Source organism: Dermochelys coriacea, chromosome 1 (genome assembly GCF_009764565.3).
Source record: "Dermochelys coriacea isolate rDerCor1 chromosome 1, rDerCor1.pri.v4, whole genome shotgun sequence".
Taxonomy (NCBI): domain Eukaryota; kingdom Metazoa; phylum Chordata; order Testudines; family Dermochelyidae; genus Dermochelys; species Dermochelys coriacea.
In genome coordinates this window covers 206142638-206286816 of record NC_050068.2, presented here as the reverse complement: position 1 = coordinate 206286816, position 144179 = coordinate 206142638, and the positions used below count along the sequence as shown (strand labels likewise).

The 144179-nt window shown below is 47.6% G+C and overlaps 1 protein-coding gene across 1 annotated transcript; it reads left to right on the top strand.

Moving 5' to 3' along the window:
• Positions 1 to 40104: 40104 nt before the first annotated feature.
• FSTL1 (follistatin like 1) lies at positions 40105 to 122002 on the top strand. The gene is made up of 11 exons (XM_038387303.2): positions 40105 to 40278; positions 40411 to 40467; positions 102358 to 102462; positions 103928 to 104057; positions 105448 to 105480; positions 109209 to 109339; positions 113028 to 113146; positions 114350 to 114462; positions 116103 to 116213; positions 117906 to 118003; positions 118327 to 122002. The coding sequence occupies exons 1-11, from the start codon at positions 40276 to 40278 to the stop codon at positions 118369 to 118371; spliced, it is 945 nt and encodes a 314-aa protein (XP_038243231.1). The 5' UTR covers positions 40105 to 40275; the 3' UTR covers positions 118372 to 122002.
• Positions 122003 to 144179: the final 22177 nt, after the last annotated feature.

Here is a 144179-nt window from a genome sequence, read left to right as displayed (position 1 = left end):
GGGACCCCTCCAGCAGCCCGAGCTCCCCCTCCCCCGCCTACCTCTTCATCACCCCCCCAAGCTTCTACCTCCGCTGCCAAACCATCTGTCACCGTCCCCGCTGGGGCACCAGCAGCAACGGGCACCGGGGTGACCTCCACTGCTGCCACATCTCTCACCTCCTCAGATTTGGGGGGAATCCCCCCAGCCGGCGGGAAGGGCCAGGGGAAGAAGAAGGGGAAGGGCCCCACTAAAAAGACCAGGCCCTCCATGGCAGGGGCTGCCCCCAATGCCCCGGCCCCATCTCTAGCTGGGGCGCCCCTCCCCGCTGTTCCCTCCACCAGCTCTGCAGGTGTCCCTCCCATGGCCCCCAGAGCATACGCCCAGGTGGCGGCAGCCCCCCCGCCTACCACTACATCATTTCTCCAGCCCACCGCCTCTGCTACCATCTATAGTGGCTGGGGCCCCTTTCCCACCATGACCAGGAAGCACGGCGTCTGTTGCCTCCTGGTGCCCACCTCGCCCCACGTGGAGACCTATGTGCGGGCGTTGGCGAGGGTGGTGGGGCCCACGGCCATTGTGGCGGCCTCCAAAATGTATGGCAAGGTTGTCTTCTTCTTAGCATCGGAGGCCACCGCCCAGGAGGCAGTGGAGAAGGGCCTGGCGGTGGGGGGCGTGTTCGTCCCCTTAGAGCTGCTAGAGGACCTGGGCGTCCGCCTGGTCCTGACCTCCGTCCCTCCCTTTCTCCCCAATGCCACCCTGTTACCCGCCCTTTCTACCTTGGGGAAGCCCATCTCTGTCATCAGCCCTCTCCTGTTGGGCTGCAAAGACCCTGCCCTCCGTCACGTCCTCTCGTTCCGCCGGCAAGTGCAGCTTCAACTGCCGCCGGCGGCGCGTGATGGAGAGGCGCTGGAGGGGTCCTTCCTAGTCCCCTACCAGGGGGCCCATTACCGGGTGCATTATTCCACGGGGGAGGCCCGGTGCTACCTCTGCCGGGCGATGGGGCACGTCTGGAGGGACTTGGCCCGGCAAGGAGTGGCATCCGGGATCCCCGAGCCCCGGCAGGGCACCGGCCCCGTCATCGCTGACACCCCTGGCTGCCCAGCGCCCGAAACCACTCCTCCTCCTTCCCAGTCCACCATTGCTCCCGCTCGGGCCCAAGGGGCACCTCCCCAACTATGCCCAGATGAGCGGGAGAACCCCGCCCCCGCTGTTTGCAATCTGGCGGGGCCTGTGGAGGAGGGTGCGGCAGGGACACCGCCAAGCATGGGAGAGGGCCCGCCCCAAGGGGAATCTTCCCTCCCTTGTGCTGCCCCACCGTTACTCCCTCGAGTCCCTGAGCCATCGCCTCTGCCCCCTGACACAACCCCTGCTAGTCAGCCCCTGGATGATGCCATGGAGGGCTGGGCCGTAGTCCAGGGGAAGCGGGGCAAGCGGAAGGCTCGAGCTCCGCTTCTCCCATCTGATGCGGAGGCCCCCCGGAAGACCAGGAAGGGGGGCACTGATGCCGAGCCTTCCGCTCTACCCACGGGTGTGTTCCATCCACCAGAGCCGGCTGGGGAAGATGTGGCAGCACTGGAAGGCAGTATCTCCCCTCCACGGGAGTCCCTCCCCTCCAAGACCCCTGAGGCACCATCTGAAACCCCAGTGTGCCCCAAAGTAACCGTCGCGTCAGGTGCCAGCGGGGAGAATCCCGGGGTAGCGGAAAACAATTTCCCGTCTATATATGAGGAGATCGAGGCCCTGGGTCTGACCCCGGTCACCCAGGGGGAGGACGATCCTATGCCAGTGGGCCTCGATCTGGGCGACTTCACTCCAGCCCCCCTTTCCCCATGTTCCCTCCCTCTAACCGTTGCTTCTGCTCCCACCTCCGAGGAGACCCTGGACTCCTCAATCAACCCGGCTGCAGAGGGCACCCCACTGAGAGCCGCTGAGCCTGTTGAGACGACGGCCAGTGCCACGCGGCTGGAACCTGAGCCACCAGGGGCATCCCTCGCTGGTGGGGAGCATTCGACCTCCTTTCTGGGAGAGGACCCTACAGAAGAAAGTCCACCTCCGGATGCCGTGGCTGCCAAATCCACCAGAGAGCTTGCGCCCGGCATCAGTGAGAGCCCTCTCCCGACCCAGACTCTCACCTCTACCCCTGCCCCTGCCCTTATCCCGCCCACCTCCTGAGATATTATTGCCACCCCTGGGACTGTCTCCTTCCCCTTTCCAACAGATGACTCCCAAGGAGTGGCCTTTGTGTTTACCCATCCCGACCCACCAGGGGCTGCTGTCCTCCCTCCGCCGCCCCCTATCGCCCCAGCATTCAGGTCAACCCATCAGGAGCCCCGTCGGGGGTCCGCACCCTGTCTGCCCGTCTCGGTGGGCCACGGGGCTGTACCAAGGGCCCCGTCGGGGAGTAACCAGACCATAACCCCAGCCCCCCATGCACTGCGAGAGGAGTTGCGGGAGTTTCTAGAAGACGTCCATGGCTCCCGCAACAAAGTCCAGCTTGTCCTCCAGCGATGGGGGGACTTTAATCAAATCCTCTGGGCCGCAAGGTCCCTCATGGGAGAGGGGAAAAGGACCGGGAGGCAGGGCGCCGCGGCCTACCAGCGGGTCCACCACTTCCGTGACTCCTTACTCACCTACGGGGTGGGTCACGGACTGCTGCACGGCCCGCCGGGAGCCACGAGCATCCCTGCCGGCAAGGATCCCCCCTAGCCCTCCTCATGGCACCCTTTACCATCGCAACATTGAACACCCGTGGCTGTAGGATGGGTCTCCGTAGGTCCCAGGTGCTCTCCTTCCTTCGAGAGGGGAGGTACTCTGTGGTTTTCCTGCAGGAGACCCATACGGATCCGACCGCCGAAGACAGCTGGCGGCTGGATTGGGGGGACAGGGTCTACTTTAGCCACCTCACAGTTCATACGGGTGGAGTGGCGACCCTGTTATCCCCCGACCTACGGCCCGAGGTGCTGGGGGTCACCGAGGTTGTGCCGGGTCGCCTGCTGCACCTCCGGGTCCGCATGGAGGGGCTGGTAGTCAACCTTGTCAACATCTATGCCCCAGCAGCGAGCCCGGAGCGGCTGCAATTCTATCAGCAGACATCCGCCTTCCTCGGCACCTTGGATCCTCAGGAGTGCCTGGTCCTGGGAGGGGACTTTAACATCACCCTTGAGGAGCGGGACCGCTCGGGGACCGAGCAGAGCCCGGCCGCTGTCGCCATCCTCCAGGAGATAGTCGAACACCACTCCCTGGTGGACGTCTGGCGCGACCACCACCCGGATGACACTTCCACGTTCACCTTTGTCTGGGTGGAGGCCCATCGGTCACGCCACTCCCGGTTGGACCGTATTTATTTATCACGCTTTCATCTTTCACGAGCCCACTCCTCCAGCATCCGGCCGGCCCCATTTTCTGACCATCATATAGCCACCGTGACAGCCTCCCTCTGCGCGGAGAGGCTGGGGCCGGCCTATTGGCATTTTAACAACAGCTTGCTGGAGGATGCGGGCTTCATGGCGTCCTTCCGGGAGTTCTGGCTGGCCTGGCGAGGGCAGCGGCGTGCCTTTCCCTCGGCGCGGCGGTGGTGGGACTTAGGGAAGGTGCGCGCCTGGCTCTTCCGCCGTGACTACACCCGGGGCGCCAGCCGACGGAGGGATGCGGCGATAGAGCAGTTGGAACGGGAGGTCTTAGAGCTGGAGTGACGTCTGGCCGCCAGCCCCGAGGATCCACCCCTCTGCGGAGCGTGCCGGGAGAAGCGGGAGGAGCTCCGGACCGTCGAGGACCATCGGGCCCGGGTTGCCTTTGTTCGATCCCGCATCCATCTCCTTCAGGAGATGGATCGCGGCTCCCGCTTCTTCTACGCCCTGGAGAAAAAGAGGGGGGCTAAGAAACATATCATCTGCCTACTGGCAGAAGATGGCACCACCCTCACAGATCCGGTGGAGATATGCGGGAGGGCGAGAGCCTTCTATGTAAGCCTTTTCTCCCCAGATCCGACCGATCCTAACGCTTGCAGAGTGCTTTGGGAGGAGCTCCCGATGGTCAGCACGGGCGACCGAGACCGGCTAGAGCTGCCTCTCACTCTGGCCGAGTTCTCGGAAGCCCTCCGTCGCATGCCCACCAATAAATCTCTGGGCATGGACGGGCTGACCGTGGAGTTCTACCGCGTGTTCTGGGACGTCCTGGGCCCAGACCTAGTGACCGTCTGGGCTGAGTCTTTGCAGAGCAGGGTCCTCCCTCTTTCATGCAGGCGATCCATGCTCGCCTTATTGCCGAAGAAGGGGGACCTCCGCGATTTACGGAATTGGCGTCCCGTCTCGCTCCTCAGCACGGACTACAAAGTCGTGGCAAAAGCCATCTCCCTGCGGCTAGGGTCTGTGCTGGCGGACGTGGTCCACCCAGACCAGACCTACACCGTCCTGGGCCGCAGCATCTTCGACAACCTATATCTGGTCCGGGACCTATTGGAACTTGGGTATAGGGATGGTCTGTCATTCGCCCTCCTGTCCTTAGATCAGGAGAAGGCGTTCGACAGGGTGGATCATGGGTATCTCCTGAGCACTCTGCAGGCGTTTGGATTCGGACCCAGGTTTGTGAATTTTCTCCGGGTGCTGTACGCTTCCGCAGAGCGTCTGGTAAGGCTCAACTGGACCCTGACCGAACCGGTCAGCTTCGGGCGAGGAGTACGGCAGGGGTGCCCCCGCTCAGGCCAGCTGTTCGCTCTGGCGATCGAGCCCTTCCTCTGTCTCCTCCGAAGGAGGTTGACAGGCTTGGTGCTGCGGGAACCGGATCTGCGGCTGGTCTGTCGGCGTACGCTGATGATGTGCTCCTCGTGGTCCAGGACCCGGGCGACTTGGTGCGGGTGGAGGCTTGCCAGGCCATCTATTCGGCAGCCTCCTCCGCGCGGGTCAACTGGGTCAAGAGCTCTGGCTTGGTGGTAGGAGACTGGCGGCAGGCGAGCTCCCTCCCCGCACTTCAGGCCATCCGGTGGAGCACGGGTCCGCTGCTCTATCTGGGCGTTTACCTTTCTGCCACGCATCCCTCTCTGCTGGAGAACTGGCAGAATTTAGAGGGCGGGGTGATAGAGCGGCTCCGGAAATGGACAGGACTACTCCGGTGCCTCTCCCTTCGAGGGAGAGCGCTAGTGCTTAATCAACTAGTCCTGTCCATGCTCTGGTACCGGCTCAACACCCTGGTCTCGGCCCCGGGTTTCCTGGCCAACCTCCAGACATCGATTCTGGAGTTCTTTTGGTCAGGACTGCACTGGGTCCCTGCAGAGGTTCTTCATCTACCTCTGGAGGAGGGAGGGCAGGGCCTAAAATGTCTGCTCACTCAGGTCCATGTTTTCCGCCTCCAGACCCTGCAGAGGCTCCTTTATGGTGCAGGTAGTCCGGCGTGGAGCATACTGGCGCACGCCTTCCTGCACCGCTTCCGAGGGCTCCGATTCAACCGGCAGCTCCTTTATCTCCATCCGAGAGGTCTTCCGCGAGACCTCTCTGGGCTGCCGGTCTTCTACCAGGACCTCCTCCGGACCTGGAAACTCTTTACAACGACCAGGTCCTTGGCGGCCACTGAAGGGGCAGATCTCCTCGCGGAGCCCCTGCTACACAACCCCCAGCTCCGTGTGCAGGTGGCGGAGTCCCGCTTGGTGCGCCAGAGGTTGGTCCTGGCAGAGGTCACAAGAGTCGGAGACCTCCTGAACTATGACCGGGAAGACTGGCTGGATCCCCTGACGCTCGCTCAGCGCATGGGGCTTTCCAGACCTTGTACTCCCCGGCGCATACTTCAGGAGGTGAAGGCCGCTTTGCCGCCTGCTGCTCGGGTTTATCTCGACCGGGTCCTGCACGAGGGCATGCCCCGCCCACCCGTTACCCCAGGCCCGCCGGACCTTTTAATTGGACCCCTGCCCCGTGGACCCAACCGACCCCTTCACCCCTTCACTAGAAGCCGGCTGCACGAGATGCAGCCGGTCTGCTTTCAAACCGCGCCAAGAAAACATCTCTACACCCTTGTGCTCCACACCCTTCACGCCCGCACCCTCGTGTCCCGCCCCGATACAAAATGGCGGGACCTCCTGCCACCTTTGGAGGGTGAGGAGCCCCAGTGGACCAGCCTATATTCCACCTTAGTCCCAAGGCCTGCCGGGGATGTCAGTTGGCGGCTCCTTCACAGAGCCATGAGCACAGGCGTGTACTTGGCGCGGTTCACTTCAATCCCAGACACCTGCCCCTTTTGCGGCGTGAGGGATACTGTGGCACATGTATACTTGGAGTGTGCCAGGCTGCAGCCCCTATTCCGGCTCCTCACCAATATTTTATTACGTTTTTGGTTACACTTCTCCCCTCACCTTCTCATTTATGCACTCCCTATCCGTGGCCCCACAAAGTCACGGGATCTCCTGGTCAACCTCCTCCTGGCCCTAGCAAAAATGGCCATCTATAAAACCAGAGTGAGGAGGTTGGCCGATGGAGTCTCCTGTGACTGTGGGGCCTATTTCCGATCCTCGGTCCGTTCACGTATCCGGGCAGAGTTTCTCTGGGCGGCGTCCTCTGACTCCCTTGTTGCCTTTGAGGAGCAGTGGGCGCTGTCCGGGGTTCTCTGCTCGGTGTCCCCGTCCGGTTCCCTTCCTTTGACCGCACTCCTGTCCCTGTTATTTCATTAGTTGTCCCCCGGAATTTTTTGGGTATCTAGGTCCTGTGGATCCCCCTTTTAGGCTGGGGGGGATCCTTTAGCAGTGGACGGGCTTCGCCCGCCCACTTCCCGGATCCCAATAAGACTACTCTTTCATAGCCATCTGGCCTTGCCCCGTCACAGTAGATACTATCTAACATGAGTGAGGGGGGCAGGATCAGGGCCTTGGTTTATTTTTATATGGACTAGTGGTTAAAATCAATTTTAAAAAAAGAAAATTGCAAAGAATAAAGCAGCACTTTAGGTAGATCATGTCCAATCTGCAATACACAGGCACTCATCTGTTAACTATGCTCTTGGTCCACTCAATATCACATTCCTGCTTGTGGACAGATAAAGCCTTTTTCATCCTTCACTTCCCTTGACTTTTATTATCGTTACCCATCCAGAACAGTCTTTGATATATTCCACTATATATGAATTGTTAGTTTATGTGTCTTAAGTCTGGCATGGTATTACTCAAACATCACGGTTTCTTCTTTTGTTTGTCCTCCGCTCTTGCTTTTTCTTTGCCATGATCTAATCTCTCTCCCTGGGCTTCCTATATCACTTGTTTGAACTGACAACTGATCCATTGCCTCCTTAGTGGAATATCTCATCCATTCAAAAAAGACTTCAATCAGCTGGCATTCTTAACAGCAACGGAAAGGTCACTGTTACTTTGCGGAAACCACCTGATCTTCACTCTGACTTTGAACAATGCAGCTAAAATGTGTTTAATTTTATTTACTGTTGCAATGTCTTGTTTGCAGGGGATGGATGAACCAGTATATCCCTGGAGAGGAAAGCAAATGAGCCAGGTGAAGCACTGTAACATTATTCTTTAGATAAACAGTCAGTTTTTCCTGTGTCTTTAACATTCCAGTGCATGAAAAAGGACTGGGACCTGTAACCCTGTTCTCTTTATACCATGCTCATTGCATTAGGAAAACAATCAGTGAGGACTTATGTGTCTGGGCATGGTGGGCTACATCTTAATTGCTATTAACGAGACAAACACAGTGGAGGAATTAAAATAATAAAATTATTATTTATGTGTTTGGAGGAAACATTTTTGGTTACTTTGAGGCTGTTTAGACTGCAGAACACTTACAGTGTCAGGGCCTTAATGTGCAGTTTTAGGATCAGTTATAAATAAACAGAGCATACTTCCTTTTATGATGTGAGCCAGTAAGCTTTCCACTGACTGTCTTAAGGGAACGTAATTGGTTTTGTTTACAGAAATTGACAAAATAGACCACATTTTGTGAGCCCTTGAACTGACCTTTAGGCCCTGAAAATCCTGCATCCTTGACTTACCCTGTAGAGATCTGCAGGTGGAAAAGCTGATCTGCTCTTACCCTGAAAAAACGTTTCAAGTCCTTTTTGCCACAAAGGGTATGTCTACACTTCAAAAAAACAACCAAACAAAAAAACCCAGACAAACACAGCAGCAAGTCCCAGAGCACAGATCTACAAACTCGGGTTCATGCTACACCACTAAAAATAACAATATAGACATTCCCACTCGGACTGGAGTTTGGACTTTGAGAACCACCCCTCTTACCAGGTTTCACAGCCCAGGCTCCAGCCTGTGTGGGAACGTCTATAATTCTAGTGCTGCAGCTCAGGCCCCTCAAGCCCGAGTTTGTAGACCTGAGCTCTGAAACTCATTGCCATGAGTGTTTCTTTGCAGTGTAGACTTACCTGTAGGGCCTTGAAAATATAACTCAGTTGCTGGCATGGAAGGTTTAACACTGTGATTTTTTGGGTAAAGTTTGAAAGTTACAGCCTCCTACAGATGCCCAGGACAGGCTTTTGAAGCTCATGAAATCCAAAGCCACTGGACACTTGAATTTTGGGGGAACTGCAGACTAATTAGCAGATGAGGAGAATAGAGTGATGCTACCTAGGTTACCAGTCTATGATGTCAAGAGGCACTGGATCAGACCTCCATGCAAACGTCCCTCCTCAAAGTGATCCTGCCCAAGAGAATCAGATTAAAAAAGGAAGCTATGAATTGTTTTTATTTTCTTCTTATTGAATTGCATATTTGAAGCAGACTGCACCTAAACATAGCCTTAACTCCAGACATACAAATGAATCCCCTGAGTATGTTTTTACTTTCAATATTTAATATGCATGGAGATTCATTAATGCATACAGTTAACTGGCCATTAGCTTCAAGATTAAAAATACAGGCTTAAATGGGTACAGTCAAGACATTAGTTTAAATTGTAGATACTTGTCCTTTCTTTTTCTTTTTCATCCAAGGGTCCCAATTGCAAACATGAATTAAGGCATCACAAATTCCCTGTGAGGCAGTGTGATGGGGTGTGTCTACCCCACACTGGCCCCACAGGGATTAACTGTGCATTGCCAGCTGAGGAAGCCACCGCCCCTCTGTCCCTGCTGGGCATGCTTAGCCTGAAGACAGAGTATAAAGGGAAGCAGCCCAGCTCAGTTGGGCTGGACTGCCTAGGAGGACGGACTGTATTGTGAGCTCCCTCCACAGAGCTGTAGGAGCCCCAATTCACAGAGGCCAGGCATGCCAAACCCCAGGTGGACACCAGCTGGCCAGCGGAGACCTGGGAAGGGACTGAGTCGCCTCAGACCTTGCCAGCAGATGACCCCAGAGACCCAGAGGACCCATGGATTGCTGCACTGGGAGACCAGGACCTTTAATCTGCCACACACACATTCTATGGTCATTCGGCACCTACTGAGCCTGTTGTAGAAGCGCTCCTTGCTGCTGCTGCTCCTTGCTGCCGGTGTACGGCTTCATGAGCCATGGGAGTAAAGAGTAGGCTGGATCTCCCAGGATCACTATGAGCATTTCAAAGTCCCACACTGGCATCTTTTGGTCTGGAAAGGAAGTCCCTGAATGCAGCTTTCTGTACATGCCAGTGTTCCTGAAGATGCGTACGTCATGCACCTTCCCTAACCACCCCACACTGGTGTCAGTGAAACAACATCACTGATCCACCAGCACCTGCAATACCACAGGGAAGAAGCGCTTTCTGTTAATGTACTCCGTCACAAGAGGATCTAGGGCCAAAACTGGGATATGTGTGCCATCTATCGCCCTGTCGCAGTTAGGGAATCCCATTGCTGCAAAACCATCCGCTATTTCCCACATGTTGCCCAGAGGCGCTATCCTTCTTAGCAGAAGATGGCCCTGCACACTTGCATCACCACAACCCCCACAGTGGCCTTCCCAACTCCAAACTGATTTGCAGCTGACCAGTAACAGGCTGGAGTTTCCAGCTTCCACACAGCGATCGCCACTCACTTCTCCACCCTTAGGGAAGCTCTCATTTTGGTGTCCTTGCACTGCAGGGCAGGGGCAAGCTGCACATAGAGTACAAGGAAGGTGGCTTTGCACATACGAAAGTTCTGCAGCAACTGCTCATCATCCCATACCTGCATCACAATCGGATCCCACCACTCGGTGCTTGTTTCCTGAGCCCAATAGTGAAGGTCCACCATGTGCAGCTGCTCCTTGATCAGCCACCTTGTGTTCACAACACTTATCACAGACTGTTGAGCATGTTCTGAGACAGAGATGACAGGCGCAAAGTTTACAGAGGCAGTTGAAAAACGGCACAAAACATAGTCAGAAGCCCTTGGAATGATGGATGGAGAAAACTGCATTATGGGGTGGTGATTCCACTCGCATGATGCACTGCGATCCATTCCCAGAACTCGTAGCAGGAGAAGGTGGCGAGTAGCACAGTGGGATAGCTACCCACCATGCACTGCTCTCTCTGCTAGAGCATGAACTGTGCACACACTCCATTGACACAAGGAGAGTTGTGTGAACATGCACAAGCGCTGTAATTACAGTGGGTTATTATCATCGATGTAACTTAAGTCGACTTAACTCTGTAGAGTAGACATGGCCTTAGTTTGTTTTTACATAAACTGATTCCTAATCAATTCCTAAACTGACCTGGTTTAAACTGAAATGTCCTCACAGGGGCTTGCACTGCTTTAACTAAACCAATTTAATATCACCCCTTCAGTTAAATTGGTGCAACTTTCTCATGTGCATAAATTTCCATGTGGAAACTGGGTGGGAGGTAATACAGCTGCTGCTGTGAAGTTGGGCAGGGGGGCAGCCAATGGCTGCGTGGCTTCCTTTGTAACCATGCTGCCAGTGGAAAGGGAAGGGAGCCGAGCCAGCTGCTCTGTAGTTGTTTTCTGTTTCTAGCCCAAAGTCTGTAAGGAAGAGGGGTGGGAGGGGGAGCTCCAAAATCCATTGCACCCTGAGAAAATCCCTTCTGCAGACAGCATGTTTCAAGGAAAACTCAGAGGGGAATCTTACAGAGTTGCCTTCTCCTCCTTAGGCCCTCTCCTGCAGGTTTTCCACAAGAGAGGGCAATCTGGCCCTAAAACACCAAGGAGTCATTTGATCTCACCAATTATAAATAAGTCTGATGAGAGCGGAACAAGGGCTCTGTTGTGGTAGATACATCAGTGCTAATTATCAGTCACAATTGTCCCCTATCACTCTAGTGTATTTTGTGCAGTATAATTATACCGCTAAGCAGAGCTGATATGCAGTTTGAAAGAATGTACAATATATTCATGTGAGTGCCCGCTTCCCCTCGAGTAATTTTTCCAACTGTTACCCTGGAAGAAGAACTCAGCAGTTTGGGAAAAGAAAAGGAAGACTTGTGGCACCTTAGAGACTAACAAATTTATTTGAGCATAAGCTTGCCTACATTCTGCAGTACAAGCCTTGCAAGCAGCCTGGAAAATGGTCTCTCTAACCAGACCACTGGCTCCTTTTCTCAGCCTGTGGTCACAGAAGCCTCTGGAAAATGGATTGGAGGACAAGAGGCAGTCTTGTTAATGAGAAACATCTGAAGTATTTGAGCGCAGGCTTGCAGTCCATAGGCTAAATGTTGACTCATTTAGAAAAAAACAATAGAACTACAATTTTCATTCATAAAGGGGTTAAAGGTACATATATGCTATTTTAAGTTTGTCACTTCCAGCTGTTAATAAATGGTCTAGTCGATTGCTCAACCCACTTTGGTTCATTATGAAATATATTCAAGAGACCAAATAAACAATATCAGTCAGGTTTATTGCAATAAGCCAATAATAATATAGTACAGGAAAAAGGTTCTATATGATACTAGTCTTCAGGAAGCCATCTTGTTCAGCAGTGTTACGTTCACCTTATGCAGAAGGTGAGCTCCCAAAGTTTCACAGTTCAGTTAGGACTAATTATAAGATATTTTACAAGTTATAAAACTCTTTATACATCACTGAAGCACAACCCATCCGTGCATCCCAGTTCCTTGACTTGTTGCTCTGTTCCTTTCCTTATCTTTGTTTTGTATGCTAGCACTGCAGGTTCTGTCTGTGACAGTACCACCCTCACTTGTACTAAGACAGAAAAAAAATGTATCTATTTATGCCAAATGCTGAGCTGTACTATTGCAGGGTATTGTGGGGTGTAGTTTAGCATGAGTGAACAGAACTCTAAGAACATAGGCCAGTTCAGCTCTTATAACTGCCAGACATTTGTATAATGCAGAGATCGGCAACCTTTGGCACGAGGCCCGTCAGGGAAATCCGCTGATGGGCCGGGGTGGTTTCTTTACCTACAGCGTTCGGCCGATTTTCGCTCCCACTGTCCGCAGTTTGCCGTTCCAGGCCAATGGGGGCTGCGGAAAGCAGTGGCTAGCACATACCTTGGCCCATGCTGCTTCCTGCAGTCCCCATTGGCCTGGATCGGCCAGTGGGAGCTGCGATCGGCCGAACACTGCAGGTAAACAAACTGTCCCAGCTCACCAACAGATTTCCCTGATGGGCCACATGCCAAATGTTGCCAATCCCTGGTATAATGTGTTATATGCTAATCTAACATATGTTTTGGGTAACAGGTCCCCACTTGTTACTCTATTGTTATATCAGGGCAATACCTTTGCTAAATTAGTATATGATGCAGAGATAAGAATATTTGTTTGGAACTTACACTCTTTTAGCAAAATGTATAAGAGGCTGTATGTAATTAGTACAATTAAAACTAATATTTTTTGTAATATAAGCAAAGCTTTAAATTCAACTTCTATCCTCACATGGTAAATTATTTTGAATTTATTTTGAAAAAGTGGATTTAAGCATTATTATAGTCTGACCCATAATGCTACCTAAATGAGGAGTAAAACAGAAATGAGTGACATTACAAGCGAGGTAAATTTCTTGCAATTAGTTACTATACCGGTCCACCCATATTAGAAGTTACCCTTACTGCTAGTTGTCACTAGTAAGCTTTGCCAGGCCGGAGACAGGAGCAGCTAGCTTCTGTGTCTCATTGTACTAGTCCGAGTCATAGTGGCCACACACTGGAGTCTCTGTGTTGTAAGTATCACATTGGCATATATATCAATATGCCTTAATGGAACATCAAACCATGTGTGGTATTCTTTAGGTTTGCATTATTGAGTGGTACACCAGTAGTTGAGGTAGATCCCAACGTTCCTTGGAGATGCTGTCCATTTGGTAGCAATTAAACATTAGTTAAATATTTGAAAGCATGAATTTTAATAACCAATACTTCTTTTTCAAACATAGCACAAAGGAAAAGAGTATAAAATTAAAGCAAAATGAAATTTAAATGTAGGTTTATGCAAACACTTTGAGGGTAATAAGCTTTCATGACATTCGCTTGTGCTTGTCAGTATTCTGGACAGCCTGTCTCCTCTGGCTGACAGTCCAAACCAATGATGGCTTCTCACCTTCTGGGTGTAGAGGACAATGGTAAATGCCAACAATAGTTAAAACCTAGACTTGGGGCTGTTATCAAGGCAGATGGTTCATCTTGTACAGCAACATATGACCATGGATCTGGCCAACTAAAGTTAGGTATGAGCTTGTGCAAGACATCAGACATCTGGGTCTCGTCAGTGGGGAGACAGTTTATTCACAGCAGCAATTATATCCTAACTTTTCTGGGCACTAAAGGGGCCTGTTACTACTAGCTAAAGGACCATCAGCCATTGCTGTAGCAGGAAATCATGTACAGACCATGGAACAGTGTATTCAGTGAGGCGCATCCCCTCACAGCTGGGCGTGGTGTAGTGGCTCTCCTCCTATTTGGCACCCTCTGCTGACTGATGCTCTGGCCCCATAGTGGTCTGTCTCTTCCTGTGTCTTGGCCCTCCAACCTAGTCACTTTGGGTATATCTACACAGCAAGTAGACACCTGTGGCTAGCCTGAGGCAGCTGACTTGGGCTAAGGGGCTGTTTAATTGCAGTGTAGACTTCCAGGCTTGGGCTGGAGTCCAGGTTCCAGGATACTGCGGGGTGGGAGGGTCCCAGATTTCAGGCTTCAGCCCCAGCCCAGAAGTCTACACTGCAATGAAACAGCCCCACAGCTGGAGCCCCGCGAGACTGAATCAGCTGCCCTGAGCCAGCCCTGGGGTTTTCTTTGCTGTGTAGACATATCCTTTTAGTCTGGCCTCTTCCAGGGAAACTTGAATCCAACACACCACTGGCCTGGCAGCACCATAGCAGGGTTTGGTCCAACCTCAGGCTTTTGGGCCTGCCAGCCATTGGCTTTAGGGTCTTCACGCCCCAGCCCTAACTGGGCCAGTAGGGGAACCCAGATCTTCCCTCTACACTGAGTTCCAGCCCAGGGACCCTGTATGAAGCAGAAGAGACGTTTGTTCAGACCCTCTGCTGGATCCTTGGACTGCTTCCTACTGTGGCTGGCAGCTAGGCCTTCCTCACAGTCTCTTCCCCAGCTGACTTTTCTGCTAGTCCCAAAACAAAGAGGATCCGGACTAGTTATGAGAAAGAACAGAATGGCTGTACCAGGCCTACCTGTCCCAAGGAGGCTCTGACCCTTAGGAGGCTCTAGTTAGGTCCTGCCCCAACTGATCCTTCCAGGCAGCTTCAAGCAGTCTCTGGTTAGACTCTGGCCCCAGCCAGGCCTTCCTTCACAGGGCTCTCTCACAAGGTCTCTCTCTCCCAATCAGTCACCATTGACCTGGGATTTCCTCCTTTATCTCCTCCCCCCAGGCTTGACACTTTACACATGTGTAATGGCGTGGGGCTGACTGGGCTTACAGGCTTTCATTAACCCCTTCTTGGTCAGTGTGGGGTCCATATACCCCATCTCCAGACATTTCAGTAAAGGCAGAGACTCAAGTTCAATGAACCCTGTGTTTACTTTCTGCACTATGGGGCTAGAACCTGTGGGTTCAGATGAAGTTCTACTGCTGGATCTAGAAACGGGAGCGCTGCACTTCTACTGCAAATAGTTGCCCTACCTCAGCCTTCCAACAACTGTTAGGCCCCAACCCAAATTTATCTCCATAACCTGTCTGCCCTCCTTTCCAGTTCTCCTCTTGTGAGGGTGCTTTCATTATTGCCTTTTACTCCTGTTTTTCTTCCCTCCTCTCTTCCAATCTGGTTGGCTGTCAGAAACGTTACCTCTCATCTCCCTCATCTAGTCATCATACGTAGCCCATTAGTGCTTCCTGGGGCATTGTGCTGACCCTGCATTGTGAGCATCATATTAGAACTCCATTTCCTGCAATGCCTGTTCGCTGATGGCAACTTGTCCGGTTTGGAATTGCAGCTCCTCATCTGTATTATGTCCTGTCACCAGTGTTTCCAATCCAAGATGCTGGCTGCATGCAGCCTCTTCATTTTCCTCCACAGTTGGAAGCTGTGACCTGTTTTTCTTTTACAAATACTTGCTCTGCTCTTGGGTTTAAATGCTCAAAAAAATCTGTGACCATCCAGTCCAATTGAGCAGTCTGGCTGAAATAAACAAAGGCCACCATTTTCAAATGGGGATGTCTAAAGTTAGACTTCATCCATTCTTAGCCCCCTAAATAAGTGGCCTGATTTCCAGATGTGCTAAGCACCTACAGTTCCCAGTCACTTTAGTGGGGAATTGAGGGGGGGTCAGCATCCCACAGGATGAAACCCTAAATAACCTTTCTGACAGCACCAAAGAAATTCCTTCAGGGATCTTAAGTTTGCAACTGTACCACTCTATGGAAAAAAAGGGAGCTATATAAACCTTTGGCTTTCACTGAGCTACATGGTGTTGGAAGGAAACATTATGCTCTCCTAGAACTGCTAAGCAATGACACATACTTGTCTCTTGGGTGAGCATTCACTCGCACTTTTGCCTGATTAGCAGTGGCCAGTTACTTGAACATTATATAACTGTTAATGTGCTAATACACACAGTCCTAGACTGAATCAGTTTAGACCAGTCCATGGCTAAACCCATTTTCATTTAGCTGATCTCATTGTTGCCTCAAAGCCTGATCTCCCAACAAACACCCTAAGCAGCACTGAGGGCTAGAGTCTAGGTGTGTCTGAACAGGTCGCCAGCTAGTGGCTGGCCCACACAGAGGCTAAGAGCCTGCTAATGTCTTTTAGCTCATGTAGAGGAGCCCTGGGGTTTTTCAATGTTAATGGTTCTGGGTTCTGCTGATAATCCATGGGAGGGCTGGGGACAGTTATCATAGATGCACAGTTAAATAACAGGCGGTGGGGAGCCTAGAGTAACAGTCACAGAAGCTCACTCTGACAGTACTGGTAGGTGTAACAGTAGCTGTGACTTGTTACAAATGTTTGAGCTTTGTGTAGTTTCTTTTTTTGGCTTGTTTTTTATCATTATACACAGTTCCCTCATGCAGTCAATCTGAGGAAGTTAACACCCCTTGGCCAAACTATCGCCATTAGACCATGGCCCCACCCCCCTTTCCACCTGTCTTCCACTCCAAGGCCCCACCCCCAGCCCTCCATGCAGCCTCTTTCCCCCAAGACCCTGCCCACTGCTCACTCCTTTCTGCCCCCTCCTGACCTTGCCTCCCCGCTCACTCCTCTCCACCCCTTTCTCCCCACCTGCTGCTTGCTTCTCTTTGCCCCCTGCCCCCTGTGCGGGGGGCAGAGCACAGGTGAAATTGGGATGGGGCCTCAGGGCAGAGCAGGGGGTGGGGCCATGGTCCAGGCACCGGGGCCCACAAAAGGTTACTTGAGCCCTGCCACTAGCATGAATCTCAACATGTCGTTGAAGCAATAACCTTAGGAGGGTTTCTTTGCAGCTCTGCACTGGCTGAGCACCTCCACCCCAGAGCATTCAGGGTCTGTCTGTGCTGCAATGTAAGCCCAGGGTTAGTAGAATTTGAGTTACAGACATGGGGTTTGTTAACTTAGGGCTCGAACGTCTCTACTCATTTGTAACCCCAGGTTAGGAGTTGTTGACCCCTGGATCTCAACCTGGGGCTCCAGTGTCTACACTGCATTTTGCAAGCCGGAATCAAACCAGCCATATCCCAGGCTTCCTAGTGCTCTTCCAAAATGTAGCTGCTCTAGCCCTTTTTTTGTGGGGCAGTGTAGGAAAACCTGACTGTCCCCCAAACCTGACTGTCCTGAGGACAAATAAAATTGGCCTTTGGAATACTTCTGGCAGAGTCCCAGAGCACAAGTCCAGTGGGACTGCATCTACACTGCAAAGCAATAGGGCTTGAGCCCTGGGGTCCTCGGATGACAAAGGCTCAGCCCCTCCACCCCTGCAGGATGCTGGGACACTAAATCCAAGTCCTGGGTTAGTGCAATTTGCATGTAGATGAGAAGGGGGTTTAGGCTTGAACCTGAGTTCAAACCCTGGGCTTATGTTGCAATGGAGATATACCCTTAAATAGCACTTCAGCTGTGACTGCAAGCTGCATTGAAGTGGCACAAATGGAGTAGTGATGCCACAGGAGGAAAAGGTGGTCAGATTGTTGGGGAGGGAGATTCAAATCATTTTCTCAGCTCCAGTGGGAGTGGACCATTAGACCATTTCAGAGGTGGCAACTCATGGCGAGTGAGAACAGCATCATATAACATAATCACAACAGCTTTGGCTTTTCCTTTCAGAGATGGACTACACAAGACCTTGGGGTGGCTGAAGTCTTTGTCAAAGCAGCTTTGCTCAATGCACAATCTTGTGTTAGTTGCTGGCAGAGCCATTTTTCTTTTGTTACTGTGCTCACCAGGCTCTTGCATTCTATAAAAGGACAAATGTTCAAGCCCACACTTTACTCAACTAGCTCCCTGACACAGCAGCTAAGAGCCACAAGCACCAATAGCAGAGCCATTAGCAAAAACCTTTGTCTGGTTAAGGGGGTTATTTTTTTTCCTTGTATCAAAACAGGAGGTCAGACTTTAGCATCCTGATGGGAGATGCCGGACTATTCTGCCGACCATACCTTTCAAATGGCAAATGTGACAACAGCAGTTGGCAGTGTGATACATGACGTATATATGGAACATTTGTATTTTGTTGCAGATCACACCACAACTGACAGATTATAGTAGATTTAAAATCTGTTTTGAAAGATGTTTTCTTGGGGTATGTCTACACTACGAAATTAGGTCGAATTTATAGAAGTCGGTTTTGTAGAAAGCGTTTTTATACAGTCGAGTGTGTGTGTCCCCACACAAATGCTCTAAGTGCATGTAGTCGGCAGACTGTGTCCTCAGTACCGAGACAACCGTCGACTTCCAGAGCTTTGCACTGTGGGTAGCTATCCCACAGTTCCCGCAGTCTCCACCACCCATTTGAATTCTGGGTAGAAATCCCAGTGCCTGATGGGGCTAAAACATTGTCGTGGGTGGTTCTGGATACATATCATCAGGCCCCCGTTCCCTCCCTCCCTCTGTAAAAGCAAGGGCAGACAATCGTTTTGTGCCTTTTTTCTTGAGTTACCTGTGCAGACGCCATACCACGGCAAGCATGGAGCCCACTCAGCTAACTGTCACCGTATGTCTCATGGGTGCTGGCGGACATGGTACTGCATTACTACACAGCAGCAGTTTATTGCCTTTTGGCAGCAGACAGTGCAGTATGACTGGTAGCCGTCGTCAACGTAGTCCTGGGTGCTCTTTTAACCAGGCGCCTGGGCAAATATGGGAGTGACTCAGCGAGGTCATTTCCCTGGTTTCATAGATTCATAGATACTAAGGTCAGAAGGGACCACTCTGATGATCTAGTCCGACCTCCTGCACAGCGCAGGCCACAGAATGTCACCCACCACTCCTATGAAAAACCTCACCCATGTCTGAGCTATTGAAGTCCTCAAATCATGGTTCAAAACTTCAAGGAGCAGAGAAGCCTCCCTCCAGTCAACCATGCCCCATGCTACAGAGGAAGGCAAAAAAAACCTCCAGGGCCTCTCCAATCTGCCCTGGAGGAAAACTCCCTCCCGACCCCAAACATGGCAATCAGCCAAACCCTGAGCACATGGGCAAGATTCACCAGCCAGATACCCAGGAAAGAGTTTTCTATAGTAAATCAGATCCCATCCATCTAATATCCCATCTCAGGGGATTTGGCCTATTTACCCTGAATATTTAAAGATCAATTACTTACCAAAATCCCATTATCCCATCATACCATCTCCTCCATAACTTATCGAGTAGAATCTTAAAACCAGATAGATCTTTTGCCCCCACTGCTTCCCTTGGAAGGTTATTCCAAAACTTCACTCCTCTGATGGTTAAAAACCTTCGTCTGATTTCAAGTCTAAACTTCCTGGTGGCCAGTTTATATCCATTTGTTCTTGTGTCCACATTGGTGCTGAGCTTAAATAATTCCTCTCCCTCTCCTATATTTATCCCTCTGATATATTTATAGAGAGCAATCATATCTCCCCTCAACCTTCTTTTAGTTAGGCTAAACAAGCCAAGCTCCTTAAGTCTCCTTTCATGAGACAAGTTTTCCATTCCTCGGATCATCCTAGTAGCCCTTCTCTGTACCTGCTCCAGTTTGAATTCATCCTTTTTAAACATGGGAGACCAGAACTGCACACAGTATTCTAGGTGAGGTCTCACCAGTGCCTTGTATAACGGTACTAAAACCTCCTTATCCCTACTGGAAATGCCTCTCCTGATGCATCCCAAAACCGCATTAGCTTTTTTCACAGCCATATCACATTGGCAGCTCATAGTCATCCTATGATCAACCAATACTCCAAGGTCCTTCTCCTCTTCCGTTACTTCTAATTGATGCATCCCCAACTTATAACTAAAATTCTTGTTATTAATCCCTAAATGCATAACCTTACACTTCTCACTATTAAATTTCATCCTATTACTATTACTCCAGTTTACAAGGTCATCCAGATCCTCCTGTATAATATCCCGATCCTTCTCCGAATTGGCAATACCTCCCAGCTTTGTATCATCTGCAAACTTTATTAGCACACTCCCACTTTTTGTGCCAAGGTCAGTAACAAAAAGATTAAATAAGATTGGTCCCAAAACCGATCCCTGAGGAACTCCACTGGTAACCTCCCTCCAACCTGACAGTTCGCCTTTCAGTAGGACCCGTTGCAGTCTCCCCTTTAACCAATTCCTTATCCACCTTCCGATGTTCATATTGATCCCCATCTTCTCCAATTTAACTAATAATTCCCCATGTGGCACGGTATCAAATGCCTTACTGAAATCTAGGTAAATTAGATCCACTGCATTTCCTTTATCTAAAAAATCTGTTACTTTTTCAAAAAAGGAGATTAGGTTGGTTTGGCACGATCTACCTTTTGTAAAACCATGTTGTATTTTGTCCCATTTACCATTGACTTCAATGTCCTTAACTAATTTCTCCTTCAAAATTTTTTCCAGGACCTTGCATACTACAGATGTCAAACTAACTGGCCTGTAGTTACCTGGATCACTTTTTTTTTTCCTTTCTTAAAAATAGGAACTATATTAGCAATTCTCCAATCATTCGGTACTATTCCTGAGTTTACAGATTCATTAAAAATTCTTGCTAATGGGCTTGCAATTTCAGGTGCCAATTCCTTTAATATTCTTGGATGAAGATTATCTGGGCCCCCCGATTTAGTCCCATTAAGCTGTTTCAGTTTCGCTTCTACCTCTGATATGATAATATCTACCTCTATATCCTCCTTCCCATTTGTCATGCTACCATTATCCCCAAGATCCTCTTTAGCCTTATTAAAGACTGAGGCAAAGTATTTGTTTAGATATTGGGCCATGCCTAGATTATCTTTAACCTCCGCTCCATCCTCAGTGTTAAGCGGCCCCACTTCTTCCTTCTTAGTTTTCTTCTTATTTATATGGCTATAGAACCTTTTACTATTGGTTTTAATTCCCTTTGCAAGGTCCAACTCTACTCGACTTTTAGCCTCTCTGACTTTATCCCTACATCTTCTGACCTCAATTAGGTAGCTTTCCTTGCTGATCCCTCCCATCTTCCACTCCCTGTATGCTTTCTGCTTCTTCATAATCACCTCTCTAAGATGCTTGCTCATCCAGCTTGGTCTACAACTCCTTCCTATGAATTTTTTCCCCTTTCTTGGGATACAGGCTTCCGATAGCTTCTGCAGTTTTGATTTAAAGTAATCCCAGGCCTCAACTACCTTTAGATCCATAAATTCTTCAGTCCAATCCACTTCCCTAACTAATTTCCTTAATTTTTGAAAGTCAGCCCTTTTGAAATCAAAAACCCTAGTTGCAGATTTATTTTTGTTAATCCTTCCATTTAGTTTGAACTGAATTAGCTCATGATCACTTGAGCCAAGATTGTCCCCTACAACCATTTCTTCTATGAGGTCCTCGCTACTCACCAAAATTAAATCTAAAATGGCATCCCCTCTAGTCGGTTCAGCAACTACTTGATGAAGGAATCCATCAGCTATCGCATCTAGGAAAATCTGAGCCCTATTATTATTACTAGCACTGGTCCTCCAGTCTATATCTGGGAAGTTAAAGTCTCCCATGATCACGCAGTTTCCATTAGTATTTACTTTATTAAAGACATTAAAAAGGGCTCTATCCATATCCAAATTAGATCCCGGAGGTCTATAGCACACCCCAAGCACTATCGTAGGAGAGGCTTTACTAGTTTTCTTCCCCAATGTAATTTTTGCCCAGACAGACTCTGTCTTATCCATTGCATCGCTTCTTATTTCTTTACATTCTAACTCATCGTTGATATACAATGCTACTCCACCCCCTTTACCTTTGTTTCTGTCTTTCCTAAACAGCACATACCCTTCAATACCTGTAGTCCAGTCATGACTACTATTCCACCATGTTCCTGTTATCCCTATAATATCTGGTTTCACTTCCTGCACCAGTAGCTCTAGTTCCTCCATTTTGTTACCTAGACTCCTCGCATTGGTGTACAAACATCTTAATTTTTGCTGTTTGGCCTCGATCACATTTTGTACCCTATTAGGCACAGTCATTCTACATCCAGTATAACCTATTAGACTAGTATCCACACCGCCCTCGCTCCTTATATACATTCTCCTACCCATGGCTGTATCCTTTCTTACTTCATCTTCTTCCCTCTCAATGCTAAAATCTGGCGTGGAGATTTTCTGGACATCTCCCATCCATCTCCCCCCAGTTCCTAGTTTAAAGCTCTCTTTATCAGTTGTGCCAGCCTCGATCCTAGAAGTCTATTTCCTTCCCTACTCAGATGAAGTCCATCCCGAGAGAACTGACCTCTGTCCATGAATGCCTCCCAGTGGCCATACATCCCAAAGCCCTCCTTATAGCACCACTGCCTAAGCCATCTGTTGACAGTCATAATCTTGTCACACCTTTGTTGCCCTTCTCTAGGAACAGGAAGGATCCCGCTAAAGATCACCTGAGCCTCAATTTCCTTAAGCGTCTTCCCCAGCCTAGCATAGTCTCCCTTGATACTTTCCAGCGAGAATCTGGCTGTATCATTTGTTCCCACATGAAGGATAATTAGGGGATTCTTTCCCGCTCCCTTGAGGATCCTTTTCAACCTCAGGTCTACATCCCGTATCTTAGCACCCGGAAGACAGCACACCCTTCTATTCTCAGGATCAGCTCTAGTTACAGGCCTGTCTATTCTTCTCAATAAAGAGTCCCCGATCACATAGACCTGCCTTTTCCTGGTGACAGTGCTATTCTCCAGTCTCTCCCCTGTTCCCTCTGGCTGCAAGTTCTTTCCATTCCTATTTTCCCTTACAATTCTCTTCAACCCATCCTGTATCCTCCTGGGGCTCATATTTGGTGTAGTCTCCCTTGACTCTTCCCCTTTTTCTATAGGGCTAGCCTCTCTTCTCTTCTTCCTTACCCTTCCACCTTCAGCGACTACCTGCTGAGCCCCTTCTTCATTTTCCAACTCTGCAAACCTGTTCCTAAGCTCTATTTCTCCTGCACTAGCCTGTCTTTTTCTCTGCCTGGTTCTTTGAGTCACATGTTTCCACTGACCACTTTCCTCATCCAGTCTCCCCTCAAAATTCCCCAGCCCTGCTTCCATCTGCGAGTCTGAGCTTTTCCCTTCAGATACCTCATATCTTTGCTCCATCATCTGCTCAAACCCCTTCCTAAACTCAACCAGACTTTCCACCTGCATCTCCAAACCTCGGATCTTTTCCTCCATCAGCTCTATCAGACGGCATTTCATGCAGACAAAACTCTTACCGGTTCCCCCCTCCAGGATCATGTACATACCACAGCTTCCACATCCTGTCATCCTCAATGTGTCTTTCACTGCAGGAGTCACTCCCACAGCTTCCTCTGTATCTGTCATCTCCTTCCCACCTAAGTCCTGTTAATCTGGGAAACACAAGCCACACCAAAAAGACCACCCCCCCCCAGCAAAAGCAAACCCCAAACAGGCACCACAATACAAACTCCCACTCAAACTCCCCTGTTTAGAGCTCTGTTTGCTAGCTCCTGTGCCGCTGCAGCTGTCTGGGCCACTGCCTGACTGGCTGGCTACCTTTATAGGGCCCCTAGTCAGAAGCCCCACCCCCTAGGCAGGGCTCAGCTGCTCTCTCAGCACAAAGCCCCACCCCCTAATCAGGCTCAGCTGCTCTCCCAGCACAAAACCCCTACACACACACAAATACAAATACAAATACTAAAAATACAAAACCAAGTACAACTACCTTCTCCTCCAACAGAACTCCCACTCAAACTCCCCTGTTTAGAGCTCTGTTTGCTAGCTCCTGTTTCGTCTCATGGAAATTGAGTCCTACCGGCAGTGCACTGTCTTTTAATCTGCAGCCAGCAGAAGATGATGGCCAGCAGTCATACTGCACCGTCTTCTGCCGAGCACCCAGGAGGTGACGATGGCTAGCGGTCGTACTGCACAGTCTGCTGCCAGCAAGATGTATAAAGATAGATGAAGTGGCTCAAAACAAGAAATAGACCAGGTTTGTTTTGTATTCATTTTCTTCTCCCTCCTCCCTCTGTGAAATCAACGGCCTGCTAAACCCAGTTTTGAGTTCTATCCTTGAGGTTTTGAGTTCTATCCTTGAGGCGGCCATTCAGTTTCTCACAAAGCCACCCCCTTTGTTGATTTTAATTCTCTGTAAGCCAACCCTGTAAGCCATGTTGTCAGTCGCCCCTCCCTCCGTCAGGGCAACATCAGACAATCATTCCGCGCCTTTTTTCTGTGCAGATGCCATACCACGGCAATCACGGAGCCCGCTCAGATCACTTTGGCAATTAGGAGCACATTAAACACCACACGCATTATCCAGCAGTATATGCAGCACCAGAACTGGCAAAGCGAAACTGGGTGAGTAGGCGACGTCAGCGCGGTTACGAGAGTGATGAGGACATGGACACAGACTTCTCTCAAAGCACGGGCCCTGCCAATGTGGGCATCATGGTGCTAATGGGCAGGCTCATGTGGTGGAATGCTGATTCTGGGCCTGGGAAACAAGCACAGACTGGTGGGACCGCATAGTGTTGCAGGTCTGGGATGATTCCCAGAGGCTGCAAAACTTTCGCATGCATAAGGGCACTTTCATGGAACTTTGTGACTTGCTTTCCCCTGCCCGGAGGTGCAAGAATAGCAAGATGAGAGCAGCCCTCACAGTTAAGAAGCGAGTGGCAATAGCCCTGTGGAAGCTTGCAATGCCAGACAGCTACCGGTCAGTCGGGAATCAGTTTGGAGTGGGCAAATCTACTGTGGGGGCTGCAGTGATGCAAGTAGCCAACGCAATCAAAGATCAGCTGATATCAAGGGTAGTGACCCTGGGAAATGTGCAGGTCATAGTGGATGGCTTTGCTGCAATGGGATTCCCTAACTGTGGTGGGGCCATAGACGGAATCCATATCCCTGTCTTGGCACCGGAGCACCAAGGCAGCGAGTACAGAAACCGAAAGGGGTACTTTTCAATGGTGCTGCAAGCACTGGTGGATCACAAGGGATGATTCACCAATATCAACGTGGGATGGCCGGGAAAGGTACATGACGCTCGCATCTTCAGGAACTCTGGTCTGTTTCAAAAGCTGCAGGAAGGGACTTTCTTCCCAGACCAGAAAATAACCATTGGGGATGCTGAAATGCCTATAGTTATCCTTGGGGACCCAGCCTACCCCTTAATGCCATGGCTCATGAAGCCATACATAGGCAGCCTGGAGCTGTTCAACTACAGGCTGAGCAAGTGCAGAATGGTGGTAGAATGTGCATTTGGATGTTTAAAAGTGCGATGGTGCAGCTTACTGACTCGGTTAGACTTCAGCGAAACCAATATTCCCACTGTTATTACTGCTTGCTGTGCGCTCCACAATATCTGTGAGAGTAAGGGGGAGACGTTTATGGCGGGGTGGGAGGTTGAGGCAAATCGCCTGGCTGCTGGTTACGCACAGACAGAGACCAGGGTGGTTAGAAGAGCACAGGAGGCCGCAGAGCGCATCAGAGAAGCTTTGAAAACCAGTTTCATGACTGGCCAGGCTACGGTGTGAAAGTTCTGTTTGTTTCTCCTTGACGAAACCCCCACCCCTTGGTTCACTTGACTTCCCTGTAAGCTAACCACCCTCCCCGCCTCCCTTCGATCACCGCTTGAAGAGGCAATAAAGTCATTGTTGCTTCACATTCATGCATTCTTTATTAATTCATCACACAAATAGGGGGATAATTACCAAGGTAGCCCAGGAGGGGTGATGGAGGAGGGAAGGACAAGGCCACACAGCACTTTAAAAGTTTAAAACTTATTGAATGCCTTGGGCATTCTGTTACTTGGGCAATCCTCTGGGGTGGAGTGGCTGGGTGGCCAGAGGCCCCCACACCGCGTTCTTGGGCGTCTGGGTGAGGAGGCTATGGAACTTGGGGAGGAGGGCAGTTGGTTACACAGGGGCTGTAGCGGCAGTCTGTGCTCCTGCTGCCTTTCCTGAGCTCAACCATTCACTGGAGCATATCAGTTTGATCCTCTAGCAGCCTCAGCATTGAATCCTGCCTCCTCTCATCACGCTGCTGCCACCTTTCAGCTTCAGCCCTCTCTTCAGCTGCCACTTACTCTCTTCAGCCTGCCACCTCTCCTCCCGATCATTTTGTGCTTTCCTGCACTCTGACATTGTCTGCCTCCATGCATTCGTCTGTGCTCTGTCAGTGGGGGAGGACAGCATGAGCTCAGAGAACATTTCATCGCGAGTGTGTTTTTTTCACCTTCTAATCTTCGCTAGCCTCTGGGAAGGAGAAGGTCCTTTGATTCTTGAAACACTTGCAGCTGGTGGAGAAAAAAAAGGGACAGTGGTATTTAAAATGACACATTTTATAGAAAAATGGGTACACTCTTTCATGGTAAACCTTGCTGTTAACATTACATATATAGCACATATGCTTTCGTTACAAGGTCGCATTTTGCCTCCCCCCACCACGTGGCTAACAGCGGGGAACATTTCTGTTCAGTCATAGGCAAACAGCCCAGCAGGAACGGGCACCTCTGAATGTCCCCTTAAGAAAAGCACACTATTTCAACCAGGTGACCATGAATGATATCACTCTCCTGAGGATAACACAGAGAGATAAAGAACGGATGTTGTTTTAATGCCAGCAAACATACACTGCAATGCTTTGTTCTACAATGATTCCCGAGTACGTGCTACTGGCCTGGAGTGGTAAAGTGTCCTACCATGGTGGACGGAATAAGGCTGCCCTCCCCAGAAACCTTTTGCAAAGGTTTTGGGAGTATATCCAGGAGAGCCACGAATGCCAGGGCAAATTAATCATTAAACATGCTCGCTTTTAAACCTTTTATAGTATTTTAAAAGGTACACTCACCAGAGGTCCCTTCTCCGCGTGGCAGGTCCGGGAGGCAGCCTTGGGTGGATTCGGGGGGTACTGGCTCCAGGACCAGGATGAGAAACAGTTCCTGGCTGTCGGGAAAATCGGTTTCTCCACTTGTTTGCTGTGAGCTATCTACAACCTCATCATCATCGTCTTCCTCGTCCCCAAAACCTGCTTCCGTGTTGCCTCCATCTCCATTGAAGGAGTCAAACAACACGGCTGGAGTAGTGGTGGCTGAACCCCCTAAAATGGCATGCAGCTCATCATAGAAATGGCATCTTTGGGGCTCTGACCCGGAGCGGCTGTTCACCTCTCTGGTTTTCTGGTAGGCTTGCCTCAGCTCCTTAAGTTTCACGTGGCACTGCTTCGGGTCCGTTATGGCCCCTGTCCTTCAAGCCCTGGGAGATTTTCATAAATGTTTTGACATTTCGAAAACTGGAACGTAGTTCTGATAGCACGGATTCCTCTCCCCATACAGCGATCAGATCCCGTACCTCCCGTTCGGTCCATGCTGGAGCTCTTTTGCAATTCTGGGACTCCATCATGGTCACTTCTGCTGATGAGCTCTGCATGGTCACCTGCAGCTTGCCACACTGGCCAAACAGGAAATTGAAATTCAAAAGTTCGCGGGCCTTTTCCTGTCTACCTAGTCAGTGCATCTGAGTTGAGAGTGTTGACCAGAGCAGTCACAATGGAGCACTCTGGGATAGCTTCCGGAGGCCAATACCATTTAATTGCGTCCACAGTACCCCATATTCGACCCAGCAAAACCGATTTCAGCGCTAATCCCCTTGTCGGGGGTGGAGTAAGGAAATCGATTTTAAGAGCCCTTTAAGTCGAAAAAAGTGCTTTGTCATGTGGACGGTGCAGAGTTAAATCCATTTAATGCTGCTAAATTCGACCTCAATGCCTAGTGTAGACCAGGGCTTATTGTATGAATTAAATAAATCAGTTGTTTTAAAAGACCACTGGACAAACCAGAAGTTTTATTATATGCAATCATAAGGATGGCTGTATGGGTTCACAGCAGGGTTTGAACCCCTCACCCTATCACAGACCCCTTCTGCTTGTGCTAAAGGAGGAATTTTTACCATATATGAGAACTACAATTTGTCCATGTGTTATATAATTATTTGCTAGTCAGCAGTAGAATGCTGGGAATAAGGATTCCTGGGATCTACTCCTGCCCCGGGAAGGGGAATGTGGTCTAGTGGTTAAAAGAGTCCTTACATACATGTGAGGTAAGTACATCATTTTAGCAGACTTACTCTGAGAGGCTGAGGGGGTCAAACTTGGGCCTGTCCTAATAGAATCTTGGAATCTAATCTACTGGAAGTGACCTTATGCAACCTCTCAACTAACCTATTTGTAAAATGAGCGGGTATGGGAAATGATCCTGATCTTCTACCTAAGGCATGGGTATAAAGTCATGTTTAATAAAAAGTGCTATAAGGTACACAAAAATATAAACAGCAATGTGTAGAAGTGAGCTTTGAGCTTCTCACTGCCAGCATAGAAAGTCTTTTGATAACCTATTTAGTGTGAGAAAGGGGAACAAATGAATACACACCCACCCCTGAAACATGGAATGTTCCACAAAATCTGGAACAGTTTAGGGGTTTGCTGCTGACTTTCTGTAGCAACCAGAGCGGGTAGATCTCATTAGCTCCAGCCAGGGGCGGGGAGTTGTATGGACCCGTGGTGCCTGGGCTCCAGGAATATTCAGGGCTAGGGGCCCGGCTCCACCAATGTTTGGAACTGGGTCTCTCTCCCGGCCCTGCCTGGAGCAGCCCCCCCACCCCCGGAGCGTCCCTGCCTGAATGAAAGTGGCGCAGCTCTCCCTCACCTGCCGGCGCTGGCTGCTGCTGCCTCAGGCTACAGCACAGCACAAGAGCAGCGCTGGCGGTGGGCTGAAGCAGCTGGCGGCTGCTGCACCTCAGGTGGAGGTGGAGGCACCCACATGCTCCCCTCCCCCGGCACCCACCAGAAGGAGACGCCGAGGGGGCTTCCTGCAGGAGACATCTGGAGTGGACCTCCCTCACCTGAGCAGCTGCTGGGGCTTCAGTGAGTGTTTGACCCTGTGATCCGCCCCCATAGCCTCCACTCCTGCCCAACGCTGGGCAAGGGGCAGCTCCAACCCTCACCCCCAGTGAGGCTATGGTGAGGGGCAGCAGGGGAGGAAGGAAGCCACATGTGATGGCAGTCCCCTCCCCGTAAGCGCCACACACGCCCGCCCCCTCCCAGAGCCTGCACCCCCACCCCCCTCCGGCCCCCAAACTCCCTCCCAGAGCCTGCACCCCTCACCCCCTCCTGCAACCCCTGCCCCAGCCCAGAGCCTGCACCCAGCACCCAAACGCTGTCCCACAGCCTTTATCCCCACCCTCTTCCCACCCACCCCCTCCTGCACCCAAACTCCCTTGTACAACCCCACCCCTTGCCCCAGCCCAGAGCCTACACCCAAACTCTGTTCCAGAGCCTACACTCCTCCTTCTGCACCGCCTCCCATCCCCAAACTCCCTCCCAGAACCTGCACCCCCACCCCTAGCCTGCACTCAAACACTATCCCAGAGCCTGCACCCCTGATCCCCTCATGCACACCCACCCCCCTGCCCTAGCCTGGAGGATGTATCCAGCACCCAAACTCCATCCCAGAGCCTGCACCCCCACCCCCTTCCCACATACCCTCTCCTGCCCCCAAATTCCATCCCAGAGCCTGCACCCCAGACCATAGGCACCAACTCTGTGGGTGCTGTGGGGCTGGAGCATCCACAGGGAAAAATTGGTGGTGCTCTGCACCCACCAGCAGCTCCCCACCCCTCCACCCTAGCTCATCTCTGCCTCTGCTCCGCCTCTGCCCCTGAGCACGTCGCTGCATCTTGCTTCACCCCGTCACTCCCAGCGCTCGTGCTGTGAAACAGCTGTTTTGTGCAGCAAGCCTGGGAGGGAGGGGGGAGGAGGGGAAACATGGCACGCTTGGGGGAGGAGTCGGGGCTGGGATGGGGATTCAGGGAGGGGTCCAATAGGGGCAGGGAGGGGCGGAGTTAGGGCAGGGACTTTGGGGCGGGGGTGGAGTAGGGGCGGGGGCAGTGCGCAAGCACCCATCGGCGCAGAAAAATTTTGGTGCCTCTGCCTCAGAGTCCATCCCAGAGCCCAACCTCTCAACCGTCCTACACCCCAGTCTCCTGCCCCAGCACAGGGCCTGCACCTCAGACCTTCTTCCCTGACCCAAACTCCCTTGCAGAGCCTTAGGCAGGTGGGGGGCAGAGTTGGGGGGGGCAGGCTCTGGGCATTCTGGGCACCATCAAAATTTCTACAAACCTGCCACCCCTGTCTCCTGCTAAGGCATGTAAAAGGCTGGGAGTCTTTCAGAGGTTAAAAGAATAAACTCTAAGAAAAGTCAGCTCAGGAGGGAGGCTGGAGAGAAAGTGCCAGATTTTTAGAGGTATTTAGGTGCCTAAAGATACAGCAAGGTGCCTAGTGGCAGTTTTGAAAGTATCAGTGAGTCAATCAAATATATTAACCACTAATGAATGTATTTTACATGGACCACATTACTTGCAGTGCCAGACTGGTAATAAAAGGCAGACAATGCCCCCAATAAAACCTGTTAAAATGAAGACATCTGCTGTGCACAGAAAAACAATCACTCAATCTTGTTGAAAATAATAGATTGTGCATGCACTGAAATACAGCATTAGGACATCAAGATCAGTACAGCTGCTGTAGCTGGGGAAGGAGAAGGGTCTGGAGAAGACACAGTGGGGGGGGGGGAATTAAAAGAGGCTGGAAATGAAGCAAAAAATTAAACTGAAAAGGAAAAAATTGTTATATTACTATATTTAACTAAGAAAAGCAGAGAACCACATATTGAAAGATGACCTAACTTCAGGGAAGTGATATCAGTGACAGAAAGAAATACACTATAAAAGGAGGGTGTAAATAGTCTAGACTCCATGGTATGTCTTCATTGCAGAGTTAACCCAGGCTCTGATTTGGTTTTACCCCTAAGTCCCCTACCAGTCACACAAAACCCTCTGTCCTGGGTTTGGAAATGCTTTAAACCCAGGGTTGCTGGGGATATACATTAACACCCAGATTCCACTTAAACTCTAACACCCATTTTGCAGAGTGGATGCAGGTTAGTTAACTCAGGGCCTGATCGTCCAATGACTTCCCACAATTCCCTTGGGGCCCTATTTTCCTGCCCTTCTGCCTACTTCCTTCTGCACCAGCAGTCACCTACCAATTTATGTACCAGTGTTTAAACCCTACATTTCATGCAACTTGCTACAGTTCTACACAGTACCTGAACAGAGATGCCATTTGGAAAATCATCCTCCCAGCATGCCAGCTCACCAGAAGCTGACATGAAGGCTCCGGCGAACCCCTCAGGTGAGGTCAGTAAGAAGCCTCATTTGGTGAGATACACCAGAAATCGTCATGTCTAAGCTGGCAGAGGAGGGGATTCAGGGATAGCAAGTCACTGCAGGGAAAGAATCAAACACCTAAAGAGCATATACCACAAGGCCAAAGACTCTAATGGACAGTCCAACAACTATCAACCTGCCCCTACCACAAGGAGTTTGTCCGGGTACTTTGTGCTGCTCTGGAGCTCCATGCTGTGCTGGACAGGCTTTTGAAAGCCGTTGGTGTTATTACTGGACTAGGGGCTCATGAATGAGAGGAGCCAGAAGAGACCCTGAGGGAAGATAATCCAGAGGAGATGGGACAGATCCATGGGACAGGTGAATTAGAGGAGATGGGACAGATACTTACTGTTTTGGGGCCCAGCCATTATGAACTCGGCCCAGAGTCCCAGGAACTTTTTGGGATGGAGGCAGAGGACTAGCCAGGAGAGGAAGCAGCATCACAACAGCTGGGTAAGATGCAACTGCCATCATTGTTACAGGAAAGATGGCACTACATTAGCCTTGTTCCAGTTGTCTGGGACCTCCCCCAATCGCCATGAGTTTTCAAAGACAATGGCCAATAGCTCTGCAATTGCATCCGCCAGCTCCTTTAGCCCTCTCGGATGCAGCGCATCCGGCCCCAGGACTTGTGCTCGTCCAGCTTTTCTAAATAGTCCCGAAGCACTTCTTTCTCCACAGAGGGCTCGTCACCTCCTCCCCATGCTGTGCTGCCCAGTGCAGTCCTCTGGGAGCTGACCTTGTTCGTGAAGACAGAGGCAAAAAAAGCATTGAGTACATTAGCTTTTTCCACATCCGCTGTCACTAGGTTGCCTCCCTCATTCAGTAAGGGGCCCACGCTTTCCTTGACTTTCTTCTTGTTGCTAATATACCTGAAGAAACCCTTCTTGTTACTCTTAACATCCCTTGCTAGCTGCAACTCCAGGTGTGATTTGGCCTTCCTGATTTCACTCCTGCATGCCTGAGCAATATTTTTATACTCCTCCCCAGTCATTTGTCCAATCTTCCACTTCTTGTAAGCTTCTTTTCTGTGTTTAAGATCAGCAAGGATTTCACTGTTAAGCCAAGCTGGTTGCCTATTTACTATTCTTTCTACACATTGGGTGTCCCTGTAACCTCAATAAGGATTCTTTAAAATACAGCCAGCTCTCCTGGACTCCTTTCCTGTCATGTTATTCTCCCAGGGGATCCTGCCCATCAGTTCCCTGGGGGAGTCAAAGTCTGCTTTTCTGAAGTCCAGGGTCCGTATTCTGCTGCTCTCCTTTCTTCCTTGTGTCAGGATCCTGACCTCGACCATCTCATGGTCACTGCCTCCCAGGTTCCCATCCACTTTTGCTTCCCCTACTAATTCTTCCTGGTTTGTGAGCAGCAGGTCAAGAAGAGCTCTGCCTTTAGTTGGTTCCTCCAGCATTTGCACCAGGAAATTGTCCCCTACACTTTACAGAAACTTCTTGGATTGTCTGTGCACCGCTGTATTGCTCTCCCAGCGGATATTAGGGTGATTGAAGTCCCCCATGAGAACCAGAGCCTGCGATCTAGTAATTTCTGTTAGTTGCCGGAAGAAAGCCTCGTCCATCTCATACTCCTGGTCCGGTGGTCTATAGAAGACTCCCACCATGACATCACCCTTGTTCCTCACACTTCTAAACTAGAGACTCTCAGGTTTTTCTGCAGTTTCAGACCGGAGCTCTGAGCAGTCATACTGCTCTCTTACATACAATGCAACTCCCCGACCATTTCTGCCCTCCCTGTGCTTCCTGAACAGTTTATATCCATCCATGACAGTACTCCAGTCATGTGAGTTATCCCACCAAGTCTCTGTTATTCAATCACATCATAATTCCTTGACTGTGCCAGGACTTCCAGTTCTCCCTGCTTGTTTCCCAGGCTTCTTGCATTTGTATACAGGCACTTGAGATAACTTGCTGATCGTCCCTCTTTCTCAGTATGAGGCAGGAGCCCTCCCCTCTTGCGCTCTCCTGCTTGTGCTTCCTCCCGGTAACCCACTTTCCCACTTACCTCAGGGCTTTGGTCTCCTTCCCCCGGTGAACCTAGTTTAAAGCCCTCCTCACTAGGTTAGCCAACCTGCTTGCAAAGATGCCCTTCCCTCTCTTCATTAGGTGGAGCCCATCTCTGCCTAGCACTCCTCCTTCTTGGAACACCATCCCATGGTCAAAGAATCCAAAGCCTTCTCTCTGACACCACCTGCATTGACTTCCACGATTCAACAGTCTCTACCCAGGCCTTTTCCTTCCACGGGAGGATGGACGAGAACACCACTTGCTCCTCAAACTCCTTTATCCTTCTTCCCAGAGCCACGTAGTCTGCAGTGATCCACTCAAGGTCATTCTTGGCAGTATAATTGGTGCCCACGTGGAGAAGCAGGAAGGGGTAGTGATCCGAGGGCTTGATGAGTCTCTGCAGTCTCTCCGTCACATCGTGAATCCTAGCTTCTGGCAAGTAGCAGACTTCTCGGTTTTCCTGGGCAGTAGATAGATGGCAGCAGATAGATGACTCAGTCCCCTTGAGGAGAGAGTCCCCGATCACCACCACCACGCTCCTCCTTCTCTTGTAAGCGGTGGTTGTGGAACCCCCATCCCTAGGACAGTGCATCTCATGCCTTCCAATTGGCGGAGTCTCCTTCTGTTCCCTTCCCTCAGATGTATCATTTAGTCTACTCTCCGCATTAGTACCTGTGGAGAGAACATGAAAACGGTTGCTTACCTGTATCTGCATTGCTGGTACATGGATGCTCCCCTTTCTTCTTCTGGAGGTCACATGCTGCCAAAATTTCTTCACCGTCCTTCTGTCCCCACTGCGCAGCCTGCTCTGAATCTTCAGAATGTTGTGTCCGTAGAAGCATATCCTGATGTCTGTCCAGGAAATCTTCAGTTTCTCTTATGCAACGCAGGGTCGATACTTGTTTCTCCAGACCTTGAACTTTCTCTTCCAATATGGAGACCAGCTTGCACTTTGTACAGACAAAGTCGCTTCTGTCCTGTGGAAGAAAGACAAACATGGCACATCCAGTGCAGGTCACAACAGCTCAACCCTCACCATCCATATTACCTTCATTCTACGAGCTTCCTCAGGAGTTTTAGTAACTACTCAGAAAAGCCTGCAAGATGTAAGCCTCAGTGGGCTCTCCCCAGGCAAACTCCCTCTGTTCGCCGCTCAGCTGGTTCGCAGCTGACTGGCTTTTTATAACAGTCAGGCCCACTCAAGGCTCACCTGGAACAAAGCACTCCCAAGTCACACTTTTCAAACAATCAATCAAGCACACGGCCAAACTGACAAACTGTCCCTGCAACAGACACTCAGATACTCACCAACACAGCCCCCAATGCAGCACTTAGCGTACCTCCTCTCAGACAGATCCCAGGCAAACTCCTCTCAAACAGATCCCAGGCATAACTGTACACTACAAGATGGAGGTTCCTAGGGTTGTGTCTTGGACCAGAGATATTGGCTAGTGCCATTCGGTTGCACAATCCAAGTAGCAGCTGGCCAAAAGTGCTCACTCACATAGCTGGGAGCAGCTTACATGCTGTGCATGAACAGCCCAGAAGTGGGGGTATTCACAGCAGAGCAGGGTAAAGGCTGGCTCCCAGATTTGCGGATTGGAGTGACCTAGCAGATAACACCAGGGGAACATCACAGTGCTGCAGTGTGTTTTTTCTCATATTGACTGTAGCATTAAACATTGTCAGAGACAGCCTAGATATAAAGTCCCATTGCATGACCTGTGGTGGAATTAAAGTCACAAATTAACAATAGTTAGATTGATATGTATAGTACAGTACAAAATATGTACACATGGAGTACTCCACATTATCCCCTGCAAAGCAAAGATGTGGGCCCACAGGGATCCTTTACTCCCCTTGCTCTCCTGGACCCAGCCCTAGCAGAGGGATGCTTGCTAGTTGCCTGTACTGGGCATGTAAACCAGCACTGTATTTGACTCTTTCCTGGCAAAAGCTTTCCCTCTTCTCCTCACACATGTTGAGCAGTGAATGACAGGCCCAAATAACATGCATGGCTTTGGACACATTGGTATCCAAACAGAGGTACAAGCAGCACCATCTCACATTCAGTCGGCCAAATGCACACTCCATCCCCGGCCTGCAACTGTTCAGGGTGGAAATAAGGCACCTTCTGCTGTGTACTCTTAAACGGGGTAAGGTGTCAGGAGCCAGGATAGTAGAGAACAGCCTGAGTACCCTAAAATGACTGTGGGCACACACACATCCCATGGATATTCATATTACTGTGAGAAAATAAAGTCCCTTCTTGTCCAATTTTGAAGATGCCAGCTCTCCAGAGAACCCTAGAGTCATGCATCCTTCCCGTGCATCGGGTATTGGTGTTTATGAACTTCCCCCAGTGGTCGACAAAGGCCTGCATAATGAGTGAGTTGTAGCCTTTCTGGTTGACATATCCATGTGCAGCTTGAGGAGGCAAGGGCAGACGGGGGCACACGTGTGCCATCAGTGGCCCCCACACAGTTCAGAAATCCATTCAGTCAAAGCCAGCTACTAGCAATCTTCACCACCTGTGGGGTAAATCACATCACTAATTGTCTTGCAAACCTCCATCACCACAGCAGTGACAGTTGCCTTGCCAACATCATACTTACTAGCCATGGACCGGTAGCGGTCTGGGGTAGCCAGTGACAGTTTCTAGATGGCTATAACAACCCACTTCTGTATTAGTACTGCCTCCCTCATTTGCATATTCTGGCACGGGGGATTGGGGAAAGCTCCTCACACAGCTCCATGAAGGTCTGCTTTCTCATGTGGCAGCCGTGTTAGTCTGTATTCACAAAAAGAAAAGGAGTACTTGTGGCACCTTAGAGACTAACAAATTTATTTGAGCATAAGCTTTCGTGAGCTACAGCTCGCTTCATCGGCTGCATCCGATGAAGTGAGCTGTAGCTCACGAAAGCTTATGCTCAAATAAATTTGTTACTCTCTAAGGTGCCACAAGTACTCCTTTTCTTTTCTCATGTGGCAGTTCTGGAGCCACTGCTGGTCATCCCAGGTCTACATGATGATGTAATTCCACCACTTTGGGCTTGTGATCCTGTTCCAGAACTGCCGGCCAGCAAAGGGGGAATCCATAGCTATTAAAACCTGCATAAGCTATCCCCACTACACTATATCTGCATGCAGCCTGTGTGATCTCAACAGGGCCTGCCAATGCCTTCTCCGGGTGGCAAACCACTTCCAAAATACCCTCCACCATCTTTCATGCCCTTCATTTTCCTGCTGTTGCCAAAATGAGAGTTGCATTAATGCCAACACCTAGAAGAGGCCATTGTCCTGAGCTGGATCCATGCCTTAGCACCGGTTGGAACGAAGGCTGCAGACAGGAATCTAGAGTGTGGGAAGCCGGAAGTGCTGCACTTTACTGAGTTGTCAGGCTAAGAACACTTCCACCCTGCTGCTTAGGAAGGACAGTCAAGTTCTCTCACAGTACACTGTGAAACAATCATAGAATCATAGAATATCAGGGTTGGAAGGGACCTCAGGAGATCATCTAGTCCAACCCCCTGCTCAAAGCAGGACCAATCCCCAATTTTTGCCCCAAATGGCCCCCTCAGGGATTGAACTCACAACCCTGGGTTTAGCAAGCTAATGCTCAAACCACTGAGCTATCCCTCCCATAGAGCAGCACAGTTTAGTGCAATATTAAGACCCATAGAATATGCCCCTACAGGTCCTAGTGCCTCACCTGGGCTATTGCAGCACCAGTGTGGATGTGGCTACACAGATATCATTCAAGTATGATGTAACAGGGTGGATGATCACACCCAGGCTATGCTAACACAGGTGCCGAGACCTGGGTACCCAATCCTGGAACACTCTGGAGTGAAGACATACTCCATGAGACACAGAGAGCATCATTTACAGGTCTCAGAGTTCCAGTCTGGTTCCTGTCCTGGGGAAGCATAGCTATATGCTGTCCCTTCTCAGGATGGCTTGTAGGGTTATAATCCAACCCCTAAAAAGTTCATTTGCTAATTCAGGATAACACAAATACTTCCACTTGTGCACAAAATGTGCCCCCTAACTACAACCATAAACATCAGCTATAGAAAAAACAATCCACAACACCATATTTCCTCATTACATCATCTAAGCAACACTATTTCAAATGACAGGTTTCAGAGTAGCAGCCATGCTAGTCTGTATTCGCAAAAAGAAAAGGAGTACTTGTGGCACTTTAGAGACTAACAAATTTATTTGAGCATAAGCTTTCAGATGAATGCATCCGATGAAGTGAGCTGTAGCTCACGAAAGCTTATGCTCAAATTTGTTAGTCTCTAAGGTGCCACAAGTACTCCTTTTCTTTTTACTATTTCAAATGTTATAAACAGTAACTTCCCAACATGACAAACTATTTCCACTTAAAAAAAAAATTCCTTTCATTACCAATCATCCAATTAACCATCAGCCAAAAATGTGCCCCATACACACTAACCATCAGCTTCTGCACAATGGCACCCCAATGCTCCAGACAATTAGAAAGCACCCATTTCTAACCACTCCACACAGCCATGGTTAATGGGTGCACATTTTGTATGGGGGTGGAAGGCAGAGGCAGATGTGTGGTGGATCTGACTGAGGTAATGTGGAGAAGGTGATATCATGGTTATAGGCTACAAGGGTTTGGGTGAGGACTTAACTAGTGACTCTTTTTCCTGACTCTTTTACAGTTGTCTTGGTAACATATGCCCTGGCCTTGAGCAATATCAACTGTCTTTTAACTATGTTAGTGCTTGGGGAAATATATACATAATTTGTGGTCCTTTGTGACTCAGATACTATAGCTGTAAGAAGGATTAATAGCAACTGTGATTGGAAATACTGATGTATTTAATTTTATTTCTGTAGAGGCAATAGCATTCCTTTCACTAGTGCTTCTGATCCAAACTCTTTGTTATATATACAATACGTAAGCCACAAGGATTCCTGACTGATTATGTTCTTGAGTACAGTATTTAGCTGTTACGTGCCCCTCACCCATGGTTTGCATTGTTAAATGTTAAGTTTTGAATTTTCAGCTATAGAAGTGAAAGGTATATCAAACAGTGTGCTGTAGTCAGTTATGTGACTGTCATGAGTTTGTTTTCTGTGTACAGCAGTTTTAAATTTTTAAGGACTATGCTGTCTATGGAGGCCATCAGCCATTTTGTGTTCATTCTGTGCAGACTGTGACAGAGAGATGCACACTGTACTCTCAGTGAGTTTATTTTTGTTCTTTTTTGTTTGTTCTCTTAATCTAAAGCAAATGTCATTTGGACTGAATATATATGGCTGGTCTTTGTGTATAGAAAAACATAATAGTAGCATTATTTATTCCTGAAACATTATTGAGAGCCACAGTAGAGTGTTGAGGGTCTTTACATTTTTCATACACACCCCTACACCTCCAGACACTCAAGGCCCCTATCACAGACACCATCTTTCCACTGTGTTGTCTCTGTTAATCCAAAACGTAAAGGAATTAGAGAGAAGGAGGCCATGGCTGGCACTTTCTGGACCCCAAGGGTGTAGGCACAGGTGGGTCTGGGTAGTCCACATTCTCCCCCCAATTACCACCAAAGCTGAGCCTGCACCACTGCCGCCATCGCAACTACTGATTCCTCCCTGGAGGAGTCACCACCTCCACTGGAAGAACACCCAGCTCCCATTGGTTCCTGTGGGCACACAGCAGAAGGGGGCTTGAGGGCAGCCAGGGGCTGATGTTGGGTTTGTGCTCCAGAGGCTCGAGGCACCTGCACCAGAGCAGCCCTGGTCCCGCTATGTGTCAGAGTGGTGTGGGCTGAGCCACGCCAGCCACGGGGGCTGAGAGCCACCAGCACCACCTCCTTCCTGGAGAGGCCCTGAGCAGCTGTGCTGAATCCAGTCCCTCCTCGACACATGCAGCTAAGGCATGTGCTGCTACCTGAGCCTGGCTGCTGCTGTCACGTGGAGACCTGAGACCAGGGTGTGTGAGCAGCGCCAGCAGGCCAGTGGCGGCCTTTGCCTGGGGTGGGGCATTGTAACCGTTTGCAGCAGTGGAAACTGTGAAGCTGTTTTGCCACGGGTCAGAAAGCAGGCGAGTGTGTGGCGCCGGGCTGGGAGGTGGGAGGCCACTGCATATCGGAGCTAGGGTTGCCCATTTTGGTTGGTCGTATTCCTGGAAGTTTCGTCACATGACATAATTCTTACTAAAATTCCTGGAGACTCCAGGATAAACCCTGGAGGGTTGGCAACCCTACTTGGAGCCCCCACCGCAAGAGGTCCTGCATCTCTGGGCCTGACCCCACAGGGCCTCTTACTTGCAGGGCAGGTGTGACTGCCCCTCTGCCCACCAGGGAGCCAGCGGGTGCCCCGGGGCGCCTCACACAGTGGGTCCAGCTAGCGTGACTGCCCATCTACCAGAAGTTGGGCCCCCCCCAAAATTCAACTCCTAGCTGTATCACTGCTACACCCCTCTCCCTCTGTGCAGCTCCCACCCACCCAGATGGGAGCAGCCTCACTTCATTGCTGGGGGAGACACAGGCGAGGACTCATCCCCTGCACCCTGCTTTCTTCCCCCTTCCGGCTGCTGGGCAACTCCCCCCCTCCCCGGAGCGGAGAGCACCTTCCTCTCCTTGCAGGGGTTGCCAGGTGTGGTTGGACATATTCCTGGAGGTCTCATCCCATGACAGAATCTTTAATTAAGGATTCATCTTTAATTCCTGGGGACTCCAGGCCAACCCTGGAGGGTTGGCAACGCTGACTCCGTGGCACAGCCTGATGCCCCCCCAGGAGGGGCTGGCAGGCTCGGGAGGGCCTGTGCCTGCACGTTGTAGGGATGCATGGAAAGCCTCCCTCAGCCCCGTGGCTCCTAGCCCCATGGCAGCGCTGGGTCCCTCCCACCGAGGCAGCGGGAGCGGGAGGGGGCAGCGGCGGCCGGGACGCACGCGGGGGCGGGTCCGGGGGGGGGGGCTGGCCGGGAGGGGCGGAGCCGGAGGCCGATGCGGGGAGCCGAGGGCTTCCCTCCCAGCGCCCCGATCAAGTTTCCAGAAGAAGAAGGAAAAAGCAGCAAAGGTCCCTTCGCCGCTTCTCGCCCAGCCCGCCCCACTCGCGCCCCTCTCCCCGAGCCAGGAGCAACATGGTGAGCGGGGCTGCGGCTGGGGGGGGGGGCTCAGAAGAGGGGACCCTGGGGAAGGTTTCTGGGGCGCCTCTTTCTTTCCCAGCCCCCCCCCTCACCCGCGTCTCTCTCTCTCTCTCTCTCTCTCTCTTGCAGATTTGGAGAAGTCTCTCACTCTTCGCCCTTGTGGCCGTCGCCCGGCTGCACGCTGAGGTATGTGCGGGGCCCCGGGCTCCCCTGGGCACCGTGCACGAGGACGTGCCGGGAGCCCAGGGATAGCTGGGGTGGCTCGTGCTCGTAGGCCCGCGAGTCGCGAGCAGCTTTGATCCGCTGCAAAAGTTCGGCCCCGAAACCTGGCCAGCGGATGCGCGTGGAAGCAAATGTTCGCCTTTACCAGGGGAGACAAAGCGTCCAGCGCAGGGGGATTTGGGGAAACAATAGATGGCGGGGCTGGGGATTTGGAGGAAGTGATGGACCTGGAGGGGGTTCAGAAACGCGCCCTTGATAATTTACACTCTCCTTCGAGCAATTTAAACAATTAACAGTTTCTTCCTCCAAGGCTTTCCAGCAGTTTCATTTGGTAAAAAATACACCCACAGTTGGGAAAAGTAAGTTTTTGTTCTTGGGGTAAAAGTTTCAGCATATATGTGTGAATGGAAATCCTTCTTATGTATTCCGTTGGGAGCTAACGTTGCATCTGCCTGGTTTCCTGTTCGTGCGTTTTCATATTTTAAAAAGCATAACAGAATTTTGTTCCCATGCGGTATATTAGATCTGAAAATCCTCTGCCAAAACCGAAGTCCTGTAGTTGATCAGCTTGTGTTTATATTACTGCACTTTCAAGTTTTAAAGTGAGACCGTACTTTTTCTGAACATTTCCTTTTTTTCTGCATTGACCTTCAGGAATTAAAAGCCATTAACTCCAAACTCATAAACCCAAAAGTCTGGTGATAGAAAATAAACGGTATCTGAATTCCCAGTGCTACAGCCTTTGTGAAAGTGAGGTCTGAAACAAACTATTTTATAATTACAGCAGGAAAATGTGGAAGTGATTTAAAGAAAATGAACTCAAGCTGCACTAGGGAGAGAAACAGAATGTGCGTTTATGAAGAAAAGAGATCCCTGGGGGGGAATCTTTCTTTCCACTTGCATTTTATCCCCCTTCACATTTGTTACAGATGGCTAGCCGCACCCTGAAGCATCACAATTTGGCTCTGCCTAAAATGTATAAACACGTCTGATTTCCAGCAAAACAGCTGATTTTTTGCCTCCCATCCATTGTCCTCACTACCATAGTTATGGCAGAGACAGGATTTAGAATAATACAAAAGATTTTTAAAAACCCAGAAACTAAAGCTCTCAAGCAAACTCCCCCTCATATCAGCATCTTGCTGAGGAGATGAAAAATTCAGAGTACTGTGGCATGCCAGGAATGGAGGCGATATGGAAAGGTGATGGGGTCACAGCTAACACTGCCAAACCGGCCTTAGTGCAGTGTCCATGAAAACTGAGAGGGAGTGGATTTGAGCTATAGCATGCATTAACATTTCACATTTGTATGTGCATAATAATACAGTAATACTAGCCTTCTCTTAGTGCCTGACATATTTACACAGTCAATATTTCCATACATCAAGAAGCTGGAACTCAAACAGGAAGCAGTTTTATTCATCTTCTTAGGCACGTCTACACTTGGAGCTGGGGGTGTGATTCCTTGCTCATGTAACCATACTTACACTAGCTCTCATCAAGTTAATGTGCTAAAAAGAGTAGTGTAGCTGTGGCAGCACGAGTTGTGGCAATCAGCGGCATAAGCTATTTGCCTTGAGTACAAACCTACCTGGATCCTACAGGTACATACTCGGGGAAGCTAATGCATGCTGCTACTACGGCTGCCCGTGCTACTGCAGCTACGCTATTGTTTTTAATGCACTAACTTGATGAGAGCCGGCACAACTATGTCTGTGTGAGCTGGGAATCGCGCCCCTAGCTCCCAGTGAAGATGTAGCCACAGGGGAGTCAACACTAAGGCTATGTCTACACTACCATGGTAAGTTGATCTACGCTACACAACTCCAGCTACGTACCTTAGGTCGAGTTAGGGGTAGAGTACGGGGTCGACTGGAGAGCGATCTGCTGCTGATTTGGCAGGTCTTCATTAGACCCGCTAAATCAATCGACAGTGGATCCATCTCAGAGCATCAATCCCAGCTGTAGTGTAGACATAGCCTTAGAGTGGTGTGTAGAGTACAGATAATGCATGCCCAGATACCATGGGTATAAACAGCAGGGTAGATAGTGACACACTGCTTAGGCCAGTAGCATAGAGTGCCGTACATGCATGACCCCCGGGGTATATATTCTACATGGTTCTCTAGAGTCTAAACACCCAAGCAGTGCTTCCCAAGTCTACACTGCCTTTTTTAACAGTGTAGTGTCCCACTGTCGGAGCCTTTCCTCACTGCCTCCCCAGGCCGGAGCCTTCCACGTGTAGATACAATCCGCAGTGAATGTGGACTCAGCCTGCCTCTGTCACTATGGCGTATAGCTACATGTATCCTACACACCGCCACAAGGGTAAACGAGTGTAGACAAGGCCTAAATAATAGTAAACAAACTGTAATTAATTCTGGTCAATGTATAAGTCAAAATCTCTTCGTAAGAAGGTGTACATTGGTACAGCTGCAACATAAATGTTAAATAATAACCATGATAGTGGTCTGTGCACAAGAGTAGGAGCTAGTGGATTTGGATCAGGGATGAATTTGGACCCTGATGCCAGCTGTGCTACTAGTATTCTGGGTAGCCCAGGGGTTCTCAAACTGGGGGTCAGGAAACCTCAAAGGGTCGCAAGCTGTCAGCCTATGTGGGGGGTCATGAGCTGTCAGCCTCTTCTCCAACATTTATAATGGTGTTAAATATATTAAAACATTTTTAATTTATAAGGGGGGCTGTCACACTCAGAGGCTTGCTATGTGAAAGGATTTGTAGGTGCCTTAATTTTTTTGATGCCCAAATTTAGGCATCGTAATATCTCTGTGCCTTAATCTTCCCATATATAAAATTGGGATAATAAAAACTTAATGGCCAAAATTTTCAAAACCAGGTTTAAAGTTAGGCTGTTCAGTGTGGATTTAGGTATCTGAATAGATGGCTTGATTTTCAAAAGTGCCAAGCACCTTGCATTTCCACTTCAGTCTATGGAAGCTGGTGAGTGCTCAGCTCTTTTGAAAATCAAACCATTTAGATACCTATATATGACTGGCACACACTATGAGAAATCTTGGCCTAGCTGTCTTATGAAGAGCTGGTTGTGTTTGAAAACACTATGAAGTTTAAACCCCTTATCTAAGTGCTATGTATTATTATTATTATTATTATGTCTGTGACATGCAATAATATTGTATAAATAAAAGTATGTTTTGTTCTGCAGTTAAGTACACATCATAGAAACATATTGTGTGCCTCTTTTAAATTTCAGAGATGATCACTTCTCTAGCTGTTGTCTGCTTTTGGTGGATTCTGTGTTCAGTGCCACTCAGTGTATTCAGAAAATTAACACTGGGCATTAAAACCTGTTGTCCCTATATAGGCAAAATTGCTACTAAGCTCCACTGGAGTATAGCTCTCCCTACCTGTCTAGGTTTTTATCCTCCACTCACCCCAGTGCTATTGTTAGGCCCATTAATAATCTTTCTTGAGAAGAAATTGCTTCAAAAAAGGTTCCTAGGATTCTTTTTTGAAGACTGGAAAATTGTAGACTTGCCAAACCGTGGGAGTTTTTCTTGGCCAAGCTCAGTAACAATCACAAGAGCAATAGATCCTGAGCCCTACTACCCAGATGGAATCCAGCCATCAAGCTCATGTAGTTATGTTTATCTTTCTCTTCTGGGGTCAGCATCTGGAATCCCCCTCCTGCCCCTGGTCATGTTGGATGATTCAGTTGGAGGGATCAGGATCTCAGTGCAAGATTTGTATGCTAGTGTCGCTGCCATGAAGATGGGACTGCTTGGGTTCATAGCTGGCCTTTTTCTGGGTACAGGGGATGGTTCTGGGAAGCAGAGTTTATAGTGAGGTGACTGGATGGGGTAGAAGAGAGGAAAGAGAGATTCAAAATATCTTTTACCTTCTCCATATCCTTTCCCATAGGAAAGAAAATGAGTGTATTAAAAGTTAATCCTTGAGCCTCTAAGTCTCCTATACGGTGCACATCTCATCCCTGGGTGCTGAAGGAATAGTATGTAAATACCCAGTTAACAAGAAATAAATCCAGACACTCTGTTCGGTTGTCTTTATGGGGTCAGAGGACTTGTATATATCAGAAAATTTTACCAGATTTTAACATACAGTATAACTATGACATGTTAAAACCCTATTGTAGACAGGACAATTTGTATTTGAACATGTGTTAGCTGGCAGGGGTCAACCATAGTAGTTTACCTTCACCAGCTAATATGTGTCAAAACTATAGCATGCCTTTGTCTACTGGTATAGACATGGCATCAAGCTAATGGGAATGTTGCCATTGACTTCCCGGGAAGCAAAATCAGACTCAACATTTATCTGAATTTTGTCTTGTCTGATATTTGTGCTCTGACACCATCCACTTCCTTGGAATCCTACCTTTGCATCTCTGCTTGGCAGGTGGTTGGACCTACATGTCCATGGTAATGGGCACGTTATAAATGCATTAGACAGAAAGAGAGAATTGACTTAGCAAGTGCCACGCAGCAAGTGCTCAGGCCTGCAGTGTGTTGAATCCTTTGGCCCAATCCAGCAAAACACTTAAGCATGTGCTTAACTTTAAGTGCTGTGCTGAATTAGGCCAGAGAGCTGAGCACCTTGCAGGACTGAGGGCTAAATCGGTAGGTGAGTCAGCACTAGAACCTCGGAGCTCTGTTCCAAGAACCCAGTGCCATGCTTTAACCCCTACACCATATTACCTACACATAGGGATGTTACCAAGGATGAATTCAGCAGCAGATGGTTGGGTGGATATTGCAAGCTTCAGAATATGACAAATGTAAGGTGTGTAATGCATGAGTGTATGTGACTCTGTGGCATCCCTCTGCAAACAAAGCTGCTGTTTACTGACAAGTCTGGGCTGTGCAAATTCACCACTATGCAGCGAGAGCCTTCATCTGCCAGAGCACAAATTCTTTGCCTGTAATTAACAGGGAACTGCTGCCTCTCACCAGCATAGTGTGCAGATCTCCTCCACACACAAGACTAGGGGAGTGATTGAAACTCATAGTGTTGCCTACTGCATGGGCTCCAGCTGCTGTTATTGGAGCAGCTGCTTCCCCATCAGGAGGGACTGGGGCACCTTTGATCTTTCTTGTGTGGTGTTACATGTTGAGGAACATTTTTCTTTGTACAGATGAAAGTTTGTGACAAAACTCTGCCAGACGCATCCTTCCAAAGTAATGTGACTCCTTTTAACCAGACTTTGTTTTCACATCCCATCCCATGAGCCAGATGAGATTCCCAGAAGTGCCTCGTTCAGCCAGATTGTCTGTCTGTCTCCACGGGGGCCTCTGTTATAGATGTTTCTTCCATATTCCAGAGTCTGAGCTGATCTAAGAACAAAGTGAACATTCTTTGTAAAGGTTTATCCCTCAGGCTGGTATCTTTGGTGTTGTCAAAAGAAAAGACTAAAACTGTTAATACTCTGGTTTATTTTAGAGACGAGTCTGAACAGCAGAGTTGTGTCTAGATCTAAACTTTTGCAGAGTTTGTGGGTGCTCTGAGCTGTGGATATGGGTTCTAATGTATTCTGTGTCATCCTATGTGTCCTATCAGTTATGAGTTCTCTGGAGTTGGAACTGTCCTCTTTGTACATATCTGTATATAGCCCAGCACAATGGGATCCTGATCCTTGATTGCAGTTCTTAGGCGCTACTACCATAGTATAAATAACTGGTAACTGAAAACCCCGGCTGTCACAGGGATGTAAGTCATAAAGTCATGTGTTTTTTTTTTTTTTTTTTTTTTTAAAAAAAAGGCCAAAATGGTTGAGAATTTAAAAATCGGATGGTAACGGACTGCAAATCCCAGTGATAATTGAACCTGGTGATATTCTGAACAGAGAGAGTGCTCAGCCATGTGTGTGGCTGTTTCCATCACTTCACACTGATTCAGCAGAAATAACAGTGACACACGGAGTGACAATCCTGGAATCTTTTTATGTAGATAATGAATAAGGTGCTGGATTACCAGGCCTAGAGGCTTATATCCTGTGTTTAAGCACAGACAAAACACAACATGGGCTCTGGTGGTGCAAGCTTTTCCCACCTGTCACTCCATCAATGTGCCTCAATCCTGACCTTCTTTAGTGGTCAGAGGGGAGTTTCAGCCTGTGACCCATTCAGTCCTTGATCTCTCTGCTGGAACTGCCAGTTCAGATACCAAGGCTCTTCGAACGCATGGTGATGGGCTGATAAGACTGCAGATAATCATTGTCATTTATGCTGGCACTGATAGCAATATGAGCTCCTAACAACTCTGAATTGGGCTGAGACCAGTGATTCATCTCATCTGGGCTACTGAGCAGACATCAGATAGTAATAATTGATTATTATTTGCTTGGTCTGGAACTCAAACCAGCTACTTAGAGGTCAATGTCTGCAGAGCCTATTCCCAGTCCCCTGAGCCCTGTGAACTATGATTTCCTATTCCACTCCTTAGTTCCCTAATTCCAGCAGTAAATACTTGGAGGCCCAGAATGTTGTTGCTGATTACTGTTAGTTACTGTACAGTTAAATTAAAGAATAGCCTTTGTGACCAGTCAGTCACAGCAAAGATATTGGGACTCTGTCATGGAGTCCCTGGGCGATGCACTGGACTGCTCCCTACGAAGCCAGTAAGGACTCTGGGGAAGTCTCCTTTCTGTGAGCAGACTGTCTTCAGGACACACAGCTCACACAGCTTTCACCTTCCTGGGTCTGACCTCGGAGCATTCAGCATCCTCTGCCCTTCCCACAGCGAGTCCACCCAGGCGGGCTCCTGGGGAAGCCAGAGGATCCTGCCCCGCAACTTCACAGTCAGACGTGACTCTCAGCCAGCCAGTAAAACAGAGGTTTATTAGATGACAGGAACATGGTCTAAAACAGAGCTTGTAGGTGAAGAGAACAGGACCCCTCAGCTGGGTCCATTTTGGGGGGCAGTGAGCCAGGCAACCACATCCGCACTTCACTCCATGTCCCCAGCCAGCCCCAAACTGACTCCCCTCTAGCCCCTCCTCCTCTGGGCTTTGTCCCTTTCCTGGACCAGGAGGTCACCTGATTCCTTTGTTCTCCAACCCTTTAGCTCTCACCTTGCAGGGGGAAGGGCCCTGCTCATCAGTTGCCAGGAAACAGGGTGTTGGCCATTCTCTGTGTCCAGACCCCTGCACACACCTGCCCTCTAGAGCTCTGCAATGATCATACACCCTTATCCCACCACCTAGATATTTAAGAACTACATGGGGAAACTGAGGCACCCCCACACTATTCAGAGGAAACATTAAGAACAGTCCTGCTTCGTCACAGACTCACTGGGTTGGGACTCACGCTGAAGGCTCCTTTGTGACGAGCTGGCTAGGAAAGGGTAAGGGGTCAGGTGGATTTGCAGGGAAGGGGATCTCATGTCTCCTTAGCTCAGCTGTACCTGGATCCCTCAATCCCACTCTCAAGCATCTGAGCAAATGTGGTGGTGAAGCAAACTAAAGGCTGGTTTGAAAGCAGGAGTTGGCTTAATGGCTTTCATATCATTGGGGAGTAAACTACTCCTCCCTTGCTCTCTGAAACACACCCAGAATGCAACCAGACAGCCAAGAGATAGGAGTTACAGATGGAAAAGATCTGTTAGGTCCCATCCAGTCCATCTCCTGCTGAGTAGCACAGGGTGGTTCTCTATAGTGTGTGCTCCGGGGCTGTACCCAGTCCACTTTTGTCCCAAATAGTATGACACTCACCATTCCCTTGAAACACTATTATACTGTCTAATGTTCTCATGGGTAGCAGGCTTTTCCTGCTGGTCAGCCTAAATTTTCCTTTGCTTATTTCATCCCATTACTCCGAGTAATACCACCCTAAAACTGTAAGCTCTCTGGTGTGGAGATTGTCTTTTGGTTATGTGTGTGTACAGTGCCTAACCCAGTGAGGCCTTGATCCCTGACCTGGATCTCTAGGTAGGTGCTCCTGCAATTCTAATAGATAGAGAGGGATCAGTGCAGACAGAGGATTTGAAAGACTAGGTAACATGACAAGAGAAAGGGGCAGGTTTCAGAGTAGGAATGCAGGGTGACTGTGCACGCCTCTTGCTCCACCATAGCTGTCCCAAGCTAGGCTAGGGCAGGTTTTGGAGCAGGCCAGAGGAGGGACTGAGGTGTAACCAGGGAGTCCATGAACTTTGAAACATAGGAACCTAATCTTGTGGAAAAGCAGCATCACTTGCCCCATAACCTCAGCCGTGCAGAACACAATGCCATCCACAGCCTCAGAAACAACTCTGACATCATAATCAAAAAGGCTGACAAAGGAGGTGCTGTCATCATCATGAATAGGTCGGAATATGAACAAGAGGCTACTAGGCAGCTCTCCAACACCACATTCTACAAGCCGTTACCCTCTGATCCCACTGAGGGTTACCAAAAGAAACTACAGCATTTGCTCAAAAACTCCCTGAAAAAGCACAAAAACAAATCCGCACAGACACACCCCTGGAACCCCGACCAGGGGTATTCTATCTGCTACCCAAGATCCATAAACCTGGAAATCCTGGACGCCCCATCATCTCAGGCATTGGCACCCTGACAGCAGGATTGTCTGGCTATGTAGACTCCCTCCTCAGGCCCTACGTTACCAGCACTCCCAGCTATCTTCGAGACACCACTGACTTCCTGAGGAAACTACAATCCATTGGTGATCTTCCTAAAAACACCATCCTAGCCACTATGGATGTAGAAGCCCTCTACATCAACATTCCACACAAAGATGGAGTACAAGCCGTCAGGAACAGTATCCCCGATAATGTCACGGCTAACCTGGTGGTTGAACTTTGTGACTTTGTCCTCACCCATAACTATTTCACATTTGGGGACAATGTATACCTTCAAATCAGCGGCACTGCGATGGGTACCCGCATGGCCCCACAGTATGCCAACATTTTTATGGCTGACTTAGAACAACGCTTCCTCAGCTCTCATCCCCTAATGCCCCTACTCTACTTGCGCTACATTGATGATATCTTCATCATCTGGACCCATGGAAAAGAAGCCCTTGAGGAATTCCACCATGATTTCAACAATTTCCATCCCTCAGCCTGGACCAGTCCACACAAGAGATCCACTTCCTGGACACTACGGTGCTAATACGCGATGGTCACATAAACACCACCCTATATCGGAAACCTACTGACCGCTATTCCTACCTACATGCCTCTAGCTTTCATCCAGATCACACCACACGATCCATTGTCTACAGCTAAGCTCTACGATATAACCGCATTTGTTCCAACCCCTCAGACAGAAACAAACACCTACAAGATCTCTATCATGCATTCCTACAACTACAATACCCACCTGCTGAAGTGAAGAAACAGATTGACAGAGCCAGAAGGGTACCCAGAAGTCACCTACTACAGGACAGGCCCAACAAAGAAAATAACAGAACGTCACTAGCCATCACCTTCAGCCCCCAACTAAAACCTCTCCAACGCATCATCAAGGATCTACAACCTATCCTGAAGGACAACCATCACTCTCACAGATCTTGGGAGACAGGCCAGTCCTTGCTTACAGACAGCCCCCCAACCTGAAGCAAATACTCACCAGCAACCACACACCACACAACAGAACCACTAACCCAGGAACCTATCCTTGCAACAAAGCCCGTTGCCAACTCTGCCCACATATCTATTCAGGGGACACCATCATAGGGCCTAATCACATCAGCCACACTATCAGAGGCTCGTTCACCTGCGCATCTACCAATGTGATATATGCCATCATGTGCCAGCAATGCCCCTCTGCCATGTACATTGGTCAAACTGGACAGTCTCTACGTAAAAGAATAAATGGACACAAATCAGACGTCAAGAATTATAACATTAAAAACCAGTCAGAGAACACTTCAGTCTCTCTGGTCACTCGATTACAGACCTGAGAGTGGTTATTCTTCAACAAAAAAACTTCAAAAACAGACTCCAGTGAGAGACTGCTGAATTGGAATTAATTTGCAAACTGGATACAATTAACTTAGGCTTGAATAGAGATTGGGAGTGGATGAGTCATTACACAAAGTAAAACTATTTCCCCATGTTATTTCTCCCCCCCCCACCCCATCCCCCACTGTTCCTCAGATGTTCTTGTTAACTGCTGGAAATGGCCCACCTTGCTTGTCACCATGAAAGGTTTTCCTCCTTCCCCCCCACCCCTCCGTTGGTGATGGCTCATCTTAAGTGATCACTCTCCTTACATTGTGTATGATAAAACCCATTGTTTCATGTTCTCTGTGTGTGTATATAAATCTTCCCACTGTATTTTCCACCAAATGCGTCCGATGAAGTGAGCTGTAGCTCACGAAAGTTTATGCTCAAATAAATTCGTTAGTCTCTAAGTTTCAGAGTAGCAGCCGTGTTAGTCTGTATTCACAAAAAGAAAAGGAGTACTTGTGGCACCTTAGAGACTAACAAATTTATTAGAGCATAAGCTTTCGTGAGCTACAGCTCACTTCATCGGATGCATTCGATGAAGTGAGCTGTAGCTCACGAAAGCTTATGCTCTAATAAATTTGTTAGTCTCTAAGGTGCCACAAATACTCCTTTTCATCACCAGTGCAGTGTCTGCACAGCTCTCAGACCAGAACCCCAACTAAATAGGTCAGAGACAACTAGATACTGCTGGATTTATCTTGTTCTTGATGATTTTCCCCAGAAATTGGCATTTCAAGATATGCTGATAGCTGGAAATATTATCTGCAGCCAAAGGTGGTTTCTTTGTAATTTTACACTCTAGGTACACAGAATCTGTGACAGAGCTAAGACTAGAAGCCAAAATTCTTGATGATCTAGCCAGTAGGTCACATTCACTCCCCGCAGATTGCCTGTAAATTTGTGTGAGTATTTCTTTAACTTGCCTTCACTGGTAAATATTGGTAAGAACTCAAAACCATAAGCCTTCATCACAAAGCTCCATTCACTGTTGATTTCATAGTTAAGTCTTCTCAGGTGCCTGCCCTGCCAAGTAGGAAAGTCAGTGGAGATTCAGAATGTCAGTTGGAGTGGGAGGTAGAGTAGCTTGATGCGTGACTGAAGCCCAGAGAGAAATGTGCCGATCTAAGAAATCTGTCCATACTAAGGACACAGTATGGGACAATAAATCTACATCTATATCGGTGGCCCAACAAACTGCAACCTCAGGTCCAAATCTGGCTCTCAGGATCCTGTAATACAGCCCTTGGCTACTCCCTCCTTGTAACTTCTGCACAAGGATAAAGCTGATCAGCTCCTAAGACTTCAGGTGAAAAATGAGGAGTTTCTATGCGTACATCAGGATAAATACAAATGCGGCAGAGCCCTCAAGTTGCTGGCACATTGTCAGCCTGGCCCTTGGTGGTGCACAATTTGGGTGTTGCTCCAGCTGTACAGTCTGGGGCTGTTTACTAGATGACTAATCAGTCTGGAAAGCAATTCCTAGAGGCCTTTCTGTGCCACGGGGACCCCTGCCATTTGAGCACAGGTAATTGTAGCCCGAAGCCAACTGCTTTCCTGCTGCATGATGTAACTCTTCACAGCTGTGCCAAGCTACCTTTGGGCTTTCTTCTTCTGCCTTATCTTTGACTGCTTTTTTCCTTTGTGGTTGAGGAAAGGGCGCTGAATATGAAGAACTGGTTTCCAGCCCTCAAAGCTCAAGGGTCATGTTGGCCACATCTGGAGTGTTGTCTGTGCTTGGGAGAAGGAATATCCTGCAGGGACAGTGGGAATGGATGATTTGAAAGGAGCGTAATCCAGTTCCAAAGAGGGTAGACTGACGTTGGAGAACAGTTCATTGAATCCAGGAGTCTGGACAGCTTAGTAGTGAAACTGGACCATTCATCTTAGGTCACTGGTCTGAATTTGGCCTGTATCAGCAGAAACTGTAATATCTTACTGACGGGCAGACCGGTGTCAAGATAAAGGCTTTTATTATGAACAGGGACTATGTACAGGAATGAAGTAACAAACTTCCTACTACCCTGTGTACTGTAGCTTGTGACTGCCCTGCCCTGGGCTGCTTTGTTTCTGACCCAGCAGGAGGTATGTCCCAACAAACTCAAAGACTGCATGAGAGTGTACAGGAACTCTTGTAAGTGCATTACTACACTTCCTGGAGGACGTAGGCCTTGTCTACATTGCGGGGACTCCGGTTGTATAGCTAGGTCGGTGTAGCTATGCTGGCATAACTCTCTGTAAACATAGCCTACGGTGATGGAAGGGGTATTCCCATCGCTGTAGGAACATCACTTCCTCAAGTGACAGTAGGTAGGTTGACAGAAGCATTCTTCCATCACCCTGGCTGCGTCTACACAAGGGGTTAGGTTGGCTTAACTACGGCACGCAAGGGGGTGGATTTGTCACATGTGAGTGCTGCAGCCTCACCGACCTAAGTTTTACGGGTGGACCAGGCCTGACTCTGTAGGAGAGAAACTGCAAGTTACTCTCCTCTGATGACTGTTTGGTTGCTGTATGTGATGTGAGCTGGTGAGCTCGTTCCTGTCCCTAGAGGTGGTGGTAGGAGGCATAATAAAATAACCTTCCATATAGGGTATTCATGGGGTTCTCAGCAGAGAGGCCAAGCATTGAATTGCCACAGAGACTCCATTTCCCTTTCGCCCCTGCAGGTGAGGCTCCAGGTGGGGCTAAGTCACATCACTAGAGGGTGGCGTGACAGAAGCTTGCTCTGCCACTGCCCAGGCTGCACCTATTCCGTGGCCAAAGAAAGGACTTCAGTGTTCAGGGTTGTCAGCTACAGCTCTATATCCACCCAGATGAAAACAGCTTCGCCTGGGAAGAGATCTGATTATTGTTACCTTGTGAAAACAACACTGTGGGCCGCTATCACTGTGAGTGTCCCAGCTCACCAGGAGCGTATGTGTGGGTGTGGTCTTGCTGCCAGCCCCTTGCTAGTCCAGTAACAGTTAATAGACATTCATCTCAAAAATGGCCACCTGGACTTTTAACTCCACGTAGCAGAGTGTGGCAGGGCCCCCTTGGCTTCTGCCTCTGCCAAGTTCATAAAGTCACTCTGAGACCCTGGGCTTAGTAACCACTGATGCACTTTATTTCAGGCTTGTTCCCACCATTGTTTCACCATGTACTAGTAACCCTTCACTGTCTGCAGGGAAGGGAGAGCTACCTCTCTGCTTCCGTTCCCTGTCTTTTCCCTTTCCTTCTGCTCTCCCCTGGCTTCCTTCCCCTGAGGCTTTGATGCAGTCCCAGGCTAATTAGCAGTTGTCTCCGCCTCCCCAATTAGGGTCAGGTTACCTCCAGCCTACTCTAATTTGTTCCCCTAATGAGGAATGGGGGAGACAGAGGGCTGAATATGCAACCCTCTGCCCAGCATCCTGTCACACTCCACAACAGAGAAAGTTTGTCACACACTGTAATTGAAGATGCAGTCAGATTGTCAGGCCATGACCTGGGGCTGGGTGTTCTGGGTTAGGCCCAGTGAGCTTCTCGGCTGCCCCAGCACCACCCAGCACCGCCTCTTTGGAGAAGCAGGCAAACTTTTTTATGTCACCTAAGGAGTCCAGATTGCTAATGCCTGATGGAAGTGCTTGGAGACCCAAGTTCACTGCCCTTCTTTCCCAGGTGACACTGTTCTTTGGACAGGTGTGTCAGGGCGGGGGCACCTCCAGCAGGGGGCAGAGAAGAGATATTGTACTCCTCGTCACGCTGTTACACGTCCCCAACTCACTCGCACGGTCTGTATTGTGTTCCTGAAAGAATCCTTGTGCAGGTCTCTGTGGTCACTATGCTGAAGAGTCAGGACTCTGTTACAAAATAAGGGTGTGTAGATGGCTGGGTTTGTTGTGTTTTCTCAGTCCTGTTACTTATAGAGCAGCCAAGTTAATTATAGGGCAGCCTGACAATCTGGTGGTGCAGGGCTGGCTCTGATTAGCCGAGAGGGCCTGTTTGGAGTATAATAAACATGGCCTCATGCTTTAGAGGCATGATGGCCTAATGTTTTCAGTCACTCAAGAAGTGTGTGTAGACAGGATAAGCACACTCCCTCTCATGCAGCATTGTTCCCTACAATGCACTTATTAAGCCACGCTTTTCAAATGTGGCTACTGCCCAACCTGAGACACTTTAAAGGGGTCTGAGATTCAGAATTTGCCAAGCACCCACCTGCTGAAAAACTGACCCTTTCACAGTGTCTCAAGTTGGTGCCAAGAATCAGTAATCACTTTTGCAAATCCTGGTCATTAGTGTCTTGTCCAGTCTAGCTTTCTGTATCCTGTATTATGCTGCCTCTTTCCTATTCTTTGCAGAGACAATGCCACAACCTAATATCTCTCCAATTCAGCAAGTTTTTCTTTATATTCTTCTCAAATAAATAAGATAAATAAATAATCCCTTTCCTTATTTCATCCCATTAGTCTTAGTTATAGCCCTAGGTTCATGAATACATACTGTAATTCCCCTCCTTCCCACCCTCTCTCTTATCTCCACCCTTCAGATATTACAGACCTATGTTGCCTCCACTGCTCCAACCTGTACATGTTTAGCTCTTTAATGTCCTCATAGCACAATCCCTGCCAAAGAATGGTCACTCTTTCAAGTGTCTCCAATTTGGCCATATCTTTTTGGTAATGTGGTGCCCAGAACTGAACAAAATTGTCCAAGTGCATATAATGGTCTCTCCAAACACTGTGGAGGAAAGTGATTGGAGGTGCAGTTAGTCATGGGGCAGTGGGAGATGACATGTCAACTAGATGCCTGCATGGCAATGAAGTAAAGTGGGTTCCTCCCCCCCAGCTCTGTTATCTAATGTTTTGCCATTGACTGAAAAAATCTCAGATGCTCTAACAGAGTGTGAGAGACACCAGCATAGAGTCCTTGGAGAGGTGAATTAGCTGGGGTCATCGTGATTTTATCAGGACAGTTTTACATTCCGTTCACAGTATTACATTGTATGGGGCCCCTCTGCTGAAGCCTCTAGCCAGGACTTGCCCAGAGTCACAAATGCATTACCGTTAGTGAAGCTCTTTGAGACCCTTGGATGGAAGGTGCTGTAAACATGCAAAGGACCATTATTACTTGTTGTACATTATCTGTTGATATATTAATAACATTTTTCCAGCCCCACTGTGGGCTAAATTATTGACAAATGAACAGATGCACGTGGGGAGTAACAATGAAATCAAGTTCTAAAATGGGGACCTCCCTCATTTGTGGATGGGATGGGGTACACTTGAATGTTGTCGACTGACCCAGAGATAGAGACAGACATCCATGGAGGCAGAGCTGAGGTAAGTGTATGGTGGGGAGGGTGCGTTTTCAAAGCTTGCTTCCTCTCTGAGGGGAGCAGGAAGCAGCTCTCGTGGCTTATCACTTATTCATGGCTTTTGTTAGTAGCACAGAGATAACAAATGAAGACATGCTGTAGGGGTGGCACTTGACATTATGATAATGTAGATTCTCCATTAATTTAATGTTGTAGTTAGGCAGCAGCTCTATGCAGAATTGCTCACTTTCCCTGACAGGTCTATCTAAGATTGACAAAGAGAAGAAGAGGGGTTAGCGATTCCCATTAGTTGCTATGGCAACCAACGGAAATTACTTTCTTTCCTCCACTTTTTCCCTCCCCTTCTCCCCCAGCAGTGAAGATGCTGTTAAAACAACAAGGTAACATTTTTTAAATATTTCAGCTGTTGTTTTCTGATTTTAAAAAGTGTGTGATCCATATTTTTATAGCAAAATCTTTGTGTATAGGAAAGTAGAGGTATAGACTAGTGATTAGAGCAAGCAGCTACTTTTCAGAGACTCTGTTCCATGCCTGGCTCTGCTACCGATTCACTGTATGACCTTATTCAAGTCACTTATATCCAGATTTTTCAACTTGGACGCCTAAAAGAAGGCATGAAAAGCCATGCTTAGGCACCCAAGTAAAAATGGTATGATTTTTTTAAAGGCGCTGCAGATCATAGAAGATTAGGGTTGGAAGAGACCTCAGGAGATCAGCTAGTCCAACCCCTTGCTCAAAGCAGTACCAATCCCCAACTAAATTATCCCAGCCAGATGATTAGTACTTCGGAAATATTTCCATGCGTAAGAAAGGGGAATACTCATACTTGCCTACTGCACAGTAGATTTTGAGGATTAATAAATTAGTGATTGTAAAATGCTTTGAGAAATTCAGATAAAAAACACTAGCAAAATACAAAGTGTTGTTATTACTGTTTTATGTAAATATATAATCCTACCACTAAAAACAGAAGTAATGCTGTGCAGAAAAGCGACTGTAAAAGTAATACTTTTATATTTCTACACCACTACTATCTATGCTCTGAGATTCCAGAAGTAATCTGCTAAATTTAATATAATTAAATGCAAAAATCCTCTATTAATGTAATACTGAGACCATATACATAAACACTCAAAACTCAAGAAATGCAAATGCTGACATTTTCCTAATAATGTGAACTCACCCATGTTGCACATATATACTATTTTCATATTAGTTAGGATCTACAAATCATAGCACAGTATGTGTGACTTTAAGCACGTGTTTTCCATTAAAGAGAATAGGAATATTCACATGCTTAAAGTTAAACAGATCTGTAATTGTTTGTAGGACTGGGTCCTTAAAGCTATTAAAAGCTACCTTTACTAATGTTAGTGAGCCCTTATTCACACAAGCAGTTGAAGCACAGTCTAGCCCAAGATGAACATCTAAATATATTGTTGCCCCTCTTCTGACCTTAGTATCCTATTTGTTACACCATGTTGCCCCTCTGCTGACTGGTAGCAGAGTTTTGGGGCCATACAGGTTGGCTTCCCAGGACCATGGAGTCTGGGTATATTCTAAGTGTAACTTGTTTTATTTATACATATGCACCAGTCCTCCTGGAATAGAGGTGGTCACAAACAGCATGCAGACAGTCTCCTCTTTCAGAAATCTCAGTGCAACACCAATGACAGGTTCCTACCAAGCTGCGCTGGCTCCCAGATTGACTCTAATTAGCAAGATTAAGGTAGAGAGCAAGTTCTTGTGCTGCTCCCCAATGCTCTCAGGATTCTTATATAACCAAACTAACAACAATACAAGCATTTCTTCTAAGACTGAAAACTTGCTTGCATGCTGAGACAAAGAACTTGGAAGGCTATGTATGACAGTGCCACTTGGGACACCTACCAGAACAATATACAATATCTGCAATGTGAGTAAATGAATAATTTCTTCAGGGCACAGATCTTGTCTTCAGATGTGTTTGTATAGTGCCTAGCGCAATGGGACCCCATCTAGACTGAGGCCTCTGGGTACTATTATCTAATATATATATATATATATATATATATATATATATATATATATATATATATATATATATATATATATATATATATATATGATACAGATACTAACCTCATTAGGACAACCTTTGTTTTTGCCTTCCCTGACTTTGTGTTTAAGTCTATAACTTTAATACTGTATCATTTTAGGGTTTGGCATTTAATTACCTTGTTTTTCCTTTTAAAGAAAGCAAAGGTAGAAAAGAGAAATTGCCCGTGCATGTTAGCATTTGAATGGACCCTATTGGGCTCTCTGAGGGGAATAGGGAGGCAAGACAGTACATTTCCCCCATTGTTGCTGCTTTTGTTTGGTTGGCAGCATCTTTTGCAAGGCTAGGTTAACAGGACAGCGCTATGAGTCAAGGGGCAGATCACAAGTAACATAAGGCGATGCCATTTTTACGTTTTTCTTACTAGTGGTGGCATGAATTTTTTGAACTGGGAAGCCTCTCATTTCTGGTTATGAAGCAACATTTTCAGTATATGCTCTGGTGTGAGCTCAAGACCCAGGATGTGAGCACCTAATGCATATCTGGCAGGAAGGACTAAGGCCTGGCTTCTCAGAGGGACTTATGCATGCGATGCTGAGTATCATGGTGCCTAACTTTTAGGCACCTAGAAAATCACAGGAACAACACTGTGATCCATAAAGCCTGCATTAAACACCTAGGCTCCTATACAATGCATGGGGAGAGATAGGTGCCTTAGCTTACAATGTGATCTACAAAAGCCAGCACACTTAGCAGGGAGACACCCTAAACTACCCAATGAGAGATGCCGATGACAGAGGTGTGTCCTTAGCCCTGCCCTTTTCATGGAGTTCAGCCCCTGTGTCCAAGCTGCAGGGAGGAACCTAGCTCTGCTAGCAATCCACAATCAGGAACTCCTCTCCTGGAGCCAGGCGATTTAGGTGTCCAAATTGTTTCTTGTGAGAATGAGTGAGTCACCTGCCTCACTCCACACAAAACAGCTGGAGAAGAAGAAAGTGGTCATGCTGGTAACTTTTAGCCCAGTGGTTAGAGCGCTACCTGGGATCCAGGTTCAATTTGCCTCTCTGCCTGAGGGGGAGAGAGGATTTGAAAGGGGGGGGGTCTGCCCCCTCTCAAAGGGTGCTCTAACCATGGAACAATGGGATAGTTTGGTGTCAGGCTCCCTCCGTCTCTCTTGTTGAAGCTGTTCAACTGTGGATTAAATATTTAGAGTCATTGGACCAGAGAGAGAGAGAGAATGACTCTCCAGTCCAGTGGTTAGGGCACCCATGTGAGAGGTTGGAGACCCAGGGTTCAATTCCCCTTCTCCAATGACTGTTTAAATATTTATCCACAGAGAAGCATCTTCAGCAGGACAGCCTGAGGAAATCCCCCCTCAGACTAGCCCATTGCTCCCTGGTTAGAGCGCACACTTGGGGCAGGGGGGAAGCACATGCCCGTGTTCAAATCCTTTCTCTCCTCAGGCAGAGGGGAGAATTGAACCTGGGCCCCCCACATCCCAGGTGAGTGCTCTAACCACTGGGATAAAGCTTATTAGGTGAGTGGTGACACCTGCTCCTCTAGCCAGCTTTTGAATGTTTCCCAGTCTGCTGATAGGTGGCCTCTGAGCACACCTACTGGGTCGGGCCCTGCCCGTGAGATAGGCAGATAAATGCTTATCTTCCCCTGGTTTGTGGATCACTCTGGGGTTTATGCAGGAGGTAGGCCCCCGGATGCCTAGTGGGGCAGCAATATGCAGGCACCTAGGGGGCTTTTACTGCAAAAACTTAGGCACCAAGTGAGTTTGGGTGCCTACAGGGTTCGGCAACAGCCAAGTGGGAGTTTTGTGGATTGCAGTGGAGCCTAAAACAGGGACTTAGGTGCCGAAGTACCTTTGTGGATCTGGGTGGGGTCTGAAGTGTTGTGTTACTGTGACTGCCATTTCCAAACCGTGGGACCAAAGATTCTTCTCTGATTTGTGGCCAAACAGAACTAGGACCCGGCACCAAGAGTGCTGATCCAAGCTCTGTCACTGACTGTCTGTATGACCCTGGGCAGATCACTTAACTGCTCTGTGCCTTGGTTTCTGCTTCTGTACACTGGGGATAGTATCACTTTCCTACCTCACAGCGTGGGTTGCAGGGCTAAATTACCTAATGTTTGTGTGGCGCTTTGAGATGCGTGGAGGGAAGATGCTTTCTCTCTGTCAGATCCAATTAATTGCGGTCTTTATCAGCCGCTATTTTCCTTCAGAATAGAGTTTAGATGTTGTCTGTACTGTTGTTCTTCTAATAAATGGTGCTTATAAGAAAATAAGAGACCCAGTTCTTGTCACAGTGAACAGTCTGACTCCACAAAAGTGACCCTCCCTCTTTGTCCTCTGGCAGCTGAACTCCAGCATACAGGAAACTGTGTTTTAGAAATGAGCCCATTTACCTATAGAAACGACCTATTGGCGGGTGTTGAACATAGATTGAGATTCTTTTGCTGGCCCCTGCTACTCCTCCACCCTCTGTGTGTCCCAACCCTTCCTGGACTCCTTGGGGTGAGGTTAGTTAAAGTCTAGACAGTTTCTGCTGAGCCCTGCATTCCTTCCATGGAAACAGCTCAGTCTAGCCATCTGAACGCCCTTCCCTTTTCCCCCATACAGTGAAACTGCAGGATAGGCATGGTTCTCCCAGAGAAGCTGGGACTGATCTCGGGTTTGCCTATGATACTGAGGGGGGTTAGTAGTAGCTCTGCTACTGGTAAAATGAGAGAATAATCTTCCCACACACACCCGGGTAAAAATAGAGCGAGTTTGGCCTCCACTGAGTTTACAACAACCTCTGAGGCAAGCTGGCGGGCCTCATTTTCTCAGCAGGGGAAGGCTGAGGTAATAATTGAAAAACCTGGAGATTGCAGGGGGCACATTGAACCTAGTGGCTTAGCCCAGCTCAAAGAGATGTAATAATCTGGTGGTCGATGCTCAACCCTCTCTGTAAAGGGATGACAGGTAGCTGTGCTGCCCTAGGGAAAGCCCTGAGAGTTGTCACTTCCAGGACTCAGAAAAACCAGCCCCCCCTCCCGACCAACAAAAAGGGTCCTTGTGTCGACTCTAGCTAATTATTCCTAAAATGTTTTAGAGAATCATTTGACACAAAAAATAACACAACCTGTGTATTTTTATAAAAAGAAAAGGAGTACTTGTGGCACCTTAGAGACTAACAAATTTGTTAGTCTCTAAGGTGCCACAAGTACTCCTTTTCTTTTTGCGAATACAGACTAACACGGCTGCTACTCTGAAACCTGTGTATTTTTATGTTGGTCTATCATTTTTCTTCCCTTAATCTACCATGGCACTGCAATCTGGACTATTGGGATCTATACTGTGGAGATCTCTGATGTGTCCCAGTGGAGGAGGAAAAAAAAAAAGCCAGCATATTAAATCTGTTCACCAGCAAGGCGGTACAAAAACCAGGCGGGCCAGTTAAAAATTGAAGTCCTGGGATTAAGCCTCAGTTGTGACTCAGGAGGTTGCTGCCCCACAGCACATGACTAGCCTATGCTCCTCATTTCCTGATGAGATCACAGGGCAGCAGTGGTTTGCATCACCTTGGGATTTGCCGTCACGCTGTTTGTCACTGGCTTGCACTCCCCATCACCCCCACACTGTGGAGGGTGCAGCTGCCCTGGCTACACAAGGGCAGGGCTACAACAATCCTTGAATTCTTACTAAGCTGCCTGAACTAGTGAGAGTGCAACCAGTTGGGCTTTTCCCAGACCCTTTCCAACAGAGCTCATCCTGATCCCCATTCCATCAGCACAGGATGTCACCAGAACGACACCACCAGGCTCTTGGGAAAGGGCTACAAGGGTTTCAGCAGCTTTAGCTGCCTTGCGAGGGTCCTCCCTCCCTAAGCCCGGCAAGCAGATGCTGAGTTTAATTAGGGGAGATGAGAAGCATATCCAGAATAGTTTCAGGCTTTGCAGCAGCACGTCCTGGCATTGATCCAAAGAACATTCACTCAACCCTGGAGCAATTCGATCAGCACAGTGCAACGTTTTGAGAACCCCCCTAGTGCAGGGCTTCGAAGGGGCCATGAGAAGGTCCTTATGATGCTTTCTGAAGAATGAAACAGCAGGGAAGCCCGGGATTTCCTTCCTTCCCCTTTAACCTCTTTCTGTTTCCTTCCTCTTACCATGATGTGCACAGAATCCAGATGCATAAATAACCCTAGAGGTGGGGCCAATCCCTCTGCACTGCCTGCAGCAAACTTACTCATCCCACACACAAACTCCACATTGTGTATTTCCCACTCTAGGTGACTTATTCCATATTCAGGAAAACTACAAACAAAGGAAGAACAAAAATAAAGGGCCTGATTCTCCAGTGCTTTGCACTTTGTCTCATCAGTTATACCTGTGAAAAATGAGTGTACAATGTTATCAGTGATGCACCTGTGAGAGGAAGGATGGTCCAGTAGTTTGGGCTGTAGCCTGGGACTTGTGAGGCCTAGGATTTATTCCCTGCTGATTCATTACAGACTTCCTGTATGACAAGTCATTTAACCTCTTTGTGCCTTGGTTCCCCATCTGTAAAATGGGATAATAGCACTTCCCTATCCTACAGGGGTGTTGTGAGGATAAATACATTACAGCTTGTGTGGTGCTCAGATATTACAGTAATGGGGACCGTATAAGTATCTAAAATCAAATTCTGATGGGGTAATACTTTATTCAGGTGTAAAGAAAAGGCATACAACAAAAGAGTCAGGCCCTATGTCTCTAGCTGCCATGCTCCTGTTCCAGATATGGACTTGTTACACACATGGGCGGCGGGTATAATAGGCCAGGGGAGGCTAAGTCTCCCCTGGCCAGCTGCCGCTGACCCTGCTACCAGATGCCTGTGCTTTGGTGGCCCCTTCCTCCTCGGAATGGGTTTCTGCCAGAAGTTTTTGCTTATTTATTAATGCACCATGCAGGCTCCCAGGAGGAGACGGTATCTGCTACTCAGCTTCGTGGGTCCTTTGGACTCCCAGGGAGATTTCTGATGAACCCCGGAAGCTGAGCAGCAGATCTCAGCTGCCAGGAAACCTGTATGGCGCATATAAAAGCTCAGCGTTCTCCACCCGCCGCTGCCTGGCTGCTCCCCTCCAGCACTTCACCCCGCTCTCCAGAGGTCCCCGCCGCCAGTTACTCCTCTCCTCCCCACTTGGCCCTCTCACCATGTGCGTCCCTCCTCTCCTTTCCCCCGCCCAGCCCCCCACCCACTGCCATTTGAGCAGGGAGGCAGGGGGAAAAGAGAGGAAGACAAATGCTTCGGGGTGGGGAGGAGAGGAGGGATGCGAGCGGGGAGGGCAGGGGAGGAGAAAAGGGACACACGCTGAGCAGCGGGGGGGGGCAGAGTGAGGAGGGATGCACATGGTGAGTGGGGAGGGGGCCGAGCGAGGCTTGGGGAGGAGTGTGGGCGGAAGAGGCGGGATTGGGAACTAGCCTCTCCGAGGGGAAGCTTCACTCGCTGCCCGTGGTTAAACAAAGCTTGTTTATAACACCAGATGTATTTATCAAGATCCTTTAATGCTCTGCCAGGTATGGCTGAGGTTCCTTTAAATAAGGTATTTTACACACAGTGTCACCTAATACAGTTTAGAATTCCATTACATCTCTCCCTGTAAGTTCTATTTTCCTACCATTTACAGTATTTACACTGTCATGCTGATTTGAAGTTCAGTACATATCAATCTGTTAAGTGTCACTGAATTGTACTGGTTTTCTAATTAAATGATCTGAATACATAACACTTGGTCATCTGGCTGTCCCATTAGCTGCAACGACTGACTCTAGTGCATCTGGAATCTTTTTTGTCTGATTTAGCTACTCTCTTCATGTCTGGCCACAATGGAAATAAGTTCTTTTCCGTAGTTGGAACAGTGGTTCTGAGTTGTCTTCCCATCAGGAGTTGTGTTGGACTATATCCAATAACCATTCTTGTTGTTGATCTGTTAACTCGAAAGAGCAAGGAATGGATGTAGGATTTTCTTGGCTACATCTCTCTCAGCCTCTCCATTCACTTGTGGGTAATGTGAGTTGCTAATAATATGACCAAAATCATATTTTGTTTGGAATGACTTAAATTCTGCTGCAGTGAATTGTGGTCCGTTGTCAGTCACTAGATGTTCTGGAATACTGAAGCGATCAAAAGTTCACTTCAGTTTCTCGATAACACTGTGATATGTTTTTCAAGTTCATTATTTCTATATACTTGTAAAAATAGTCCACTACGACCAGGTAATGATGTCTTCTGAATTCACATAAATCTGCAGCTAGTCTATTCCAAAGTCTTTCTGGTAGGGGTATTTGTACGTTGTATGGTTCAGCATTGTCTCTTAAGTTGATTTGTACTGAATCTCATTTCAAAAGTCCAATGTCATCAAATTCTCCATCAAGTTCTTCCACCTTTCTCATTAAGCCCATCGTGGCTGCAATGTTGCAGCAGGGAACGCTGTTGGTCTATGATCCTTTGATCACATACACTCTGAATGCATAGCTTTTGTCTTAGTAAGTTATTTCTGTGGTGAACTGCCCATGCAGTTCAGAATACCTCCAGGGCTAGTCAGAGCTGTGTCAGGTGACTTCAGCTCAGGTAGTGGTTCAAGGTGACTGCAAGTCTCTTCTGAGATGACTGTGACATCAGCTCCTGGGTCAGTTTTAAAGTCAGTAGTCTTGCCATGAATATTCAATTTCACTCTCCAGGCAGACTCTGTCTTCATAAGAGATAGATTCCAAAAACAATGGCTCTTGATTGTAATATGAGCCAACTCCATGACTGCTTTGGTGCAGCAAATAACTGCAAAATGTCTGCATTTTATGCATGTATTACACTGTGTGCCTCTGGCTGGACATGCATCATCTCTTGGGATATTACTTTTTCCACACCTTCGGCATGTAGGCTGGCATTTGTCCCTCTTAAGGCTTGTCTACACTTACCGTGCTACACTGCTGTAATGCTTAGCGAAGACACTACTTACACCGATGGGAGAGCTTCTCCCATTGGTGTAGGTACTTCACCTCCCTGAAAGCCTGTAGCTGTGTTGACGGGAGAAGACCTCCCGTCGACATAGAGCTATCTATAGTGGAAGTTATGTCAGTATAAATGCTTCACTCAGAGATCTGGTAAATCGCTCTGAGTGATGTAGTTGTATCAACATAAATTTGTCGTGTAGACCAGAGCTTAGCCTGGGAGTTCTCTCTCCTTTCCTCAGGGGTTTTATGATGATGATGACATGGCTGCTACTCTGAAACACTCATGTGTCTGTCTGTTTATAGCTTCTAAGCTGGTTTCAGGTTTTTCAGTTGCTCCTACCTTTTGTTTTGTTGTTTGATTTAATTCTGACTGTTTTGCTGTCTGTACAGCTGTGGTTGGGGTTAAATCTCTCTTCAGTCATAGCTGTTATGAGAGGTTTTTATCTTTTATCAATAACCAGTCCCTGTCTATGATGTGTTCATATTTTGTATTCCCAAAATCAGTTTTCAGTCAATATATGCAGGGTTCTTCTAAAACATTCAGCATTTTCCCCTGGTGATTGAATTCTCTGCTGAAAACATGTTCTTTCGTAATCCACATTTCTCTGAGGTATAACATATGCATTAAACATAGCCAGAATCTTTTCATAGTCATCTTTGTGACTGTCTTCAATAAAGATAAAGGAGTTAAAGATATACTCTGCCTGTTTCCCCATAGCATACATTAAAAACGATACCTGTATATCTCTAGTTTCTTTGTGCAGCTTGGTAGCAATGTAAAATCTTCCAAAATATTGTGTCCAATCTGTCCATTCTGAATACTGAAGTTCTCTGGGGCATTGAAGAGTGGCCTGTTGATGAGATCCTTCCATGTTTGTTGCTGTTCCTTCTGTCTGCAAACTTTGTTGCTTTGTTCTTTCTATTTTTGTTCCTGTTTACTCCTGACACCATGTCATGTACCAGAAATGGACTGGTTACACAGAGCTTGCTTATACACATCAGATGTGTTCCTTGTAAGATCCTTTAATGCTCTCTAAGGCATAATGTGGCTGAGGGTCATTTAAAAAAGGTGTTTTACACACACTGCCACTTAGTGGCTGAACTGTATAGTGCAGTTTAACATTCCATTACACCAGAGGTTCTCAAACTTCATTGCACCGCGACCATCTTCTGACAACAAAAATTACTTCACGAATCCAAGACGGGGGATCGAAGCCTGAGCCTCCCAAGCCCGAGCCCCACCGCTCTGGGCAGGGGGGGCCAAAGCTGAAGCTCAAGGGCTTTGGCTTTGGCTCTGCGCAGTGGGGCTCTGGCTTCAGCCCCAGGCCCCATAAAGTTTAAGCCAGCCCTGGTGACCCCATTCAAAGTGGGTCACGACCCACTTTGGGGTCCCGGCCCACAGTCTGAGAACCGTTGCATTACACTATCCCAGAGAGAGTGAGCACACTGTGATTGTCTCTGTGCTATTCTGCTTTGGAACTGCAACACAAAATGACATCACAGCTGCCACTTCGGCATACAGTGACACTTCTCTACATTTAAAGGAGTGGTACACAGAAAATAGAAAGACATTTCCTTTCAGTTACATAGTTACAGTGAAACTATAGCTCCACCTTAATTTTGTTTCATTGGTGAGTTTTCCTTGTGTCTCACTTGGAGGGTTTCATACCTCTGTCTTTTAGATGAAATATAACACCAAGATCTTCAGACATTTTTTGCAGTGCTAATGCAGTCCTGGTCACATTACAGCTCAGTTAATTCCATGCAGTCTCCCTAAATTCCTCCTCACTTCCTGCCCTAAACTTTTGTATAGTTTTGGGCAGAATGGGAGAACTTTCCACCCCAGAGATGGCTGCATATCAATGGTGAGTGAAATGATCCTTGTGTATTTGGTTTGTTGAGAACTTTGGAATTTCTGGAGGAGAGGGACTCTCCATATGCCAGTCATTATTATTCATGGTGTTGAGCAATAGATTGTCGGGCACCGCATGCTGGCTGTCTTCCCAGTGTTAGTGTAGCCTGATCCTTCTGCACTGTAGTGTTTCAAGAAAATGACAATGAGTTGGCTCAAGTGGGGGTAGAAGACTAGGAAAAAGGCAGAGAAATATAGAAAATTCCAGCACTGAAGTGTGTAGGAGATTAGTGTCTGTTTCTTGGAGTGTTGCTTAGTACATTTGCTGAGGGATTAGGAGAGCAGAGAGGGGTCCAACTAACTGCTTACACTGCTGTGCATTGAAAGAGCCTGCATTCTGTGGCAGAACCGCATTGATACTTTGGTTTGTCAGAGCATGTTAGGCATTTAAAGCTTGGTGGATTTGTGCTCAACTGAGCACTCCTCTTATCCTGCAAACACTTATGCTGAGAGTATCCTTTACTCATGTAGCAATCCCATAGTGTCAAAGGGACTACTTGCATGAATAAGAAATGTTTGATGACCAAGGGTTTGGCAGATTGTGTGCTAAATTAGTATCATAGCCAACATACCAAATAGAAAGTTTTCAGCATATCCAAACAGATTCTCTGTGCTTTTCTACTATAAAAGATATAGGATCTGCAGTAAGGAGCTTCTTTTCTCTTTCTCTTTTTATTATTATTATTAAAGAAATAGCTCAAATTATTTTAAATCACCCAGAGTTAAGGATGACTGGGCTCAAGAGGCCAAAATTAAGTTAAGCCAGATTCTGGAGACTCTGATTTGAGTGAGCTGGACTTGAGAAGCCTGCTCAAGGGTAGCTAGGTTTGGAAGGTTTGAAATCAAATCACTCCAGAATGATAAAACTTGCGTGCTTTATAAGTGATTGTCTTTGCCTTTGTTTTCTTGTGAAAAACAAGCAAACAAGGATATCGCTAGCAAAAAAGGCTATGTTACTGCCCATTCGAAAGTCAGGCAAAAGCTACCGCTACAGCTGTCCACACAACCGCAGCTCTGCCCCATTAGGGGTATGCATTGTGGTTCCATCTGTAAGTACTGTAATTATACTATTTCTCAAATCACATTAAGTGTAACAGATATATTTCCCTGCAAACTTACATACACGTGTAGCAATTTGTATTACTCCCATGTGTACCCGCATGTGTATGTAGCACAGAGTATGAAAATGATTACTGTGAAGAATGTGCTTAAGCAGTGTCAAATCCTCAGTATTCAAAGGGTTACCAGCTAATATCCTAGCTCTGTTGGTTCACAGCCAGCTCCAGAAACATATTTTAATAGATGCTTCGTGTGTGTGAATTTCCGTGTTTGTTTGTTTGTTTTTTTTAAATGTTTCTGTGGGGAAAAAACCCTATTGTACCTCTTGAGTTTCCTGGCTCAGGTTCTTTAAAACTGCCTGAGCACACTAAAAACTCTCCCTCAGCCAAGAAACCTTTCCATGATGGAGTAGAGGATGTACTGAGCTAGATTTTAAAAAACACTGTTTGTTTGTTTATCTGTTCAGTTGATCACAGAGTGTCTAAAGCCGAGTGCCAGAAATTAGAGGGCACTTTTGAAAATACAGGCCTTGTGGCCAAATTCTCCTCTTCGGTTTGTGCACTGGCACTGGAGTTGGGCCTTCAGTTTATAATTAAAACTTATAGCTATAAAGTGCTTTTCATTCTAAGATCCCAAAGTGCTTTACAAACAGGGGACCCTTGTCACAGTTGTTGGGCTAGCAGCCTCTGACCCTTCCTGGTCTCTTCAGGTGGATCCCCTCAGGCATTGAGCTGTCACCTCTCTTAGTGGGGAATCATGCAGTTCTCCCACTCTCAGCCCAGGCCCTCTAGGCTTCACTCCATGTGTTCAACTGTGATTACTTCAGGGGTTCAGTTCCCTCAGGGACAATGATAGTGATACCCAGTGACCAAACAGCCTGCTTAAAGCAAAGTATGATTTATTTAGAACAAAAGCATTCAAGAGAAAACAGATCTTACAACAATAAACAGACTGCATGCATGTCTAGCTTACCAGGTGTCTGTCCATCTTCCACGGGGCATTCCTGGTAGGTCTAAGCTTGCTATAGAACTCCCGAGACAGCGAGGGTCTGGGTGATATAATCTGTTCCCTTAACTCATAAACCAGTTCTCTTGCCAGTGTTGAGAGAATGTCTTTTAAAAGCTGCTTAGTGCTTTTGATCAGCCCAGTGTATTTCAAGTATATGCCAAGATGTTCTTATCTGGGGAGCCATTGTGTGATCCTCCGATTTGTTCTGCCAACAGCCCTCATTGAGTTAAAGCGATAAAAGTCTGTAATAAATGTTCTGCCCCCCACTCCCTCTATATATGTTTTACAGTCTGTCTCGGTAACTAGGGGTACATATCAATATGCTTAGATTATTACATAGCAGATCCATGCCTGTCAGAGTTCAATTCTCCTATCGAATACTATAGTAAAACTCCCATTGGCTTCAGTGGATGCAAAATTGGATCTTGTCTTCTCACAGGAATTCCTTCACCTGCCACTGAAATGTAGGTACTTCTGTGAAGGAACACAGCAGCTTTTAACAGTGTGTAGTAACACTGCACACAGTTTAGCATAGGAAGTAGAGTATCCTGATTTAGCTGAAACTTCAGGAGAGATTTAGGAAGGTAGATGTAATTATCAGAGGTGGAATGTGACCAGATCATGCTAACGCTGCACAAAAAAGCCAGGTATTTTGTTAATGGCCACAAGTGGTCAGGGCCTTAGTTTTAGGTGTCATCCCACAGTACAGTAGAAGGTATGCCATAGGCACGGTGGGGCCTTGACATACTGCTGCCATGTGTCTCTCACAGCATTGATGCCATATTGCAAAAATAGAGCGGACTCTTTTCATAGTTATTTGTCTTGGTCATTTAATGGGATGTTTTCTCTTCTCTGTCAAATATCAAAGTTTACACTACATTAAACACTAAGAACTTGCCAAATATTTTACGCTTGTTAACTTAAAATATGTCCAGACTTTTTTCTTAACTCTTTGATTGATCTCAGCATGAACTATGTAAATGCTAAGTTTCAGCCTAGAGCAAATGTTTCCATGGCAGTTATAAAACTCCACAAACAGGGGATTGGAACAGAAATATTAACTAAGCCATTACTATAACCTGCTTAGGCTTTATGGAACTGAGTGCTCTGAAATTTAGGGGGAATTATCCAATTTTAGGTTGCCACAGGTGGCCTGATTTGCAGAGATGATTGATACCCACATCTTCTATTGACGTCAGGGGGAATTATAGGTACTCAGCATCTCTGAAAATCAGGTTATTTAAAGGCAAATCCTGACCTAGCAGCAGAACCAGTATGGCTCCACTGAGTAAGGAGAGACATGATTTGTGGGGGTCTTGCAAGAATGTATACAGGGGGGCTAGAAGTGAGAGGGCAAAGGACTGCCACACTGTCAATCCTCCAGTCCATGACATGGCTACTTAAGGGGAATGGAAGGCTATTTCAGCCAATAAGCAAGGCTACATCAGGTGCTCGGAAGAATGGTACATGGTAGCTATGTTAACTATGTTGTGGCCAAAAACCATGGCCCTAACTGGTTATAATCTTTGTTTAAAGGAGCCTAAGACAGCTCCCATTCATTGCTGCCTACACTAGGAAACTGAAAAGCCCCCACTGCCACCTTTTTCCTCCCTGTCACTAGGGAAAGTAAATTGACCTGGAATAAACAATTTAAAAAAACAGAACATGAAAGTAATATCTCCGGTAGTATAAGTGAAGCTGGGTAGAGGTCAAGCTCAGTAATTCAAGAGCTGTTGTCTTTGCAGGCGGCAACTCTGTTCGAAGTGCCATTGAAAGTCCTACAATTTCAATCCCCTGTAAGCCAGAGGCAGTGGCCAGTATGGCCACCCATTCATTCTGACCGCTTGGACAATGTGAACTGCTGAGTAAATGTTGTAAACACCCATGTGAGCCAAGGTTTGTCACCATCTTACTCCATCTCCCCCACCCTGCCTAGGATGCTCCTTGTGGCACAGTGACATACTCCAGAGTTCCATGACAGACATGAGCTGCAGCTGCTTTTTCATGGAAAATGCATTTCTTCTGGGAGTTGTACACAGTTGAGGGATGGCTTGTTTGGTGGTTGCTGTTTATGTAGCTGGGGCACAGGAGTGAATTGCTTCCAGTTGACAAAGCCTGACTTCCCAGATGGACCCTGAGCCCTAGAGACAGCAGTGCAGAACTGCGGACCCGGGGATACTGTCATCTTACAAAGGCAGAGGTGAATGGACCATCAGGAGGGCAAAGATCCCAGAGAAGAGACTCAGGGATGCTGCAATACAGTAGTTTGTATAGCATCCTTCATACACATGCCATCCCCAAATGCTTTAAGTGACACAATAACAGAGGCAAACAGTTGTGATTATACTTTGCCTTCCAGAGCACCTTCCACCTCAGTGTCTCATAGCACTTTGCAAACTAATTAATTAAGCCTCATCCCAACTTCTATAATGTAAGTCAGCCTTAAACCCTTTTTACCATTGAGGAACATGAGGGACAAATAAGTGAAGTCGCTTTCCAAGGTCACAAAGTAGGTTTGGTAGAAAGCTGGAATGAGAACTCAGGATTCCTGATTCTTAGTCTCTGCTCTGACTATGAAACTGCACTTCTCTTCTAGAGATGTGAACAGAACCTACAGTCCTGACTCCCAGTCTCCCCTTTTTTAACCCTGAAATAACATTTTATTTCAAAAAAATACATTGAAAACAACAGCAGAGGGGGAGAGAGTAGCATCACAGTTACTTTGGCAGAGAGAATTGCTGAGCCAGGGATGCTGTAAAAATTCCTAAGACATCCCCTCTTCGTTCAGTACACAGGATAGATGGGGCTTACTGCATGAGAAGCTAGTTGGCTTTTTCCTCATTGTTCAAGGTGTGGCCCCAGGCCTCGCTTATTGTACACTATTCAAACCCTGCTCTGAAGACAGAATTATTAATTTCTTCGTGGATTTTTCTATAGCACTCATTGCTTTTTATGAGTATTTGAATGCTTCATGAACATTAGTTTATCTTCACCACATTCCTGAGAGTTGCGGGGTTGCATTATCCCCATTTTACAAACAGGAAACAGATACAAAGAAATTAAGGTCAAAAGTATCCTCACCTAATCTGGGATGCCCAATTTGAAAAATCAGGCTTTAGATATCTGAGTATGTAGCATTGTATAATACTTTACATGTTCAAAGCACAACTCCCATTGACTTAATTGCTGTGAGCACTCAACACATCTGCAAATCAGACCCCAGAGTCATGAGTTGAGCATCCAGAAAATGAAGAACACGCAGTTAGTGATCACCTGTGGAAAGTTTGGTTTAGTCTAGGTTTTTCTAAAAGCACACTGAAAAACAGAAATTCACATGACATCATATTGACATCCACAAGAATCATCAGCAGGGTTTGGACCTTTAGATCCACAGCACAGATTTCTGCTACTTGAGCCGTCGGAGAGTTACTGATAGCAGTAGTAAGTTGTCATCCTCTATGTGGACCAGTACCAGAGGGGGTGAGATACTCTGCTGGTGGGTTGCACAGCTATTTGCTGCCAGCAGAGGAATGAGGAGACTCAGGAATCTTGGATTCCATTCCAGACTCTGGAGGGGAGTGAACTAGGGCTACAAGCCTTATCTCTTCCGCCCTGTCCCCTCCAGCCTTTCATTGTCTCTGTACAGTCTCTTCCATCCCCCTTCAACCTTGACTCCTCATCCCAATTCCAATCTTCTTGACAGGCCAATCCCATCTTTCCCTGTCAGAGATCCAGTCTCCCTGCACCCCTCCTGCTCCTTATCCAGTCTCCCACCCCTAAGTAGCTCCCAGTCCCCTACTGCCTCTGTTCCTCTCCCTACCACAAGTTCCTGGCCTGGCCAGCTCTATTCTTTCCTGCCACTCCCAGGTCCCCATTCAATTCCAGTCTCTCCCATGATTCATGATTCCAGCCCCCACCTTTGGCTCCCTGTCCAAGTGTTCTTGTCCAGCTGGTGCCAGTCTCCCCTGCCCCTCCAGCTCCCAGTCCCACTCTCCACTCCACCACCCTGCCTGCCTCAGAACTGGACTCATCTCCTGAAGCCATGAGGATGTCTCATAATTTGTTAGTCTCTAAGGTGCTACAAGTACTCCTTTTCTTTTTGCGGATACAGACTAACATGGCTGCTACTCTGAAACCTGTCATAAATGTTGAATACTAAGAAAAGAATGATTTGGATTTGGCTTTATGGTTTTCTCTTTTGTGAGCTTTATCAAAATTAACTGTCTCTTTTGGCAAACATGATGATTATTGGAAAATGTTAACAAAATAATTGCAGAAAAATACTTTAAAAACATACTTTGAAAATATATTTTTTGTTACATTAAGACATGATGAGATTGTAAGTGTATGGATGTGTTTGCATTCCATTCCTCTTTCTTCTGCTTATTGTCCAGGCGTGGTTTCCTGGCCTGTATTTCAAGTAAAAGTGTGTAGTGTTCTCAGGAAAGGCGTATAGCTAGAATGTGCTGGACACTGCAGTACAACCTTCCCCTGCACCACTCCAGTCCATATCCCTCTGGAGGCACCACTTCTACGGCTCAAAGGGAGATTCAGTCTCCACAGCCCATTCAAATTTTGGCTTCTCTTCTATAGTTGCCAGCCAAGGGGTCAGATGGTGCCAGTGAGTTCAATGCTATGAATCAGCCCTCAGATGGATATGACTTCTGGTTTCCAGTGACCTGGGCCACATTTGAAAACTGTGACCTAAAGGGTAAAGGATGCATAACTCAATCCATTGTGACAACTACCTTTTCCATGTCCTTCACCTTTTTCTGTGTATTTCTAAACACTGCAGATCTATGTGTAGGAGCACATCTCCTATTAGCGTTCATCTTGTCCTTCTGTCTGTTCAGGCAAAGTACTCAAACGCTCACTGTGTCAAGGACAACGTTGCCTAACTCAGAGATTTAATATTATAGGATTTGCCCTGGGAAATCATATAATTTATTTTTTAAAACAAAGCCATTATGTTGTCGAAAGTTTCAGTTTCTGTGCTTTATCCAGCAGCCAGCAGTGATGGCTAGGGAAGGAAAGTGATTAGTTTTAAATTTTTCCCTAGCAAGAAAAATGGGATGAAAAGAAAATGAATCTATGATGAAATGGATTTATTAGCAGATTGGACTGATGGAGGTTTTCTGGTTGCTGCTGCTGGTTTTTTTTATTTATTTATTTATTTATTTTAAACTTTGGCCGCCCTGGAGACTTAACGTCCATTATTTCCCCAAAGAACAGACACAAAACAGGCATCAGTAATGCAAGCTTCCACAATACTGTTTCCCAAACGTTCCTCAACTCCTGGTCTGAAGGGGTCATATCAACTGGGGAGGGGGAAATTCAGATTCCATGGGCCATTCACCCTGTCTGCTAAGGATGCCAACAAGAGCAAGTGATTTGCCCAAGCAAAGCAAGTCAGTGACAGAGCTGGGAGGTTTTCCTCCTTCCCCCCCCTGCTGTTGGTGATGGCTTATCTTAAGTGATCACTCTCCTTACAGTGTGTATGATAAACCCATTGTTTCATGTTCTCTGTGTGTGTGTATATAAATCTCTACTCTGTTTTTTCCACCAAATGCATCCGATGAAGTGAGCTGTAGCTCACGAAAGCTTATGCTCTAATAAATTTGTTAGTCTCTAAGGTGCCACAAGTACTCCTTTTCTTTTTGAGAGCTGGGAATGGAACCCAAATCTTCTGACTCCCAATCCCAGAACTATATAGATAGCAGCATTTTGTGGGGAGGGGCAGGACTTGGATACATTTTCACTTGACCAATTTTCTCAGTATTACCTGGGAAGATGTTAGGGTTGAGGTCACCACGGCTGTTATGGGAATGTAGAGAAGAATGACTATATGTCTCTACTAATTTCATATGAAGAGGGATTGTGAGAAACCAGCAAGTAAAAAACGGTTCCTTTCTGTGGGAGTTAGGGATAGGGAAGCCAAGTGTGAAAGCCAGATGTGAATTGGTGTGTGGCAGCTTGTACCCCTCCCCCCCCTTTCTAAGGAGTTGTTCTGGCATCTTGAACACATTCCATTGGTCTGGGCCTGTGAGCTTAAATATGTGAAGAAATCCCAGGCCGCAACAGCAATTACTGCATGCAGAATGGTGATTTTAATTGCAGGCTGTGTAGCTCTGGTCATTAGGGAGGGGGGAACATTGTTGGTAAATGCTGCTTTTCTTCTTTTGGGTACTGGCTGAGATCGTGGGATAACTAACAGTGGATACCCACTTGCAAAAAGAAGGGTAATGTATTGTGGTGGACCGCTAGACCTTCACAGTTTATGGCTGAGGCTCGCTTCCCAGTATAAGCCCTGTTTCTAATCACTCCCATAATAATGTCATCAAAACCAAACCAATCCCCCTGAAATTTTACATGCTGCTTCTTGTTTCAGGGTAGGGTTTTTTTCTTGGAAAATTTGGGCCAAATCAGAAATTTGGGGGATATGGTTGATTGCAATCTTGATTTATTCTTCACTTTTGAAATTTTGGTTCAACTTTTTTTGTTGATGTTACTTGTTGTAGGTCTAAAATGGCTTAATCTGAAAACTTCAAACCTGATTTATATTCTGGTTCCTTACTAATAGTCATGCCTTTGACTGATATGGAGGGGTTTTGGATAACAATTATTTCTATATTTAAAGGTGTTACCAGGTAAAAAGCAAAACAAAGATGGTCCTGAAACATAAGAACAGCCATATTGGGTCAGACCAATGGTCCATCTAATCCAGTATCCTGTTCTCCAACTGTGGCCAATGCCAGATGCTTCAGAGGGAATGTACGGAACTGGGTAATTATTGAGTGATCCATCTCCTATTGTCCAGTCCCAGCATCTGGCAGCCAAAGGCCTAGGGATATCCAGAGCATGGGGTTGCATCCCTGACAATCTTATCTAATTCTTTTTTGAATCCAGTTATAGGTTTGGCCTTCACAACATCCTCTGGCAGTGAGTTCCAGAGGTTTACTGTGTGTTGTGTGAAGAATTACTTCCTTATGTTTGTTATAAACCTGCTGCCTATTAATTTCATTAGGTGACCCCTGCTTCTTGCATTATGTAAAGAGATAAATAACACTTCCTTATTTGCTTTCTCCCCACCATTCATGATTTTATAGACCTCTATCATATCCCCTCTTAGTCATCTCCTTTCCAATCTGAATAGTCCCAGTCTTTTTAATCTCTCCTTGAATGGAAGCGATTCCATACCCTTAATCACTCTTATTGCCCTTCTCTGTACCTTTTCCATTTCTAATATATCTTTTTTTGAGCTGGGGTGAACAGAACTGCATGAAGTATTCAAGGTGTAGGTGTACTATGGCTTTGTATAGTGGCATTATGATATTTAGTGTCTTACTATCTATCCGTTTCCTAACGGGTCCGAACATTCTGTTCGCTTTTTTGCCTGCCGCTGCACATTGTGTGGATATTTTCAAAGAATTATCCACAATGACTTCAAGATCTCTTTCTTGAGTGGTAGCAGCTAATTAAGACCCCATCACTTTGTATTTATTGTTGGGATTATGTTTTCAAATGTGTATTAGTTTGCATTTATCAATATTGAACTTTGCATTTATTAACATTGCTATAATCCATACATATTAGTCAGTTTGCAAACCCCACAGGGAAATTTCTAGGCAAAAAAAAGTTGATTAAACTGGAATTCAGGTTGAAAGAACCTGTCACTTAATCCAAAATACCCTTGAGAGAACACTGCAGTTTTCTCAAAATCACAAGCATTAGGAAGTGCAGGAAATGTAAGTTAAGGTTCCATTTTTTACAGCAAGACCAAAATTCAAGACATAAACTCCCAAATATTCAAATATATACAAAGACCAGATCACCCAATCAATCTTAATGCTCCACCCTGAAAACAGCCAGTAATTGCAGAATAATGTATCTATCTGCCATGCCAAAAACAGCAGGGTAAGAAAAACATCAGAGTAAACCAAAGTCTCCAAACTGGATGTAACCCAACACATCACAAAAACGAGTTTATTTTCATTTGGGGCCCAACTGGGGCCCCGTAATACTAGTCCAGTGGCATAAAGGGATTGCAACAGGGGTAGTGTAAGCTGTTTTATGCAGCTCTGCTCTTCTTCAAAGCCTTCAGCACAGGAGAGTGCTGAGGGCAGGAAAAGAAGTGGCCAGAGTGCTCTGTATTCCAGGAATATCAGGCTATAAAGCAGCTCACAGGCAGCCTGGACAAGGCTGCTGTAAGCAGAAGTGATTCTCAACCTTTCCAGACTACTCTATCCCTTTTGGGAGTCTGATTTGTCTTGTGTACCCCAAGTTTCACCTCACTTAAAAACGACTTGCTTATAAAATCAGACCTAAAAATACAACTGTGTCTCAGTGCGCTATTACGGAAAAATTGCTTCCTTTCTCATTTTGTCTGTATGAAATTTTAGTTTGTACTCACTTTGCTAGTGCTTTTTATGTAGCCTGTTGTAAAACTAGGCAAATATCTAGATGAGTTGATGTACCCCCTGGAAGACCTCTGTGTACCCCCCTGTGATACAAATACCCCGATTGAGAACCACTTACAGCAGTGTGTAGAGCTGTTCTGTTTTGTACCAGGGGATGGGACAGCCACTGGCCCAGCCTAGAATTTGGGAGGTACAAAGGTGGCATAAAATGACTCCACTCCCCCTGCACTGTGATTTTTGTACTGCACTCCTCATAGGTTCACCACAGAATCTGGCCCTTTGACTCCTTAACACACCCTAACATTACTCTAACCAAGTGCTGTAGCTGGCACAGGGAAACTGTGGGGTTGCACAAACAGGGGGAAGGGATCTTGATCTTAAGGAGTGGTCCAGAAAGAGGCACTGCATGACCGGATTTGAAAAAGTTTCCCTGCGCAGGGAGGCTGTTATAGTAACCTGAGTGTGTGGTGTACAGCCTGTATAGAAACACAGATTTAGTGCATGAAGCTTCACAAAGAGAATACACAATGAGCCAAATGCTCCCCTCTGCCCAGCTGACTTCAGTGGAGTTCCACTCGTGGACCTTAAGGGAGAACTTGGCTTTATCGCTGTTGTTTTACACACAAAATATAGTGTTACTTTACAGCACATCACATGCAATGGGAACCGCGCTTCTCCCAGGAGAGATTGACCCCTTGCACAGAAAAAAATTCAGGCTGGAAATTAAGGCACAAATTTTTAACAGCAAGAGTATTTAACCATTGGAACAATTTACCAAGGGTTGTGATGGATTCTCCATCACTGACCATTTGTAAATCAAGATTGGATGTTTTTCTAAAAGATCTGCACTAGGAATTATTTTGGGGATGTTCTATGGCCTGTGTTATGCAGGAGGTCAGACTATGAGATCAGCAGCTGCGACAGAGTGGCCAGGAAACTGTGTATTCCCTTGACAGTTTCTAAGGCTATGTCTACACTAGAGACCTTACAGCGGCACAGCTGTACCATTGTAGCTGCGCCGCTGTAAGATTTCTTAAGTAGCCACTCTGTGGTAACGGGAGAGAGCTCTCCCATCAGCATAATTAAACCACCTCTAACGAGTGGCGGTAGCTATGTCAGCAGGAGAAGCTCTCTTGCCAACATTGCGTTGTGCACACTACCACTTACGCCAGTGAAGCTTATGTTGCTTGGGGGTGTTTTTTTTCACACCCTTGACTGACAAAGTTTTGCCAACATAACTGGTAATGTAACCATGGTCTAAGTAATCATACCTCCAAGTGAGAGAAGCTTACAGGTGTGAAGCAATAAGAAGACATGTCCCTGCTATTCCTGGCCCCTGCGGTTCCTGGGTGAAATCTTGTCCCTACTGAAGTAAATGAGAGTTTTGCCTTTAGACTCATAGACTTTAAGACCAGAAGGGAACATTGTGATCATTTACTCTGATTTCCTCTTTCATTTCAGTGGGGCCTGGGTATCACCCCCTGGGTCCAGTTGATGCAGAGGCTTCTCACCCCTGGACTCCTCTGAATGTTGTTTTTTCTAGCATGTTAGTAATCTCCTGTCTTCATTTGTTGGGGGGAAGGCTGTTGTAAACGAGTGGGTTCAGCACCATGATCTGAAGTCGGCCAGGTTTTGGTTCATTCTTATCTCTGCTAGAAACTTGTTCCACAGACAGGGGCGTTCCTCAAGAACAATCTCTGACTCTCCTGAACTTGATCCTAAACTGTGTTAACTGCATTCTGCCAGAGGAGCAGAGCTGTTTCAGAGGTCATGGAAGTGGTCTCTGATGTAGATGTGATCATGGAGATCCATTCCATTGATGACTTTGAAAGTTAAGACCAAGACCTTAAAATGACATTGGGGCTGTTCATAAATTACATAAGACATTTTTTGGTGATTTTTCAAGCTCCACTAACTCCTTGTAACACTTTGTAACAATGAACCAAGCATGCAAAATTAAGTCCCCCCTGCCCCGATGCATTATGGAATTTATGGACAGCCCCTTGGAAGTGAACTGGGAACCAGGGGAGGGTGGGCACATTGGTGTGAAATCCTGCAAAATGCTTCAGAAATTCCCCTTTGTGTGTAGAGATAGGCTTGAACTACAAAATTTGGAACCAGAATGAGATCTGGATCTGAATTTACTGGAAGTGTTTGGATTCAGGGTTCTGATTTGGCCCATTACAAAGCTGGGCCCAGGATTTGAAGTATGGACTAGTAATTTAATTTGAGCTTCCCTAGTGTTCAGGGGTGTTCATTCTCAAAATTCTAGTGAAATCCAAGCTTTGAATTGTAGATCCAGGTCTCAAAACTCTGTTTGGGGCTCATCCATAATTTTCATATGCAAAAGGAAAAGCTACAAGGATTTTGGGAGTGCCAATATTTACAATGCTGGGTTAGTGGAGGTGCTTGGGCAGACACCTACCACAATTCATCCCAAAGGCTGCATTTCATTTGTAGGCAAGTGATACATACATACATAGTCTGTGAAGTGCTTTGGGAACCTTGGGGACAAAATAAATAGAAATGTAAGTGACTGTTAGGTAAGATTGCTTGCAATGAGCACCATGCCTTGTACATTTCTGTACACGGTCTCTTTAAGGCCATTCCAGTCCTCAGACAAAGTAGAGAGCAATGTTTTATGCTCCATTAGTTCAGCCAGCAGGTCCCAGGGGGTCGCTGCAGTTTTAAAGCAGGACTTTCAACTCCAGCCTTGTAGAGTTTCTGGCATACTCTGATTGGTCAGCCTATCGGAGATGCTGAAATCTGATTGGGCTGCCTGGTTTCTTTTCCTCCTCCAGCTGTGCATTTGCAGCTGTTTCAGGGAAAGTATGTGAGCAAAGAATGTGTAAGGAGGATGGAATCTGCATGAGGCCTTTTATCTTTGAAACTGCGTCTGGCCAGGCCCTGGGGCAGAAAGTAAAACAGGGCAGGAAAAGTTTAAGAAACATTAGGGAATACTTTGTGCATTTGAGCCTTACTGAAACATTTATGAGGTGATCTCCTTGCAGAGAATGAGGGGATCATGAGTTCCAGGAGAAGTTAGGTGGCTTGGGGCATTGGTAATGGGACTCCAAGCCTTTTTTCTATAGGTCACTGCCTCAAATCCAGTGCCAGTTAATAGAGTAAAAATCGTTAGTGTCTGATGGCTATTCTGTGGCTAGTATGAAAAAAGAGAGGTTGGTGATCTCTTTTTGGGCAAGTATCCACATCGCAAAAATAACCATTGCAGCTAGTTCCCTGGATTGGCGGTCTCAGCAGAGATGTCAAGGTTTGAATGGGCCATGGAGGTGCTGAGCCTATTTCTCTGGTTGACTTCAGTGGGAACTGCTGGGTATCATAGAATATACGAGTTGGAAGGGACCTCAGGAGGTCATCTAGTCCACCCCCCTGCTCAAAGCAGGATCAATCCCCAATTTTTGCCCCAAATCCCTAAATGGTCCCCTCAAGGGCTGAACTCACAACCCTGGGTTTAGCAGGCCAATGCTCAAACCACTGAGCTATTGCTCCCTTCTCCCCCTCTGCATCTTTGCAATTCAAGCCGCCTATCAAGGTGCTCACATATGGATTTAAGAGCCAAACTTTAGGCAAGAAAGAAAATTCTGGTCTGAGTAGATCACTGAAGGTAGCACAACAGAGAATGAAAAAGCTGGGAATAGAACCCAGGAGTCCTGACTCTGTCTCCTGATCTAACTTCTAGACATACTATCTCTTAACATACAAACTTAATGTCATCCTAAATAAATGGGAGTGTGATATCCGTGTTGCAGGACAATGCCAAACAAAACAATTTCTCCCTTTTTTCTCAAAGCAACTAGCACAGGCTTCTAAGGAAACTGGGCATGGGAGATAGGGGGGCGGCGGGGAGGGAATGAATGTTTGGGAGGGGGTTGTGATGGAGCAGAAGATGAGGGGCCTTGCAGCCCAGACAGAATTATGACACAGTTGCCTGGTTATAACAACGTTGTACACTTAACTCAGTGGGTCTCAAACTTTTTTTACTGGTGACCCCTTTCAAATAGCAAGACTCTGAGTGCAACCCCCCTAATAGATTTTTAATATATTTAACACCATTATAAATTATAAATATTATATTACTATTTGGGGTGGAGGCTGATAGCCCGTGACCCCCAGTTTGAGAACTCCTGACTTAACTGCAGTGAGTCAGAGGAGAGCTGCTCCCACTGCAGCACAATTGTGTTTGTTTTTTAAAGAGAACCATGGAAATGTGCATCAAAATTATTTTAGGCTAATAGACATTCCAAAGCCCATGATGAGAGAGGGAGATGCTAGAGTCCTAGATGAGTTATTATTAGTTACACACCCACTATGGTGGAAAGGCCCAGATTCTTGCAGGGGCAGAAGGAATGAGGAAAGACTATCTCCACTTTAAACACAAAGTGATGATGTTTTAGGAGTTATTAGAGGTCAGTATACCCTAGGTTTATTCCTTAAACAATCACAAAACTCCTGCTCTTGAGCCCCCAGGCCTACACAGACCCATGCTTCGTATTCTCAGTGGCACATAATCCACATAGGGTGGTTCTACGGACGTTAAAGCAGAGAACTAGATGCTATTCCCAGTCCTGTGAAGGATTGTGACTGAGGGGAGAGAGCAGGGGGCTGGGAATCAGGACTCCTGGGGTTTACTGCAAAAGAATCCCCCCCCATCCCTCTTTCTAATTAACACCCAGAACAATGTAGCTGGCATCCTTTGGGCATGTTTCTGCTCCCGCTTACATTTTCTGGTGTAAATCAGGAGTAACTCCTGGGAAAGCAATAGAGATACACCAAGGTAAATCAGGGCAGAATCCAGCTCTTTATGTTTCCCTTGAACTCATTGTTTAAAACCCCCTCCCCCCCAATAGGCTTTATTTTTTAAAATTAACTTCATTCTGCAGGTCTTAGGAGCTGGGTCCTGAAGTTCTCATACAAGCTCTGTTCCCACTAGGCTAAATCCTCTGTTCCTTTCTCTGTTGTTGCTCAGCCCTCACACAGAAGTGTGTCCTTTGGGAAGTGCTTGTATACACTTACTGAGCGGCGATCAATGCATTTGTGGTCAATTTAGCGGGTCTAATGAATTCCTGCTAAATCGACCGCAGATCGCTCTCCCGTCGACTTCTGTACTCCACCGGATCGAGAAGAGTGGGGGGGGGGGTCGATGGGAGAGTGTCTCCCGTCGCGTAGTGAGGACCATGGGGTGAGTAGGTCTAAGCTACGTTGATTTGAGTTACGCTATTCACATAACTCAAATTGCGTAGCTTAGATCGGATTTCCCCTGTTGTGTAGATAGAGCAGTTTGCCTGAGTAAGGCCCTCAGGATTTAGCCCAAGTTCAGCTTGAGAGAGTCCTGTCTGGTGCAGTCTGTGGCTGCAGAGATCAGGGTAAAAGGCGAAGGGGATCATGGGTGCCCATGTGTGGTTCGTGACCCGCCCCACTCCCATATCCGTAGGCATTTCCTGGGAAGACTAGAACCTTTTCCTCTGACCAGGAGTTGCCATAGTTACAGAGTGCAGGAGCACATTTCATTCCATCTGCCTTCTTCCATTGGACGCCTCCCTCCCCCACAGTCACCACAGACTCCGTGCAGGCCCCTGTCGCCCACTGTGTGTGCACTAAGTCTGAAGTACAGATCACTGGGAGGTCTGGGCACTTTGCATTGCAAGAATGAGAAGAGCTTACAGTCAGTCACTGAAAGGATTTCTAGAGGATGATGAGTATTAACTCATTCAGCTCTGCCATTTCCAGTCCTGGGCTCCCCACACTGTTCTGCCAATGCTCCTCGCTCCTGACCTGCAGCCCTTCTTACTATCCCAGACCTGGGCCTCATCTGAGCTGAGGCTGACAGTAGTTCTAAATTCTATATAGTGCTTTACACTAGAGCTGTCATGCGATTAAAAAAATTAATCGCACGATTAAACAAATTAATCGCAATTAATCACGCTGTTAATAGAATACCATTTATTTAAATATTTTTGGATGTTTTCTACATTTTCAAATATACTGATTTCAGTTACAACACAGAATACAAAGTGTACAGTGCTCACTTTATACTTATTTTTATTACAAATATTTTCACTGTAAAAAATAGAAGAAATAGTATTTTTCAGTTCACCTCATACATGTACTGTAGTGCAATCTCTTTATCATGAAAATCGAACTTACAAATGTAGAATTTTGTACAAAAAAAACTGCACTCAAAAATAAAACAATGTAAAATTGTAGAGGCTGCAAGTCGACTCAGTCCTACTTCTTGTTCAGCCAATCGCTCAGACAAACAAGTTAGTTTACATTTGCAGGAAATAATGCTGCCAGCTTCTTATTGACAATGTCACCTGAAAGTGAGAACAGGCGTTTGCAAGGCATGGTTGTAGCCGGCATCACGAGATATTTATGTTCCAGATGCTCAAAAGATTTATATGTTCCTTCATGCTTCGACAACCATTCCAGAGGACGTGTGTCCATGCTGATGACGGGTTCTGCTCAATAACGATTTAAAGCAGAGTGGACCGATGCATGTTCATTTTCATCATTTGAGTCAGATGCTACCAGCAGAAGGTTGATTTTCTTTTTTGGTGGGTCGGGTTCTGTAATTTCTGCATCGGAGTGTTGCCCATTTAAAAGTTCTGAAAGCATGCTCCACACCTCATCCCTCTCAGATTTTGGAAGGTACTTCTGATTCTTAAACCTTGGGTTGAGCGCTGTAACTATCTTTAAAAATCTCACACTGGTACCTTCTTTGCGTTTCGTTAAATCTGCAGCAAAAGTGTTCTTAAAATGAATGATGTGTCATCATCTGAGACTGCTATAACATGAAATATGCAGAATGCGGGTAAAGCATAGAGCAGGAGACATAGAATTCTCCCCCAAGAAGTTCAGTCAAATTTAATTAACGCTTTATTTTTTCAACGAGTGTCATCAGCATGCAAGCATGTCCTCTGGAATGGTGTCCAAAGCACGAAGGGGCATACAAATGTTTAGCATATGTGGCACATAAATACCTTGCAATGCCAGCTACAACAGTGCCATGTGAAAGCCAGTTCTTACTTTCAGGTGACATTTTAAATAAGAAGAGGGCAGCATTATCTCCCATAAATGTAAACAAACTTGTTTGTCTTAGCAATTGGCTGAACAAGAAGTAGGACTGAGTGGACTTTTAGGCGCTAAAGTTTTACGTTGTTTTATTTTTGAGTGCAGTTATGTAACAAAAAAAATCAACATTTGTAAGTTGCACTTTCACCATGAAGAGATTGGACTGCAGTACTTGTATGAGGTGAATTGAAAAATACTTTCTTTTACCATTTTTACAGTGCAAATATTTTTAATAAATAATAGTATAAAGTGAGCACTGTACACTTAGCATTCTGTGTTGTAATTGAAATCAATATATTTGCAAATGTAGAAAAACATCCAAAATATTTAATAACAATAGACTACCAATTGAAATTTAACAGTGCGATTAAAACTGCGATTAATCGTGATTAACTCAAAAAAATTAATCACGATTAAAAAATTTAATCACGTGAGTTAACTGCGATTAATTGACAGCCCTACTTTACACTGTCACCAATTTTCAGCTCCTCTTCCCTGCCAGATCCTTCATCCTATCACAGCTCCCCTGTTGTCAGTGTCAGCAAAGAGGCCAAGGATCAAATGGGACACAAAGATTTAACTCCCCACTCACTGCTAGAAGGGCCCCCCTCCTGGCTAGCAATGGTCTGTTTCCAAGGCTGTCAGTTTGGCAGCATTAACTGAAGGAAAATAGCCAGTAGTAACTCAGGGTTCACAGTTCCTCTTGTGCTGGTCCCCAAATGGCCCAACTATGCTGTTCTGTGGTTATGCAGGGGAATCAACTGCCGTTTTAAATTGGGGGATCAGCTTGCCACTGGTTCGCTGTTTCTAGACCCTTGTGAGAAGAGGAAAGTATCCCTCTCTGAAGCATTGTATCCTTGGGAAGTCCCCTATGCTCTTCTTGTGATGTTTCTTCACTTCACTGAGCTCTTATAGCTAGGTTTTAACTCCCCTCCTTCTCTCTCCCAAACCCACACACATTCATTTGCTCCCCAGTCGTCAGGACTTCAATAGAAAAAATATCACATTGTAAAAGCCTCCTTCACTCCTGTCATTACACAACTTCCCACCCCTCAAAAGCTGGCCCCTTCCTGAGGGAGATTATATGGCAAAGCTTTACAGCACTGGCATTCCTGCCTGAAACCCCATATATCTGCAGACTTTTTCCTCTGCACTCCCCTTCTTGGCAAGCCCCACCTCTCAGCAGAGCCCTGTCCTTCCCCAGATCCTTGATCTTGGGCAGACCCCTCACCAGTGCCCTAACAGATGCTGTGTGTCCATAGCAGAGCTACACTGTCCCCCAGACTCCCACACTTTGGCAGATTCCTCTTACTCCATCCCTTTTCAGAACCTTCCCATTGGCTGTTCACGCACCCCAGCCTCCAGCCTGGGCACCTGCACCCCTTAAAATGAGTGCCAACCATCGGAGACTGAAGTTGTAGAAGAGTTAAGACCAAATACCCACAACTCTTGGTGTTATTTCCCATATGTTTTCTTTCCTTCTGAAGGAAATATCGGGGGGGGGGGGGGGGGAGCAGCTAAGAGAGTTCCTTGAGTCCCTTAAAGCTAGTCTGGGGGCTATTCCCTGGGCTATCATTGACTCACTGTGTGACCTTAGACAAGTTACTTCACCTCTTTTTACTTTAGTTTCCACCTTGTAAGATGGAGATAGTGTTCTGGATTCTCCATCCTGGCCTGACCCCTCTGCTGTGCCCCAGACTATTGGGGGCAGGAGTGAGCTCTCACGAGTAGTCCTAGTGGAAGGGGACTGCCTGGGTGGCAAAGAGTTGCCAGAATGTTTTATTGGTGGCCCACTGGCAGAAGGAACATTTCAAAGAAGGGTGGGGACAAGGCAGGCAGGAGGGAGCCACTGCTACTTCAGCTCCCTGTCCTTTCCCACCAAACCCAGAGAAATTACAGCCTTGTGGACTCCCGTGTCCATGAATGAACTAGCCCTAAGGGGAGAGTTTCTACCTCTCTCATATGCAGCCAAAGGCTCGGTCTGGCAGCAATTAAGGTTGTCACTTAAGCTCTTGCCAGCTCAGGTACCCACCCATGTGCAAAATTCCCAAGTGTCATAAATCATGAGTATTTTTTTAAAAAGCAAACAAACAGGACGTGAAAATCATAGATTCCATAACCCCACCATGACAACATGGGGCCTTCCTCAATTGATCTGGGAACTAGAATTGCCACCCACTAAGAATAGGGAAACATGTCAGATTATTGTCCTTTGGATATGAAAGGGGCTTACACAGCCCATCCACCATCTGGTCTTGTCACTGGTTCAGGGCACTGAATATCTTTGTTCTGTTCCCAGCTCTGCCTAGTCACTGTGTGACATTGGGCAAGTCACTTCACCTCTGTGCCTTTGTTTCCCTATCTGTAACAGGGGTATAATGGCCTAATAAAAAAAGGGACTGTGAGGCTAAATTCATTAATGCCTGTAAAGTGTTTTCAGATCCTCAGACTGAAGTGCCGGATATTTTTGATTAAGTGTAATACAAAATAAAACATGCTACGTGTCTCTCCCCATAGTATTCAAGCACATGATTATGGCCAGCAGAGTGACTCTGCAGTAGTGGTATCTTGCTGTCTCATAACTCTTCCTTTCTGTGACAGGTTGGATCACAGAGACCCCCTTGGGACTGCCAACTGATGTGCTGGGACTACCTCTAAGCCCCATTTTCCCTCTGGCAGCTTGGGACTTCAGAACCCTGCCTGGTTGAGCCAGACACACTAGCCTGCTACAAACATAGACCCAGGTCTGAACCATGTCCCCCAGCAGCTGCAGGCTTAACTGAAAACCACTTAAGAAGTACTTGTGGCACCTTGGAGACTAACAAATTTATTTGAGCATAAGCTTTCGTGAGCTACACGAAAGCTTATGCTCAAATAAATTTGTTAGTCTCTAAGGTGCCACAAGTACTCCTTTTCTTTTTGCGAATACAGACTAACACGGCTGCTAACTCTGAAACCAGCTTAAGAAGTGTTTCTGTCTCTAACACTTAGATGCTCAGCTCCCAATGGGGTTCAAACCCCAAATAAATCCATTTTGCTCTGTATAAAGCTTATACAGGATAAACTCATAAATTATTCACCCTCTATAACACTGATAGAGAGATATGCACAGCTGTTCCCCCTCCCCCCAGGTATTAATACATATTCTGGGTTAATTAATAAGTAAAAAGTGATTTTATTAAATACAAAAAGTAGGATTTAAGTGTTTCCAAGTAGTAACAGACAGAACAAGTAAATTACCAAACAAATAAAATAAAACAGGCAAGTCTATGCCTAATACAGTAAGAAAGAGATTACAAATGAAATCTCACCCTCAGAGATGTTCCAGTAAGCTTCTTTTAAAGACTAACCTCCTTGTAGTCTGGGTCCAGCAATCACTCACTTATCCCCTGTGGTTACTGTCCAGTCTCTTTCAGATAACCTTTGGGGGTGGAGAGGCTATCTTTTGAGCCAGCTGAAGACAAAGTGGAAGGGTTTCCAGGGTCTTAAATAGACTTTCTCTTGTGGGTGGTCCCCCTCTCTCCTATCCAGAATTCAGCTCCAAGATGGAGTTTTGGAGTCACATGGGCAAGTCACATGTCCATGCATGACTGAGTTCCTTACCAGCCAGGCCCCGTTCCTGGGAAAGCTCAGATGTGGATTGGCGTCACCAAGTTCATTGTTGACTTAAGTGTTTCTTGATTGGGCACTTACTGAGACTAGTCTTTTCTCAGGAAGCTGACTAACTGCTTCACTGAGGCTACTTAATATTAAACAAGTACATAGCCAATATTCATAACTTTGAATACAAAAATGATACATGCATACAAATAGGATGAATATATTCAGTAGATCATAACATATCTCTGCAAAGGTTACAGGGTTTAAAGATTCTCTCCTCTTCACTAGGGGGTTGGGGCCTGGGCTCCGTTCACCTCTGCAGTTGGAAATGGATGTCATATCTTTATGGATACCAGTGGGAGCTGTAAGAAGACTAGCTCCTCCTCACTCCCCACTGGGAGCACGCGCAACAAGACTAGGTGTGGGTGTATGCTTGTCAGAGTTACTGTGTCTTGTAGTGCACCTGTGACATGTCTAAGGATTCTCTCTGCTGTGAGGCCCTCCATTTTGGAGATCAGTTTCATTTCAAGAGAGCAGCTGTTACAGAGTGAGTCACACGGACTGGGCCAGATTACATGTTCAATGGGGGCTGCACAGGAATGCAACTTAGAACTATGTGGATCAGCCCTACTCTGCTCCTGCTCTGGGGGAATTCTCCCAGGGAGCACTGTGGCCTCTTTGCATTGCAGTGAGCATTACATGTTAGTTAACATGTTTTCTAACATGATACATTTCTGCAGTGTGGACATGGCCTATGTCTTGTCTCCTACTGGAAATACAGTGGAGTCGCATCTTACGCGGGGGTTAGGTTCTAAAGTCAGCGCGTAAGGCGAAAATCATGTATAGTCAAAATTACCCTTGAAAATCCCTTAAATAGCCAATAAAGTACAGTATACTGTACGTGGTTTTGTGTATACAACCCTGTACAGTAATATGTATAATGTATACAGCAATGTACAGTATATAATAGAGTACATATGCAAAATATAATTTTACAGTACTGTATTTTTAATTATGGGGGGTAATTACAGGGGGGTAATTACAGGGTGTCGTCAGGGCTTGATGTCGATCCAGGAGACGGAGGTGATGGAGAGCTTGGGTGACGGAGAGCAAGTTGTAGACGAAGTGGTTGGCTCTGGTTCAGCTCGAGAAGTTGATTGCGCAGGCTCATCTGCTGCTGGTTGTTTTTCCTTGAAAAACATGGTGATTGGCAACTGTCGTTGTTGTCTCTTGAGCTGATCAAACATTTATTGATTTGGTCGCAAATCATCCATAATACTACGTGTGATTTTGAGGCTTCGTTCCATAGAGGGATCGTATTCAGAAATTAAATCTTTCAAGTGTTTCGCTGCTTGGAACACTTCAGCAAATTTATGAAGATTCCAATTTGCTGGCTCTTCCTGTTCGTCGTCGTCATCTTCGTCTTCTGTAGACGATTTTTATCAGTTCCTCTAACTCTCGTTAGTCAATGTTTCTCTATGGCTCTCAATTAATTCTTCAATTTCTTCCTCAAGTATGTCAACAAAGCCATCACCACCCACTTGCCTGGCCTCCTGAACAATGCGTTTCACTTCTTTGTCAATGGTCGGGAAACCCTTAAAATCATTCACACATTCTTTCCATAGGTTTGGCCAACACGCATTGACTGTTTCAGGCTTGATTTCATCCACTGCCTGTTTAATATAAGTGATGCAATCGGCAATGTTGAAGGACTTCCAACACTATATCACATTAAGATTGGGATCAGCATCCATAGCGCTACGTATCCGTGAGAACGTAAGCCTTGTGTACGTGGCCTTGAAACAGCAAATCACGCCTTGGTTGAGAGGTTGGAGGATGGAGGTGGTATTGGGTGGAGAGAAAGACTACTTCAATGTCATTATGCACTAACCAGAGTGCTGCAGGGTGGCCAGGATCATTATCTATGATCAGCAACACTTTGAAGAGAAAGGACTTGACTTTAAGGTACTGCTTGACCTCCAGAATGAAATACTTGTGGAACCAATCCAGAAATAATGCTGCCGTCACCCAAGCCTTTTTATTTGATTGCCAGAACACAGGCAGGAGATTTTTGTTTTTGCCTTTTAGGGCACGGGGCTTTGTAGCCCTGTAGAGCAAGCCTGGCTTTATTAAATACCCAGCCGCATTGCCACAAAGCAACACGGTCTTTAGCTGCTTTGAAGCCAGGGGCTTGTCCTTCTGATTTTGAAATGTAGGTGCGGTTGGGCATTTTTTTCCACAAGATCCCAGTCTTGTCAGCATTAAAAACTTGTTCTGGAAGATAGCCCTTTCTTCTATGATTTTCTTTAATTGTTTGGGTAGGCTTTTCTGCTTCTTCATTGGCAGATGCAGCTTCACCAGTAGTCTGCACGTTTTTGAGGTTGAAGTGGTTCCTAAAACTGTTAAGCCAACCTTGTCTGGCTTTGAATTCCTTCTCATCAGAAGGCTGTCCCTCTTCAGTGGGAGGTTTGAACAGCGCGTGGAGGCTAAGAGCCTTTTCTCGCAACGTGTTGCCATCGATAGGCACACATTTACGGTTCATGTCTTCCAGCCATAAGTTTAATGCCTTTTCAGTCTTCTTTAAAGTCTTATCACGCACCTGGCTTGTCACCTTAGCCGTTATTGGAGCACTTGATGCCATGGCTTGATGAATTTCTCTCTCTCAAATCTTGATGGCACGGAATCTAGATTTGTTGCAGCCATATTTACACACCACATTGGAGACAAACATATTGTCTCTCAATAAGTCCATCACAACAAGTTTTTCCTCCAGCAGTGGAACAGATCGCTGTTTCTTCAGTTGAGCACCAGATGAAGTAGTTGGCTTGCATTTAGGGGCCATTTTGCACGAAAATACACATCTTTAAACACTAGAATCACACTTAGTGTGGCGAGACACTCCCACTGTGAGAGGCACACAGGAACTGAGACCAATTGAGGGAATAGCAGATTCACGTCTCCATCTCACGCTCACTTCCGGGGCATACACTCATTGAGTGGAATGGTGGGCGGAATCACCTGCAATATTTACAGGTATCTTGTTATTTTCCTTTTTTTTTTTTTTTTTTTGCAGAGCGCATATAGTTGAATTCGCATAAGTTAAATGCGAGTATGATGCGACTCACCTGTACTACCAGGGCAGCCTTTTTGCAGTATTACAGCACTTCTACTCCCTGATGGAACAAAAAACTAAGGCCAAAAATGGAGGGGCAGAAACAAGAAATATTCTCCTTTTGATTCCTAAGAATTTTAGGCCAGTTCTTCCCTGGCCCGTCTGCCTCTACTTCTAGGCCGGGAACATGCCTTGATTTCCAGCATAGTTAGAAATGCCTGCCTTTGTCTTCCATTAGCAAAACCTAGCCTCAATTAAATATTCATATTTTAAGCATTAAAAGTCTTCCAGGAGCTGCATTTTATTGTGTGTTTCATTTATAACAACTGAACCAATCCCATGGTGTTAGCTGAGAACAGGAGCTGCAGGAAGTGATTAAGGTGGCTCACATGCATTGCTGCAATTGGATTGATGGATTTGGGGCACAGGCTTCTCTGCAGTTGGGGCTTTCCCAAAGAAGGGCTTCCATTCCTGGCATCGTGGCATACTGGCTGTTAGCAGCCCCTCTGCATTGCCAAGCACCCATCCACTTCTGTTGGAACTTTACTTATCAGTGAAGAATGAAACAAAATGTTTTGACAATGGAGGTGGTGTTAGAGGCAGATTAAGTAGGGCTGCCAACTTTCTAATCGTACAAAACCCACCCTGCCTCTTCCCCAAGGCCCCATCCCTGCCCTGTCCCCGCTCCCGCTTGTGCCATCCCCCCTTCCTACGTCGCTTACTCTCCCCACCCTCACTCACTTTCACCGGGCTGGGGCAGGGGGTTGGGGTGCAGGAGGGGGTGAGGGCTCTGCGGTGGGGCCAGGGATGAGGAGTTTGGGGTGCAGGATTAGGCTCCAGGCTGGGACGGGGTTGGGGTGCAGTAGGGTATGGGCTCTGGGCTGGGGGGGTGTGCTTTGGGTGGGACCAGAAATGAGGGGTTCAGGGTGCGGGAGGTGGCTCCAGGCAGGGGCAGCGGGTTGGGGTACGGGGGGGAGGTGAGGACTCCAGCTGGGGGTGCAGGCTGTTGGGTGGGGGTGCAGGAGGGTGTTCTGGGCTGGGGCAGGTGGTTGGGGTGCAAGGGGGGGGAGGGTTCTGGCTGGGGGGGTGGGCTCTGGGGTGGGGCTGGGATGAGGGGTTTGGGTTGCAGGAGGGGGATCAGGGCCGGGGCAGGGTGTTGGTGTGAGGTTGCAGACTCTGGGAGGGAGTTTGGGTGCGGGAGGGGACTCCTGGCTGGGGCAGGGAGTTGGGGTGCTGGGTCCCAACGGCGCTTACTGTAGGTCCCAAGATGCATCAGCCAGGTCCCTACCATCCCTAGGCAGAGATGCAGACAGGCAGCTCCGTGTGGTGTGTGCTGTCCTCACACCCACAGACACCGCCTCCACAGCTCCCATTTGTCGTGGTTCCTGGCCAATGGGAGCTGCAATGCCAGCACTAGGGGCAGGGGCAGCACGCAGTGCCTCCTTGGCCGCCTAGGGGCCGCAGGGACCTGGTGGCCGCTTCCGGGAGCTGCACGGAGCTAGGGCAGATTGTGAGCCTGCCTTAGCCTCCAGACCCCTGCTGCGCCACCTACGGGACTTTTAACAACCCAGTCAGCAGCGCTGACTGGAGCCACCAGGGTCTCTTTTCAACTGGACATTCCGGTCAAAAACTGGATGCCAGGCAACCCTAAAATTAAGTTGGGAGACTGGGGCTTCCCATGGATGGGGGAAGATGTGGAGGAAGGATAAGGGTGGAGTGGGTTAAAAGGGCCTTTAAAATTCAGTTCCCTAGGGCCATCCAGCCTCCATCCAGATATCTGCAGCTCCATATTATGTATCTGCCTCTTCACAAGCTCCATAATGGGTAAAGGCCCATGACTGAGAGTCAGGAGATCTGGATTCTTTTTCTGGATCTGTGTGTCTTTGATCCAATGATTCCACCTCTAAGGATCTGTTTTGCAGTGAGAGGAAACTGTTACAGAGGCATCAGTTGGAAGAAATGTTTAGTTCCCTCACATGTCCTTGAGATGGTTTAGCAACTTCACAGCACAGCTTACAAATGTGGATGTGCCAGTGCATTTTGGGATTCCTGATCCACCTCATTGTGCTCATCACCACTAGCAGGAGAAGAGTCTTTTGAGTACTTTCCAAACACAAAGTACTGCTTTGTGAGAAGTGGGAGGAGGACTGGCTGAACCATCATAGCTGCAATGTTTATTTTCTCCTGTCTGTCTGGAGAGAGACTTGTAAATTGCATTGATTACACCTAAACTACGACTTTGTCCCAGGTGTTGCAACCACCTGTGGACTCAAGGGGCTGCATAAACTTTGTTAATGCAGGGTGTTCCAACCAACATTTTGTTGCAACTTACTTTTGTCTGCAGGTTCGGCTGATCACAGCTCCCATAGGCCACCCTTCCTGCAGCCCCCATTGGCCTGGGACAGCGAACCGCGGCCAGTGGGAGCTGCGATCGGCCAAACCTGCAGAAGCTGCAGATAAACAAACCATCCCAGCCAGCCAGCGGATTTCCCTGGCGGGCCACATGCCAAAGGTTGCGGATCCCTGGTCTAGCGTATGCAGGGGCTTCTGTGCCTCATTTTTCCGCTGTTTAAAATGGGCATAATCTTGAACTGCTTCCCAGGCAGGTTTGATTCATTAATATTTGTAAAGCACAGTGATCTCCTTGGATTTTGAGCAGGACAGAAATGCAGTCTTGTTATTACAGTGAACAGTACAGAGCCTTGTATAAGGGGGGTCTGGGAATTTTATTAAATTCTAGAACTAATTTTGGCAGAGAGGAGAAAAAGGAAAAAAAGCCCAAAGCTACCCGTTGATGTCAATTGCTGCAGGATTGGGTCCCAATTGAATAGCATGAATTCCCTTCCCATTGTAGCCAGGACTGTAGGTAAGGGAGTAAGGAGAACAGAGAAGATTTTACAGTGTATATATCTACACCAAATTATCTGAGTGGTTTGTTTTCTAGCTTGTTATTAAGGCCCCCCCAATGTAATGTGTTGGTTTCCTTGCCAGTTTCTCATAGCATGTGTGCCCTTGGGAATGCCTGCCTTGTCACAGGACAGGTTTGCAGGGGGGAAGAGTGGACATAGGGTCACCTGCACTGTACTGCTTGTACTCACCATTCTCCCCTCCATACATCTGTTTTTGTTGTAGAACTGCTCACATTTCTGCCTTCCCCAGATGTCACATTCATTTTGGGAAAGTCCCCACATCTAATTTGGAAGTTTGTAAAATGAAAGTGGCTAATGTGGCTCAGCTCCCAGCACAGGTGTGAGCACCAGGCAAAGCAAGGAAAGGTGCAGTGCATACAGGCTTCCCAGAAGAACATGTAAGGCTAATACTACCTGTATCTTGAGATAGTTGCCTGTCTTTAATGTGCAACTATAGCTCCTCCTGCAGACTTATGCTCATGTACACAGGCACCTACAGTCACGGACATGCTCATGTACACACATATATGCACTCTTCCATGCCATTCCTACACAGAGAGACATGCTTTTGCTAGCGCGCACACACAGGTATGGTGCCCCTCCCTCCGTACTTGGGGGAGAGGCCATGAAATGCTCCCATGAAAGTCCTGTGCGCTTCAGACGCTTTCATCGCTTACAGTTTGTGCTGAAGAAGAGAAGCCAAAAATATAAACCCAGCTGCCTAATTTTAGAAATCCACCTCGAAGCCTGGCATTGTCTGTTGCCATGGCAATTCCTTGTAGCAACACATGCCTGATGAGCACCATTGCCTACAGGTACCTGGTAGATGTCACTTCCCTGCCCACTCACTTTCTGCAGCTTGGGAAGCGGCTGCTGAAGAAGGAGGCGTTTTATGTGTGTCGCTGCAGGCCTTCCTCTGCAGTTCCAGGCCCTGTGCACAGCACAGCATTGCCCTCCTGACTGAACCATTCTTAGAACCCCCCGTCACCCCACAAGAGTGCTTGCTAAATACTCTTTAAATAGAGCTTGTTCCCATCCACACTGCCCAGCCTTCCTTGAAACCAGCTAGATAGGTATGTTTCCTGGCCCAGTGTCGATAGTCTTCGATAATCTTGGCTGTGTATGAAGCTGACCAGGACATGGCTGCTTTGGGTTTTGTCCCTTCCACTCCATATACACTGATGGTAGTAGCAAGCAGCCTTCCCCATGATATCTGAAGAAATAGCTAGTGAGTTCACTGCCACTGCAGCACGCAGGAAGAGACCGATAGTCCTGGATCCCGCTTCCCAGAAACACTGGGGTCTGTACTCCTTGGAGAATGAGAATCTAGAAGGATTTCAGTCCCCATGGTGGGCTCCTCCCTGCTTCCTCCAGGCAGATGAAATGTGGTAACTTACTGACTGCTGCTGAGCTGTAACTAGGCGTCTTGGCTGCAGTGACTGAGGTGCCTGTCTGACCTGAGTCTGAAAAGGAAAACTGGCTTCTTATGGGTTTCCTTGTAAATGTCACCACACAGCAGTTAATAACCCACTGCCCTTTGCTTTCTCTCTATCCAAGCACTTTCTAGACATTAATTAATTAACCCTCATAAACCCACTGTGGTAGATGAGGAAGCTGATGCACAGAGAGGATGCAGTCTCACCAATCCCAAGTGTTCAGAAATCACCAGTCAGGCGTACAAATATGAGATTAGTTTAACTATCATAACATTCCAAAAATACACTCTGCGTTCTTTTTATTTGCCTTCTGGTGTTTGTGCCTTGACTGGTCATGTTTTCAAGCTTTTCTCTGCAACCATGAGAGCTAATTTTGTACTACTGAATGAAAGCTGGGATTCTCGCTTATTCACATGACTCCAGGAGTTGGGGCTTTAAGACAAACACCAAATACCACCAGACTCAAGATACAATTATGAGAATTTATATCACTGGGAAAGTACTTGCCCAGTGTCATCAGGAAGCCTGTAGCAGAGCCAGAGTAGAGCCCAGAAGTCCTAATTCCCATGTCTAAGCTGTAACCACTAACCCATTATTTACGTTCCCCTGAGTTGCTCCCCAGACTCCACTTAGGGGATCCATGCAGATGATAGCCCAGAATGTAGTCTGGGGTGCAACTGGCTGAGTGGAAGCTGGAGGAAGAATACATCATGGTCATAGCTGGGCAGGCAAATCAGATTTTTTTCAGTCATTCAGTAATTTCTACAAAGAAACCATTCTGTTTTCATTTTCAGTGTCATGCCTGCGGGGTCCCTCAGTCAGTGCACTAGGGATTTAAATGCTGCTCCTCAGCCTGCCACGAACTAGGGGTGTATGGACACAGGACTGGAAAGGACCTTTGTGTCATGGAGTCTAGTCCCTAGCTATGAACAATACGGGTTAATTCAAAACATACACAAAATACCTCACTTTGATTTCAAATTAAAATCAGAGCAACTGGATTTTCTATTCTGGCAAATGCATTTGAGAGGCAGGTTGTCCTTGGACAAGTTGCCTTAAAAGATCATTTCCTGCTGTGTCATCCTGCCAACCTTCCTGTCCCATGCCTGGCGAGCAGCAGCCCTTCTCCTGGGGTTCAAGAAAGGTGTTGCTGCCAAGGGTGGGATATTGCCAGCCCACAGCGGGGTGGTTTGAAGAGGTTTGAGAATTCCAGCTAGCTTGGCTGTGCCTCCTTCAGGCGCCTATAGCTTCATCTCCGGTTCTAACGCTACTAAACCTCAGCTTAATGAGAACAGGAGACTGGTTTGAATTTCAGAGGAGGAGGCACATACAGAGCACACATGCTGCAGCACACTGGAGAAGTAGCTAGGGAGAGGGAGGATACTGCCACCTGTTGCTAGACACTTGAATTGCAAATCTGGTTGATTTAATTTCAAAATTACATACAGTACAACTTTATTTCTTTTTGTTCTGGAATCTGGTCTTGTGTTCTCCTTAGTATGGTGCAGTGTTTGGCGCTATATATAAAAACCTAAAATAGATTATTAAGGACCCTACAGCATATTTTCAAAAAGTAGATACCCTATCTAAATTCCAGCTTAGGTAGCTCCATTTTGCTCCCCAACACCATTCCAGAAGACATGCTTCCATGCTGATGACAGATTCTGCTCGATAACAATCCAAAGCAGCGCGGACTGCCGCCTGTTCACTTTCATTATCTGAGTCAGATGCCACCAGCCGAAGGTTGATTTTCTTTTTTGGTGGTTCGGGTTCTGTAGCTTCTGCATCAGAGTGTTGCTCTTTTAAGACTTCTGAAAGCCTGCTCAACACATCGTCCCTCTCAGATTTTGGACGGTACTTCAGATTCTTAAATCTTGAGTCAAGTGCTATAACTATCTTCAGAAATTTCACATTGTTATCTTTTTTGCATTTTGTCAAATCTGCAGTGAAAGTGTTCTTAAAATGAACAACATGTGCTGGGTTATTATCCGAGACTGCTATCACATGAAATACATGGCAGAATGCATATAAAACAAGGTAAAACAGATCAGGAGACATACAATTCTCCCCCAAGGAATTCAGTCACAAATTTAATTAACGCATTATATTTTTAACGAGCATCATCAGCATGGACGCATGTCCCCTGGAATGATGTTTGAAGCATAAAGGGACATATGAATTTTTAGCACATCTGGAATGCAAATATCTTGCAACGGCGGCTACAACAGTGCCATGCAAACACCTATTCTCGTTTTCAGGTGATGTAAACAAGGAGAGGGCAGCATTATCTCCTGCAAATGTAAACAAACTTGTTTGTCTGAGCGATTGGCTGAACAAGATGTAGAACTGAATGGACTTGTAGGCTCTAAAGTTTTACATTGTTTTGTTTTTGAGTGCAGTTATGTAATAAAAAAAATCTACATTTATAAGTTGCACTTTCACGATAAAGAGATTGCACTTTAGTACTTGTATTAGATGAATTGAAAAATACCATTTCCTTTATCATTTTTACAATGCAAATATTTGTAAGAAAAAATAATATAAAGTGAGCACCTTACTCTGTATTCTGTGTTGTAATTTAAATCAATATATTTGAAAATGTAGAAAAACATCCACAAATATTTAATAAATTTCAATTGTTTAATAATGCGATTAATCGCGATTTAAAAAATTATTCGCGATTAATTTTTTTGAGTTAATCTCATGAGTTAACTGTGATTAATCGACAATCCTATTAAAAATATTGTCGGCAGCTCAATAAGAACATCCGCTATTTGTGCGGCTGTGGTTTAAAAACACAACAACAAAATTTTAGAGTGTACAAGCAATGGGATAGAAAATAGTACTGAACATATTAGAAGGCCACTATATACACATCAATAGAACACTCTCATCTGGAATAGTGTGTTCAGTTGTGGTCACCTCATCTCCAAAACAATTAGAGGCATAGAAAGACTTTCAGATAAGAGGCTAACAAGATTAGAACTATATAGTTTAATAAGGAGAATAACAGTCAGGATGTGATTTAGAGAAATAAAATAATGAATGGACTAGATAGAGTAAATGGGAATGTCCAATTCACTTATTTTTAAGGTACTTGTATGGCCCCTATTACCATAGTACTGAGTGTCTGTGAAGGGGTCCATTCACTACAAGTGCGCCTCCTTGTGGCTGGGTCTGGGAATTAGCTGTCACCTCATCTAGCACCCCCTGCTGTCAGTTGCTCGCACTGTGGCCTCTCTCTCTCCATGACTCAGGGTGTTCCCTCTTCATGACTCAGCTCTACAGCCAGGTCGTGATATAGACTCACACTGGACAAGCTATTTCAGGCAAAATTCCAGTTCAAGTCTAGGTCCAGTGTCGCTTTCCCCATGGCAGGTTGGGGATCCCAGGCCCACCCACCACTGCAGGTTCCAGTCCAGGGACCCTGTGACTAGCAACCTAGGTCTCTACTCACCATCAGATCCTGTTGCTGGTTCCCTAGGCTCCTTCCTACCTCACCTCTCTGTCTCTTTGTCCATGTCTAGACTTCACCACCAGAGCTTCCTCCACTTCCCATGGCTACTTCGCCCCACTCAGCCTCTTGCCAAATTCCCTACTCAAGGGCAGGACCCAGGGCTTATTCTCCCCCGAATTTCCTCCTTGACCCCGGCCAATTCCCTTCTCTTTAGGGCAGGGTTCTCCAAAGTGTGGGGTGCATCCAGCATGGCGGGACCCAGGCCAGCCTCCACAGGGGTGGGGAGGGAGCACCAGCCAGCCCCTCCCCACCCCCAGCTGCATCCCCAGCTCCCATCCTCAGCCTCGGCGCGGCTCTGCTCCTAGCCCTGCAGCAGCCTCAGCCACTGGCCCTGGCTCCATTCCTGGCTGGGGACAAGTCTGGAAGCAGAGTCACACCTGGCCATGGGCCTGTCTTCCAGTCCTCTCCACAGCCTGGCTGCGGCTCTGCTCCCACCTCAGCCTTGGCCCCTGGCTATGGCCCTGCTCCCAGACTCAGACCCACCCTCAGCTGCGGTCCCAGCCTCAGACCCCTTACCCTGTCTGCGTCCACGCCCTCAGCTGTGGCCCCACTTCTGGCTCCTGGGGGATGGAGGGGCACAGACAGGGGTAAGGGGGGGTGACCCTCAAAAGATTGGGGACCGCTGCTTTAGGAAGTGACTGCAGACCTCATCCCTGCAGCCCATCTTTCCTGCTCTCACTTCCTGGGTTATAATCCTATCCCAGCTCCTCCTCCTGCTGGGCTTTAACTGCCATTAAACCCTATCAAATCCTGGTTCCCCTCCAGGTATAGCATATGGGGTGAATTGGTCACTTCTGGCCCATATTAACCTATTCAGGGCTTGTGTGAGGTGGACCAGTATTCAGGAACGTGGGCCTGGCTCCACCAATGTTTGGGTTTATATTTTTAGAACTGTCCCATCCATAGGATGGACCGGGGCAACCACCCCAGGACTGGCACTTCAGGGGGACATGGGTTCCAAGGTGGCCTGGAGGGTTAGCAGGGGGGCCTGGTGCCGGCAGCAGCAAGTGACCCAGCCCACCCCGCTCCGCCCCGCTGGCTCCCAGCATCGCTTGGGGGAAGAGGTGGAATGGAGGCAGGATGGGGGTAGAGCAGGGGTGGGAAGAGGGGGGGCAGGACAGGGTGGGCTGGGGCTGGGTCGCTCGCTGCTGCTGGCTCCAGGCCCCCCGCTAATCCCCTAGGCCGCCCTGGACCCCACATCCTCCTGAAGCACAAGGCCCGGGGCGGTTGCCCCAGTCTGTCCTATGGATGGGATGGCTCTGCTTGGACCCGTTCTGAGCACCACCAAAAATTATACAAACCTGGTGCCCATGCACCCCATCACAGTGCCTGGTAAGGCTACGATTTTGTCATGGATATTTTTAGTAAAAGTCAGGGACAGGTCACAGCTTCTGTGATTTTTTGTTTCTTGCCCGTGACCTGTCCCTGACTTTTACTAAAACCATCCCTGACAAAATGGGGAGGGAGGATTTGGGGATGTAGGGGATAGTCATCTGAACATGAGCTCCCAGTGTGGACAAAAAAGCTAATGCAATCCTGGAATGCATAAACGGGAATCTAGAGTAGGAATAGAAAGTTTATTTTACCTCTGTGTTTGACACTAGAATACCGTGTACTGTTCTGGTGCCCACAATTCAAGAAGGATTGGAGAGAGTTCAGAGATGAGCCACAAAAATGAGTAAAGGATTAGAAAACATGCCTTATAGTTAAGGTTAAGATTTTGTTACAAGTATTTTTAAAAGAAGTCACTGACAGGTCACGGGCAAAATTTAATGGAAAATTCATGGAAGCCCATGACCAGTCTGTGACTTTTACTAAAAATGCCTGGAAGGGGCAGTGGGAGCCCCACCAAGGCTGACTGCCAGCCACTGCTTCCGCCCCGCTGCTGATTCTGTGCTGGAGGCTGACTGCTGGTTGCTGCACCAGTCCTACTGCTGCTCAAGGCATGCCGCTGCAACAGGCTGAAGCTGAAGAAATCACAGAGGTCTGTTAAAGTCACAGTATCTGAGACCTCTGTGACACAATCATATCCTTACTTATAGTGACAGACTCAAAGCGCTCAGTCTATTTAGCTTAACAAAGGGAAGGTTAACGGGTGACTTGATCTCAGTCTATAGGTATCTACACAGGGAACAAATATTTAATAATGGGCTTTTCAGTCGAGCAGACAAAGGTATACCATGATCCAATGCCCAGAAGCTGAAGCTAGATGAATTCAGACTGGAAATAAGGCATAGATTTTTAACAGTAACAATAATTAACCATTGGAGCAACTTACCAAGTGTCGTGGTGGATTCTCCATCACTGACTATTTTTAAATCAGGATTGGATGTTTTTCTAAATCATCTGCTCTAGGAATTATTTTGGGGAACTTCTATGGCCTATAGTGTTCTACAGGAGGTCAGACTAGGTGATCACAGCGGTCCCTTCTGCTCTTGGCATCTATGATCCCATTTTACAAATGGAGAACTGATGCACAGAGAAATTCAGTTACTTGCCCAAGGTCATTCAGGAAGTCTGGTAGAACAGGGAGCTGAACCTGAGACACCCAAGTTCCAAGCTAGTTTCCTAACCAAGGAACCATCCATCTGCCTCTCTCATAGTACAAGAACAAGTGGTCACGCAATGAAATTAAAAGGCAGCAAACTAAAAACTGATAAAAGCAAATACACTTTTATAGAGTGCATCACAAACCAGTGGCAACCATTGCCTTTAGTTGTCATTGAGTTCAAGAGCTTAATAGTATACAGAAAAGGATTGGACACTTGTAATAGTAACAAGAATATTTGCAGTGACATTGGATAAGATAAAAATGTATAAGACAAATAAACCTCATGCTTCAGGTCATAGGACAACTACTAACTGTCTGGGGCTAGGAAGAAATTTCCCTCATGGGAAAGTTATTGCATAGTTATCCATTATGGAATTTCTGCCTGTGATGCATCGGATACTGAACTACTAGCGGAGGCAGGATCTTGGGCTACATATGCTGGTGTAGTATTGCAGAGAGAGACTGGGACAAGTAAGCCATTGGTCTTATCCATTGTGATTTCTCTGTTACTGTTCAGGATTGAACTCTAGAGTGTATTGTCTCCAGGGTGCTGTCCAACTTACTTTTAAGGCTACCACACAAGAAAGCTTCCACCCCTTCCCTTGAGAGATGATTTCACAGCCTAATAAATCTCCCTGCCAGGAATCTATTCCTGGTAATCAGACTAGATCTTCTGCTCAGATTCACCCCATTCCTCATTATATCCACTTGCATCACTCTGAGCAGATCTTCCCTTCTTGGAATTTGCACCCTCTGGAGCAGTGTCAGGTTCTCACAAGCTCTCAGTCATTGGCTGGCTGAGCTGTACAGATATTGGTTATTGGTTCCTCCATTCGTCCATCTATGAGATGCCAGTTTGTGTAATTTGGTTCAGTCTAAAATGTGCATGAACTTTGCAAAAAGCTATGACCCACTATTAGCTGAAGGTGGGACTGTTTTCAGTAACACTGTCTCTGTCTCTCACTTTGCATCCCGAAGGAAGAGCCAAAGAGCAAATCCAAAATCTGTGCCAACGTTTTCTGTGGAGCCGGGCGGGAGTGCGCAGTGACGGAGAAGGGGGAGCCCACCTGCCTCTGCATCGAGGTAGGGCATACAGTAGCTTCCAGATGACCGGAGGTAGAGAGGAGATGGGGAGAGGGGACTTCTTGAGGTCGAAGGGATCCAGATAAAATACACTAGGGCTCAAGCACTAGCCAATAGAGTTTCAATGGGCGTTGCTCTTGAGCAGCCCCAAACCAAGAGGGCCCTTCAGTCTCCAGCCCCTTTCCTTCCCAGCCCTCCCCTGCCAATTCCTCCTCCCCAGTCACTCACACTATCTCTGCTTCTGTCATCCACTCTGATACACTCCTCCCGCACACCCAGAACTGGCTCCTTTTTCTCCCCTCATGAGCCCCCAGTGCCCTGCCACAACCTGGTGCTTTCCTCTGGTGCATTGCAGCACAGATGCCAACCCATGCTAGGAAGTGCCAGTGTGGCTGAGCAGCCTATACCCTCGCCACTTACCTCACAGCCAAGAGTGTCAAACTATGCAGGGGAGAGCTGGCTGGAGCACTCCTCATGTGGGGAAGGTGTGCCAGGGTGTCAGCACACAGTTGAATTGGTGTGGGGAGGTGCACATGCTCTCAGCAAGCCTGCTGTCAGCATAGCCAGTCTGCATGAGTTACAGAAACCAGCACTAAGCACTTTTTTAAAATAAAAAAATCTCTACAAGTATACTGAGATGGGCTTTGAGAGAAAGGACAGTTTTAGGGACACGGAACCTGCCCATTTTGCTGTTCTCTTCCCCTTACAAAAAGCCATACGTTCTTACACCGATGGAACACTCTTTTTTAAAGAACCCCTCCTGTCCCCCTGCCTCAGTGTTCGCAACCCAGATGCTGCCGTCCTGGGAACTGGAAAGTGAAAGGAGCTGTCAGCAAACTGACTGGGTTGATTACCTTTAACCAGGCTAAGAGAAACACAAAAAGGAAACCCCCAGCCCAAACGTTGGCAACGCCAAATTCCTTCTCTTTGGATAATCTACTGTGTCACTTCCAGATAAAGCCTTAGGTTCTCAGCTGTGAGCCTGCCTTCAGTTCCACAGCAGAAACCTTGAGATGGTGTCTGCAGCCCATGCAGATAGATCCATCCAAAGAAAGACTTGCACATACACACACACATAAAGTCACTCAGAGACACACAGGTTTGTGCACACACAAACTCACACATATCCAGAAGCAGAGACAAACATAGCATAGATACTAGTGATTAACTTCTGTGTTCTTCAGTAAATCTGCTTTCATTAAGTCTCCTGAATGGTGGTAGTGCTGGGGTTTGGGGAAACAGATGTTTCCGGGTGAGGGGTCCCCATTTTATAGACCACTCGGCTCCTGCACAAGAGCTTATAGGTTCTGGGTGGTTAGTATCTCTTAGTCCCTACTTGCACTGAAGGAGATGTGCACAGTGCCCATGAGCTGGGCTGATGCTGAGGCTTACACACTGCCTCAGTCCAGCCATCCTGGGATCCGTGGCGGTGGGCAAAGCTCTTCTCTTTCTGGCTCTTTTTCAGCAATGCAAACCTCATAAGAGGCCTGTGTGTGGCAGCAATGGCAAGACGTACCTGAACCACTGCGAGTTGCACCGTGATGCCTGCCTTACTGGCTCCAAGATCCAGGTGGACTATGATGGCCACTGTAAAGGTAAAGCCAGCCCTGAGGGCTTTGGACCTACTGTCACTCAAACAAGACCCTGGGAAGAGGTGCAATGGAGGAGAAAACAACCTTGTGCCTTCTGTTTCCTGACAGAGATCTCAAATGAGATCAAGGGGCCCCCATAACATGGCTCCTAGCTGCCTCTTCCTTCCAACAACCAACACAATCAACATGCCCTTTCCATCCACCTGTCAAGGAAGGTCCAGGTCCACTAAATGATGTGGAGAATTGGCCAGTTCCAAAAGCCCTTCCTGACCTTGCCAGGCAACTCTCACTGACTTCAGGAGACAGAACTCACTCTATGTCTACACTACCGCAGTAAGTTGGCCTAAGTTACACAACTCCAGCTTCCTGAATAACGTAGCTGGAGTCGATGTAGCTTAGGTCAACTTACTGAGGTGTCTTCACCATGCTGGGTTGATGGGAGACACTCTCCCATCGACTTAACTTACTCTTCTCATTCAGGGTGGAGTTCTGGGGTCGACTGGAGAGCCATCTGCGGTTGCTTTGGTGGGTCTTCATTAGACCTGTTAAATCGACCCCTGGTGCATCAATCCCTGGAGCATTCATCCTGCTGTAGTGTAGATGTAGCTTAGGGTTTTGCTCACTTGAGTGTTGCTCTTGGGCTCCTAGCCAGTTGCCCACATGGTCCTCTGTGTCACACAGTCTGGGTGCCCTGAGCTACAAGAACTCTGTGCCCATGTCCCATGTTCTGACACCACCTGCACCAATGAGGGACAAGAGGAATCTTGACCTTTCAAAGGACTCACACTCTCTATGACAGGTTTCAGAGTAGCAGGCAGCCGTTTAGTCGGTATGCGCAAAAGAGAAAAGGGAGTACTTGTGGCACCTTAGAGACTAACAAATTTATTAGAGCATAGCTTTCGTGAGCTACAGCTCACTTCATCGGATGCATTTCCACCTGTCAAGGAAGGGTCCAGGTCCACTAAAATTTGGCCAGTTCCAAATGCATCCAATGAAGTGAGCTGTAGCTGCACGAAAGCTTATGCTCTAATAAATGAGTTAGTCTCTAAGGTGCCACAAGTACTCCTTTCTTTTTTACACTCTCTATGGTAACACTGGTCCTGTTAAGGGAGCAACGCCAAAGCAGGAATATGAGGGAATGTGCTAGGGAGCGCAGTCCAGAACTGCCTGATATCCTCCTGCTGAGATAAGCCCCACCATCATCAAAGGTGCCCTGTTGCCAGGAAGTTCAGAGGCCGCAAACTCACAGAGCTGAATCCCTCCCCTCTCACCCTTTGTTCCACGCGAGGGAGAGTCTCATATCACTCTGATACACCGTGTCAGGACGTAAATGAAATAGTGAAACCATTTTTTTCCTGCTTATTAACCTCTGTTCCCATGTTTCCATTAACAGAGAAGAAGTCTGAGAATCCAGTCGCAAGCCCAGGTAAGAAACCACCTCCTCCCCCGCCACACATGAGAGCTCTGAATTCCTCCCAGCATATTTGCATGGTGGAAGAATGGGCAGTTTGACAGGGAACTGCACAGCTTTAAGGTGGAATGAATAGAAAAACACGTCTGTTCCTAGAGTGGGGACAGAATTTACCTGCAGACTTTCACATTACAGAACCTGTGCCTGGCTAAGGGACAGGGAGATTGAGAGGTACAACGTAGTGGGCTGAGCATAGGACTGGGAACCAGCAGTTCATTCACGTCGTATTCCTAGCTCTAATACTGATTCCCTATGTGGCCTTGATTAATACACTTTCACTTTCCTGTCCCTCAACTTCTCTGTTCATAAAATGGGGGTGATAATACTAATGGTGGTAAAGCACTCTGAGGATCAATAAACGTACATAATTGCTAATAATAATAATAGATGGTTGTTTATTTTCAGATCGAAGATAGGTTAGAAAAATGACTATGTAAAACTGGTCCCTCCTTACTCCCCAGATGGGCTACCTGGATGTAGCACAGTCCAAGCTGCTGAATCTAGTGACTGAAATATGATCTGACTGATTTTTACCTCCTGTTAGCCATGCAAAGCTCTGTGTTGGTGAGGATAATACCTTTTAATGGGATAACTTCTGCTGTGAGAGCGGCGAGCTTTTGAGCTTACCCACAGCTCTTCTTCAGGTCTGAGAAAGGTATTCACAGGGTATGTCTACACAGCAAAGAAACACCATGGCTGGTGCATGCCAGCCCGACTCGGGCTCGGGCTGCAGGGCTGTTTCATTGCAGTGTAGATTTCTGGGCTGTGGCTGGAGCCCGAACTCTGGGACGCTCCCATCCCACTTGGTCCTAGAGCCTGGACTCCAGCCCAAGCCCAGAAATCCACACAGCAAATGAAACAGTCCTTTAGCCCAAGCCCTGCAGCCTGAGTTGACTAGCATGGGCCAATTGCGAGTTTTCTTTGCTGTGTAGACATACCCACAGTGTCACAACTAAATACAAGGTGGAAAAAAATTGTTTAGCATAAGTACTTAACACACATTTCAAAAAAGCTAGTGGTGAGGCTTTACCACCACCCCCAGCCTTTTCCCCTACTTTCCCCCTTATGACTGGAGAGGGTGTTACTGGCCACTTCAACCTTGAATGGTCCTTTGAAATATGTGTTAACTACTTATGCTAAAGTTGGGGTTCTCAAACTTCATTACCACACAACCGCCTTCGGATAACAAAATTATTACACAACCCCAGGAGGGGGGACCAAAGTCTGAGCCCACCCAAGCCCTGCTGCCCCGGGACTGGGAGCAAAGCCAATGGCTTCAGCCACAGGCAGTGGGACTCGTGCTTGGCCCCAGGTGGTAGGGCTTGAGTTTTGGCCCTGGCCCTGGGCCCCAGCAAGTCTAATGCCAGCCCCGGTGATCCCATTGAAATGGGGTTGCAACCCACTTTGGGGTCCCGACCCACAGTTTGAGAACTGGACTAAACACTGTTTCACCTTGTATTTAGCTATGACTCTGAGTACATTTCCCAGATCTGAGGGCAAGTCTACATTACAAAATTAAGTCAAACCTAAATTACGTTGACGTACAGGCCACTGCAGTAACTGAATTAGTTACACGTCCACACTACACTTCTGTGGCAGCAGTGCGCGGCCTCACGAGGAATGCTTGCACCAATTTAACTGTCAGTGTGGGGCATTGTGGGATGGCTTCTGAAAGGTAGCAACAGTCAATGTAAGCAACACGATGTCTACACTGACACTGCATCGACTAACTACATCGACCTAAGCACTACGTTCTGGCGGAGGTGGAGTTATTAAGTCCGTGTACTGGGAGAGTTAGATCGTAGGAGCTGCCTTACGTCAACCTAACTGTAGTGTAGGCCAGGCCTGAGTGAAGAAGAGCTTTGTTAAGCTCGAAAAGCTTGTGTCATACCAACAGCAGTTGATCCATTAAAAGCTATTACCTCACCCACCTCGTCACTTTAATATCCTAAGAACAACACGGCTACAACAGCACTGCATACATAGCTCATACAGCTTTGGTAAAGAGAGTCAGATGCTACTGAGGCTTGTGCAGAATTGTTAGCATCAGCAGAATTGTTAACAAAGTTCCCATTGCAGAATCTTTAGTGTGAGGGGTACAGAGGCAGACTGCTCAACTGCACTTTGATGGTCAGGGTTACTGGTGATGATGCACAAGATAAAAAGAACCCAGTTTGACTCTCAGGAACCGGGCTGAGTTGGTAGTGCTGATAGATAAACCAGCAATCCTGTTCCCTGAGCACATTAGATGTGGAATCAGATACACAGTAAAACATGTAGTCCCATGTCCCATTTTTATGCAGACACTTTCCAAAGTATGCTTCAAGGATGGCTAGATTATTATGCCATTGAAACAGGGCAGCATTGTTTTGTGAATAGGGCACTGGACTGAGTCAGGAGACCTGGGTTCTCTTCCACCAACCTGATGTGTGACTTTAGGCAAGTCTCAACCTCCCTGCACTCGTTTCCCCTCCCATTCTTTGTTTTGTCTGTCTATACTGTAAGCTCTTCAAAGCATAGACTTTCTTTTACTATGTGTATGTACAGTGCTTAGTACAATAGGGTCTTGATGTCAGTGAAGGCCGCTAGGAGCTGTCATAATACAAATAATAAATAATAATAATCCTTATAAGACAAATCAATTCCTGAATGCAAACCTAAGGCAAAGGACCTTCTCAGGGCATGACAATCACATCATAACGACCAAGGAATTCATAGCTGACCTTACAGAACCCCCAGCTGCTCTCTCCCTGTCTGTCTGGTTATTAGAGGTTTTCTTTTCAGCCATAAGGACTAGATCCTTAGGGCCAGATCCTCAGCTGGGGTAAACTGTCATATCTCCATTGACTTTAATGGAGATGTGACAGTTTACACAAGTTGAGGGCCTGGCCCTAAATTTTTGGTTTTCTTAAATAAAAGATCAGATTCTGGCACATACGACTGCAGCCACCATGGGAGGGTAGTGGCTTAGCAAACAAATCCAGTTCGATCTCTGATGAGCACTAACTCTCTTCCTTTTTGTATGCAGTGGTATCATAGCCATGACAGACATAGTGGAGAGGCTTGGAGACTGAAATCCCCTCCCCCTGAGAGATGGGCTCCTCAAGTTCAGTGCTGGAGGACACTGGCAGAGGGTGTAGTAGGGGAAGTTTGCCCAGCCCAGGCTATCCCGAGACTGTGGATGGAGATCTTCATTCTCTCCATGGCTGCCAATCTGGTGCCCTTCGCCAGTGCTAAATACATTTGCTCTCCCCATGGCACAGAGATTGGGGGAAACAGGATGGCCGGCCTCCTTCCCTCCTCAGGCTGGGTGTTCTGTCAGCCCACTGGAGGATAACATTGTGTATGACCAGAGAGGAGTCGGCTCTGGATCCATCTTTGTCATCTTCCACATGTCGCATGACAAGAGAGAGAGGAAATCACCAAAGCAAAGGGGATTGAGAGGATTAAGTCATTACCATTCTCCTGCCTTTCCACTGGGTGTCACTCTCATCCCAGACATTGCTCACCACTCAGCACCTCCAGCTGGGTTTGGAGATTGCTGATCTCTGGTTCACACCCCTTCTGTGATAAAGGGAAACTCTGTCACTTGTAACCTGGTGGTGGTTTTTCAATTGTTTCTTTATGTTCTCTCAGTTGCATTTCTTCTTCGCTCACCCTTTCTTTCCCTTCTTCCTGAGCAGTTGTCTGCTACCAGTCTGACAGGGACGAGCTCCGGCGCCGCATTATCCAGTGGCTTGAGGCTGAGATAATCCCAGATGGATGGTTCTCAAAGGGCAGTAACTACAGCGAAGTCCTGGACAAATATTTCAAGGTAAAGAGGGCTGGGGCGGCCCTAAAGATGAGCCCTTGTTTCCTGCCCTACGCTGTTATGCAGTGCTGCTGGCACTTTTCAGTGACATGCCAGGTGGCTATAGTAAGTGAAGCCTCTGAAGTGTGATTAGGGCCAGAGTGTCTGGAGCGGTTCTTATGTAATACAAAGAGTGACCAAGTACAGGCCCAGAGCTGCCTGCAGCAGCACCTCCCGCCCACCCCTTCCCCTCCCCCCCTGCCCACACACACACAGGCAGCTGCCCCCCCCCTTGGAGTAGGTGGGGGTGGGGAACTGCAGAGGGAAAACTAAGGAAAAGGGAGAGGAAGATGTAAGTGCTGAGCCTTCAGAGACAAGAAACCCAGCAGGGAGGGGCAAGTGGAAGTGAGGCACAGGGAAGGATGCACAAGGAAGAGGTTGGGGGTGGTCCTAGCCCTTTGCCCCAATTCAGATTGGGGTGGGAAGCATGTGGGGGCTTTTCCTTGGGAGCCCAATCTCAAAGGATAAAGCCCCTGATGCGGCAAGAGACTCAGCTCAAATCCCCAGCCAGGAAGAGAGAGAATAGCCTCTTACACTTCCCAGCCTTTTCATTCAGCACCTTCCTTGGAGTCAGTAAACTCCTGTTCCTCCCTCCCTCCCTCCCCTTGTGTAACTGGCAGATCCCACACTCCCTGCTTGCTTCTGCCACCCTCAGCACATCCCTCCCTCCCCATCCTGCCGTGGCCCAGAGCCTGCGGGGAGCTGGGGACCAGATTGTTTAAATAAGGAGGTGTTGACAGTGAGAGATTAATGGCACCTGGCAGGAGTTAGCTCTGAAATTTGCCATGGCAATGGGACCCCCTGGTGGGACCCGAGAAGCCAGCCTCTTTGCTCCCCCTGCCCCAAGTTCTCAGCCTTTATAGCCATTAACACTGATGCCTTTTATGGAAGTCCTCCAGTGATTCACTCCCTCAGGCTCACCCTTGGGCACCTGCCATCACCCCAAATGATGGGATGACCTGCAGAGTAGAGCTACGCAATCCCTCCCCCCCCACAAATACACCGCCCCCAGCTCCCTTCTCAAAGGGCCGACCTGTGCCACAGGCTGTGATGTATTATCCAGAGCCAGCCATGTGCTCACTCCGCTGATGTCAGCACTCTGAGGAGCACTCCCCCTGCTATGAGCCCAGTGAAACCCGTGTCTGCAGCACAGAGGCAAACCAGCTTCTGCTCACTTGATTGAGCATCTCACAGTTTCCTCTTTTCTTTGTCCGCTGATTCCAGCCTTAGGCTGGGGAATACTCCTGTGACAAAGCCATAGCCTTTCTCAGCACGAAAGCCAAAGCTAACACCCCTTGCCCCCAGTTTATCCTGGGCATTTAATGGCATCCACCAGGTAATACCCATTCCCCAGGGGCTTTACAATATTTTGGGATGAAATTTAGTCCATGCGAGAACTGGGGACTAACAGGGCTGATATGAGTCAGGCATAATAAATGGTGGCGGAGATTGTGCAAATATTCCTATATAGCTTGACAAATACATCTCAACCCTGACCTGTAGGAATTCTACTGTAGCCCTGGGAACCTCACCCAGTGTTGGCCAATGTCCCTCACTCCTGCCCTGCAGTCCCCCCTCCCCCCAGGCTATTCCAGTCCTGGGCTCCCCACACAGCTCTGCCAATGCCCCTCACTGCTGCTCTGCAGTTCTTCCTCCCCACCCCCTGCTATCCCAGTATCGGGTTCCCCAAACAGCTTGGCCAATGCACCTCAATCCTGACCTGCAGCACCATCTCTTCGTCCGCTGTGGATACTGCAACTCATTTTTGCTGAATTCGGTAGCAGGGACTATCGGAGGCAACTAGTTTCCTCTTCTCTTTCACTAGTGGTCAGCAGTTAGGGGGCTAAGCCATTTCCCTTATGAGACCCTGTCTTGTGAGATTCATTAGTGTGACTCAAGTATGGGACATGAGCCACCAAGGGCTAGACCTGCAAAGGGATTTGTGTCAGGTGCTATTAGGCCTCTTGATCCCATACAGGGGCCTCAGGGCAGCAGGGGGACATGCAGTGCTGGACAAAGCAGACTTCACTGAACCTGATTCTGTGGAAACTGTGGCCCTCCTTGTAAACAATGTTGGGGGACATGTGGTGTTCAGAGCCCATGGAGCTAGAGCACATTAGCAGGACCGTTATGCACTGGCTGCAGAGAGGATAATTTTCCCTGCCCTACCACTTTTCATCCGGGGGTCTCAAAGCAATCTACAGGCACTGATGAATGGAGCCTCAGGACACCAGAGGGAACTAAGACACAAGGAGTGGAAGTGTCTTGATCCAGCCACACAGCAAAATTTCTCCAGCACCCTTTATAGCATTCAGTAAACAGGATTCTTTTCTCCCACCTCTGCATTGCAACCGCCTGAGTTGGGAAGGAACACAGCAGCTACTGAAAAGTGCACTGCAACACTATGCACCAGTTTAGGATAGGAAGTGAAAAGGAATCGTGAAACTGCAGAAGGAATTTATGAAGGCAGAGTGTAATTACTCTCCTGGGAATTTAGCTAGGACACTGTGGCTAAACACTCCCCTCTTAAGTGACATGGGACCTTCATGGCCAAATGTGGCTACCGTAAAAATATCTGTTCTTTTTCTTTAAAGACGGGCACATGGGGGCCGAGGATGGTTCTAGGCAGAAGGTCTGCAGTGAAGCAGAGGGAGACAGAGCAGCTTGAGGAATAATACTCGTTTCCTTATTCTAATGAAGTCTCTTGTTCAGAGTTAGCAGAAAGTGACGCTTCCTGTGATTCTTTGCCATTAGCACATGACAGTCAAGACCCTGGTTTTACACCTGTCTGAAAGTTTGCACCAACCCAGCACCACTAAAACATAATTGGTCCATTTCATGGCAAAAAATGTATGGAAGCTAAGGGCCACCTGGAACAAAGGGAGGAAATGATGTGATCATGCTGCGGCTATAAAGCTAGCAGCCAGAGGTGAATGAGAATCAGTGTGGACCAGCGGCCAGTGCAGAGGAGTGGGAATCAGGACTCCTGCATTCTCATCCCAGCTCTAACACCAACTCTCTGGGTGGTATAGATAAGTCACTTCTATCTATAAGTCTTGGTTTCCTTTTCTGCAGAATACGGGGGAATGATATCTGCCCCACAAAAGAGTTGGGATTTGAAGATGCAAAGTGCTACACAGTGCTAAGTATTCGCAAATAGAGCTGGGTGAAAGTTTTTGGACTTCTAGTTTATTTGATGAAAATTGCAGTTTGGGGTGACCAAAACTATTCAGAAATTTGACCCAAATAGTTTCAGCCATTGACAAAATGGCCAGAGAAGGAGGAAGAGATGGTGCTGCAGCTGCTGGCACTTCCGCTTTCTTTCCTTCTCTCCCTTTCCGTCCCCTTCCCCCCCTCCCCATAACCTTTAGCCAGTGAGAAGGGCACTCACTTGGGATGTGGGAGACCCAGGTGTGAATCCCAGCTGTAGAGCAGACCCGAAAGGGCTTTATCAATTCACTGGAAATTCCAAACCATTTCTGATTCAGTTCAGCCCACATCAAACTTTGTTTTTCCAATTTATTGGCATTGCCACTGAGCCAAAGAATCGGTCATTCACCCAGCTCCATTTGCAAGTGCATGTGGAAAAGGGAAAGGAATGGGAATAGGACAATGCCTCAGCCCTCTTATATCCATCTTCTCACCCCTACAGAACTTCGATGGTGGGGATTCTCGTTTGGACTCCAATGAGTTCCTGAAGTTTGTGGAACAGAATGAAACTGCTATTAACATCACCACCTATGTGGACCAAGAAACCAACAAGCTACTCAGGTAACCTGGGGCAGGGAGGCAAGCGGGAGGGACAGCAGACGTGAAGGGAGAGCTAGCTGTCAATCATTAATCAAACAACCATTGGGAAGTGACACTCAAAATGGCAAGAGAATTCATACCAACCTCAAGTATCAGAGGGGTAGCCATGTTAGTCTGTATCCACAAAAACAATGAGGAATCCGGTGGCACCTTAAAGACTAACGATTTATTTGTGCATTAGATTTCGTGGGTAAAAAACCCACTTCTTCAGATGCATGGAGTGAAAATTACAGATACAGGCATAAATATACTGGCACATGAAGAGAAGGGAGTTACCTTACAAGTGGAGAATCAGTGTTGACAATGCCAATTCAGTCAGGGTGGATGTGGGCCACTCCCAATAACTGATGAGGAGATGTCAATACCAAGAGAGGGAAAATTGCTTCTGTAGTGAGCCAGCCGCTCCCAGTCCCTATTCAACCCCAAATTGATGGTGATGGTGTTAAGTTTGCAAATGAATTGTAACTCTGCAGTTTCTCTTTGAAGTCTGTTTTGAAGATTTTTTGTTGAAGGATGGCTACTTTTAAATCTGTTATTGAATGTCCAGGGAGATTGAAGTGTTCTCCTACTAGCTTCAACCTCAGTATCTTGCAAATCCAGTCCTCCTTGCTTTCCAAAATGCCTGAAATAAAACAAAATTCATGTCAGGCATTTAACCTGACTTGAAATTTTTTCAACTTTTCAATTCACCAAAAATTGAGAAAAAAATGTGTTTTTGGTTTGACTCAAAAGGAAACATTTTTTTGATTTTTCAGAGTTGCCAGCAAAATGAAAAGTCCATTCCGGGCCCATCTCTACCTGGGGTGCTGATGGGCGGGAGGAGGGGAGGCAGAAGTTCACAGCAATGCTTTCGTTTTGCAGTGAAACTAACAATAAAATAGCACTGATAAAGCTGAGCTGGAGATTTGCTTCTGCTACTAACTTGTTCAGAATAATCCCCCATTCCCTGCCCTTCCCCAGCAAAGTAGCAATCGGAGCCCGTTTCTCCTCTGCTGTATGTGGTAGAGTCTGTTACAACAGTCACTTGGCTGGGCTGGCCTGGCCCCGAGTCCCAGCGCTTACTGACTTGCGATTCCTTGTCCAGATCCCTGCACCAGGAAGAGCAGGGGCCATAGCAGAGGCAGTACCTTGAGCCCTATGCCCATTGTATCTGTTTCCTTTCAGGGGACTCTGTGTGGATGCCCTCATTGAGCTGTCTGATGAGAATGCCGACTGGAAACTCAGCTTCAATGAGTTCCTCAAGTGCCTCAACCCGTCCTTCAACCCACCAGAGAAAAGTATGATCTTCTCCCCTGCACCAGGGAACAGACGGGGGCTCCAGAAAGCGGGGAGAGAATAGAAGGGCTTAGAGCCAGACACAGAAGGCAGGCACTCTACAGCTTGTCTAATACACCTCACTCCTGCCCTGCAGCCCCTCCTGCTATTCCAGCCCTGGGCTCCCACATAACTCTGCCAATGTCCCTCAGTCCTGCCCTGCAGCCTCCCCTTGTATTAGGGTGTATGGGACGTGGGTTTCAGAAATGCAGGTCAGTGGGGAATGTATGTTTGGGTGATCAAGTAAGGGGTTCAGCAGTGAGGAGATGGGTCATGTGAGGAGGAGTGCATGTCTGAACAATTGAGGAGGCAGGGCACTGGGCAGGTCTCAGTCCAGAGAAAAGCCTTGCCTTGCTCTGGCTTTCAATTACCAGATACCCTCCCTGATCAACTTCCTGTAGCTCACCAGCCATCTGAACCCAATGTAGATTTGCAACTTACATGGAAACAGCTCAGCGTTCTAAGGGTTAAATATAATCTAGCAGCTGATCTAATTGTTTCACTAGGGAGTATGCTCACCAGTAGGCCAAGAGGGTCTGGGTTCATAGAATCATAGACTTTAACATCAGAAGGGACCAATATGATCATCTAGTCTGCTCTTCCTGCACAACACAGGTCACGGAATCTCACTCACCAACCAGGGCCAGCTTTAGGATTTTTGCCACCCCAAGCAAAAAAATTTTTGGCCGCCCCCGCTTTTTTTTGGTGCTCCCCCAACCCCTTCCCCAAATCCCCGGCCCCGCCTCCTCCCCCAGGCTTGCCAGATTCCCCCCCTCCCATTGCTTCGTGCGGCTCCCCCCCAAAACACACAACTCCCCGCCTTTGCTCACCTCCGCTCCGCCTGCTCCCCTGAACACGCCGCCGCTCCACTTCTCCCCCTCCCTCTCAGGTGAGGGAGAGGCAGCGCATTCAGGGGAGCAAATGGAGCGGAGGTGAGCGAGGTTGGGGGAGGAGCGCAGGAAGTAACGGGGGGAAGGGGAATAGGAACCGCTCCCCACCCCAGCTCGCCTCTGCTCCACCCAAGCTGTTTCACGTGCGGGAAGCCTGGGAGGGAGGAGGCGGAGCGGAAGCGAGCTGGGGCACATTTCTAGGGGCGGGATGGCCGGCGCCAGAATGCCGCCCCTAGAAATGTGCTGCCCCAAGCACCGGCTTGTTTTGCTGGTGCCTAGAGCCGGCCCTGCCACCAACTCCTGTAACAAACCCTTAACTTATGTCTGAGCTATTGAAGTCCTCAAATCGTGGTTTAAAGACTTCAAGTCCTACACCAAGGCTTAGTCTCAGTGATGCTGATACAGTGCAGGCCATGGTGATACTGCTGGTAGAACAGTAAACTGAACTCCCTCGTGCCCCTTCCAGTGGAAAGTCAGACATCCCACAAGCACTCCCTGAAAATGCTGTCCATGGTGCTCTTCGACAGAAGATGGGGCTTCATGTCCCAGGGTGGGTGGGAGTGATGAATAGAGGCTGTGACGGCCCCTGCAGTCACTGTACTAACTCACAAGTGCTTTGGGGAGACTTGAGGAAACAAAGAACTCCCAGAATCCAATTGCCTGTATCTGCCCTATACATCAAAGCCAATTCCCCTTGTTCTTGCTCCTTCTAGAATGTTCCCTTGAAGATGAAACCTATGAAGATGGAGCTGAGACCCAAGTGGAGTGCAACCGCTGTGTCTGTGCCTGTGGGAACTGGGTGTGCACTGCCATGACCTGTGAGGGTAGGTACAACCTGTAAAGGTCTGGGACAAGTAGGAAGTTAAAGAGGAAATATTGTCTTCTGGTTTATGCAAGGCACTGGGTTTCTGGGCCTGTGACTTCTATTCCCAGCTTTTCCTCGCAATCACTGCAAGACCTTGGGCAAGTCACTTGCTCTCTATGTGCCTCAGTGTCCCCAGCTTCTGTAAAATAGGGATTATGATGCTGTCCTACTCCAGAGAGAGGTTAGGAGACTTAATTCATGACTGTTAGAGAAGTGCCTTGAGAGCCTTCAAATAAAAGCTCTTACAGAAGGAAAAAGAATTATTATTTGTGTGAAGGGAAGTATCCTTTATAATGAAACTTGACTGATCATCCATCTCTTATCCCTTGGGGTGTCTCCTCACATTAGTTTCAAGCTCTGAGAGCAGTGCTACAGATTGGGAAGCCCCAGTGGGTTTCTTAATTGGACGCCTTACATCAGGAGGATCAACTCATCTCACAGAGTTTGTTGCGCATTTGGAAGCCAGTTGGTCCCCCTGTGTAAGACTTTGGGAAATGCTTTATTCTCTTGATAAACAGCTGGGCTATCCCTCACAGCTCTGCTCTGCATTCTTCTGGCCTCCCTGCTGCTTCTGAAGGGTCTTTGCATGGAAACAGCACCTCTGTTTCTTAAGAACACATTACCTCTTAAGACTGTCGGTAGCATGGAAGCTCCCACTGAGAGAGACGCCAGCACCATGAACAGATGTGGAGATAGTAAAACAGTAACAAGTGTTAACAGAATTACTTCAAAAATTCATTTGGTGCTACACAGTAGAGGCCTTTGAATTGATTCACCCCAATGAGCAGTTTCCTTTTGCCCCTAGTAACAAGAATTCCTGATTCAGAGAAGATGCTGTTTTAGTCCTGATGCTGTTGCCTAGGGAGTTGTGGATCCCATTGTGTTATGAGGCAGGCCCATGCGGCTGGGTGGCTGGGAGAGAGACTGTACCTGCTGCCTGCCCAGTGCTAGCATCAGAGGTGACTGCAAGACACCCAGCATGGCCACCTAGCATGGGTCATTGAAGTGAAGGGAGAAAACAAGTAGCTTGCAATGAGCTAACAATTCTCGCCCTTTCTGCCTGTGTCATATCTGTGGTGGGACCAAAGGCTGCTGTCAGACGAGTAAGCAGACCAAAGGGGCATGAGAGTCAGGCAGATCTGAATACCAATAAATGAGCAGAAGGTATCTCCATTTAGTGAAATTAAATATCATTGGGCTTTGTACATTCCCTGAGACAGGTCCTGAATAAGCAGATGTGCCAATTACATGGAGTGTGTCGTGTGTATTTATATCTGCCCAAGATTTGTTTAGCCAGTGAAGGCGTCAGGACTAGCCACTGGCTTTCTTTTTCAATAATAAGCAGGGAGGGCAGAGCCTAGTTCATTTCTGATGTATTTATCTTTTACTCTTGGGGGAGTTGTATGGATGCACACCTCATGTACCCCAGGATGGGACAGACTCCTCCCTCTTTCCTGACAGCAAAGAAGAAGGGGTCAGAACTCACCAGCTCTCATTTCTTCAGACAAAGCAAGCCCCAGTGAGCCTGAGATCTTTGTGGCATGACACAGGCTGAACCCACCCTGGTCTCTCCTGGCCTCCCACCTCCGTATCACCATCTGAGAGCTGTCCTAACACCTGGGATGGCGCTAAACTTCGCTTGTGTTTGCAGGGAAGAACCAGAAGGTGCCTGTAAGGGGGCAGCAACCCGAGGAGGAGCTGACTGAGGAGGAGCTGGCCAGATACGTTCAAGAACTGCAAAAGCATCAGGTTAGGATGGAATCTCTTTGTCCAGAATCTGTGTTGGAAATTTCTCCTTGCTAGAGACCTTCTTCCTCTGTATCTCAGATATTTCCTAGCAAAGAAGGGGAGTGCACTGGCTTGTGGGAGGGGGAACTCCCTATCTCCCTTTGGGATGGTCCCTCCACGGCAGGGGTGAAGCACATTTGATGGAGGTAGTTTGAGGGGTGAGCCTGCTACTGCCCATGTTGTACTGTCCTATGGAGAAACAGAAGCCATCAGTCTGCTGGCACCTCTCACCAGCACTAATGTGGAACAGCAGGGCCTCAATCTAATGCTCTCTCTCTCTGCAGGAGACGGCTGAGAAGACCAAGCGAATGAGCACCAAAGAGATGTAAGGGGCCTCCTCACTGGAGGAGCCCAAGGGACAGGCCAGATCCACTGCCCTGTCCTTCAGCGCTGAGCTCAGTATGCACAAGTGTCTGCTACAGTCGCCCAGTCACGGATATTTACGTTGTTTAGCGATGAGGTTTTTGTTTTGTTATTAAAAAAGGAAGCAGGGGAGGGGAGCGCAGTCCACCTGGTCGGGGGAGTCACTGCTGGAGGCTAGTGAGGACAGGAGGGAATTACAGCAGCCTCCAGGATACCCCTCACAGAGGACATCTTAAGGCAATGAGCAGGGAATTCTGTGCCAAAAGGAAAACCTGGGGAAGGGGGAGGTAAGTGCTGGGGGGGGGTTAACCTCCAGGGAATCTTCCAATTTCTAGGGTTTAGTGTGCACCTGCCTTGGTAGCAGGAACATGTAAGGGAAAGTTCTGTGGCTGAGCATGCATCCTGTGGGGAACAATCAGCCAGGGATGTGGCCTCAGGTCACCATCTTCTGATCTTCCCTGTACCTTTCTGCCTTCTCCCAACCTCCTCCTCTCCTGTTCTCCTCACTGTCCTTTCCCCATCCTCCCTGTCCACCTGGCACCGTCCTTCCCCCTCCAGCATCCATGGGCCTCACCTCAGGCATCTCCCCTTGGGCTAATTGACTTTACTTGACTCCTGGCGTTCCCAGTGAGCTGCCCAGCATGCTCCTCCCTGCCTGCAGCCAGACAATCCCTAGCAGCTCCTACAACGCTTTGTGGGCTCCAAAGTCACACTATTCCCTTTGATGTCCTCCTACCCCCCATCTCTCCAGTCCTCTCACAAAGGTGCTACATTACAGTATTTTCTCTTATCACACTCACATCCTTTTTTTTTTTTTTTTTTACAACTTTATTTTCTAGGGTAGCAACTGAGCTTTTGTATTTTTAGGCAGTAGCTTTAGATCTTTCAAGAAAGCAAAACCATTGGTTTTGCTGTTTGCTATTGAAAGTGCTGCAATTCTTGTGCACGGTTTGCATTTGCCTATATCCAGCACGTACAATCAGCAGAACAGCTTCTAAGCCCAAAGCTTCAGGGCACTTCTCAGCTTGGTGCTGCAGTGTCCCTCACAGTGGACAGGGTATAGTAAATATAAAGGGGGTTCTTTATTGAGGCTGCTGGACACAGACAGACCCTGTGGGTCTTTCTCTGGCTCTCTAGTTTGCAGACTATCCCATCCTGTGCTGCCAGGTTTTACTGCACGAGGTCTCCCTAAATCACATGAATGCCTGGAAGGGAGTACAGGCTAATACACTAAACAAGGGACAGAGGGACTGTCCAATATTTAGTTTGCTATCTAGCTAGCCCTTTTAATATATCTATCAGCTGCAGCCTGCAATGTGAGTGATCATCTCTCTCCCTCTGTCCAACTCAAGGGTAAATCAGCCAGATTGTCTCTGGCCTGTATTCTGAGGTTCCACCTGAATTGGATTAAGATCAGGGACCTGCACACGTACCCCTCTGGGAGCCTACCAGGCCTGTGTGCTCAGATCAGTCCATCTCTGACCATTGTAGCTTCCCTTTCTGGATCATTTTGTTTTGGCCACTTTTTTTTTTTTCTCTGAACACTGGGCCTAGTTACAACTGTGGTACTCTTTGAGGGAATGGTATTTTGTCAGCGACCTCGTCCCCTCAAGCCCAATGGGTTCTCCTGTTATATTCAACTTTACTTCATATACACACACATACACACCCATTTCCCTGTTCCAGTTACGCCTTGGTGCACATTCCCAGACATTACACTTAGGCTGAGTCAAGATGATTCTGGCTTCAGTCTTCTCCCTTTGAATAAGCTGAACGATCACCTCATGCCCAGCACTCCCTAGTGATTACTCAAGCAAACCTCCCATTGGCCTCAGTTAGAGTTAGTTCTGCTTGAGGCAAGATTAGCAAAGTTGAGCTGTAGCCTTCCCTTTATTCAAAGCACTTTCCAGGCAGAGAAGGGGAAGAGTTAGTTAGTGTAGGGAAAGAAGAAGGCTTGAACTCTGGTACAGTTATCAGCTAGTCTCTTGTACTGTTGTCTTGGTCTTGCTATTGCCACTGTCTCTTCATACCATGAACTTCAGAGAGACAGGGCCAGATGCTGATCTCAGTTACATCTGTGTAACTAAGGTATCTCCATTGACTTCAGTGCAGTTACTCCAGATTTACACCAGCAGGATATCCGAATCTGCCCACAGTGCTTCGAGGCTTTGGAATAATAAGACAGTGAGCTGATTCTGCACTCACGTTGGTGTAAATCAGGAGCAATGTCAATGGCATTACATCAGATTTACACTGGAGTAGGTGAGAGGTGAATTAGTCCCTAGAACGCAATGGGGGACCCAGTTTGAGGGGGGGGAAATGCTACTCTGGGAATTCAGAGTGAAATGATTTTTGTTCCCTCTCCCTCATTAGTGGTATCAGAGGAATTGGTTGGTGAGATGGGAGTGCCCGATGGACATGCCCCCTACTCTTCCCACCTACTCTACAAATGGATGTATGGAGCACATTGGGTCTGGAGTCACTGGCACACTGTTTTAAATCTTTGCCTTAGTCTGAAATAGTGAAAGTAGCTCATACCTCCCACCTCCTTTCCTACCACCTTCCAGCTGAGACCACTTGCCCCATTAAAGTGCCTTAGGAAAAATGCAACAACATGCCTTAAAAAGCAAACATTTTCATCAGTGGGAAGAACAGCTTATTTTCCAACCAGTAAGATCCCAAAGTAGGAAGGGTCAGCTGAGGAGCCAAGTATGTGCAAGGGGGGGGGGGGGACATCAAACTGTGGCTGAAGGCGTTATGCAGTTTTCAGAGTTTTATGCAACATGGCCTGTGAGAATCCGCCAATGTACTGTAGGTGTGTAGGCTGTGGAGACTACAGTCCCAGCATGCAATGCAGTCAGGCTGCTCAGGTCAACATGGAACATTGCATGCTGTGATCTGTAGTCTCAACAGCGTGACCCTAATAAAACAGTAGCCACAATCTGCTCCGGTTTATGCAAAATATGTGGTACCCCCGACAAGCCACAAGAGTGACCCTTGGTGAAGCAAAGTCTGGGCATGTGAGATTTCACTGCCACACAGATCAAAGCAGGACAACTGGGGCATAGTTAATTGCTCTCTGTAGAGACAGGGCTGCCTCCTACAGAACCTTTTCATTTCCTTTGTGTTTCCTAAGAAGAAAAATATCATTTAAGATGTAACGTGAACGTGTTGAAAACGTCGCCGGTTTCAAGGGCTATTGTAACCAAATGGTGCATAAACATCTTGCAAGTCGAAGGGTGCGGCCCCAGTATGTTATATAAGGAACAGCCCTACCCAGGCTGAGTGGTAAAAAATCGTATCACACAACAGGCTTTTCTATCTCGAATTCCTAGGGTGTGATCTGGCCAGTGAGTCAGGAAAATGCCAGTTCTCTGGGATATTTGGTGTAGAGTCTGCAAGGGGCAGGAAAGGCATTTTTTACAAAGGCCAACACAAAGTAACCCCTTCTCTCTCTCTCTCTCCCTCCCTTGTGTATGTGTGTGAAATTTATCAGTATTCTGTAGGTTTCATTCGTGCACTTATGTTACTTGGTTTTGTATTTTTTGTGGGGAGGGAGTTGGATATAACTGCCAAATAAACAAAACAAAATCATAATGTTTCATTTGTTCCTTTTTTGTTTTTTTTAAGACCAAAGTACAATCTGCTTTAGGGTTTCTGAGCTCCCTCGACAGTCCTCACAATCGCTCTTCCTTTCTCAGCCATAAAAATAAGAGTGTTCATTATTTGCACTTGCAGACTGTAACGGCTTTCCAACAAGGCTCAAAGCACTTTACCAGGTGGGTCACTATCATTACCCCATGTTATAAATGGGGAAGCTGAGGAAGGGATTTGCCCACAGTCATGCAGACAATCAGGGGTAGAGAAGGGAACAGAACCTAGAAGTCCTGAGTCCCAGTCACTTGCTCTAGTCGTTAGTTGCTGCTGCTGCCTCCCAGACTGCTCCATGCCCCCTTCCCAATCTGCTCGTTCAGTTATTCATGCAATGGAGTCAAAAAAGGAGGCCAGCAAATTTCTCACCATGATGTGTCTGTACGGTACCAAGCATGAGGGGGCCCCACCGGGATGTGACCACAAGATACGTATTTAGTAATAATCCAAAGGCCTCCCTTCTCCATGTGCTGCTGGTCGGGCAGAACAAACACATAGCCAAATGGCGCATGATTTTTAATCCCAGTGCTGACATTGATTCACTGTTGTATTTGGAGGACACTACAAAAGACTCCATGCCACTATCGACCATTCAGTTCCACACATAGCACGGCTATGTGACCTTGAGCAAGTCACTGCCTCGTTCTGTGCTGGGGGTGATCAAAGTACCCTACATACAGGTTGACGGGATCAATAAATTGATGTTTGTAAAATGTGTATTATTCTCTCCCCCCTTCTCCACATCGGAGTACTTCTCTCGGACCTGAGACAGAGCTTTACAATGAGACATAGCTAGCAGAGTGCACACAGAGAGCCCCACCACCCCATATCACACTTGCAGCTGTCCCACACAGCAGGGGCCCCGATAGACACAGGTTTCATAGCTCCTAAAGCAGGCTCTGACCTGTAGGGGCTTGCATCCATTCTGTGTCTTGTGCACCAAGGTACTGTTGTGAAACTACAGGCACCTCATCCTTGTAGTGTTGTAAGCTGCAGGGAGTATTCGCAAGAATCCACAGCAGGCACATGAGAGGGAAAATCATGTGGCAAAGCCACTTTCCAGCCCATCATCCCAAAACTATTGCTCCAAAACTCAGCCAAGCTGGAGCAGTTTGTGTACTCAGTAGGAAAAGTCTCAATGTGCATGAACTCTATTTCCTCCAGCTGCCATAGCCACACCTCCTTCCAGGCCAACCGTGCCCATTTTTGTCTTTACTGCCTCCTGTTGGAGGGCAAGTTGCAGCCCCTTTATGCCACAGCCAGTGCCTGCTCACTGCGTTTCTATCACCAGGGCCCATGTGTCCTGTCATAAAATGAGGTGAATCCATCCCTTGACTTATTATGCCACTGTGCTTCACCTTCACTTTTCCCTATTGATGTTACTTACCATCATCCTGCCGGCTCTCCCAGTGTGTTTAAATCCCTCTGGAATTTCACATGATCCACTGTAGTTTTTACCAGGTGAGGCTACATTGTGCGAATAACAAACATCACCAGCTCAATGGCCAGTCCCCCCTCCAAATGATTCAAAAATGTATGATAGAGAACACATATTCAACCCCCTTCCACTCCATGGAGCAACTCAATACATGCCTTTTTTTACTGTCACCTAACCAAGTGGTCATTTACAGAAGTTGTTGTTCCTTACCCAGCAGTTATGCAGGTCTCTTAATATCCACTTATGAGGAACCTTATCAAAAGCTTCATGAAACCTCAGGTAAATTATGTCTAGTTGGTCACTTTTATCTATCTTATTAACATTTTACAAATGCAAAAATACCCTTTAATGGGCTTAAGGGGCTCAATAATCACAGATGCCGGGCTGGTTTGATTCTATCAAACTATACTTACCAAAGTGTTAACTACTCTTTACAGTTGTTCCCCTCATATGGAGGTGAGGCTTGAGGTATGTAATTCCTGGGATCCTGTTTGGATCATTTTTAATAATAATTCCATTTAATAACCTTTCAGCTTTCCCTCCCAAATTGACAGACTATTAAAGATACAAAATTAAGCACTCAAAAGTTAAAAAATACCAACGTTAAGGCTGAACAAACAACCTTAACTCTGCCAGCTTTTGTGCAAGCTATTACAAAATAGCCTTTAATTATATGCTCACATTCTAGTGCTTAGATAATATAACATCATATCTTTTTTTCCACAATCTTAAATGCATACATGTAGCATCTTCAGCTATGGTGTATTATCCTGTGTATGCAACAGATCGTAAGAACAGATGCTCGGAGTGCATGTCTCATTTGCTGTGTACGTTGCAAGCTAGAAAAAGCTAAATGATATTATATGGTCTTACATGACAAATAGCAGGTGATCATCTAAAGACTGTACAATTTGAGCAAAGGAGCAGAGTTAAGGTTGTATAAGCAATCATAACTTTGGCATTTCCTGACATTTGAATGCTTAATTGTGCATCATTAATATTCTCTTAACATAGTTTCTTCTTCGAGTGCTTGTTCATGTCCATTCCAGTCAGGTTCCATGCTGTGAGGTGTAGCGACTCGAGGTTTGGGTGCTGGAGGTGGCCGTGATCCTGCATGATTAGGTCCGGGATGAGTGGTAGGGTGACTGGAGTTGCCAGGGACATTTCCTGGAGCGATGTGAACCAGTGCTGGTGAGGTCAGGCCAAAGCTATCAATATCGCTAGGGCTCGGTCCCTGTGGATCTTGAGGAGCACCTTGTGAACGAGAGGAACCAGCAGGAACGCGTATAGGAGACAGCCTCCCCATGGAAGTAGGAAGGCATCCGCTACAGAGCCTGGACTCGTGGGGCTGTGACTCAGGAAGGAACAGAATAGCTGAGACTTCCTGTTGCGGTGCATGGCGAACAGGTCTACTTGGGAAAAGCCCCAGTGTTGGAAGATTGAGCTCACTATGTCCAGCCAGAGGGACCACTCATGGCCGTGAAAAGACCTGCTGTGACAGTCCGCCAGCTCATTCTGTATCCCAGGGAGGTATGATACCTGCAGGTGTATCAAGTGCGCTACACAGAAGTCCCACAGCATGAGGGCTTCCTGGCACAAGGGAGAGGAGCGTGCACCACCCATTTGTTGATATAAAACATCGCCATGGTGTTGTCCGTGAGGACTGATACACATCTGCCTGAAAAATGGGCTCTGAAAATCTGGCACGCCAGGCGCACCGCTCTCAGTTCTCTCACATTGATATTGTTGTGAATTATACCTGATCGGTCACGCACGGTTCAAGTTTTTAGGCTGAGGCACCAAAAACCAGGTCCAGATCTGCAGAGTTTCCAGTCTGTGTTTAATGTATTACGCTCGAGCGTGGTGCCCCCCCGCTAGTCAGGAGGGGACGCCGTATACAGTTTATGCAAAGCTTATATACCATGTGACATCGCGTGCTGCCCTCATGCATCGGCACCCTTAACCAATGAATTCCATCCTCACCCCATCCTCAGCCACTCTCTGGTGAGTGCTTTCTCGTGTTCTGAGAATGTCAACAGCTTTATCATAAAAACAGAACATGCAGTTACACAACGTGCCTCGCATACCACAAAGACAGGAAGGACAACAGTTTCAAGGCCCGAAACGATTCCCCAAATGTGCTGCGGTCTGTGCTGAACAGTTTCAAGGCCCAAAACGATTCCCCAAATGTGCTGCGGTCTGTGCTGCACAGACAGTGGCTGGCGCCAAAAGGTGCCAGCTCTGCACATATTAGCTTTTCCCTCAACAATCCTCCCTTTTTTTGTACGTCAGTTAACACTATATAGGAGCTGAGTAACCACGATGAAGGACTAATAACTGCGAATAACACATTTTACAACATTGAAGGCATACAAATAACACGGCAAAGAAAACAGCAATCAATATGAACATGTACAGAGCACGTCTTCCCCAGACCCCGAGATCCGGCATCCATGATGTGAGCCAATTCCATACTTCCTGCAATCCAGTACTGGTATTATCAAGACTGATATGATGAAATAAAGTCGCCTGTTGCTTGAGGATATGGATATCAGTCTCTACCCTATGGTGTTGATTTATAAAAACACAACAGCTGGAGTTAACTAAAGCGCATACCCCACCCTGATTAGTGAGGAGGTAATCTAATGCTAAGCGATTTTGCAGGGTTGTTTGAGATAATTGTGTGACTTCAGTTTGGAGGGCAGATAAAGCATCTGCAGTGGCATTGGCCATCTGCTCTAAGGCAGCAGAAATATTAACTATAGCTTTTTCTAGCTCACTTACTCCTAACCATGGCAGAAACCAGCGCGCAAAGGAATGAAAACCCGTGGGCCGCTCGATAAGGGAATTAAAAGGGATACTTCGCCGATCCCTCCATACTATATTGCGAATTTCTTTTCGTGTTAGACTCTGATAAACTGTTACAGCAGGGATTATTGCTTCTAGGGTGCAGGTACCATACCATCCTACTGGAAGAACTTTATAGGCTGTGTGGTTACACAACCAATACCACCCTGATCCTTCAGGGATGGGCCAAGGGGCCCTTGAATAATTTGAAACGGTTGCCATCCCCGAACTAATTTTGATAGTATGATTGCACCCCATAAAAGTTCCTACAAAATTCCCATTTTCAGGATTCCAATTTCTTCTAACACAGATTGCATAATTGCCCTGGGCCACCATGTCAATAGACCATGTTTGAATAGTGATATTCCAATGAAAGGTAGTATTAGCCCATAATGTAGACAACCGCGTTTCATTAGTAGGGATAGGGACCCCCACCAATGGAATTCCCTGACTAATATATGTGGGGGTATGGATACATATCCAACATTGTGTTTGTTTTATATTCTGCATAATAGCCCGAGTCAAATTAAAAAAACTATTACCTGCCCACCCTTGTACTGGACTTGGGAGTAGGGGGAAAAGCCCCCGGGCCAACCATACCAATAATAACATCCGCCCCGGTACCATACAAAAACCCCTATTCCCAATATACAAGTCGAAAAGAGAAATACAAGAAGTCCTGGTGGGCTGTGAAGATTCCAGTAATTGGAGGGTTCGGTCCACGGGTTGGTTGTAATATTCATCCGTGGAATGGCTCGTACGCTGGATCACTCGGGTCCTGGGAGGCGCTGTCGCTGCTTTAACGTAGTTGTGGTGGATCCACGAGCTCTTTCCTGCAACCTTTAAAGCAGAATAAGTACATAACAGAACTTGATACGGCCCCTCCCACCTAGGTTCCAAGGGGTCTGTGCGTGGAATCCTTTTTACCATAACCCAATCCCCTGGCTTAAATGAGTGAATTTGCAATCCCAACGGTGCAGTTTGACACAATTGAGCTTTAAATTGATTATCAATCAGCTGCTTTTGTAACCTAGCAACATATTTGGCCAGAGTTTCGTCACCATCCAAGAGACTAGCATGTGCTGGAACGTAGGTTCCTGGAATTAAAGCGGGTCTACCAAATAACACCTCAAATGGGGACAGGCCCAGGGGCATGCGCGGTGTCCGCCTTATATGCCATAAGACGATTGGCAGGATTTCCGGCCATTTAAGTCCAGTTTCCTTACAGAACTTTGCTATCATTGTCTTTACTGTTCGGTTCATGCGTTCCACCTGACCAGCAGACTGAGGGTGATACAGAGTATGTAATTGTCGAGTGATTCCCAAACATTTATACAGTTCCTCCAAAATTTTCGCAGTAAAGTGCGAGCCTCGATCTGTATCTATAACTTCAGGAACACCAAACCTAGGTACAATATCCTTCATTAGAAACTTAACTACAGACCTCGCATCTGCTTTCCTCGTCGGTACCGCTTCAGGCCACCCAGATAGCTGGTCCACTATAACGAGAAGGTGATGGAATCCTGAACACTTGGGCATGTCTGCATAATCCATTTGCAGACGCTGAAACGGAAAATTCGCCCAAGGTCTCCCCCCCCCCACGAACTGGCATCAGACCGAGTCATAGCAGAGAATGCCAAACAAGTTGAACAGGATCCAAGAATACGCTTCACCGCAGGATAAATGTGTGGTGCCGCCCAGGATTGGAGTATGGCAGCCACTGTGCCTTGAATACCAGCATGGCCCAGGGAATGAAAATAATGAGCAGCTGCCAGTAAATAACGACAGGGAAGAATAGGTTTGCCCTTGATTCGCCAAATTTTGTCCGCGCCCTCCACACCCTCCCAACGTTTCCACTCGCCCAATTCTTCCAAGGATACCTCAGTGTACATTAATGTCCAATCCGCAGGTGGGAAAGACCCATCCAAGGGGAGGGTAACCGACACAGAAAGAGGTTGTAGAGCTGCCACTTTTGCGGCTGAATCAGCTAACGCGTTACCTTGAGAAACAGCACTATCGGAGTGCTCGTGTGCATAGCAATGTACCACTGCCACCTGGCATGGAACTAAAATAGCTTCTAGCAATGCGGCAATCAAGGGACCATTAGCTATTTTTGCACCTGATGAAGTTAGAAATCCACGCTGTTTCCAAAGCTGGCCTGTAGCATGACAAACTCCGAAAGCATATCTCGAGTCTGTGTAAATGGTAGCAGTTTTTCCCGCGGACAATAAGCAAGCTCTCGTGAGCGCATACAACTCTGCACCCTGGGCACTAAATGATGGTGGTAAAGGAGCGGCTTCTATTACATCGGTCTGGGAAGTCACTGAATACCACGAAACCCGATAGCCATCTAAATAATATGAGGACCCATCTGTGAAGAGAAGCAGATCGGACCCCATTAAAGGAGAATCTATTAGATCCGGGCGGGGCTTACCATTCTGGGTGACGACGTCCATACACACATGATGAGGGGTGCCATCCTCTGGGAGGGGTAACAAAGTCGCTGGATTAAGAGTGTTGCAGCGGCGTAGAGTGATGTTATCAGCGGCCAACAAAATTAGTTCATATTTATGAGCGCGTTGTGGAGACAACGCCTGGGTAGAATGCTGTTTTAAAAGAATTTCAACCTCGTGGGGGACCCAAACAGTCAGGGGATGTCCCAGAACTATGGGTCGCGAACGCTCAACCATGATTGCTGCTGCGGCAATCGACCGCACACAGGAAACAGAGCCCCGGACAACGGGATCCAGTTGTACTGAATAATAAGCTATGGGGCGTGGGCGGTCTCCAAGATATTGTAGGAGGACTCCACTAGCCACTCCCTGTTGTTCATGACTAAAAAGAAAAAATGGTTTACCGTAGTCCGGGAATCCCAAGGCGGGCGCCGTACCCAAAGCCTTTTTAACCGCTGTAAAGGCAGTCTCCCTCTCCATAGTCCAGGAAATCGGGTCGAGGGTTGATGACGTGGTAGCTTGGACCAGGGGTTTTACCAGTTCTCCAAACCCCATGATCCAAGGTCGACAAAAGCCAGCAGCCCCTAAGAAAGCCCATAACTGTCTTTTTGTTGTCGGGCGCGGGTAATCCTGGATTGCCCGCACTCTATCGGGAGATAATAAACGCTCCCCAGGCCGAATTACAAAACCCAGATAAATTACCTGATTTAGGCACAGCTGTAACTTGGATGGGGATGCACGATGATCTTTATTCGCTAATGCAGTAAGTAAAACGACAGAATCAGTTAAACATGTGCTATAGTCCAAAGAGGCAATCAACAAATCATCTACATACTGAACCAAAACCGAAGAACCGGGCAAAACAATGTCCTTCAAATCTGCTGTGAGAATGCGAGAAAAGATAGTAGGGGATCCAGAGAATCCCTGGGGGAGCCGCGTCCATGTTAATTGCTGACCTTTCCAGGTAAAGGCAAATAGATATTGGGAATCCGGGTGTAAAGGGATACTAAAAAACGCGGCACACAAATCGACTACAGTAAAACAAGTGGCCAAGTGAGGCATTAATGTCAAAATAGTACTCGGGTCAGGAACAACTGGATGCGGGGCTATAACGTAGTCATTAATAGCGCGTAAATCCTGAACAAACCGATAAACCGGGTGCCCGTCAGTTCCTGGTTTAGGTTTTCTTACCGGAAGGATGGGCGTATTACAGGGTGAACTACAAGGAACCCGAATTCCTTGTGCCAAGTAGCTGTCAATAACACGTGAGATACTCTCCTCCGCTTCCCTTGGCAAGGAATACTGCTTCACGGAAGGGGGCGGCCCATCTTTAGTTGTTAGACTCACCGGAACCGCAGATTTAAGGAGACCCACATCAGTGGAATTTGTACTCCATAAAAAATGGGGAACACTAGACAATTCAAAGGGTACACTGGGAACAGACGTAGTCAATGTCATAAGAGAGGCAACTGTCGAATCTGGAACAATCAGACGAAGCCCCTCAGGGGCACAATATATATGTGCTCCTAATTTGCCCAGCACATCTCGTCCCAGAAGGTTTGCTGGGCCCTCCGGCATTATAACAAACCTATGGGATAGCTTTAGAGAACCAAGCTTAATGGGGATAGGGTAAGATAACCGAGCCGGGCAGGGGTTTCCTTCTATACCTTGCACCCACACCTTAGTATTAGACACGGGCCCTGGCACAAACGTTATAGTGGAAAGGGTGGCTCCTGTATCTACCAAGAAATTGACTGGGGGTCAATTTGAATCAAAGGGTTGGTGGGAGGATACCCTTGAGAAGTCTGGGAAAAACCGGACAGGCCATTGTGCACTGGCTCCTGCCAAGGGGCCCCCTTTGGGCGGAGGGGACATTCCCTTTTCCAGTGTCCTGGTTGTTTGCAGTAGTTACAAGTGCCAAATTTCGTATTTACCCAATTTCCTCTTGGCTCTGTTCATCCCCGCCCCCTGCCTCTCACCCCGCCATGCTCCCGCCAATTCTGACTCCCAACTGGGACCTGCAACGCGGCTGCCAACATACTTACTTCTTCCTTCTTTTGTTTACGCTTTTCCTTAGCTTTCTCCTCGTCCCTGCCATTAAACACGAAAGTGGCCAAGCGGACTACTTCCTGGAGAGGTTTCCCTGGCCAATCAGGCACGTGTTTAGAGAAATATTTTCTAATGTCTGGGGCTGCTTGATCGACATAAAAGGAAACCATCATTGGACGGTTTGTCTCTGCTTCTGGGTCGCCGCCGCCGCCATATATGCGGACTCGTTTCGACAAGCGGGCTAGGAAGGCAGAGGGATGCTCAGTGACCTCCTGCTGACATTCACGAATTTTAGACCAATTAGCTGACTTACTACCTGCTTTACGCACCGCCTCTAAGAGACCGTCCCTGCCTGCTTTAAGGAGGTCCATTTGGGCAGAAACATTAGGGTTCCAACCAGGATCAACAAGGGGCCAGGCAGTATGGACATTATCCTCTCCTGCCCAGCGCCTATTGGCATCCAAGATGGAATACTTCTCATCGGGAGTAAAAAGTGTGTCCAAAATGACCTGAACATCCCCCCAGGCAGGATTAAAAGCAGTAAACACAGATCGAATCGTTTGTAATACCTGTTCCGGATCATCACGCAGGCGAGGCATCTGCTGTTGCCATGTTATCAAGTCACCTGGGCCAAAGGGGCGGTGCACATAGGGGAAAACAACTTGTTCACCTCCGTCCACCGTATGGGAGACAAGAGGTTGCTGAATAAGAGGGGCTTGCAAAGCAATCGGTGGATCCAGAATGGGTCCACATAAACAGGGAGGCTGCGACCGGGAGGATTGCGGGCATGAATCAGAAGGCTGAGAATAAGCTGGAGGAAAGGGAGAGGAAGTAGGCAGAGGATAGGGTGGGGCCGAAGACCCCTGGGACAGATAAGAAAAAGAAGAAGTAAGAGGACGTCCTTTCGCACGCGCATAAGCCCAATTGTCCCATACATACCAGTAATCCATCTGGGCTGGAGCCTTATCTTCCAGCCTCTTTCTCAACGCAGTCAATATTTCCCCTGCAAATGACCCGTCAGGTGGCCATTGTATAGATTCCTGAGGAAGGGCCTGAATTACTGGCCATTCTACTTTACATAAAACAATAGTTTTCTTCTTCTTTAACCCATGGGTGCCTGAAATATTCTTCCAATTCTCTAGAATTTCCGCCAAAGGGGTCCCCTTCTTGATACTCTGCCCAGAGCCCATAATTGGGCAACCGAGGGGACACCTAATGTGCCACCTTATCGTCCGAGCAACTGTTCGTGTTTCCCCCCGTCGGAATTCTCCAAGGTAAATTCATCTTTTGCTGGCTAGAGCTGTCCGCGAGGAGGAACGTGACCTCAGTACGCCTTTTGTGACGAGCCTAAAGTCCCATCTGGGTCGCCAAAACTGTTGCGAATTATACCTGATCGGTCACGCACGGTTCAAGTTTTTAGGCTGAGGCACCAAAAACCAGGTCCTGATCTGCAGAGTTTCCAGTCTGTGTTTAATGTATTATGCTCGAGCGTGGTGCCCCCCCGCTAGTCAGGAGGGGACTCCGTATACAGTTTATGCAAAGCTTATATACCATGTGACATCATGTGCTGCCCTCGTGCATCAGCACCCTTAACCAATGAATTCCATCCTCACCCCATCCTCAGCCACTCTCTGGTGAGTGCTTTCTCGTGTTCTGAGAATGTCAACAGCTTTATCATTAAAACAGAACATGCAGTTACACAACGTGCCTCGCATACCACAAAGACAGGAAGGACAACAGTTTCAAGGCCCGAAATGATTCCCCAAATGTGCTGCGGTCTGTGCTGAACAGTTTCAAGGCCCGAAACAATTCCCCAAATGTGCTGCGGTCTGTGCTGCACAGACAGTGGCTGGTGCCAAAAGGTGCCAGCTCTGCACATATTAGCTTTTCCCTCAACAATATGCAGAGTGAGGTCCGCCAGGGCCAGAGGCCTTGTGTCCTGAGGTTTCCCAAATGTACCCCCCATACCAGATCTGACGCATCTGTCACTAATGAGAGGGATGGCTTGGGGCTGGTGAAGGAGATCCCTGCACAGGTCGAGCCACCACAGGAGGGAGTCTAGTATCAGGCAAGACAGGGTTATGATCCTGTCCAAAGCATCCCGAACTAGTCGATATACTGACACTAGCCATGACTGAAGTGGGCGAAGCCTGAGTCTGGCATGCTGTACTATGTAGGTACAAGCAGCCATGTGCCCTAGGAGCTTCAAGCAATTTCTTGCTGTAGTGGTGGGGAACTGCCCAAGGCCCCCTATGATGTCACCCACTGACCGAAACCTGGCTTCTGGGAGGTATGCCCTGGCTTCAGTCGAGTCTAGCACTGCCCCTATAAACTCAAATCCTCTGCACAGGGGACAGTGTCAATTTGACCTCGTTTATAAGGAAACCCAGTTCGTCTAATGTCCTTCTTATGAAGCCGACCTGCGCCTCCACTTGAGATCTGGAGTGGCCTTTTTTATCAGCGAGTCATCAAAGTGCAGGAACACCTGTACCTGCCGCTTGCGCAGGAATGCCACCACGACTGCCATGCACTTGGTGAACACCCAAGGTGCCGCTAACAGGACAAATGGGAGGACAGTGATAGTGGCTGTTGTTAACCACATACCTGAAGTATTTCTATGAGGAGGAATTATTGCTATGTGGAAATACGTGTCCTTCAAGTTGAGGGCAGCATACCAGTCCATTGGATCTGATGAGGGGATAATGGAGGCCAAATGCAGAACCTGAGTTTCTTGATGAACTTGTTGAGCTCTTGCAGGTCCAGGATGGGCCTGAGGCCACCCTTGGCTTTCAGTATTAGGAAATTCTGGGAGTAGAAGCCCTTGCTCCTTTGCTCCTGAGGAACCTCTTCCACTGCCCCTACCGAGAGGAGCAAGTGCACTTCCCATGTAAGAAGTTGCTTGTGAGAGGGGTCCCTGAAGAGGGACGGGGAAGATGGGTGGAAGAGTGGGAGGGCACAGAATTGGATGGAATATCCCCTTTCTACCATGTGGAGCACCTAGCAGTCCAAGGTGATATGGGACCATGCACGGTAAAAGGAGGGCAGTCGGGATGAAAAAGTAAGAGAGGTTGGATCCAGTTTCAGTACTGGTGCACCGTCCTGGACCACACCCTCAAAAGGCTGGTCTGGGGCTGGGCAGTGGCTTGGGCTGGCCCAAGCCCTGGCCTGAGGAGGGGTGCTGCCTCCTTCTACCACTCTTATTCCTCCTAGGGGGAGCGTACTGGCGGTTCTGAGGTTGGTAGAACCTGGAGGGAGGCTGTGGCCAGAAATGCCTACATTGAGCGGGCGGCAAATGGAGCCCCAAAGATCTGAGGGTGACCCTTGAGTTTTTCAGACCATGGAGTCTCTTATCCGTCCTATTGGAAAAGAGGGCCCAAGACCTCGAAGGGGAAGTCCGGGATTGTTTGCTGGACCTTGTGGGGCAGATCAAAGACCTGCAACCAGGCGCATGAGGCTGCATCTGCTGCATCCAGTGCTGCCTGTATGGACACTCGGGAGACCAGCTTTCCTTCCTCCAACACCAATGCTGAGAACTCTGTGTGAGAGTCCTGCGGCAGGAGCTCCACAAACTTGGCCATTGCAGCGCAGGGTGTTGTGTGTGTATCTGCTCATGATGGCCTGTTGGTTTGCGATACGGCGCTGTAGTCCCCCAGTGGAATAAACCTTCCCGCCAAAAAGGTCAAGGTTTTTTGCCTTGCTATTCTTAGGGGAGGAGTCCTGGTAGCCCTGGCGCTCTCACTGATTTGGCTGTATCAAGCACCAGGGAGTTGGGGGATGGGTGGGTGTACTGATAGCTTCAGCCTGGCCACACCAGCACTGGTTCACATCGCTCCTGGAAGTGTCCAGGGCAACTCTGGTCACCCTACCACTCATCCCGGACCTAATCATGCAAGATCACGGCCGCCTCTGGCACCTGAACCTCGAGATGTTCCACCTTACAGCATGGAAGCTCCATGGCTGAACACCGAGCTGTCCAGCTCTGATCAAGTCAGACAAGTTCTCCTGAACAATAGAAAGTCCTCCACAAGGGCAACGTACCTTGCCAAGTGGAAGAGGTTCTCCTTCTGGTTGGAGCAGCACCATCAGTCTCTGACGCTCGCCTTGGTGCCATTTATACTGGACTACCTCCTCCATCTTAAGCAACAAGCGCTGTCCATGTCATCAATAAGGGTTCACTTGGCTGCCATCTCCACCTTCCATCTGGGCGCAGACAGCTACTCAGTCTTCGCGAATCCAATGGTCAGCCATTTCCTTAAAGGTCTCGACAGACTATCCCTGCAAGTACGAAAGCCTATCCCAGCTTGGGACCTCAATCTAGTCCTTTCCAGACTTATGGGACCACCATTTGAACCACCGGCGACGTGCTCCCTGCTTTATCTCTCATACAAGGTGGCGTTTCTGGTGATGATAATCTCAGCTAGGAGAGGGTCGGAGCTCAGGGCCCCCTTATATCAGAGCCCCCTTACACGGTATTCCATAAGGACAAGGTTCAGCTCAGACCTCACCTGGCCTTTCTCCCAAAGGTTGTCTCCCAGTGTCACATCAACTAGGACATCTTCCTCCCAGTATTCTACCCTAAGCCGCGCTCCAGCGGCAGGGAGCAGAGGCTTCACTCATTGGATGTCCGCGGGGCGCTAGCCTTCTATATCAAGAGAACGAAGCCGTTCCGAAAGTCTGTCCAGTTATTCATGGTCGTGGCAGATAGAATAAAAGACCTCCCTGTCTCATCACAACGTATCTCATCGTGGATCACATCATGCATTCGGGAGTGGTACAACTTGGCAAACATGCCGGCTCCGCCGATCACCGCACACTCCACCAGGGCTCAGGCCTCCTCAGGAGCATTCCTGGCGCAGGTCCCCACACAGGAAATCTGCAGGGCAGCAACGTGGTCCTCTATACACACTTTCACCAAGCACTATGCGATCACTCAGCAGGCCAGAGATGACGCGGCCTTCAGACGAGCCATGCTCCAATCAGTGGATGACTCAGACCCAACCTCCTGAACTTAGGCTTGTGAGTCACCTGATTGCAATGAACATGAACAAGCACTCGAAGAAGGAAAAACGGTTTCTCACCTTCTCGTAACTGTTGTTCTTCAAGATGTGTTGTTCATGTCCATTCCAATACCCACCCTCCGACCTCTCTGTCAGAGCAGCTGGCAAGAAGGAACTGAGGGGATGGCAGGTCGACAGGGTCCTATATTGGTTCCATGAAGGCGTGACTCCAGGAGGTGCCCAGGCTGACCCTACGGATGCTGCTAAGGGGAAAATCTTCCAGCTGGCATGCATGTGGCGAGCACACACCTGATTGGAATGGACATTGAAAATACATCTCAAAGAACAACAGTTTCAAGAAAGTAACCATTTTTTCCTCAGTGCAATTTCCTCGGATTTTAGGGAAAAAATAAATTCCATTACCTGAAACAATTTGGCTAGATTGCGTTAGAATACTCTGCCCTGCACAAGGTGTGCACTCAGTGACACAAGTACCCCTGTATCCTTTACGCCTTTTATACCTCCACCACTGGTTCCTCCTCCTTCCTTCAGCCTTTCTTCCAATCATTGGCTCCTTTTTTCACCTCCCAACCTCCAGTTCCCATTGAGATTCCCCGTTTGTATGGAGTTCCACAACTACAGAGAATACTCTGTCCTGTGTGCTTTCTGAGGTCCACAGGAAAAGGGATTCTTTGTTACTTTTCTGCAAAATTCCTGAGTTCTGCAGAAGAGGAGATACTTTGTACCTGATCCCCCACAAAGTTCCTGGGCACCTTCTGCCAGTGAAAGAGCCAGTGCACATGGGCATAGAGTAGTGCAGCTGTCTTCTCTCCACACACTGGTAGAAGTGCTAAAAATGGATCTATTTGGAAGCTGCATGCAGAAAATGGGATTTTTTTCACCAGATGCTAAAAGGGGGTTTCCCCTTAATGAGGGCTCTTATCCAAGCCAAATGTCACCGTTCTGCTCCTAATATTTTTTTCCTCCACACTTTCTTGTCTTAAATGTATGAATCATTTTACCTCAAATTTGACAGGGGGGAAAAAATGTTCCCTTTGAGCAGGCTTAGAAAATTTCAACCTGCTACCTCAGACCTTTGGGAAGTTCTGCACAACCAAATATAGGGTGTTAGAATGAAACAACCCTCACGACACACTACAGCTACAATACTTCATACTTCTATAGCATATTTCAGCTGAGGACTTCAAAGCACCCTGCATACATTCATTTATTAAGCCTCCCAACTGCAGAGTGAGGTAGGTAATTAATTATTTGTTTTTTTCATTTATGGGTGGGGAAAACAAAAACACTAAGAAGTGAAGTGACTTGTTCAGAGTCACGAGCCTGCAAACACTCATAAACAGACATAACTTTACTGTAGTGTGACCAGACAGCAAATGTGAAAAATTGGGATGGGGGTGGGGGGTGGGGTAATAGGCACCTATATAAGATAAAGCCCCGAATATTGAGACTGTCCAAAATCCAGACATCTGGTCACCCTACTTTAATTAAGTCCCATTTAATTAAGCCCATTTCTACCCTACAGGTGCTACAGTGTGCTACAGTGACACAGCTGCGGCGCTGCAACTGTGCCACTGTAGCACCATGGTGTAGATGCTTCCTACAGAGATGGAAGTGGGGTTTTGGTCACTGTAGTTAATCTATTTCCCCAGTAGGTAGGTCGATGGACCAATTCTTCTGTTGATCTACCTGCATCTACACCAGGGGTTAGGTCAGCTTCGTTGTGGTGCTCAGGGGGTATGAAGTTTTCACACCTGAGTGACATAGAATCATAGAATATCAGGGTTGGAAGGGACCTCAGGAGATCATCTAGTCCAACCCCCTGCTCAAAGCAGGACCAACCCCAACTAAATCATCCCAGCCAGGGCTTTGTCAAGCCTGACCTTAAAAAACCTCAAAGGAAGGAGATTCCACCACCTCCCTAGGTAACCCATTCCAGTGCTTCACCACCCTCCAGTGAAAAAGTTTTTCCTAATATCCAACCTAAACCTCCCCCACTGCAACTTGAGACCATTACTTGAGATGTAGCTTGGTCAAGCTAAATTTTAAGTGTAGACACGGCTAAGTGTTTGCAGGATTTGAGCCTCAGGCCAGGTCTATATACAATTTTTTGTCAGCATAGCAAAGCTGGTCAGGGGTGTGAAAAAAACAACCACAAGCCAACATAGCTATGCTGACAAAATCCTTGGTGTACACGTAGCTATGCCCACAGAAGATGGCTTCTGGCAACATAGTTAATGCCATTCAGGGAAGTGGTGCTATGCTACTGACAGAACTCCTCCTTCTTTTAGTGTATGCCACGTCTATGTCCACCCTACAGCACGTAAGCCAGCAGACCCCTCTAGTGTAGACGCAGTGTACACAGACAGAAGGGGGTTTTCTGCTGACATAGAAATACCATCTCCCTGAATGAGTGTACGCATCTACACTGGGGTTTTGTGGGCATAGGCATGCCACCTGGATGTGTGTGTGATTTTTTTCACACCCCTTACCAACAGAGCTATGCTGGGATAAGTTTTAAGCATAGACCAAGCCTTCATCTATACTAGGGGGCTCTGCCCAAAGAACTGTTTTAACAGAACCTGTGTAGTGTAGACAAGGCCTAAGTCAGTGTCAGAGCCAGGAACAGAAATCAGATCATAAGAGCTGTCATACTGGGTCAGACCATGGTCCATCTTGCCCAGCCTCCTGTCTCTGATAGTGGCCTCTACCAGAGCTGCAGGGGAATGAACAGAACCGGGCAATTATGGAGTGATCCACCTGTCTTCTTGTAATCAGAGCACACAGAGGTTTAGGCTTATCCCAGCAGAGGTGTATCCGTGTATCTTGGCTAATAGGCATTAATGGACCTATCCTCCATGAACTTATCTAGTTCTTTTTTTAACCCTGTTATAGTCTTGGCCTTCACAACATCCTCTGGCAAGGAGTTCCATGGGTTGACTGTGCGTTGTGTGAAGAATTACTTCCTTTTGTTTGTTTTAAACCTGCTGCCTATTAATTTCATTTTGTGGCTCCTAGTTCTTGTGTTATGAGAAGAAGTAAATAACACTTCCTTCTTCTTCGAGTGATTGTTCACGTCCATTCCAATGAGGTGTGCGTACCTCGTGTGCATGGACGTCGGAAACTTTTTCCCTTAGCAGCTCCCGTTGAGATGGCAGGGGAGCCCCTCTAGAGTGGCGCCTTTATGGTGGTGTATATAGTACCCTGTCGGCCTGACCCCCCATTTAGTTCCTTCTTATGGTCCATGACAGCATTGGAATGTGCTCTCTCGCTCACAAGCGATCCCTTTGCCTATTCAGTTTTCTAGTTAGAATAGTTCTTCAATAGTTATCAAATAGTTAAATACAGTTTGTAGTTTCAGGTGTCTGGGAACTAGTTCCAGCACCAGCCCTGGGATGCGGGGCATGCTGCAAGCCCAGGGTTTCAAAGTTTGCGTCACTTGTCGCAAGTCTATGCCTAACAGCGACCCCAATGACTCCTGTCTCCGGTGTCTGGAAGAGGCACATCAGGCTGAGCGCGGCAAGATCTACAAGGCCTTTAAACCGCGCACTAAGAAAGAAAGAGACTTTCATCTTAAGCAGCTGCTCAAGGAGGCCATGCTGCAACCAGCAGCCCCAGACCACTCGGCACCAGGTCCTGGTTCCTCAGTGAGAAGTGTCCTGGCATCGGTGCACAATCCAGCACTGCCCAGGCACCGTAAACCACCAGTACCGAGGCAGGCCAACCAACCTCGGCACCGCTCGACCACTCCGGCACCGGCTAAGCATCATAAGAAGGGGGAAAGAGGGCACTCTCCCCAAAGAGCAACCAAGATGCTTAGAGAAGCTCCTGGCATGCAAAGACAGGATTCAGGACCCCGCTAGGAGCCAACACCGTCAACTCAGGCACCACAAGCCCCGTTGAGTCTGGTACCCAGTGACTTCAGTGCCAATGAGTGTCTGGAGGAGGTCCTGAAACCCCTCCTCCATGCCCAACACATTTGAGGCAGCCAAGGACCTCATCAAGCTGTCGGCGCCAAATCCCCTCCCATGCAGGGAGAAGCCTCCGGCACCGCCCTGGCAGGTGCCCTCCAAAGGAAAACCAGCAATGGTGCGCTGCTCGAGGTCACTGATCCGGCACCGCTCATGGCATCGTTCCCGTTCCCATTCAAGCTTGGCACAGCGCCACTCCCCGGCACCTGCGACCTAACACGAGGTTACAGCACCAGAGGCAGACATAACTCACGGCATGCTCGCTGGCGCCTAGACACTGTTCCACGATGCCGTCGGTCACCTGGCACTGGAGCGCGGCACCAACCACCTCCCCGGCACCGCACGAAAGGTACCAGTCCTGGTCTCGGGACACCTGGTACCATTCGCAGTCCTTATCATCTCTGCACCAGTCCCTGACCCACATCCTACGGCCACTCAAGGATCAGCACCACCTTGGTCCTCTCCATTGGCATCCTCCGGTTCTGAAGCCGAATCTGGTCGCTCCAGCTACAGTAGACGCTACAACATAGCTAGCAGAGAGTCCCACACAGCTTGGCAGACACAGTTGCCAGCTCTGGGACAGTGGCCTTTCTGGACCCCATGGGCCTACCATCAAAACAGGACACTTTTTCCAGAGCATCTAGGTCTGGGCACTCCATGCGACACCACTCCAGGTCGCCACATAGGCATTCCTCGATGGCGAGAGAGGCAACGCTCTCTAGCCCGCCCTCGGATCCCCAAGAGCGGCTGACAGCGGCAGGTCCAGTGCCCATGCCGTTACCGAGATAGACAACGTCTCAGGAAGTGGCAGCCTCGTCGGGCCCCGATGCAGGCCCAGGCCTATGGGGATTTACAGGATGGTCAGGACGAGAGCAACCAACAGCAGCTCACGTCTGCCTCTTCCCCAGATGAAGCGGTGGCTGGTACATCAGTTTCAGGACCGCCACCGATTGACCATAGGGCTCACCAGGAGCTTCTCCGCAAGATCGCCCTCAACATGGGCCTCCAGGCAGAGGAAACTGTTGAACAGGAGGACCCGATGGTGGATATCCTGGCTCCTGAAGGTCCCTCCAGAGTCACGCTCCCTTTGATAAAGACCATTCAGAGCAATTATAATACTATCTGGCAAACCCCAGCCTCCATCACACCAACCGCCAGGGGGGTAGAAAGAAAATACTTCACCCCATCCAAGGGCTATGAGTTCTTGTTCTGCCACCCAACGGCCTGCTTCCTGGTTGTTTCAGCAGTTAATGAGAAGGAACGCCAGGGTCAGCAAGCCTCGGCTCCAAGGTCAAGGAGGCCAAATGCCTAGACCTCTTCGGCCGAAAGGTTTACTCATCGGGGAGCCTTCAACTATGCATAGCCAACCAGCAGGCGATCCTTAAAAAACACAATTTCAACTCTTGGACCGCTATGTCCAAGTTTAAGGATCGCCTGCTGCAGGGCTCCCACTTGGAGTTTGCCACGTTAATCAAGGAAGGGAAGGCGGTAGCCAAAACATTGCTGCAAGCCTCCCTCAATTTGGCCAACTCTGTGGCCAGAACAATAGCCTCGGGAGTGGTCATGCGATGCTCAGCATGGCTACAGGTGTCAGGCCTCTCTCCCAAGGTCTAAAACACGCTCCAAGACCTCACCTTCGAGGGCTTGAGCCTCTTTTCCAAGCAAATGAACACCAGGCTACATGGTCTTAAGCACTCTAGGGCCATGGTGAAGTTGCTTGGGATGCATACACCAGCAACCCAGAGGAAGCCCTTCAAGCCCCAGCCTCTGCAGCAGAGGCAGTACCAACCTTGCCCCAGGTATGACCCATATCACAGACAGGGCAGGAATAATAGGCATAGACTGCCAAATAACACGCCTAACCAAGGCCAGAATAAACCCCAGCCAGGGAACAAGCAAGGCTTTTGAAGACACGCTCAAGGACAGCCTACCAATTCAGTTCCAGGATCCATCTCCCGGGTTTTTAAACCAGCTATCCCACTTCTACCATGCGTGGTCCCATATAACATCGGACTTCTGGGTCCTACGCACAGTACAGGTGGGATACTCCCTCCAGTTCTCCTCCTTCCCTCCCTCCCACGCCCCTTCCCCATCCCTCTTCAGGGACCCGTCTTGGCCGTGGCAGCATTGGTACACGACCCTCCTAGAGCTGTCCATAGATGACCTGATAGCCCTGCCCCTCTACCCAGATCTAATCACACAGGACCACGGGCACCTTCTCCACCTGAACCTACAGTCTCTGCACCTCATGGCTTGGAAGCTCCATGGCTAAATCCCATGGAGAGCCAGTGCTCTCAGCCAGTGAGACAGATTCTCCTTGGTAGTAGGAAACCTTCCACCAGGGCAACTTACCTGGCAAAGTGGAAGAGGTTTTCCTGCTGTTGTGAACCCAAATATCTTCAACCATTCCAGACTTCTATCCCGATTATTCTGGACTACCTCCTATACCTCAACAACAAGGCCTGTCTCTTTCATCCATCAGAGTGCACCTGGCGGCAATCTCAGCTTTCCATCTGGGGGAATCTGGGCTCTCGGTGTTCTCAAATCCCATGGTGTTGAGCTTCCTTAAAGGACTAGAGAGGGCATACCAGTATTCTTGTCCGCCAGTCCCAACCTTGAATCTGAACCTGGTCCTCTCCAAACTCATGAGCTCACCATTCAAGCCCCTGGCCACTTGTTCCCTCCTCTACCTTTCATGGAAGGTCACGTTCCTGGTGGCCATTACATTGGCAAGGAGGGTGTTTGAGCTGAGGGCTCTCACCTCTGAACCCCCTTACATGGTGTTTCATAAGGACAAGGTACAGCTTAGACCACACCTTAAATTCCTCCCCAAGGTGGTCTCCCAATTCCACATGGGACAGAACATTTGCCTGACGGTGTTCTTTCCAAAGCCCCAAACGAGCCTGCATCACCACGGCCTTCACACGCTGGATGTTTGAAGAGCCTTAGCATTCTACATAGAGCGCACAAGGCCTTTCTGCAAATGGATCCAATTGTTCATGGCCATAGCCAATAGAATGAGGAGCCTTCCAGTTTCCATGCAACGTATTTCGTCCTGGATCGCGGACTACATTTGCACGTGCTATGAGCTGGCCAAGGTGCCAACCATCACGGTCCATTCAACCAAAGCGCAAGCATCTTTGACTGCCTTTCTGGCACAAGTCCCCATCCAGGAGATCAGTAAGGCAGATACCTGGTCATCAGTGCACACGTTGCCGTCAACCAACAGGCCAGAGAAGATACAGCGGTTGGCAGAGCTGTCCTTCAATCAATTGTTCCATGACTCTTATCTATCTCTGATGGTAAGCTTGGAAGTCACCTAATTAGAATGGACGTGAACAATCACTTGAAGAAGAAAAGACAGTTACTTACCTCTCGTAACTGTTGTTCTTTGAGATGTGTTGTTCACGTCCATTACAATACCCACCCCCCTTCCCCTCTGTTGGAGTCAATGGCAAGAAGGAACCAAAGGGGGGTTGGGCCGGCAGGGTACTATATACACCCCATACTCTAGGGGTCTCCCCTGCCTTCCCGACAGGAGCTGCTAAGGGAAAAAGTTTCCGACGCATGTGCACGCAGCACGTGCACACCTAATTATAATGGACATGAACAACACATCTCAAAGAACAACAGTTACGAGAGGTAAGTAACCATCTTTTATTTACTTTCTCCACATCAGTCATGATTTTATAGACCTCTAAATTATTCCCCCTTAGTCATCTCTCTTCCAAGCTGAAAAGTCCCAGTCTTATTAATCTCTCCTCATATGGCAGCCATTCCATACCCCTAATCATTTTTGTTGCCCTTTTCTGAACTTTTTCCAATTCCAATGTATCTTTTTTGAGGTGGGGCGATTACATCTGTATGCAGTATTTAAGATGTGGGCATACCATGGATTTATATAGAGGCAACATGATATTTTCTGTCTTATTATCTATCCCTTTCTTAATGATTCTCAACATTCTGTTCGCTTTTTTGACTGCCGCTGCACATTGAGTGGATGTTTTCAGGAAACTATCCAAAATGACACCAAGATCTCTTTCTTGAGAGGTAACAGCTAAATTAGATCTCATCATTTTATATGTATAGCTGGGATTATGCTTTCCAATGTGCATTACTTTGCATTTATCAGTATTGAATTTCATCTGCCATTTTGTTGCCCAGTCACACAGTTTTGAGAGATCTTTTTAATAGCTCTTTGCAGTCTCCCTGGGACTTAACTATCTTGAGTAGTTTAATATCATTGGCAGATTTTGCCACCTCACTCTTTATCCCTTTTTCCAGATCATTTATGAATATGTTGACTAGGACTGATCCCAGTCCAGACCCATGGGGGACACCACTATT

Coding starts and splice junctions, on each gene's coding strand:
- FSTL1 (XM_038387303.2), top strand. Junction 104,058..105,447: donor CTATGATGGCCACTGTAAAG/GTAAAGCCAGCC, acceptor TTCCATTAACAG/AGAAGAAGTCTGAGAATCCA. Junction 109,340..113,027: donor TCCTGGACAAATATTTCAAG/GTAAAGAGGGCT, acceptor TCACCCCTACAG/AACTTCGATGGTGGGGATTC.